Consider the following 144,179-nt stretch of genomic DNA (forward strand, 5'->3'; position numbering starts at 1 on the left):
GGCCTGATTGGTGGAGTGTTGCAGAGATGGTTGTCCTTCTGGAAGGTTCTCCCATCTCCACAGAGAAACTCTGGAGGTCTCACTGAGTGACCATCGGGTTCTTGGTCATCTCCCTGACCAAGGTCCTTCTCCCCCGATCGCTCAGTTTGGCCGGGTGGCCAGCTCTAGGAAGAGTCTCGGTGGTTCCAAACTTCTTTCATTTAAGAATGATGGAGGCCACTGTGTTCTTGGGGACCTTCAATGCTGCAGAAATGTTTTGGTACCCTTCCCCAGATCTGTGCCTCGACACAAACCTGTCTCGGAGCTCTACAGGCAATTCCTTTTACCTCATGGCTTGGTTTTTGCTCTGACATGCACTGTCAACTGTGGGACCTTATATAAACAGGTGTTTATTTCCAAATAATGTCAAATCAATTGAATTTACCACAGGTGGACTCCAATCAAGTTGTAGCAACATCTCAAGGATGATCAATGGAAACAGGAGGAACCTGAGCTCAATTTTGAGTCTCATAGCAAAGGGTCTGAATATTGATGTAAATAAGGTATTTCTGTTGTAACATTTTTAAGAAATGTGCAAACATTTCTAAAAACCTGTTTTCGCTTTGCCATTATGGGGTATTGTGTAAAAAAATATGTAATACATTTTAGAATAAGACTGTAACGTAACAAAATGTGGAAAAAGTCAAAGGGGCTGAATACTTTCTGAAGGCACTGTACACTGGTGTCAGGTGTAAGGGCACATACCATACAGTACAGTTTTTTTCTGTTGACATTTCCTGAGTCATTCCCCTGTGGCCAGCTGGGTTTCCTGTGGCAGCAGAGATACCCTGTACAGCTGTCAATTGTGTGTGTAGGTGTGTTTTACTATAGACATTAAAAGTGAGTGTGAGTGCAATAGGGTAATTTGAATTGATTTAATTGAATAAACGTTATTAATCCTATAAAGGGATTAATACATTGGGTAACATTTCTGTGAGTGTAATATTTCTGTGAGTGTAATATTTCTGTGATTGTACACAGGAAGGCTCTAGACACTACATGTACTGACTGCTGACCCAATGTTTGTTTCCATGACAACAGAAGGAGCTGCCAACAGTGGAGCCCTCTGAGTGCTCTCTGTCTGTCTCAGTCTGGTCTCTCTATCAGCCTGGTCCTCTGTCCGTCTCAGCCTGGTCCTCTCTCAGCCTGGTTCTCTCTCAGCCTGGTCCTTTGTCTGTCTCAGCCTCGTCCTCTGTCTGTCTCAGCCTGGTCCTCTCTCAGCCTGGTCCTCTGTCTGTCTCCGCCTGGTCCCCTCTCAGCCTGGGCCTCTCTCAGCCTGGTCCCCTCTCAGCCTGGTCCTTTGTCTGTCTCAGCCTGGGCCTCTGTCTGTCTCAGCCTGGTCCTCTGTCTGTCCCAGCCTGGTCCTCTGTCTGTCTCAGCCTGGTCCTCTGTCTGTCTCAGCCTTGTCCTCTGTCTGTCTCAGCCTGGTCCTCTCTCAGCCTGGTCTGCTGTCTGTCTCAGCCTGGTCTCTGTCTCAGCCTGGTCCTCTGTCTCAGCCTGGTCTCTGTCTCAGCCTGGTCCTGCGTGTGTGAGGGTGGTGAGCGTGTGTCCCAGCAGAAGTGTTAGCAGAACCTGTCACAAAGTCTCACACGTGGATCTACTAGCAACCAATTCCATGAGCAGCAGCACTTAAGAAGAGCTCCTCCTTAAATTGCAAATTTTTGTAAGAAATGTGTATTATATGTTAACAGTTGAATTATTTTGGTGCATTGCTGTGTTCTGGCATTTAGAGGACTTGGAAGATGCTTTTCTTTTGTGGAAATAGTTTGAAGATTTGAGAGATTGATCGACTTGGTCTTGCAAGACTCATCTGCAGGGCTGAATCATCAGATAACACAGGATAGGGGGACTATAAACCCAACATGGACGACAAGAAGAATTAGGACATAGATAAACAAACACAAAACCAACAAAGGGAGAAAGAGGAAGGATTTTCTGTAAGATAGTTCAGGCCTTGACAGCGAAACAAGCGTTCAGACGAACAAACAAGAAAAATAGCACTTGGAAAGGCGGTGGGAACATTCTGAACACTGAGAGAGTATCTTAATTTATGTGCAATGGGTTGTTTCATTAAAAAACACATTTCATATTTTTATTTGTATTTTTCATAAAAGTGCATTGTTTAAAAAATGAATTTATCTATAGGTGCATTATTGAAATAAGTGCTTTCATCAAGAAGCACAAGCACATCATTCTAGAGTAGAGTGCATTGTTTAATGAGGTCACAATGGAGATGAAAATTATTACATTCTCTAAGCATTATTTCAGAGACCTTGCCATCACATATCTTGAAAATGTTAAAAGTGAGTCAGGAAAAAATAAATTGCTAAGAGAATCCCCAGAGACTCTGAGGGCACACTTAATTCTAAAAGCAGATGATCCTAATGCTTGGCACACAGCTCTCGACAAGAACAATAATGAACTTAAAATGTCAGGAAACAGAACAATGAGGCAACTGTACATTGATTCCACCCCCAAATTTAACATGCATATTTATAATAACGGCACTGTGATGATTCAAGGTTCGGAGGCCAAGTCTGGATAAATTTATCCACAACTTCGACCAAATAAAACCTCTTGTTGCTGAACTTAAAACCTCTCCATTGTCACTACCTACAACAGCATCCACTCCCTCTGTGCCCCAATATGTAGTCCCCAGTGTCCCTCCCTCGCCTGCAGCAGAGACAGCCCTGAGCAAGCCTCTCTCACACGGGACACCTGCAGTACCACAGAATATTATAGAGGAGATCAGCCTGGTGCGTCAGCATAGGGATGAGATCAGCCTGGTGCGTCAACATAGGGACGAGATCAGCCTGGTGCGTTAGCATAGGGACCAGATCCGGGAGCTGCAGTGTGCTATGAAAAATGTTGAGGAGGACAACCAGGCTCTCAGGATGGAAGTGTGTAGACTTAGAGAGGAACTGTCCAGCACAGTCAACACCAGCCACATGCACGACCTGCATAAAGGGCTACATGAGCTGAGGCAGGCCACCACCAGCCACCACCATCCACTCTACAAAGAGTCCCACAAAAACCCAGGACCAAGCCAACAGCTGAATCAGAACCAACCAACCAACCAATGCACCAACCCAGCTGACACTCTCCATCCCCATCTCACGGCCTGTAATTACTCCCATCACTCCTGACATACTCCACAGATCTGATGAGAAACAAGACATTATTTTAACGATAGACTCCAATGGAAAGTTTATATTAAACTTTTCCCAAATAAATAGGTGGCAAAATGATGGTGCCCCACAACAGAGAGAGGTATGGAGCTCTTGACTGCGGCCCAGCTTGTCTCTCCAACATTCACACGGGGACCAATGACCTGCGTGCCCAAGAGGAGAGAGTGGCCACATAACTAAGAGGAGTGATTGACAGGGCCTCCACCATCTTCTCCATCGCGAATATTGTAATATCTACCTTGCTCCAGAGGAGAGATTTCTACCACAGGAAGTTGGTGGCACCTTAATTGGGGAGGATGGGCTTATGGTAATGGCTGGAGCGGAATGGGTGGAATGGTATCAAATACAAACACATGGTTTGATGCCATTCCATTTCTTCCTGGCCATTATTATGAGCCCTCCTCCCCTCAGCAGCCTCCTGCGATTCCCACCTTGCCACCATTGGACTGTCTTTACGACAATGTACACCTGTACAAAGAGGCAGTCCCCACCTTCTCCAGGACCTTAAAGGATGTTGCTCTGGGTGGCCAGTCCACCTCACCCCACGAGAGCAACAGAACAGCCACCAACTCTCTGAGACAAATCAGATGCTCCTTTAGATATGCATCCAGTGGTGCCTTACAGAAACTGGAGAACAGCCAGCAACACTGCCCTCCACACCACCTTCTTCAATTCTCCCTACAACCTCCCTCACATCTTACCAGACCAGGCCCGCCTCAGCACAGCTCTACCAGACTAGGCCCACCTCAGCCCAGCTCTACACAGCACTGACTTCTACCCTAGGGTCTGGCAAAACACTGTTGAGGTTATTGCACCACATGATGCAGTCCACACCATGTATCATGCACATCATCAGCCCTTGTATGCTGAAAGTTTGGAGCTTCGCCAGCCACACTGCCCTCCACACCACCCTCCTCAATTCCCCCCACACCCTCCCTCCCAGGCTAGTTTTGGTTACCCTCTCTACTCAAATCCCCAGGGCAGGCCTGGGACACTCCTGCCCCCCATGTCAGCCCCAACCCTGCAACAGGAGCTAGAATAGAGCATTGGCAGCCACTCCGGTCGGGTGGACTGAGCTCTGCCAACACTGCACTCCCAGTTCCTGCCCCAGCCCCTGCAACGAGCGACTTGAGAGAGGTCTGTCAAATGCTCAGTCTGCTCTGCTCTCACGTGGTTGGCCGGGGACCTTGGTAAAGTCTCATCTCACTCAACAAATAACTGCAGATGACCCTATGCCTGTTAGCTCTTATGAGCTGAATACCCCTTCTGACTTTAAATCTCTCAGGGTGCTTGGGCTAATGCATCTAATGCGCGAAATATGAATCAAAAAATGGACACAATTGCCATTTGGGTACAGGACTCGTGTCCTGACATTCTGGCTCTCTCTGAAACATGGTTAAATGGTTCTGTTGCTGATAAAGACATTGAAGAAAATTATTCATGTATTTAGATGTGACATATTACAGAAAGGGAGAGGAGTGGCCATATACTGTATGTAAAATCTAATTTCATAGAGTCCCAATCTTGAAACATTTCTGTTCCCAAGAAATTTGAGCTCCTTGTTGTACTGTAGATGTGTCCATAAACCAGAATACATATATTTGTTGCTGGGATTTACCGCCCCCTGCTGTCATGGCGGATGCTATTTGTGCTATATCTGAGGGCTTCACACTTTTTCCGTCCTCGGGGGTTGGTCATTTTAGGGGATTTGACTCTGGATTGGCTATCTCCGGCCTCAAATCAATTGAAGAGTATATGCATTTGAACGTGACTCAATTGATCTCAAAACCCACATGGCTAAATTTAAAAAATCCTGTTAACTCATTAATTGATTTAATTCTTACTAATAATCCCCATAAATATTTGGCTAGTGGAGTATTTGCATATGATCTCAGTGATCATTGTCCCATAGAACAGTATGTATTAGAGATATGAAACAACAAAAATACTAATCCTCGTTTAATTAAGAAGATACATTTTAAAATGTATCTCCTCAAAGTTGTTACATGACATGTTCTACTCTGATATAGCCACCATCTCCAGTATTCCTGACCCTGAGTTGGCTCTAGAAAATGTATCCTACATATTTATTCCTCTGGCAGATAAAAGACACCCCTTTTAAACAATTCAGAGTCAAAGATAGATCTAACCCTTGGTTTTCATCTGACCTCACTCAAATGAGAAATCAAGTCTGGGCCAAAGCAAGGAAAACTGACTCTGTAGTGGACTGGCAATCTTTCAGACAATTGAAAAACAGATGTACTATCTCGATACAGAGAGCCAAATCAAGCAATTCTTTCATCTCTAACTCTGCTGGTGATCCTTCTAAATTTTGGAAAACAGTAAATGCGCTGAAGTGTACAAATTCCTCTTCTTCCTTGCCTAAGGGAAAGGGGGATACCTAGTCAGTTGCACAACTGAATGCATTCAACTGAAATGTGTCTTCCGCATTTAACCCAACCGCTCTGAAATCATAACTGAGAAGAATGGGATAAGTGATGCTTTTAATCATTATTTTATCTCTGTAGGCTTTTTCTTTGAGAGAAACTGTGGTTTAATACACTTTTTTAAATTTTAAATATAACCTTTATTTAACTAGGCAAGTCAGTTAAGAACAAATTCTTATTTACAATGATGGCCTACACTGGCCAAACCAGGACGACACTGGGCCAATTGTGCGCCGCCCTATGGGACTCCCAATCACGGCCGGTTGTGATACAGCCTGGAATCAAACTAGGTGTCTGTAGTGATGCCTTTAGCACTGAGATGCAGTGCATTAGACCGCTGCGCCACTCGGGAGCCCTGGTCAGTCAATCGACTGCTCTTCCCTCTGCCAGCCTCGAGCTGACTCAACGGTTAACCCGTCACCTTCTAGTGAATCTTTGTTTTCATTTCAACAATTTACTATCTGTGATGTACTAGATGCCTTGCTTAAGATTTATGTAAAACAAATCCACTGGGGCTGATCTACTTTACCAGTTTTTTCTGCAGCTCTCTGCCCCCCTGATTGCTGAATCATTAACCAATATTTTTAACCTGATGATTATATCTGCTACTATCTCTAAAGCTTGGAAGGCGGCCCACGTACTGCCCCTTCATAAAGGTGGAGACCCTTGTGACTTAAATAATTATCGCCCTATTTCTAAACTTTCTTGCCGAGCTAAAATATTACAATCCTTGATTAATTCTCAGCTAAGATCTTGCTTATCTTTGAAATGTATCCTAAATGTACATCAGTCAGGATTTAGTTCAGGTCATAGCACTATCTCTGCTGCATCCCTAGTTATAGAAGTTGTGGTAAACTGTATGGATAAGAGCAACATTGTGTTGCCCTCTTCATTGACCTGTCAAAGGATTTTGATACTGTTGATCACTCACTGCTAATTTAGAGGCTTTCCTCAATTGGCCGGCCTAGACCAGGCTGCATGTAACTGGTTTAAAAAGTTACTTGACAGACAGAACTCAGTGTGTATCTACTGATGGTGTTGAATCAGGTTTCCTGGATATTCAAAAGGTGTTCCGCAGGGGTCGATTCTGGGTTCCGTACTTTTTACTGTTTACATTACTTTTTACTGTTTACATTAACAATGTGGACTTAAAAATATGGACATATTAACAATATGGACTACATTTGTAAACAGCTGGTGCACGAAATCTAATATTAAGGAAGTCCTGTGATTTTGCTCGCCTGAGGTAGAGTATCTCATGATAAGCTGCAGACCACACTATTTACCAAGAGAGTTTTCATCTATATTTTTCGTAGCTGTCTATTTACCACCACAAACCGATGCTGGCACTAAGACTGCACTCAATGAGCTGTATAAGGCCATAAGCAAACAGGAAAAAGCTCATCCAGAGGCGGCGCTCCTAGTGGCTGGAGATTTTAATGCAGGGACACTTAATTTTGTTTTACCTCATTTCTACCAGCATGTTAAATGTGCAACCAGAGGTAAAAAACTCTAGACCACCTTTACTTCACACACAGAGACGCGTACAAAGCTCTCCTCGCCCTCCATTTGGCAGATCTGACCATAATTCTATTCTCCTAATTCCTTCTTACAAGCAAAAATTAAAGCAGGAAACACCAGTGACTCGGTCAATAAAGAAGTGGTCAGATGACGCAGATGCTAAGCTACAGGACTGTTTTGCTAGCACAGACTGGAATATGTTCTGGGATTCTTCTGATGACATTGAGGAGTACACCACATCAGTCACTAGCTTCATCAATAAGTGCATCTATGATATCGTCCCCACAGCGACCGTACGTACATACCCCAACCAGAAGCCATGGATTACAGGCAACATCCACACTGAGCAAATGAGTAGAGCTGCCGCTCTCAAGGAGCGGGACTCTAACCTGGACGCTTATAAGAAATACCGCTATACCCTCTGACAAACCATCAAATAGGCAAAGTGTCAATACAGGACTAAGATTGAATCATACTGCACCGGCTCCGACGCTCATCGGATGTGGCAGGGCTTGCAAACTATTACAGACTACAAAGGGAAGCACAGCTGTGAGCTGCCCAGTGACGCGAGCCTACCATATGAGATAAATTCCTTTTATGCAAGCTTCTAGGCTAGCAACACTGAAACATGCATGAGAGTATCAGCTGTTCCGGACGACTGTGTGATCATGCTCTCTGTAGCCGATGTGTGTAAGACCTTAAAACAGGTCAACATTCACAAGGCCACAGGGCCAGACGGATTACCAAGACGTGTACTCCGAGCATGCGCTGACCAACGTGCAAGTGTCTTCACTGACATTTTCAACCTGTCCCTGACTGAGTCTGTAATACCAACATGTTTCAAGCATACCACCATAGTCCCTGTGCCAAAGAACACTAAGATAACCTGCCTAAATGACTACCGACCCGTAGCACTCACGTCTGTAGCCATGAAGTGCTTTGAAAGGCTGGTCATGGCTCACATCAACACTATTATCCCAGAAACCCTAGACCCACTCCAATTTGCATTCCACCCTAACAGATCCACAGATGATGCAATCTCTATTGCACTCCACACTGCCCTTTCCCACCTGGACAAAAGGAACAACAATGTGAGAATGCTATTCATTGACTACAGCTCAGCGTTCAACACCATAGTGCCCTCAAAGCTCATCACTAAGCTAAGGACCCTGGGACTAAACACTGCAACTGGATCCTGGACTTCCTGACGGGCCGCACCCAGGTGGTAAGGGTAGGTAACAACACATCTGCCACGCTGATCCTCAACACGGTTGGCAACACAGTGTTAGGCCTGTTCACCGACAACGATGAGACAGCTTATAGGGAGGAGGTCAGATACCTGGACGTGTGGTGCAAGGACAACAACCTCTCCCTCAACGTGATCAAGACAAAGGAGATGATTGTGGACTACAGGAAAAGGAGGACCGAGGCCGCCCCCATTCTCATCGACAGGGCTGCAGTGGAGCAGGTTGAGAGCTTCAAGTTCCTTGGTGTCCACATCACCAACAAACTATAATGGTCCAAGCACACCAAGACAATCGTAAAGAGGGCACGACAAAGCCTATTCCCCCTCAGGAGACTAAAAATATTTGTCATGGGTCCTCAGATCCTCAAAAAGTTCTACAGCTGCACCAATGAGAGCATCCTGACTGTTTGCATCACTGCCTGGTATGGCAACCGACCGCAAGGCACTACAGAGGGTTGTGCGTATTGCCCAGTACATTACTGAGGCCAAGCTTCCTGCCATCCAGGATCTCTATACCAGGCGGTGTCAGTGGAAGGCCCTAAAAATGGTCAAAGACTCCAGCCACCCAAGTCATAGACTGTTCTCTCTGCTACCGCACGGCAAGCAGTACCAGAGCGCCAAGTCCATGTCCAGGAGGCTTCTTAACAGCTTCTATCCTCGCTACTGTTATTTTACTGCTGCTCCTTAATTGTTTGTTATTTTTATTTTTTACTTAACTTATTTTTTCTTAACTGCATTGTTGGTTAAGGCCCTGTAAGTAAGCATTTCACTGTAAGGTGTCCACCTGTTATATTCATCAGCCATCAGAGTCCAGCAACTGTGGGGCATATGCTTTGGTAATGCCAATTTCTGAGGGGGTTTGGGGAGGCATTCATGGGCCAGATGGTGTTTGAGCTGCTAATGGAGAATGGCTATTGTTTATTTTGTTTCAGTATAGGCAGTTATGTCATGTCAATGGTTACAATGTGCAGATAGGTGTCACAATAACAGAATCCACATTATTTAGGTTAATTTTATTTTCTCTTTATGTCTTTTATTTAAACTGTTGCATGTATATATATTGTAATGTTTTATTTTTTGTTTTAGTCATTGTTCTTGTTTAATTGTTTTGTATGATGCCTTGGTGGGAAGGATAAGTTCTGTGGATGTTGTATTGATGTCAATCTCTCCATGTTCTCAAATTTGAAAATGTATGAAGTATAAAAAAAAATGAAACATAGATGATTTAGTTCAATAGCTGAGAATAAAAACAGACTTCTATAGAAATAGGTCCTACCTTGCTCTAAATAGTTGAAAGCAGATTATTCAATCGATGTCCCTATCGGTCCTGGACTATGGCGACATCATCTATATGAACACAGCTGCCACTTCATTAAAGCTGTTAGATGCAGTTTATCAGTGTACTGCGCTTTATTACAGGTGACAATTTTTGTATTCATCACTGCATTCTCTGGCAGAAAGTTGGTTGGCCCTCTTTGATGTCACATAGGTTGATACAATGCCATGTTGTCTTTTAAGTTCCACTTTACCTAACATCTTTACTAAACTTTAGACATACGAGTTACCACACCCGGTCTCAGGGATGGTTAACTGGAAATTCCTTTGGTCTCTAATGAGTTAGGAAAATCAGCTTTTAGTTCTTGCACATTTGTGGATCTTCAAAATGTTCTTAAATGTGATGTTCTGGTGCCTCCGGGGCAATTCAGAAAGCTGATTGAGAACATCATTACTGATGAATGTGTTTTTTTTACCTTGTTTTTCTTTCTGCTTACATTTTGTATTTATATTGATGTGTGTATTTTGTGTAATTTCTGTAATTCAGGGCTCATCTGTAAAAAAGAGGCCGTGTTCTCAGTATGACTCCCTGATTAGAGAGTTACATTTTCTTAGACATTTATTGTGAAGGTGTAAACCTGACTGACTCACTCACTCATATACAGACCTAATGGAGTCTGGAGTGACAGACTGTATGTGTGTAAGTTCTCGCCTCCATCTGATGGGCTCAGTACTGTACACACCATTCTCTCTCCTCTAAGATCTATCTATCCCATTTCCATGGAGACAGCCGGCATCTGAAGTGCAGCATGCTCCTTTCACAGACAGACAGACGAGGTGCCAGACATTAACACATGATTGATGAGACTTAAACACGGTTTCATTTCAGAAAAATCATTTATTCCAGATCCAAATTGCGTTATCACACTTCTAAACACCATATCACCAGGGGTGGAATTGGGGAGAAATGTGTAAACACTGTTCCCAGAGTGAATTCCTTAGTGATTATCCCCCCCCCCCCTCAACATTACCCATCTGTATATTATGATCCTCTGCTAGGCTTGCCTGTAGACGAGGTTGATCATATACACACAGCCAGCCAGCGAGGAGTACATTCGGGGGGTCGGGGGGGCAAGACCTGGCACACTTCCTCATTCTAGACTACTGAACAAGGAGTCATGTCTGTTTTACACCTTACTTTTCTATCTGATCACCCTGTAACATTGCTCCCCCCTGAGCAAGCCCCTGGCAGCCCATAGTCAGGCTGGCAGTAAGGCAGGTTACATGCTGTACAATCATATCACTGCTGTTGTTCCTGCTGCTGCGTCATACCATAGTACTCCGGAATATCTGGCTGCATCTCAAATGGCACCCAATTACCTATATAGTGCAATACTTTTGACCAGAGTCCCATAGGTCCTGGTCGAAACTAGTGCACTATAAAGTGAATAGGGTGCCATTTGGGAGACGCCCTGAATAAATGACTAATAACCAAGTGTGCTTCTACAAAGCATAGAAGACAAGGTGGTTTTTCCTAAGGCTAATTGATAAGTTGAGTGTATTTGGCACAAACAATAAAAGCACTTTTAGCCAATTCAACCATTCTGCCTTCAGTCATAGCAGGCCATGTAACTGATGGGTTGATCCCCTGGCATTCAATATGGGCAATTTAATACTGGTATGTAAAATCGTCCTCCACATGCACCACTGGGGATGAACTTAAAAGAGCTCTAAATAACTTAAACATCACGAGTTATAATCTCCATCATTAAATGTTGATCACAGAGAATAAGTGAAATCAGTGGCACTGGTTTATGGTAATGTCTGTGAGTTTGTTTCTCATACTAACTCTGCTTCATAATTGTCATCCAGCACTTGCAACATCAGCCATAGGCAAAATGTGAAGGAACCTGCTCAAGTAATTAAAAATAAAAGGCAACACCCTTTAAGAAAAAAAAGCTAGAGAGAGAAATAGGAAGTGGCGAGAGGAGAGAGAGAGAGAGAGAGAGAGAAATAGGAAGCCAAACAGAGAGAGTAAGGGCTCTATTTAATCAGATCCGATTTAGCCGACATCCGGTCATTTTGACAGTGTCTGAGGTGGAACTGCTTTATTGCTGTCAAATCCACAAGTGGCTCCTGGCATTATACCTAAAGCAGGCATTACCAGTAAGAGAAATCCCATGCAGCCTTTTTACAAGATCAAACACTGGAATGTGAGATGCAAGATAGAAATCCTTATTATTTTATTTAATGATTTTCAATTTGAGCGTAATCATTTCTATATTTCTATATAGCCTAGACCTTTTCGTTCTGAACTAATGCGAGTGGGACTGGTGTGGCTTCGTGACAATGATCAAGAGCAGCTACTCACCGGTTTGACAGCTCCAACGCAGTTACACTTCACACACGGCCAAAACATCAGCTATGCGGTTGTCGGCTATTGCCAGATAACGCTTGATCTGATTGAATCTATGCCTAAGTATCACACTCTAATAAACTAGACATTTAACTGATAAACTTATAGTTGTGCCACAATCACTAGCAGTCAAATCATGTTCTTTGTTGAGATCCAGTCCATTATGGCTATCAGTCCAGCTCCAGCATTCGATGGCTAGTAGGCTACTAGCATATCGGTGCACATCTCAAATGACACTATATTCCCCATGTAGTTCCCTACTTTCACCACAGGATAGACTGCTGTTTCTAACTTTTCCTGTTTAGCATACTGTGTTACAGTGCTAGCCGATGCTAACTGGCACTGCTATCGTATGATGTTAAGGTATCCTTGGTCTGGGTAGAGGAGGTTGGCCAGCAGAGAAAGGAGGCAAGGTCCATCTCTAAGACAGTGTCCTGGGTAGTAGATGAACTGGACAGCTTTTACTATTGAGTCCTTTAGGTCAGCATACTGTTTACTGCTGGGCATGGCCTCCAACACAACCAGAGCCTAGAAACACAGACGAAACACACAAGCTGAGCAACTGTGTGTGTGTGTGTGCGTGTGTATATATGTATGCGTGTGTATGTATGTGTGTGTACCTGTTGTGCTTTAGCAGTCAGCTGCTGGTCGGTGCTGGGCTGGAGGCGGACCTGGTCCTCTGAGGGAATCTGGACTGAGAGAAACGCAGACAGACTGCGCACCACCACCCTGAACCTAAACATGCACACACCGGAGTTACCAAAAGAATCACACAGTAAACACCGATGGTGATTATACAGTGTTTTCAGAAAGTATTCAGACCCCTTGACTTTTTCCACATTTTGTTAGGTTACAGCCTTATTCTAAAGTTGATTGGATTTTTTATTTTATTTTCCCCCTCAATCTACACACAATAACCCACACTGACAAAGTAAAAATAGGTTTTCAGAAATGTTTAAAAAAACGTATAAAAAAAAAAAGAATCACATTTACATAAGTATTCAGTCCCTTTACTCAGTACTTTTTTGCAGCACCTTTGGCATCAATTACAGCCTCGAGTCTTCTTGGGTATGACGCAAACAAGCTTGGCACACCTGTATTTTGGGAGTTTCTCCCATTCTTCTCTGCAGATCCTCTCAAGCTCTGTCAGGTCGGATGTGGAGAGTTGCTGCATAGCTTTTTTAAGGTCTCTCCAGAGATGCTCGATCAGGTTCAAGTCCGGGCTCGGATGGGCCACTCAAGGACATTCAGACACTTGTCTCGAAGCCACTCCTGCATTGTCTTGGCTGTGTGCTTAGGGTCCTTGTCTTGTTGGAAGATTAATATTTGCCCCAGTCTGAGGTCCTGAGGGCTCTGGAGCAGGTTTTCATCAAGGCTCTCTGTACTTTGCTCCGTTCATCTTTGCCTCGATCCTGACTAGTTTCCCAGTCCCTGCCACTGAAAAACATCCCCACAGCATGATTCTGCCACCACCATGCTTCACCGTAGGGATGGTGCCAGATTTCCTCCAGATGTGACGCTTGGCATTCAGGCCAAAGAGATTCTTGTTTCTCATGGTCTGAAAGTCTTTAGGTGCCTTTTGGCAAACTCCAAGCTGGCTGTCATGTGCCTTTTACTGAGGAATGGCTTCCGTCTGGGCACTCTACCATAAAGGCCTGATTGGTGGAGTGCTCCAGAGATGGTTGTCCTTTTGGAAGGTTCTCCCATTTCCACAGAGGAACTCTAGAGCTCAGTCAGAGTGACCATCGGATTCTTGGTCACCTCCCTGACCAAGGCCCTTCTCCCCTGATTGCTCAGTTTGGCCGGGCGGACAGCTCTAGGAAGAGTCTTGGTGGTTCCAAACTTCTTCCATTTAAGAACGATGGAGGCCACTGTGTTCTTGAGGACCTTCAATGCTGCAGAAATGTTCTGGTACCCTTCCCCAGATCTGTGCCTCCACATAATCCTGTCTCGGATCTCCCTTCAACCTCATGGCTTGGGTTTTGCTCTGACATACACCGTCAACTATGGGACATTTATATAGACAGGTGTGTGCCTTTCCAAATCCACAGGTGGACTCCAATCAAGTTGTAGAAACATCTCAGGGATGATCAATGGAAACAAGATGCATGTGAGCTCAATTTTCAGTCTCATAGCAAAGGGTCTGAATACTTATGTAAATAAGGTATTTCTGTTTTTCTAAAAAAAATGTTTTCGCTTTGTCATTATGGGGTATTGTGTGTAGATTGCTGAAGATTTTTTACTTTATTTAATCCATTTTAGAACAAGGCTGTAACGTAACAAAATGTGTTAAAAGTCAAAGGGTCTGAATACTTTCCGAAGGTACTGTATATGTCCAGTATGTCTGTGAGTGTGAGTACCTGTTGGATAGTGGTGATCGGCGGCCCAATCCTATAGCCCCCAGCAGTCCTGAGCCGAGTCTCTCCTCTCCCATCTGAGAGAGCCGTGTCTGCAGCCTCAGTAGCCCCGCTACCACGGCTGGAACCTCCCCCAGACCCTGCTGCAGATGCTCCACATACACACACAGGGCCTTGTGCCACCAGAGGAACAACTTAGCCTCATCATAGGGACCACTGGGAGAGAGAAAAAACGATATTACCAACACACAGAGAGAGAGAGACACACACACACACACGAGGGAAGGGGGGGGTCAGACCTGGGGAAGACCTGACTGTTCCATGTGTTGAGTAGAGCGAGCGTCCTCTTCTCATTGGCCACTGTGTGTTCCGTGTTGAGGCGCTGCAGGATGTAAGCATAGAGTGTCAGGAAGCTGCCTCCTGATTGGCTCTCAGACAGGAAGTCGTCCACGGTCAGCTCAGGCACCTGCAGGGACGCCAACACAGGACCCCACCCGACACCCTCCTCTTCCGCTAGAGAGAGAAAAATGAAGAGAGACGGAGGGAGGGGAGAGCAAGCGATAGCGTGAGGTTTTCACTGCATGTCTGAAATAAAATACATCTGTCCATCACCAGTACCCCCTGCTGACAAACCCTGACATAGACCCTCCCCTAAGACCTTCCTTGGTAAACCCCTCCCTATGGTTACTGTCTCCGTGGTTACCATGGGTGAAGTAAGCGGTGATGCAAGCCTCGGTGATGCGGGTCATGTGGCGTACAGACGCTAGGCAACGGGAGCAGGCTGTCAGGAGCGGCAGCACTGGGAAACCCTGCCCCTTCCTGTCCAGCCAGCCAATGACACGAGCTGCCAAGGCCTCGCCTGTAGACACGCCCACTCCGTTCAGCAGAGCCAACGAATCACAGAACAGACTAGAGAACGCCATGTGTCTCTGCTCCAAGCCCACCTCTACACACACAAGAGACAGAGAGACAGAGGTTATTGATGAAGGTGATGATGATGAAGATGACTATGAAGAGTTCTTACCAGGTGGGTTGAAGGTGATGATGCTCTCCAGTAGTGCCTCTAACTGCGTCTCCAGGTTAGCCAGACTGATGCTACCACTCTGCTCCAGCGAGACCAGACACTGGACACACCAGCGCACACACACACCGGCCTTCAACGTCTCCTCCTACTCGGAGAGAGAGGGAGATTAATGCATTCATTTTGTCTGTGGTAATGAGAGAGACAGTCTGTCTATATTAGAGTGAGGAGAGATTGACTGTCTGTTAATGATAAAACTAGAGAAAGAGAGGGAGGGTGACATTCTGTTGTGTTCCCTCTTTCTCACCCAGTATGGCATCCCATGGGGACGTGGCTGCAGCCCAGCAGCGCTGCGTAGTGATAGGAGCAGCGTCTGAGGGGCGGAGTCTGCGCTGAGCAGCAGAGCGTGAGGGTAATGGGTGCCTACATATCCTATGATCCCTTGGTAGGAGGAATGGTCCACCTGGTGCCATGGCAGGGAGGCGGACTGGACCAACAGACTAAGGAGAGGGGAGTCCTGGAGGACAGATGGAAAATAAGCTAAACCAGGGACAGACCCTCAACAATTCAATCACCCACATAATACCCACAGAGATGGGGAGTTAACAGAGCTACACACCAGTCATAATGAGGTAATACATGAAGAAATAAACAAAGTGAATACGAAGTTGTGTACAAACACAGCTATCCAGTGTCCTAATTCTCCCTCACCGGTTGGCTGAGAAGCTGCTCTTCTTTAGTGAGGAACACCAGCATGTAGAGTAGATAGACCAGCATCTTGTGTGAGTCTGTGTGTATGTTAGTGTTAGAGCTGGCAGGAGTTTGCAGGCTGTCACTCAGAACGCTGACCCAGTTGACCTTACAGAGGACTGCCCCTAGGAACAGGAAGCAGCTCTTAGGACTTCCTCTCTCCACCTGCAGAGGAACAGATTAACCTTGGGTAAAGAATCACTCTACACCTCCCTAATGCTACATCGCAGAGCACTACCCGCAAACAAGTCCTGTAGACTGTGATACTCAAAGTGTACGAGGAGTCCGTTTGTTTTAGTTATCCAATGAGTTGTGGGTTGAGGTTAGGGATTAAGGAGTCTGGGGTCAGAGTAAGGGGTCCGGGTCTTACATTGAACAGCTGTTCCATGAGGTGTGTATCGGGGTGCAGGTGTGTCCAGGGCAGGCTGCCGAGGTGTGTGTGGTAAAGGTAGAGGAGGTACTCTGGTGTACGAGGAGAGCTGCAGCTGTCACAGTACTGCATCAGACACAGCCACAGAGCTCCACGCTGCCCGGGGAGGAGGCGGTCTGGAACACACACACACACACACACACACACACACACACACACACACACACACACACACCTTAAATGTAGGCTCAAACACATGAATGACTTTCATTACATCTAACATCACACGCAAACCTCTGAACTTGTGGTGTAGTGTTTGGGTCAGCTGGGTGTAGAGATCCACAAGACAGCCTGCAGCGCTGGCATCTGACTCCAACCAGGGATAACACCTCGGATTACTGAGAGAGACAGAAAGGAGGAGAGAGAGTAAGAGAAGATAGGAGAGAGCGTTAAAATATTATAGTCCAAACAGCGCAATGCCACAGGCCTGTAGTTTTGTTAGCGTTATGCAAGGCAAAGTAAGAAAGGGGGGAGTGAGATAGAAAGACAGTGGCAAAGATGGAGAAGAAGAGAGAAATAGACGGAGGGATAGAGAGGTGTGTTTACCTGACATCGTCTGTCTCCAGAACCAGGATCCAGGGCTTAAACAGCCGGACCATCTTACCGTGTAGATCCTGCAGGGCTGAGAGAGACAGAAAGAGGAAGAGATGAGAGGTGGGGAGGAGGAGATATGTCAACAGCGACTGGGGGGGGGGGGGAAGCAGAATGTCTTAGTGAAAAACAGCCTAAACTGTGTCTGGTACCTTTCAGCACTCTGTCTCCCCCTAGTGGCTCCCTGGCGCAGGCGCTGAGCTGCAGGTCGATGAGGTAGCCAACCAGATATCCCCAGAACGTGGTGACCTCACTGACGTATGGCGCCCAGGCGGAGTAAAGGCCAAAGCTACGGAGGTCCGACTTACTGAGACGACAGCGCTGAAAATACTCACACAGCCAATCAACCGTCTCCTCCACCTGAGGAGGGCCAAACAAGAGACAAGGCAGGGTTAAATAAACTGGACTGGAAATGAACAGTATTGAATATGAAGATTTAGGGAGGACTTTCAGCACTCACCTGCTGAGGAGAGAGTGTGATGGGGGCTTGGCTGGGGGAGATGGATGTGGGTTTGGGGGTATCTGCGGTCCCGGAAGGCTCTGCTGTGGATTTGGTTTTGCAGGGGAGAGGAGAGACGCCAAGCACACACAGAGTCACCCTCCAACACTCTGGGCTCAGCAACTGCTCTGTCGAACCTGACAATGACACACACAAGCACACGTTCGACGTCCGCACACACGTTGCACGTTGAAGTCCGCAATAAGAGATAACAAACAAAACAGTCTCACTGGTCATGAGCAGGCGCAGGCAGTCGCTGTAGTGGTCAGGGAAGTGGTGTCTGAGCAACAGGGTCCAGTGTCGTGTGAAGAGGTGAAAGGGCGTGAGGAGGTCAGCCTCGGGGTCACGGCCACAGGAACACAGAGCAGTGTGGACCAGCTCTACCAGTCTGCTACGCTCCGAGAACACTGGCTCGGCCTTACTCAGCCACGCACTCAGGTCAAACTACACAGGGAGAAAGAGAATCTAGTCAACTTAACACAGGAATACCACAGGCCTCCAGTTCTCTGTGTGATGTGTCGAGGTGGAAGTGTGTGTTCTGTGTGGGTGGTGTGTGTAGCTGTTGTGTCTGTTTCTGAAGGTTGCGGCTGACCTTAGTGAGCAGCATGAAGATGACGTCAGCGCTGTCAGGGTGCAGTGATGTCACCACTTCCTTGTAGAGAGAGACAAGCTGATTGGGTGCTGCGTTTGGGGTGAAGAAGGGGGAGAGGAGGGGACACAGACGTCTCTGCTCCAGGATAGTGCTGAGGACACGCCCGCACTCTGCCTGGTTGCCCTGGATAAAAACCTACACACACAAACTGGATTAAAACCTACACAAACTGGATTAACACCTACACACACACAAACTGGATTAACACCTACACACAAACTGGATTAACACCTACACACAAACTTGATTAACACCCACACACACCAACTGGATTAACACATACACACAGTTACGTCCTATGTGTATGAAATTAGTTTGTGTGTGTGTGTGTGTGTGTGTGTAGTACCTGTCCCAGTATCTCGACGCAGGAAGAGAGGTACTGGCGAGTGGGTGGGTGGCGGAGTGTGTCCTCACAGACGAAAGAGACCACCTTGTAGAAGGCAGCCACTCCTACACTCTGCACTGCTGCCGTCGGCTTGGCCTTGTACAAATTCACCAGAGCACTACACACACCCACACATTTTTTTACTTTATGGCAAATATGACTATCAACAATTCTAGTTGAGAAATAATTGATACAGGTATGGTGTGTGTACTGACGTAATGAACTTCTCAGTGTGTACTGCAGCCTGGGCAAGGCTCTGAGGGGGAGGAGTCTTGGCTTCCGTCTGCAGCTGCTTAATGTCGCTTCTCAGAGACACGATCTGAGTCTCCACTGCTTCCTGCTTCTGTACACACTCACACTGCACACATACAGAGACGGGAATGAGGGGAAGAGGGGAGGAGGATGCATGTTTACAAAAGGAACACCATGTGAGAATGCTATTCAATGACTACAACTCAGCGTTCAACACCATAGTGCCCTCAAAGCTCATCACTAAGCTAAGGACCCTGGGACTAAACACCTCCCTCTGCAACTGGATCCTGGAATTCCTGACGGGCTGCCACCAGATGGTAAGGGTAGGTAACAACACATCTGCCACGCTGATCCTCAACACAGGGGCCCCTCAGTACTCCCTGTTCACTCGTGACTGCACGGCCAGGCACGACTCCAACACCATCATTAAGTTTGCTGATGACACAACAGTGGTAGGCCTGATCACCAACAACGATGAGACGTAGGGAGGAGGTCAGAGACCTGGACGTGTGGTGCAAGGACAACAGCCTCTCCCTCGACGTGATCAAGACAAAGGACATGTGGACTACAGGAAAAGGAGGACCGAGCACGCCCCCATTCTGATTGACGGGGCTGTAGTGGAGCAAGTTGAGAGCTTCAAGTTCCTTGGTGTCCACATCACCAACAAACTAATATGGTCCATGCACACCAAGACAGTCGTGAAGAGGGCATGACAAAACCTATTCCCCCTCAGGAGACTGAAAAGATTTGGCATGGCTTCTCAGATCATCAAAAGGTTTTACAGCTGCACCATCGAGAGCATTCTGACGGGTTGCATCACTGCCTGGTATGGCAACTGCTCAGCCTCCGACCGCAAGACACTACAGAGGGTTGTGCGTACAGCCCAGTACATCACCGGGGCCAAGCTTCCTGCCATCCAGGACCTCTATACCAGGCGGTGTCAGAGGAAGGCCCTAAAAATTGCCAAGTCTAGGTCCAAGAGGCTTCTAAACAGCTTCTACCCCCCAAGTCATAAGACTCCTGAACAGCTAATCAAATGGCTACCCAGACTCTTTGCATTGCCCCCCCTCTTCTACGCTGCTGCTACTCTCTGTTATTATCTATGCATAGCCACTTTAATAACTCTACCTACATGGTTTCAAATCAAATGTTATTTGTCACATACACATGGTTAGCAGATGTTAATGCGAGTATAGCGAAATGCTTGTGCTTCTAGTTCCGACAATGCAGTAATATCCAACGAGTAATCTATCCTAACAATTTCACAACAACATGTACATGTACATATGACCTCGACACCGGTGCCCCCACACATTGACTCTGTACCGGTACACCCTGTATATAGCACCGCTATTGTTATTTACTGCTGCTCTTTAATTATTTGTTATTCTTATCTCTTACTTTTTTGTATTTTCTTAAAACTGCATTGTTGGTTAAGGGCTTGGAAGTAAAAATTTCACTGTAAGGTCTACACCTGTTGTATTCGGCGCATGTGACAAATACCATTTGATTCGATTATTTGAACAGTCAGTTATTCATGGCGTCACCCTTTCTTAGTGGAATTTTCAAGCAGAATCAGCCCATTCTGAAAATGAAATCAAAACAGAATTTAAAAGTCCTACCGTGACAGTGATGTGTGCCGCTCCCTGGCAGGGCTGGCCCCCCCTCTGCCCTCTGCACTCAAGCGCCATGGTAACCTGCTCTGGCCTGTTCCTGTAGAGTAGAGGAAGACTCTCCAGCAGCTCTGACTCCAACGCCACCTGCTGGGCCTCCCGAGACACTGCAAACCTAAAACACACCAAGCACACTGTGAGCCATGTCCCAAAACATCACATACAGGTATACATCAATGGAATGACGGTTGGTGTGTGTGGGTGTGTGTACCTGGCCTGCTCCTGCAGACAGCGGAGGTCCTGCTGTAGGAGAGTGGAGGCAGCAGCAGGGTCAGCGAGGCAGGCGGAGGGGACCTCTGGTACCGGAGCTCTCTGTGATTGCAGCTCAGGGAGCGGCCGAGGGATAGCGTGCTTTTGCAGGTTAGACTGGATACGCTTCCTCGCTACACACACACACAAAAGGGTTACGACGACAACAACAACAACAATGCCGCTTGGTTTGTTAGCACTAGAATCATTTCCAATGAACACCCTACCTAAAAGCGAGCGATCGCTTTGTGCACAAGTAAGATCAGGGATATTGCCCCTGCGTATTGAAACAGGTCGGTGTAATGGTGAAATGTAAGAGGAACGACTAATGTAAATAGTGACCTTGATGAAATAAAGAATGAAATTCATTTGATCCTCTATTGCCCTTTCTACCATGATATACGCTTGTCCTTACTCCAGAAAGCCCACCAGATATACCCTGGAATTATGTGGCTGAGCCATGAGGAAAAACTGAAATGTTCTTTTCTGTCAATTATGTATTTCCATTTGCAGAATCTTTTGATAAAGCCTGGAATAAAAGAAAAAGGTTGACCTATAATTAAATTATACAAATATTTTGCTCCCACATAGAGAACAGCACCTATGTATATAGATTTTATGTAGGCTTGTCTCTCACATGAATCTTCTCTGTGTGAGACTTGGTTCCAACGCCTTCCGTGTATTCTTTCTGTATTTAACTATTTATTTGTGTTATATTTAGTGCTCTAGGGATAATAATTATTGCTTGGATAACCTTATTTACTATTATATATGAGTTTATTTTTCCACTCTTTACCTGCTGCATCCTGCACAGAACACCGGAAGAATTATCACTGTGAATTATTGTAATGTGTCAATTAATCCCATAATTAATGGGCTGCCAACCAGGCGAGTTGACACAAGAATAAAACGTCATTAATTCAGTCACAACTGCTATGTGCTGAGGCTGTGTTCATGTGTGTGTACCTGCGCTGGGATTGGTATAGTCAGTGAAGGCAGGGTTGTTGCTCTGTATGAAGGTGGGTTCATTCTTCACTTTGTCCCAGAGATCCAGCACCTCCCTCTCATCATACTGGACACGCTCCTGGTCCACATACTCCACCCACAGCTCCTACACTCAACCAATACAATATGATACATCTAGCAAGCAATACAATATGATACATCTAGCCACCAATACAATATGATACATCTAGCCACCAATTCAATATGATACATCTAGCCACCAATACAATATGATACATCTAGCCACCAATACAATATGATACAACTAGCCAACAATACAATATGACACAACTAGCCACCAATACACTATGATACATCTAGCCACCAATACAATATGATACAACTAGCCAGCAATACAATATGATACATCTAGCCAGCAATACAATATGATACATCTAGCCCCCAATACAATATGATACAACTAGCCACCAATACAATATGATACATCTAGCCAGCAATACAATATGATACATCTAGCAAGCAATACAATATGATACATCTAGCAAGCAATACAATATGATACATCTAGCCACCAATACAATATGATACATCTAGCCACCAATACAATATATCTAGCACCAATACATCTAGCCACCAATACAATATGACACAACTAGCCACCAATACAATATGATACATCTAGCCACCAATACAATATGATACATCTAGCCACCAATACAATATGACACAACTAGCCACCAATACAATATGATACATCTAGCCACCAATACAATATGATACAACTAGCCACCAATACAATATGATACATCTAGCCCCCAATACAATATGATACATCTAGCCACCAATACAATATGATACATCTAGCCACCAATACAATATGACACAACTAGCCACCAATACAATATGATACATCTAGCCACCAATACAATATGATACAACTAGCCACCAATACAATATGATACATCTAGCCCCCAATACAATATGATACATCTAGCCACCAATACAATATGATACATCTAGCCAGCAATACAATATGATACATCTAGCCAGCAATACAATATGATACATCTAGCCCCCAATACAATATGATACATCTAGCCACCAATACAATATGATACATCTAGCCAGCAATACAATATGATACATCTAGCCAGCAATACAATATGATACATCTAGCAAGCAATACAATATGATACATCTAGCAAGCAATACAATATGATACATCTAGCCACCAATACAATATGATACAACTAGCCAGCAATACAATATGATACATCTAGCCACCAATACAATATGATACATCTAGCAAGCAATACAATATGATACATCTAGCCAGCAATACAATATGATACATCTAGCCAGCAATACAATATGATACATCTAGCCAGCAATACAATATGATACATCTAGCAAGCAATACAATATGATACATCTAGCCAGCAATACAATATGATACATCTAGCCAGCAATACAATATGATACATCTAGCAAGCAATACAATATGATACATCTAGCCACCAATACAATATGATACAACTAGCCCCCAATACAATATGACACATCTAGCCTCCAATACAATATGATACATCTAGCCAGCAATACAATATGATACATCTAGCAAGCAATACAATATGATACATCTAGCCAGCAATACAATATGATACATCTAGCCACCAATACAATATGATACATCTAGCCACCAATACAATATATCTAGCACCAATACATCTAGCCACCAATACAATATGATACAACTAGCCACCAATACAATATGACACAACTAGCCACCAATACAATATGACACAACTAGCCACCAATACAATATGATACAACTAGCCACCAATACAATATGATACATCTAGCCACCAATACAATATGACACAACTAGCCACCAATACAATATGATACATCTAGCCACCAATACAATATGATACAACTAGCCACCAATACAATATGATACATCTAGCCCCCAATACAATATGATACATCTAGCCCCCAATACAATATGATACATCTAGCCAGCAATACAATATGATACATCTAGCCAGCAATACAATATGATACATCTAGCCAGCAATACAATATGATACATCTAGCAAGCAATACAATATGATACATCTAGCAAGCAATACAATATGATACATCTAGCCACCAATACAATATGATACAACTAGCCAGCAATACAATATGATACATCTAGCCACCAATACAATATGATACATCTAGCAAGCAATACAATATGATACATCTAGCCAGCAATACAATATGATACATCTAGCCACCAATACAATATGATACAACTAGCCCCCAATACAATATGATACATCTAGCCCCCAATACAATATGATACATCTAGCCACCAATACAATATGATACATCTAGCCAGCAATACAATATGATACATCTAGCCAGCAATACAATATGATACATCTAGCCCCCAATACAATATGATACATCTAGCCACCAATACAATATGATACATCTAGCCAGCAATACAATATGATACATCTAGCCAGCAATACAATATGATACATCTAGCAAGCAATACAATATGATACATCTAGCAAGCAATACAATATGATACATCTAGCCACCAATACAATATGATACAACTAGCCAGCAATACAATATGATACATCTAGCCACCAATACAATATGATACATCTAGCAAGCAATACAATATGATACATCTAGCCAGCAATACAATATGATACATCTAGCCAGCAATACAATATGATACATCTAGCCAGCAATACAATATGATACATCTAGCAAGCAATACAATATGATACATCTAGCCAGCAATACAATATGATACATCTAGCCAGCAATACAATATGATACATCTAGCAAGCAATACAATATGATACATCTAGCCACCAATACAATATGATACAACTAGCCCCCAATACAATATGACACATCTAGCCTCCAATACAATATGATACATCTAGCCAGCAATACAATATGATACATCTAGCAAGCAATACAATATGATACATCTAGCAAGCAATACAATATGATACATCTAGCCACCAATACAATATGATACATCTAGCCACCAATACAATATATCTAGCACCAATACATCTAGCCACCAATACAATATGATACAACTAGCCACCAATACAATATGACACAACTAGCCACCAATACAATATGACACAACTAGCCACCAATACAATATGATACAACTAGCCACCAATACAATATGATACATCTAGCCACCAATACAATATGACACAACTAGCCACCAATACAATATGATACATCTAGCCACCAATACAATATGATACAACTAGCCACCAATACAATATGATACATCTAGCCCCCAATACAATATGATACATCTAGCCCCCAATACAATATGATACATCTAGCCACCAATACAATATGATACATCTAGCCAGCAATACAATATGATACATCTAGCCAGCAATACAATATGATACATCTAGCAAGCAATACAATATGATACATCTAGCAAGCAATACAATATGATACATCTAGCCACCAATACAATATGATACAACTAGCCAGCAATACAATATGATACATCTAGCCACCAATACAATATGATACATCTAGCAAGCAATACAATATGATACATCTAGCCAGCAATACAATATGATACATCTAGCCAGCAATACAATATGATACATCTAGCAAGCAATACAATATGATACATCTAGCCAGCAATACAATATGATACATCTAGCCAGCAATACAATATGATACATCTAGCAAGCAATACAATATGATACATCTAGCCACCAATACAATATGATACAACTAGCCCCCAATACAATATGACACATCTAGCCTCCAATACAATATGATACATCTAGCCAGCAATACAATATGATACATCTAGCCACCAATACAATATGATACATCTAGCAAGCAATACAATATGATACATCTAGCCACCAATACAATATGATACATCTAGCCACCAATACAATATGATACATCTAGCCAGCAATACAATACATCTAGCCACCAATACAATATGATACAACTAGCCACCAATACAATATCACACATCTAGCCACCAATACAATATGACACAACTAGCCCCCAATACAATATGACACAACTAGCCACCAATACAATATGATACATCTAGCCAGCAATACAATATGATACATCTAGCCAGCAATACAATATGATACATCTAGCCAGCAATACAATATGATACATCTAGCAAGCAATACAATATGATACATCTAGCCACCAATACAATATGATACAACTAGCCAGCAATACAATATGATACATCTAGCCACCAATACAATATGATACATCTAGCAAGCAATACAATATGATACATCTAGCCAGCAATACAATATGATACATCTAGCCAGCAATACAATATGATACATCTAGCCAGCAATACAATATGATACATCTAGCAAGCAATACAATATGATACATCTAGCCAGCAATACAATATGATACATCTAGCCAGCAATACAATATGATACATCTAGCAAGCAATACAATATGATACATCTAGCCACCAATACAATATGATACAACTAGCCCCCAATACAATATGACACATCTAGCCTCCAATACAATATGATACATCTAGCCACCAATACAATATGATACATCTAGCAAGCAATACAATATGATACATCTAGCCACCAATGCAATATGATACATCTAGCCACCAATACAATATGATACATCTAGCCAGCAATACAATACATCTAGCCACCAATACAATATGATACAACTAGCCACCAATACAATATCACACATCTAGCCACCAATACAATATGACACAACTAGCCCCCAATAAAATATGACACAACTAGCCACCAATACAATATGATACATCTAGCCAGCAATACAATATGATACATCTAGCCAGCAATACAATACATCTAGCCACCAATACAATATGATACAACTAGCCACCAATACAATATCACACATCTAGCCACCAATACAATATGACACAACTAGCCACCAATACAATATGACACAACTAGCCACCAATACAATATGATACATCTAGCCCCCAATACAATATGATACATCTAGCCCCCAATACAATATGATACATCTAGCCACCAATACAATATGATACAACTAGCCACCAATACAATATGATACAACTAGCCACCAATACAATATAATACAACTAGCCAGCAATACAATATGATACATCTAGCCACCAATACAATATGATACATCTAGCCACCAATACAATATGACACATCTAGCCCCAATACAATATGATACATCTAGCCACCAATACAATATGATACATCTAGGCCCCAATACAATATGATACATCTAGCCACCAATACAATATGATACATCATTCCCCAACACATATATCAACCAATACGACACATCTATCAACCAATGACACATCTATCAACCAACACGACACATCTATCAACCAATACGACACATCTATCAACCAATATGACACGACACATCTATCAACCAATATGACACATCTATCAACCAATGACACATCTATCAACCAATATGACACAACACATCTATCAACCAATATGACACAACACATCTATCAACCAATGACACATCTATCAACTAACACATCTATCAACCAATACGACACATCTATCAACCAATACGACACATCTATCAACCAACACGACACATCTATCAACCAATACGACACATCTATCAACAAATACGACACATCTATCAACCAATACGACACATCTATCAACCAATACGACACATCTATCAACCAATACGACACATCTATCAACCAACACGACACATCTATCAACCAATATGACACGACACATGTATCAACCAATACGACACATCTATCAACCAATATGACACGACACATGTATCAACCAATACGACACATCTATCAACCAATATGACACGACACATGTATCAACCAATACGACACATCTATCAACCAATATGACACGACACATCTATCAACCAATACGACACATCTACCAACCAATATGACACGACACATCTATCAACCAATACGACACGTATATCAACCAATACGACACATCTATCAACCAATTCGACACATCTATCAACCAATACGACACATCTACCAACCAATATGACACGACACATCTATCAACCAATACGACACGTCTATCAACCAATACGACACATCTATCAACCAATTCGACACATCTATCAACCAATTCGACACGTCTATCTACCAACACGACACGTCTATCTACCAACACGACACGTCTATCAACCAACACGACACGTCTATCAACCAATACGACACGTCTATCAACCAATACGACACGTCTATCAACCAATACGACACGTCTATCAACCAATACGACACGTCTATCAACCAATACGACACGTATATCAACCAATACGACACGTATATCAACCAATACGACACGTATATCAACCAATACGACACATCTATCAAGCAATACGACACATCTATCAAGCAATACAACATTACACATCTATCAAGCAATATAATATGACATCTATCAAGCAATACAACATTACACATCTATCAAGCAATACAACATTACACATCTATCAAGCAATATAATATGACATCTATCAAGCAATATAATATGACATCTATCAAGCAATACAATATGACACATCTATCAACCAATACATCAAAGGCAAAGCAGAGGCAACAGTGGCAAGGAAAAACACACGACACACACACCTGTTGCTTGTGCATGACCTTGGCCAGTCTTTGGGGGTCATACTGTGGTGGGAGAGAGGGCAGATACACTTCCTTCTTCTGAAGAGTCTCATCGTCCAACCACACGGCAAACACGGCAAACAGCCTGTGAACAACCAATCAGATCAGCCTGGGAAACAGCCCGTCACAAAGGGGAGGGGCTAGTAGCTGTACGTACCTGACCAGCTCTGTGTGTATCTGTGGGGAAGTGAGGAAGAGATGTGGAGGGGAGTTGGGGCGGTCCTCTCCCTGGCTGGGGGTGTATGTTGGGAGCACCCTCAGGGCCTGGCTGGCGGTGTGGTGGAAGTCAGACACCTCCTGTAGTCTCTGTCTCAGATCTCTCAGTAACACCGCCTGAGACGAGCCCTGGAAGAACCGACGACCAATACAGCCCCCTGCATCCAGACTGCAGACACCAGAAACAGGGGGTCACAGAACATTACTGAATTTATACCAGCCTAGAGCAGGGTTCTCCAAGTGGGGTCCACAGTCAAATCTCAAAATAAATAAATAAACTAACAGATTAAAGTAATATGGGCCAAAAGAACCGTGGAATAAGTTTAGAGGGTGTAGTACAATGTAATATTATTCATCTACAATTTATATTCTTAACCCTGGGCAACATGGGCCTGGGAGGCTCACAGGGATATCGGTATCCACAGTACTCCACCAAGTATTTCCCCAATTGATTCATTTGTTTACATAAATGCACTGTAACTTAAGCTGTAAAACTCCCAAGTTCTTTCTCTGCCACATCGACAAATGTGTAGAATTGCAGGAAATGATCTTGTAAACTGCAACATTCTCTCAGTGATGTCAAGACGCAGGACTCTAAAATGTTAATTCCCAGGGCCAGAGACTGGGTTCGTCCAGCCACGCACCGCCGAAGTCATAGAACCACTGGCCTAGAGGTTATGGTGTGTGTGTGTGTCGTACCCATACTCAGGTCCTGGCTGTCTCAGGTAGAGCTGCAGGAACCTCTGCCAGACGAGGGGGAGTAGCGGGTGGTCAGGGGGTGTGGACAATGCCTGACACGCCCACCTGTACACCTGCAGCCGCTGCAGAGATGGAGCCACTGGGAGCTTCAACCGCTGCTGGGCCTTCTGTCTCACACAGACACAAGAAACACAAAGATAGTGAAACACAAACACTATGTATCTCAGATTAAGGCTTATAACTCTCTCATAGTTGTATTGTTCTGCTGGTCAGGTGAGAGGTTGGAGTGTGTGTACCTTCAGAGCCTGGTCAGATGAGAGGTTGGAGTGTGTGTGTGTGTACCTTCAGAGCCTGGTCAGGTGAGAGGTTGGAGTGTGTGTGTGTGTGTACCTTCAGAGCCTGGTCAGGTGAGAGGTTTGGATCAGACAGTAGTTCATGCTCCACACAGCGTCTCAGCTGAGAATCCTCCTCAAACATCCCCTCCATGTTCAACACCAGCCACGCAAACCACACCTAAACACACACAGTTATCATTTCACATACAAACCACACCTACACAGACTTTTAGTTTAGGTGTGGTTTTTAGCAGAATTTTTGGGAAAACGCAGCAAAAATGTTTTCTTTTGTTTCACACAGAATGACAGCACGGATACGACAAGATAGATAGGACTGAGGTTAAAGTTCTCACCTCCCCGCTCAGCGATTGGCCCTCAATGAATGAGGGTGTGGCATTTCCAGAAATCCAGCCAACCAGGGAAGAGAGCAGACCCCGGTCTCCATGGTAACCTAAGGCAATCTACAGAGGGGTGAAAGAGAGCATCACAGATTGATCTACAGTGTGTGTTTGTGTACTCTTTCTTCACAGAAAAAGAACACACACTGATCAAAAATATGCATAACAGATGAAATATATGGGACTCTACATCTTCTGTCTGTGTGTGTGTGTACCTTGTGCTGCTGGTACAGTAATCTCTGTACACACTCCTCCTGGTGGTGTGTGAAGGCGGAACGACAGATCTGATCCATCAGGAATAGAACGGTCCTGTCTCGGTACCATAGGTTCTGCTGGGTTAGAATTCCCACCCAGAACTCTAGAACAGCTGCCGGACCAACACGACCTGGCCTAGAACTCTCCACCATGTGAGTCTGAAAGAGAAAAAAAACACACACACTCATCGTGAAGAGATTCATGGACTGTTCAGAGGCAGGAACATCCACTTCTACAGCTGGCCAAACTACTGATCTGGTTAACCCCATGTTTCACACCAGTTCTGATGTATTAGGTGTGTGTACATACCTGTATGACACTGTTGAGCAGGCGTACCATGTCCCCATAGGTGCCTCCAGTGAAGAGTGGCGCCACCCTGTGGGTAACCTGCTGCGTTACACCCTGAGGACACACACCGTCGCACTGCAGGAACAACTGGACACAGCCCACAAACCTGGCACAGAGAGAGGAAGAGAGAAACATATATCGTAGTCCAAACATAGCAATACCACAGCCCTCCAGTTGAGTGAGATTTTAGTGGGATTTTAAGGTTTCGTTTAGGTAGGGGTAAAAGATACTGAAAGTTAACTGTAGAAGGAAGCTGAGCGGGCAGAAAAGAGGGAGGATGTTGTCCAGTACAGAGGAATTGGGTCTAGGACATAGTGTGTATCTCTTACTGTGTGTTCTTCAGCAGGTAGAAGCTGAGAGGGTAGGTAGGAGGGAGGATGTTGTCCAGGAGATGGACAGCAGCTCTCAGATGTTGAGACTGAATCAGGTTCTTCAACAGATCCACTCCCTCTGTGCAAAACACCTCCAGACTGGGATAAGACAGACAGACAGACAGACAGACAGACAGACAGAAATAGATGTTACACACAATAGTACAGAGAGAGACTTTAAACACATGTGCAGTGTGTCTGTATGTAACTGTGCTGTGGTCCTCACCAACCGGCTAGAGGGCTCATAGGGATAGTGACTTTGCACTCTGTGCCGGTAACCGCACCTTGCTTCACTGACCTGTAATACTAATAACTGCACTATACTGCTTTTGCACCATGTACACTTCTTCACAAGACGGTATACACACACACACACACACACACACACACACACACACACACACACACACACACACACACACACACACACACGTCACAGCAGCACCCCTCACTCTGCATATATAGATATATCCCCACTGTAAATTGTAACGTTATATCCTCACTGTAGCTCAGCCTATACTATAGGGTTTTATGATTACTGTATTTATATTGTATATTCTGTATGTCGACTTTGTGTACATTTCTCTGTCTGTATTCTGTTTGTACATTTGTCTATTGCTGGCAGCACCTGTTCATTAAGTCTAATTCCACGTATGTGGAAATGTACTTGGCGAATAAAGGGATTCTGATGTGAGAGAGAGAGCAGATGGTCATACCTGTGTCCTACAGATGTCATGGCGATGGCCAGGTAGCAGCCAATGGGAAGGCCCGCCTTTACGGCCCTTAGAACAGGGTGCATGTTGGGGGCGTGCGTGAGCTCCGGAGAGGGGTTAGGGGCAGAGCCGGGGGTGGACCAAGCTGCTTGAGGATACTGGGTGTTGCCATGGAGCTTCAGCCTTAGCAACAGTTGCCAGGCCCACTGGCTGAAGGAAGCCTCAGGAGACAGACCCAGACGGAGAACACTAGCCAGGTAGGACACCTGATCGACAGAGAGATGTGTGTTAACCTCAGAGATGAGACGGGTGTATGATGTGCACTAATGTTTGCGTTACCTGTTTGATTCCCTCTGAGATGAGTCCATTGTATGGCTTGTCTGTGAGGTATTTCTGATAGGCTTCTGCCACCAGCAGAGCAACTTCACTGTGGAGAGAGGAGGGCAGGGCCAGAGTCCCATCCTACAAGACACACGCACTCAACATTACACGCTATACACACTCAAACTCAATGATGGGTTAGGTGTGTGTGTGTGTAGTACCTGTGTGTAGCCCCAGTCCAGTCCTTCCAGTAGAACACAGGCCAGGCTGTTCTCCACAGCAGAGAGGGGGTGTTGGAGCAGCCAGCCACCGATCACACACACTTCCTCCGGGCTAGGACGCCACAGGAACAGGGGCAGCTCCTTACTGAGGTACAGTGCCACCTAACATACACAAGGCTAATCAACATGCAGGTGTACTTAACCCAACCACCTATTTACACTTGAAGTCTTCATCCCCATCCTTTCCACAGCAACCCCAGGTGTTGACAGACGCCACACACACACACACACACACACACACACACACACACACACACACACACACACACACACACACACACACACACACACACACACACACACACACACACACACACACACACACCACACACACACACACACCATGCCGACTGTCTCGATGGTCTCTCTGAGTCTGTCCAGCAGGACTGAGATGATGTAAGGATGAGCGGTTGCTATGGCGGCCAGCAGCTCCCGCCCCACCTTCGAGTAGGTTTCCCTGGTAGACACACTGACATAGGACACCTGGAGGCAGGGATGGAAATAAAGGGTGACCTGCAGTAGAAAATGGCAGCCGGCTTTGCTGCGACCTCTATTCATTCCGTGTGAAAAATGATGTGCGTGTTACCTGGAAGACGAGGAGAGCTATAGTGGTAATGAAGGTGGGGTCAGAGTGGTGGGTGGGCATGGCCATGTGAGCTAGCGCCGTGAGGAGAGAGATTCCATCAGAACTGTTGACGTCACACAGCCATTTCTCAAACCTCTCCTGGTGACTCGGCTCTGCAATACACGTGAGTACATCATTAACGTACGGTTCCTGTGCATGTGTGTGAATGTATGATATTGAGCTCTATTCTGTGTTGTTGTTGTTGTTGTTTTAGTACATTGTGTTTTTGGAAAAAGTACTTGTCATTCCTATCATCATTGTGTATGTGTGTGTGTGTACCTCTGAGGGCCTGTAGGCAGGTGTATGTGTTGTCTGTAGAGTTGAGTGTGTCCGGTGCAGCGGTCTCTGCACACTGCATCACGTACAGAACTCTCCACAGCATGGAACTGGACAGGGTTCCATAGGGCATCTCTGACATGAACAGCCAGATACCCAACCTAGGAGAACACACAGTCAGATAATACACAAACACTTTACACCCTCTCTCTCACTTTACACACGCTCTTTCTCTCACACAAACAAGTATGCACGCACTCCCCAATCAATATTCTTACTGCCTTGTAAGAATAGACAGCCAAAAACATGACATTTCTTCCCCCTCGCACCTCTTGTTTCTAAGGACGTGTAGTACAGCTCTGAGGAACAGATGGTCGTATTCTAGCTGCAGTTTCTCCAGAGAGATGGCACTGGGCCGAGCTGGACCAGCAACACTCACATACTGGGCCCAGTGATCACTGACGTAACACACCGTCATCCTGCAGGGAGGGAGCGCACAGGAGGCAGCGGTTACACACCTTTACAAAACACATCTAGACCTACATCTAAAATGTACTGCGTGTGGGTGTCTTACCGTATGGTGTGTCCGATGCGTTTGACTAGCTGGCGGTAACGAGCGCTGTCGTAGGTGTTCAGACCCACGGCTAGCAGCTCGATCAGTGACGAGGCGAACGCAAACACACGCATCATCTTCTGACTGGAGCAGGCCTTGGGCTCATAGACACCTAGATAAAGAACATCCGTTATAAAATGGTAGGACAGTCACACGGCTACACACACATCTGAAGCCAAGAAGCAGGCACCAGAATAACAGAATTACCACGTCAGGCAAATACATGACAACACACGCGCGCGCGCATACACACACAGCTTCACTTTCGTGAAATGTCAGGACTTTTTGGAGTGTAAAAATATTTGACCATTAAAAATCTTATTGTCCCTAATCCTAACCTAACCCCTTAACCTAACCCCAAAACCCTAACCCTTAAGCTTAAAATAGCACTTGAACAAATTCAGGTCCTGACTTTTCAGAAAAGTCATTGTTTTCATACCTTTTCAGGACATTCGGGTGAAATGTTCGGACATTGGGATCCTGATAATGTAGGAAAACAAGTACACACACACACACACACACACACACACCCTTCTTGCTCATCTCCAGCAGGTGTGTGAAGAGCTGTTGGAAGGGGAACTGGGATAGCAGAGAGATCAGGTCCTCTTCACACAGTAACAACCAGCTGCTCTCTGGATCCTCATCCTGAAAAACACACATGCACATCAGCAACCTTACAACACTTCTACCAACGCTCCTAGGGTCAACTTCCCTGAAATACCACACACACCAACACATGCATGCACACACACACGGTTACCTCCTCTCCACCTTCATCCACTAGGGTCCAGTTGCCAGACTCAGGGCCGGAGGCTGCAGCACTCTGACTCTCACAGGGCTTCATGTGGCTCATGAACTCAGCCCGGTGTCTAAAGATGAAAGGTCAACAATCAGAGAGAAAAACCCATAGGGAGCTAACTCTAAATGTTGAAAAATCACATAAATAGGTAAGGATTAGAGATGAAAGGTCAAGGTTAGGGCTACCAGACTGGAGACATGAGGGTGGTGACATGTAGGGTTAGGGGTCAGGGGCCAGAGTGAGAAGTTAGGGTTCTTTACCGGACTGGAGACATAAGGATGGTGACATGTAGGGTTAGGGCCAGGGGCCAGAGTGAGAAGTTAGGGTTCTTTACCGGACTGGAGACATGAGGATGGTGACATGTAGGGTTAGGGGTCAGGGGCCAGAGTGAGAAGTTAGGGTTCTTTACCTGACTGGAGACATGAGGATGGCCAGAGCCTGCATGAACTGCTGTACTCCTGAGGGGTTTCCCAGGACCTGGATCTGAAACACACACCCCCAAGCATGTTTTAGTTAAGACTGCTAACTTCACCTGGCAATGATGCCATTGTTAGCCGAATATGATAACCTGCCAAAAAGCATACAGAAATAGTGGAGTGAGCCTTCATTCATAAACCAGGCCTACTTTTGAGGAAATCAAAACAATAAACAAACTAGATAGAGGGTGTGTCTCACCTGTAAGAAGGCTGCAGCCCACTTGCCCACTCCTGCAGAACAGCACAGCAGATGGTTCAACAGGTAGAGGTGTTCTCCTGATCCCCCCACACGCAGTAACACTGCCACCTATACACAACACACACACCACAGCATAGCATGACTAAACTGCACAACAGGTGGGACAACAGGTACTGCTGTACCAGGGCTAGTGTTGAGGTTTACTGTGTGTGTCTGTGTGTGTACCAGTCTCTGCAGCCAGAGGTGGATGTCTGTCTGGAACTGCGTGTCGTCCAGGACTCTCCGTGTGAAGCTGAAGAGAACACTGATGCTCTCCTTCAGAGGGAGGAGGGAGCTGGGCTGGCTCTGGGTACCACACATATCTACAATACACACACATACACTTGACTAATTAAACAAAGAAACACACTAAACATGTGTACAATATGGTAAATATGAAATGAAATCCCACCTGTGCGTATATGTATGTACGGTGTGTGTTCTCACCGTGGAGCAGGCAGTGTAAGTATGACTCCACCTGAAGACGTGACAGCAGGGCTGTGTATGCGTGCAGCGCCACCTTCTGGTGCAGGAGTTCAGAGCGGGCCTCGAACAGCTTCCGCAGCTCCATCAACACAGCCTCACTGAAGTCAGCCTGCTGGAAGCGGTGGTAGCCATACACCTTAGACTGGTCCCCACACACACCCTGGAGAGAAAGAAAGAAAGGGTTTAAAGAGAGAGACGAAGAACAGGAGTGTATTGTATAACTTTGTAGCTTCTGTGTTATGTGCTAAGTCGTAAACTAACAGAATCTATTTAACCACATACCTGAAGTGTGAGCTGTTCATCTCTGAAGCTCCAGAGTCGGTTCTGTGTGGTGTTACAGTCAGAGGTGTGTGTGTGGAGCTGTGTGTGTGCGTGTGTCAGCTGTCTGCGGCAGCGCCAGTAGTTCTGCAGGAGTTCTGTCAGCTCGTGGCCTTCCTGCCGGGCCAACACTGCGAACCGGGCTGCACACACCTCCACCCCCTCCACCCACACACACATCCCCCCACCCGGCTCCCACACACTCAGCTGCTCCAACGAGAATGCCTTCAGGAAAAACACAAGACAGTCGACACTATAAATAAATATTATTCACCATTCTTTTGTAACATAGATAGCTTTTTAATATAAAGCAGTTTGAGCCCACAATGGGTCATAGTAAGTGTGTGATTACCTGTAGTTCTGGGCTGGGCTGGGGTAGTTCAGGGTACAGTCTGGTCCTGGAGCCCTCAGATGGAGCTAGTTCCACAACAGGCTCCAGACTGGGAGGACACTCCTGCTCCCCTAGAGCCAGAACAGCAGGGCCCCTTGTCCCACAGGCCCGCAGAGCCTCCTCATGCAGCTGCATCAGGGAGCCCTCCTCCAGTGTGGGTAGTGAGGGGTAGAGGGCAGGGGCGCTGGGAGCCAAGGGTGTCTCAAGCGTCGTAGATATGCAGGCCTGAGCCTGGATATGGGTTTTGTTCTGGGTCTCTCTCCCCACCTCAGTGCTCGGTGGTTCAGCTCTGAGCTCAGCCCCTTGGGCCTCTCCTCTCCCCTCATCCCTCTTCTCTGGCTCTGTCTCTGTCTCAGAGGGCTTTTCTAGTGTCTGGGGTGAGGTTGATGATAATGTCTGTGATAATGTGGATGATGAAAGTGTTTGTGATGCTGGTAATGATTCCTCTGATGTCTGTGGTAATATCTGTGTTGATGGTTGTGATGTCTCTGATAAAGTCTCTGATGCCTCTGCCAGGCCCTGTTGTTGCTCTGTCCCCTCGTAGGGCAGACTGAGGGGGATGTCTGTGAACTCAGAGCTGGGCGGGGCAGCAGCACCAGCTTCCTCATCACAACCAGCAGAGAGAGCTGTGGGACTCTTCACTCGTCCACTCTGCCTCTGTTTCCTGTCCTGTTGGGGGTAACACACAACAGTAGTCTGACTGGTTGTTACTCATGAATAATGACAGGTTAATACATACTATCATATGCTTTAACCATCATTCAATAAACAGACAGTAGTCTGCCCTCAGGGACATACAGGAGTGTACTGTACATACCTGAGACCTGCTACTGGTCTTGGACTTCTTTTGTCTCACAGCCTCCATCTGTCATATCCTTCACACCTTGTTCCTCTCACCACATTCACCCTAAGGGTTCTAAGGGGAGAAAACAGTGGGTCTGTTAAATGGGAGCACAACAGTCAACTCACAGTCTTTGGTACATGATTATTTTCTAATCTCACATTAGCCAGCTTGGTCCTGGCTGCCAACACAGGGCCAAATGATAATCCTGTCATTCATGCGTCAGCAAAACAACACCACTCACGTGACTACTGATGATAAACAAGGACCTAGATGTCTGTGTTATCTTTACATGAAGGCGGTTCTTGTTAGCAAATAGGCGTGGGTTTAGACCGGTCTCGAGCTGTATAGGGTAAGGGTTAGCTATTTAGAGTTAGTTGGTGTCGGGAAAACGAAACACATCCACCCCTCTCCTCGCATAGCACAAGCAAAGCAATGGCTAGAGAGGGTGTAATGACAGTCGTCGGTTGGCACAGTGTACCCCAGTTTACCTATCCCCTTCAGTTGATTCCAAATAAGCTCTGCCATCTAGCTATCTTAAACAAACTGGGGGAAACATATTGTCGTTAACGTTACTAGCTAGCTAGCAAGCAAGCTAGCTACACGTAGCGCTCTCGAGGAGTGCGAAAACAATGATATAATATAGCTAGCTAGCACCAGTTTTTTTGGTGTAGCTAACGCTAGCTATAATGATCAGCTGTAAACTGTAGGCTAAACCCCTAAAAAAAAATACAATGCTACCTACCTACCTTTGTAAAACAATTTGATCAACGCCAGCGAAGTGACATTTGTCAACACATCAGCTGTTATTTGTTTTGCTCCAGGAAGGAACAGTTATCGCGATAATATTTCGTCACATGACTCCTGCACTATCTTTACGTAACACAAAAAGTGCCTACATCAAAGATGATGGATATACTGACAAGATACATGTCAATTCAATTGACTTTATTGACATGGCAAGTTAATTATTACTTACATTGTCAAAGTATACAGATATAAAATATATATTTATATATTTATATATATATATATAAAATATATATATATTTATATATAAATAAATGGTGGGACCAACAGCAATAATAATAGTAGTAGTGGACATGGGATTACCATTAACAACAACTACAACAACAATATTAATCAGAACAACAATACATTAAAGCAATGGTAGTAGACCAGTGTCAACATGACTGAGAAGACACATGACATGGTATGAAAGACAAAACAAAACAAGATGGGAAATATTATCGACATTACATTGCACTTTTCACTGGCTGTCCCTCAGGTTGTGGCAGGAGGACACATACTTGGCAGCCAACTTTTCACCCAATATATATTAGATTTTTTCTTAATCTTTTATAGTTTCAAATTCTTTGTATTGAATTATAATACATGTCTCTCTGCCCTAACAAATGGGAGTCGTCCACAAAGTTGTCTAGCTCCCGCGTATCCTTTCTTTGGATTGGTATATACGTCGATTATTGTAATATTTTTTAAATATTCGATGAGGGTTGTTGACGTCAAACGCCTGTATTCAATGGAGAGAGACGCTATGCTTACTAGGCTCATGCATCAAATACGGATAGCCATCTTGAGACAAATCCAATATAAAGTGTTTTTTCTCAAAATTGCCGGGATGTCTCTAGTCCTACTGATATCAGTAGACGCGTAACAATTTATGCATTACGACATTTCTATTCAATCTACTCTCTCATTGTCCTCCATACAAAAACTCCTTGCTTGGTGGGCGAAAAAACGCCACCTGCTGGAGGGAGACAGATTTTCCGCTGAGTTGGCCTCTCTTCTCTCTGCCACCCGGGTGCACACCTGCCTACCTTCATGTTAGTTACCCTATCGATGTGGTCCGTGCTATTCGGGATCCTTAGGACGTCCCTAACCCTATGAAGTTTGTATTTAAAATCGTTACGGCAAGGGTTATGGTTAAGGATATGGAAGTCCCAAGGATTTGTGTTGCAAACGTTATGTTTACAAAACGACATGTTCATGAAATTAATTTGTTTATTGGAGAAAAATACTCAAATTACACTGCATGACCAAAAGTATGTGGACACCTGTTCCTCAAACATCTCATTCCAAATTATTGGGCATTAATATGGAGTTGGTCCCCCCTTTGCTGCTATAACAGCCTCCACTCTACTGGGAAGGTTTACCATTAGATGTTGGAACATTGCTGCAGGGATTTACTTCCATTCAGCCACAAGAGCGTTAGTGAGGTCAGGCACTGATGTTTGACAATTAGGCCTGGCTCGCAGTAGGTGTTCCAATTCATCCCAAAGGTGTTCGATGAGGTAGAGGTCAGGAATCTGTGCAGGCCATTTAAGTTCTTCCATACCGATCACACAAACCATTTCTGTATGGAACTTGCTTTGTGCACAGGGGCATTGTCATGCTGAAACAGGAAAGGGCCTTCCCAAACTGTTGCCACAAAATTGGAAGCACAGAATCATCTAGAATGTCGTTGTATGCTGTAGCGTTAATATTTCCCTTCAATGGAACAAAGGGGCCTAGCCCTAACCATGAAAAACAGCCCCAGATCATTATTCCTCCTCCACCAAACTTTACAGTTGGCACTATGCATTCGGCAGGTAGTGTTCTCCTGGCATCCGCCAAACCTAGATTCATCCGTCGGACTGCCAGGTGGTAAAGCGTGATTCATCACTCCAGGGAACATGTTTCCACTGCTCCAATGGCGGCGAGCTTTACACCACTCCAGCCGACGCTTGACATTTCACATGATAATCTTGGACTTGTGTACAGCTGCTCGTCCATGGAAACCCATTTCATGAAGCTCCGAGGAACAGTTATTGTGTTGAAGTTGCTTCCAGAGGCACTCTGGAACTCGGTAGTGAGTGTTGCAACCAAGGACAGACTATTTTTACGTGCTACGCGCTTCAGCACTCGTGGTCCTGTCTGTGAGCTTGTGTGGCCTACCACTTCCCAGTGTTGTTGATCCTAGACATTTCCACTTCACAATAACACCACAGTTGACCACCGCAGTTCTAGCAGGGCAGAAATTTGATAAACTGACTTGTTGGAAAGGTGGCATCCTATGACGGTGCCACGTTGAAAGTCACTGAGCTCTTCAGTAAGGCCATTCTACTGCCAATCTATGTGTATGGATATTGCATGGCGGTGTGCTCGATTTTATACCTCTGTCAGCAACGGGTAGGCCTATGGCGGAAAAAGCCGAATCCACTAATTTGAATGGATGTCCACATACTTTTGCATATATAGTGTAGTTAAATCTATCTGTGATTATCAAGAACATAACTTGTGTGTTCCCAAACGTTATATTACATTTGCTTTGGTCTTCCAACAACATGCTGGAGGAAACAGTATTGCTGCTCTAACTGTGACATGAATAGCCCTGGTATAGCGAACCACTGTGCATTGTTCAGCGCAGGTAGCCACCCTGGTGCACTGTTCAAAGCCCAAGGTCGAATTCCGCTCAAAACAAAAGTGATGTAATTAAGCAGTGGAGTAATGAGTAGGATTTGGTGTTTTCACACGCACAAGTGATTGCTTTTCTTTTGATAAAAAACGCTTTATCTGCCTTCCCAATTAAAACTAGTTGGAAATATTTTATATAATTATATAGCAGACAGACAAAGTATTTATTTCAAATGTACACAAATATTTCACATTCCCTTTTAAACCTCATTGAAGACACAGCAGTCAGCTTCCTCAGCTGTGTCTTGAATTTGACAGCAGCTATAAGGTAAACAGTTCTCTGTGTGTGTAATGTTGAAGGCAGCCTGGCAGTGTCAATGGTGACCTTTGACCTAGTCACCTGCTCAGTCCCTCTTGATGAAGCACCTATTTTCTCTTGCCACTGTTTACATGCTAGTTGGAATGAGTTTCCTAGTTCCAACTAGTACATCAACACTGTATCTGTTGTTCTCATCTAATTCAACCCACAGGTTTTATGGTTGAGTTGATCTCTCTACCACCAGGGACAACATTCACTTTCTATGTAAAAAGGCTTAGCTGGGTGTATGTATGTGGTGGTTCACGGTTTCATGTGTCGATCAGATGCTGTGTCTGGATAGATAATGGTTCATCGTTTATGTGTGGTTTAAGTGGTTCATGTAGTTTGTGTGTGTATGTGCGACTCATTGGTGGTAGATGTGTGGTTCAGGTGATTCTTGTGAATCTGTGTGTGGTCCGTGTATATCTGTGTGTGGTTGGTGTGTGAATTCTTGACTCAGTGCCAGACTAAGTATCTCTGTTTTCTCCTTGTAGAAGCGGAGTTCATTGCCATGACGCCTAGCCACGTCCAGTTCCCTCTGTGCTGCTCGTAGCTCCATCCTCAGCTGCATTGGAGTCTGCCGCTCCCTGCCCAGCCAATCCAGAGCCATGCTGCTGCGCATGCTGGCATCCAGTCCCCGCTGCAAGTAATAACCAATCACACTCTGTGGGGGCAAAGAGTGATAACCAATCAGGCGGTGCGCTTGATGTAGCACCCTTGGGTTAAGTGCGGAAGACACATTTCAGTGGAAGGCATTCAGTTGTACAGCTGACTAGGTATCCCTCTTTCCCTTTCCGTGCTTCTACACCTGCATTGCTTGCTGTTTGGGGTTTTAGGCTGGGTTTCTGTACAGCACTTTGAGATATCAGCTGATGTAAGAAGGGCTATATAAATGCATTTGATTTGATTTGAGAATAGCAGAGGGGTGTCCATCTTGTCCGCAGAGTGCCAGTGTAGGTGCAGACTTGTGTTACAGCCAAGCAGTAATACACCTGATTCAAATCAAAGATTGGCCACCCTCTGAGTAGAGGATTATAGGGTCAATTATATAATTGAATATCCAGATGAGGGACTTGCCTGGCGGGAACACTGTCTTTCCCTTAGAATCTTCAACGTCCCGTTCCAGTGTAACAACTGAAACACTGTCATCCCCTCCTACAGAGAGAGAGAGAGAGAGAGAGAGAGAGAGAGAGAGAGAGAGAGAGAGAGAGAGAGAGAGAGAGAGAGAGAGAGAGAGAGAGAGGAGAGAGAGAGAGAGAGAGAGAGAGAGAGAGAGAGAGAGAGAGAGAGAGAGAGAGAGAGATGAGAGAGAGAGAGAGAGAGAGAGAGAGAGAGAGAGAGAGAGAGAGAGAGAGAGAGAGAGAGAGAGAGAGAGAGAGAGAGAGTGAATAGACCTTAGCAATAAAAGAACGGCATAAAAAATGATCAGTGAAACTTGACAATTATGAATTGTGTAATTACGCAGGACAGGGATGATAGATGATCCGCATATTTTTCTAATCCCTAACCAAACTGTGTGTGATTGTTTGAAAAGTTACGTTAGACCTTTATGTTCCAAGCCTGTCTGCTGAAGTTGTGATTGAGAGCATACGGTCTGGCTGGATGGCTGCCATGTATCCATAGACAATGTTATAAAATTATAAGGGTAATGTTCAGAAACAGAAGGAACTAGTGCCAGTGCTTAGAACAGGTGGTGGAGGTCAAAGAATAGTTTCAGCAAAAAGTTAAAAAAAAGAGTCCGTATGAGATCATGTTTGCAGTGCAAGAGAGAATAACGAATATTATTAAACATATGTTATAACATACAGTAATTAACCTATGACAAATTCCTATGATAATCCTGTCCTTACCTGGAACTCCAACATGGTTCTGCCAGTGTATGACTGGAGCAGGAGACAATAGGCTCCTAAACTGGTGCTAGGATCACAGGCATCCTCCACAGAGACCTGGATGGAACGTACAGTAACACAACACTTGAACACTGACACATCTGATATCAGCCAATAGAAGAGAGCTTTTCATGACCAATAACTCAGGATATCCTATCGTATCCATGCTGCCATGCTGATGCTTAGTGGTGGTGAATTAGAGTTAGTCCTGTGCCAGAATAGTCCTGTGCCAGAGTTAGTCCTGTGCCAGAATAGTCCTGTGCCAGAGTTAGTCCTGTGCCAGAATAAGTCCTGTGCTAGAATAGTCCTGTGCTAGAATAGTCCTGTGCCAGAGTTAGTCCTGTGTCACAGTTAGTCCTGTGTCAGAGTTAGTCCTGTGTCAGAGTTAGTCATGTGCCAGAGTAAGTCCTGTGCCAAAGTAAGTCCTGTGCTAGAATAGTCCTGTGCCAGAGTCAGTCCTGTGCCAGAGTCAGTCCTGTGCCAGAGTAAGTCCTGTGCCAGAGTTAATCCTGTGCCAGAGTTAGTCCTGTGCCAGAGTTAGTCCTGTATTAGAGTAAGTCCTGTGCTAGAATAGTCCTGTGCTAGAATAGTCCTGTGCCAGAGTAAGTCCTGTGCCAGAATAAGTCCTGTGCTAGAATAGTTCTGTGCCAGAGTTAGTCCTGTGCCAGAGTTAGTCCTGTGCCAGAGTTAGTCCTGTGCCAGAGTCAGTCCTGTGCCAGAGTCAGTCCTGTGCCAGAGTAAGTCCTGTGCCAGAGTTAGTCCTGTGTTAGAGTATGTCTTATGCTAGAGTTAGTCCTGTGCAAGAGTAAGTCCTGTGCCAGAATAGTCCTGTGCCAGAGTTAGTCCTGTGCCAGAGTACGTCCTGTGCCAGAGTAGGTCCTGTGCTAGAATAGTCCTGTGCTAGAGTTAGTCCTGTGCTAGAGTCAGTCCTGTGTCAGAGTAAGTCCTGTGCCAGAGTAAGTCCTGTGCCAGAGTAAGTCCTGTGCCAGAGTTAGTCCTGTGCCAGAGTCAGTCCTGTGCCAGAGTAAGTCCTGTGCCAGAGTTAATCCTGTGCCAGAGTTAGTCCTGTGCCAGAGTTAGTCCTGTGTTAGAGTTAGTCCTGTGCTAGAATAGTCCTGTGCTAGAATAGTCCTGTGCTAGAATAGTCCTGTGCCAGAGTAAGTCCTGTGCCAGAATAAGTCCTGTGCTAGAATAGTTCTGTGCCAGAGTTAGTCCTGTGCCAGAGTTAGTCCTGTGCCAGAGTTAGTCCTGTGCCAGAGTCAGTCCTGTGCCAGAGTCAGTCCTGTGCCAGAGTAAGTCCTGTGCCAGAGTTAGTCCTGTGTTAGAGTATGTCTTATGCTAGAGTTAGTCCTGTGCTAGAGTAAGTCCTGTGCCAGAATAGTCCTGTGCCAGAGTTAGTCCTGTGCCAGAGTACGTCCTGTGCCAGAGTAGGTCCTGTGCTAGAATAGTCCTGTGCTAGTTAGTCCTGTGCTAGAGTCAGTCCTGTGTCAGAGTAAGTCCTGTGCCAGAGTAAGTCCTGTGCCAGAGTAAGTCCTGTGCCAGAGTTAGTCCTGTGCCAGAGTAAGTCCTGTGCCAGAGTTAGTCCTGTGCCAGAGTTAGTCCTGTGTTAGAGTAAGTCCTGTGCTAGAATAGTCCTGTGCTAGAATAGTCCTGTGCCAGAGTAAGTCCTGTGCCAGAATAAGTCCTGTGCTAGAATAGTCCTGTGCCAGAGTTAGTCCTGTGCCAGAGTTAGTCCTGTACCAGAGTCAGTCCTGTGCCAGAGTCAGTCCTGTGCCAGAGTCAGTCCTGTGCCAGAGTAAGTCCTGTGCCAGAGTTAGTCCTGTGTTAGAGTATGTCTTATGCTAGAGTTAGTCCTGTGCTAGAGTAAGTCCTGTGCCAGAATAGTCCTGTGCCAGAGTTAGTCCTGTGCCAGAGTACGTCCTGTGCCAGAGTAGGTCCTGTGCTAGAATAGTCCTGTGCTAGAGTTAGTCCTGTGCTAGAGTCAGTCCTGTGTCAGAGTAAGTCCTGTGCCAGAGTAAGTCCTGTGCCAGAGTAAGTCCTGTGCCAGAGTTAGTCCTGTGCCAGAGTAAGTCCTGTGCCAGAGTTAGTCCTGTGCCAGAGTCAGTCCTGTGCCAGAGTCAGTCCCGTGCCAGAGTTAGTCCTGTGCTAGAGTAAGTCCTGTGTCAGAGTTAGTCCTGTGCCAGAGTTAGTCCTGTGCCAGAGTTAGTCCTGTGCTAGAGTAAGTCCTGTGCCAGAGTTAGTCCTGTGCCAGAGTAAGTCCTGTGCCAGAGTTAGTCTTGTGCTAGAGTTGGTCTTGTGCTAGACTCACGGTGCTGGCTGAAGCAGCCTCCCGCAGGCTGTGTGTGATGAACAGAGGAGTGATTCGTCTAGACGGCAGCTCGTTCACTAGAGAGTTCATCAGAGCGACACGCGCCGCATCCCTACGAGCTTCCGCCTGGGTCTCACACTCCTATAGAGTCAGAAAGAGGTGGGAGGTTGGCAGAGAGAGGAGGTGGAGAGAAAAGAGGGAGACATAAGTCCCACTATGTAAATTATATTTGCAGTGTTGTTGGTTTGAGGTGATCACTGTTTGCATAATCTCGGTTAACCCAGAACTAAAGTCCTGTGTAATTGGTCAAATGCTGGATTGTTCTGGGTCCATATGTGTTCAGAGAAGAGATAGAACGAGGATCGGAAACGGAATGAAGAGCTCTTTGCAAAATATGGGACAAGTCTATGGGCCAAATGTCCCCCACCCCTTTCGAAAATCAAAAGATACTAACACCTGTGAAATCATGATTAGTCCAAAGCACCGGAACTAATGCTGCTCGTTATCTCACGCATCCCGTTGTATCAGGACAGATTTACGGTACCATTGATGTTTATGTAGTCTGCCTACGAGAGATGACTGTTGGCATGAATATGATTGACTGGAACAGAAATGAAGGTCATCTAGAAAAGACTTGGGTTCGTTTCATGACTTTCTTCAACATGTGAGAGTTTATAAAAGCAAATCACGGGATTAGCAATCAAATGTGGAGTCAGAATATAACATCACAGGCAGCTCTGAACCAATCACAAGGCATTTGGGGCCTCGACCTCTGGGAGGCTGTGTGAGCCACAATGAGCCCTTTGAAAAGTATCACGGGATTCCAGCTGAATAAAATCATCAAAGCAGGTTGAGAGGCTGTGTGTGTGTACTGCCCAGGGTCTGACGGGTATAGATGAAGGACCTCTCTTTAGGGGCTGTGCAGATATGAGGCCCTCCACACACCATTCAGACCCACAGCAAGGCTGAGCAGCACTCCTGTCAAAACAGGTATTTTTCTCACTCACACTAATGACAGAGCACTGTTGAAGCTGTTCAGTGGTGGTCTTTGGCTGCGCTATGGAAACTCTGTCTCTACTCCACGGTGGGCTCCTGTCATTGGGATATGGAAAATAACCACCTGGCCCCCAACTCTTACCCCCTCCTCTCCTCTACCCTTACCACCAACCCTAACTACCTACCTCACTCCACCAATAACCTTGTCCGCAACAACCCTAGCTTTCCACCACAGTGGAATTTGGTAATGGTGTGAGGGGTGGCAGGTTGCCTAGTGGTTAGAGCGTTGGGCCAGTAACCAAAAGGTTGCTGGATCGAGTCCCCAAGCTGACAAGGTAAAAAATCTGTCGTTCTGCCCCTGAACAAGGCAGTTAACTGTTCCCCCAGTAGGCTGTCATTGTAAATAAGAATTTGTTCTTAACTGACTTGCCTAGTTAAATAAATAAATGTTTTGTGAGTAGTGCTGGTTTAGGTGGGTTAGGTAGCTGTGGTTGTGATGGTTATGATGGCAGTCACCTTATAGTTTCCAAAGCAGCTTCCTCCAGGCAGAGTGACGTAGTAGATGTAAGGGGGTCTTGGGGAAGGGGCAGACTCATACAACAACAAGCCCTCTGATTGGCTGGCAGAGCCCTTCCGGCTGTCGGACCGGTTGTCTTGTTCCACCTGCTTCTGCTCCCAAAAGTTATGCAACATGGCCACAATGTTCACTGAGGAGACACACACACACACACACACACACACACACACACACACACACACACACACACACACACACACACACACACACACACACACACACACACACACACACACACACACACACGCGCGCGCGCGCACACACACACACACACACACACACACACACACACACACACACACACACACACACACACACACACACACGCATTAATGAAAGTCTGCATTTAGGCCTGATGATTGACACATCAAAATAAATCTGAAAAAAGTCCTCAGGGCTTTAGAACAAGCCATACAGTTTCAGAGATGTCCTGTGCCTGTGGTAGAAACACAATGAGGAATGGGCGATTTAGAGTTTCAATAACAACAGCAATTGAGGGCCCAGAACTAGACACAGGAAGTCAGCTATACTCAGCGCCACAAAGCTACTCTACAGAACCTCTATCTGACTTAATAAGGATATGAGGCAGACACTGTTGGAATGGACTGTAGATATATTTATCTTAATTAATGCAGAGAAAGCCCATCAAAACCTTGTTTAACTTCTGATATCTACCGTCCGTCTATAGTCTTGGCCACAGTTATACACCTATTCCTTCACTGTGTGTGTGTGTGTGTGTGTGTGTGTGTGTGTGTGTGTGTGTGTGTGTGTGTGTGTGTGTGTGTGTGTGTGTGTGTGTGTGTGTGCGTGTGCGTGTGCGTGTGTGCGTGTGTGTGAGAGAGAGAGTGTGTGCATGTGTGTGTGTATGTTTGTGGAAATAACCTGTTTCTGTAACTGAACATTCCCAGGCTGAGTTAGGTTCGAGCTGATTTAGGAAAAGGGGACACCACCCAACCACTCAACTCTAAACCTCCCTATAGAGATGGCTGAGATGGCTTCAGGTCATGGCAGGCTAGCCCTGCAGCCTGATGAACAAGAGCAAGCTTACCTTTGAGTGAAACAGTTTCATTAAAATCAAATGCATTTGAAGGTGATTATGCCTACTGTAGATCTCCACGCAACACTGCTTGCATCAAATCAAATCAAAAGTATTTGCATCAGAACCAATGTCATGTTCTTTACTGTGTGCATGTATGACTGATGCAGTAAACAGAAGCACCTGAATGTTCTATCTGGGAAAACAAGCATCTAATGAATCAGCCTTTTCAACTCTGCTTATTGATAAAAAGCAATTCACTGAAGATTTCCCAGGCCCTATGTCAGTGTTTTTTGAGTAACTAAATGCAATAAATGCCTATATAAAACAGCCATATGCAATACCAAAAGCATGGTCTGAGTATGGCCCTCACATTGATTCAACTGCAGGTGACATCACAGTTAGATGCTCAAGCCCAGATGTCTGAGAATGATGTGTATTTGTGTGTCTCCATGTGTGTGTGTCTGTGTATGGTTAGCTACTCACAGTCCTTGAGGCTGGTACCGAAGTCACTTGGGGACAGAAGGTGTGACATCGTGTTATCGTATGGAGAACCCCAAACTTGGCTCATCCTCTTCAATCTCAGTCTTCCTGCACACACTCAATCCTGCTCACACACACGCTCAGTCTAGTTCAAACCATGTTCCATGGAGAGCGCAGCAAGCAGTGGGAAACTACTCCAAAAGCAGCTCCACTCAATACTTTTTAAAATGAGAGGATAAAGACTGCACTTCCCCTTAACTCAACTCCCCCTTTTTCTCTCCTCCTCCCCGCTCCTCTTTCTTCCCCTCTCTCGTATGGAGGCCTCCCCAGGGGTTCTCCTCTGGAGCGCTCTACCTTTTGTCACGAGCTCTGCTAATTAGCTAGGGGGCCCCCTCACACGCATATACACTGAGGCCTGCTGTTGGTATGTGAACCCCCCCCCCCCCCCCCCCCCCCCAAGCCCCCTCACCTCTCCTCTGCAGCTGCCTAATCCCAGAGTGGTCAGACAGACTTTACTGTGGAGCCCCTCTCTCCTCTCTTACAGCCACACAGGATCTGGGTCACACCCTAAACATACCAGGGCCGTTGGCAGCAGGAATCCTAGTGGACAGAATAGTCCCACCCCTAACTGGGTCCCTCTGTCCATGAAATGTGCTCAACCTTCTCATAGTAAAATGTGCCATTTGACCAACCAACGTTAATAACCCCCATCCTAATCCCTAACCCACCAGCCAAACACCAACTAACCCACATCCTCAGAGGAATGCTGTGTGTGTGTGACCGTGTGAGTGGGGGTGGGTGGGATGGAGCTATGCTGTTGACTTATCTTGGCTATTATTGTGGATCCAGGGCCTGTGCTCCTTTCAGGCTGCGTGTATGAATGGCCATTGTTCAGCTCTGCATTCACTCAGACACTCACTCCCTCCAAATATATTACAGATTAATATACTCACTATCACAGAGTGGAGGGGATTCTGTCCTCAAGACTTCCATTCCTCATTTTTAGGTTGGTGCATGGTTTCCCAAACCCGAGAACCATTAGGGCAGGATTTCCCAAACCCTTTAGTTTTTTTTCCTAGCACTACATAACTGACTCAAATAAATAACTTATCAAGCTTTGATTATTTGAATCAACTGTGTAGTACTATGGCAAAAACCAAAACGTACACCCGGGGGGGGGGCTGCGTTAGAGGACAATCATTAACACACATCATTCGGAACACATCCGCTAGTGAGTGACACAAGTACTCTCTTTACAATGTAAAGCACTTTGAGCACTTGGAAAAGCGCTATATCAATGTAATCCATTACTTTACCCAGCCTTTTGTCTGTCTGCAAATCAATATTTGTTTGGAAGATATAGGCAATATGTGCAACGATTCTAAACTCCCATTAAAAACAAATACTTAGAACTGTAGCTATATACTTTGAATACACACCTGGACTCATTGTCATTCATATTAAAGTTGTCTATATTGTAAGTGTTCACACTGCATTAGATACAGAGCAGGAGAGTTCAACACTGGGGGATCGTCACTGGGAACATTGGCCTTCTTCCAATAGGTCTTTCTCCTCTCATCTCCAATGTGGTTCATGTTCTCCTCATCTTCTGCTGTCCTCGGAGACGAGGTTATCGGACGCACGTATGCACGCACGCACGCACACACACACTCCCTCAACTAACTCACAGACGCTTGACGAGGGCTGCTGTAGTGACCATATTACCGCCACACCGGCGATCATGAGTCATGAAGGCAGTCAAATTCCACATTTTTTATTTATTTTATTTATTTCACCTTTATTTAACCAGGTAGGCAAATTGAGAACACGTTCTCATTTACAATTGCGACCTGGCCAAGATAAAGCAAAGCAGTTCGACACATACAACAACACATAGTTACACATGGAGTAAAACAAACATACAGTCAATAATACAGTGAAAATAAGTCTATATACAATATGAGCAAGTGAGGTGAGATAAGGGAGGTGAAGGCAAACAAGATATATATATAAATAAATAAAAAAATATATAAAAAGGCCATGGTGGCGAAGTAAATACAATATAGCAAGTAAAAAAAAAAATAACACTGGAATGGTTGGTTTGCAGTGGAAGAAGGTGCAAAGTAGAGATAGAAATAATGGGGTGCAAAGGAGCAAAATAAATAAATACAGTAGGTAAAGAGGTAGTTGTTTGGGCTAAATTATAGATGGGCTATGTACAGGTGCAGTAATCTATGAGCTGCTCTGACAGCTGGTGCTTAAAGCTAGTGAGGGAGATAAGTGTTTCCAGTTTCAGAGATTTTTGTAGTTCGTTCCAGTCATTGGCAGCAGAGAACTGGAAGGAGAGGCGGCCAAAGGAAGAATTGGTTTTGGGGGTGACCAGAGAGATATACCTGCTGGAGCGCGTGCTACGGGTGGGCGTTGCTATGGTGACCAGCGAGCTGAGATAAGGGGGGACTTTACCTAGCAGGGTCTTGTAGATGAACTGGAGCCAGTGGGTTTGGCGACGAGTGTGAAGCGAGGGCCAGCCAACGAGAGCGTACAGGTCGCAGTGGTGGGTAGTATATGGGGCTTTGGTGACAAAACGGATGGCACTGTGATAGACTGCATCCAATTTATTGAGCAGGGTTTTGGAGGCTATTTTGTAAATGACATCACCGAAGTCGAGGATTGGTAGGATGGTCAGTTTTACAAGGGTATGTTTGGCAGCATGAGTGAAGGATGCTTTGTTGCGGAATAGGAAGCCGATTCTAGATTTAACTTTGGATTGGAGATGCTTGATGTGAGTCTGGAAGGAGAGTTTACAGTCTAACCAGACACCTAGGTATTTGTAGTTGTCCACATATTCTAAGTCAGAGCCGTCCAGAGTAGTGATGCTGGACAGGCGGGCAGGTGCAGGCATCGATCAGTTGAAGAGCATGCATTTAGTTTTACTTGTATTTAAGAGCAATTGGAGGCCACGGAAGGAGAGTTGTATGGCATTGAAGCTCGCCTGGAGGGTTGTTAACACAGTGTCAAGAGAAGGGCCAGAAGTATACAGAATAGTGTCGTCTGCGTAGAGGTGGATCAGAGACTCACCAGCAGCAAGAGCGACATCATTGATGTATACAGAGAAGAGAGTCGGTCCAAGAATTGAACCCTGTGGCACCCCCATAGAGACTGCCAGAGGTCCGGACAACAGACCCTCCGATTTGACACACTGAACTCGATCAGAGAAGTAGTTGGTGAACCAGGCGAGGCAATCATTAGAGAAACCAAGGCTGTCGAGTCTGCCGATGAGGATGTGGTGATTGACAGAGTCAAAAGCCTTGGCCAGGTCAATGAATATGGCTGCACAGTACTGTTTCCTATCGATAGCGGTTAAGATATCGTTTATGACCTTGAGCGTGGCTGAGGTGCACCCATGACCAGCTCTGAAACCAGATTGCATAGCGGAGAAGGTATGGTGGGATTCGAGATGGTCAGTAATCTGTTTGTTGACTTGGCTTTCGAAGACCTTAGAAAGGCAGGGTAGGATAGATATAGGTCTGTAGCAGTTTGGGTCTAGAGTGTCTCCCCCTTTGAAGAGGGGGATAACCGTAGCTGCTTTCCAATCTTTGGGAATCTCAGACGACACGAAAGAGAGGTTGAAAAGGCTGGTAATAGGGGTGGCAACAATTTCAGCAGATAGTTTTAGAAAGAAAGGGTCCAGATTATCTAGCCCGGCTGATTTGTAAGGGTCCAGATTTTGCAGCTCTTTCAGAACATCAGCTGACTGTATTTGGGAGAAAGAGAAATGGGGAAGGCTTGGGCGAGTAGCAGAGGGGAGGGCAGTGCTGTTGACCGGGGTAGGGGTAGCCAGGTGGAAAGCATGGCCAGCCGTAGAAAAATGCTTATTGAAATTCTCAATTATAATGGATTTGTCGGTGGTGACAGTATTTCCTATCTTCAGTGCAGTTGGAAGCTGGGAGGAGGTGTTCTTATTCTCCATGGACTTTACAGTGTCCCAGAACTTTTTTGAGTTTGTGTTGCAGGAAGCAAATTTCTGCTTGAAAAAGCTAGCCTTGGCTTTTCTAACTGCCTGTGTATACTGGTTTCTAGCTTCCCTGAAAAGTTGCATATCACGGTGGCTGTTCGATGCTAATGCAGAACGCCATAGGATGTTTTTCTGTTGGTTAAGGGCAGTCAGGTCAGGAGAGAACCAAGGGCTATATCTGTTCCTGGTTCTAAATTTCTTGAATGGGGCATGCTTATTCAAGATGGTGAGGAAGGCATTTTTAAAAAATATCCAGGCATCCTCTACTGACGGGATGAGATCAATATCCTTCCAGGATACCTCGGCCAGGTCGATTAGAAAGGCCTGCTCGCTGAAGTGTTTCAGGGAGCGTTTGACAGTGATGAGTGGAGGTCGTTTGATCGCTGACCCATTACGGATACAGGCAATGAGGCAGTGATCGCTGAGATCTTGGTTGAAAACAGCAGAGGTGTATTTGGAGGGCAAGTTGGTTAGGATGATGTCTATGAGGGTACCCGTGTTTACGGAATTGGGGTGATACCTGGTAGGTTCATTGATAACTTGTGTGAGATTGAGGGCATCAAGCTTAGATTGTAGGATGGCTGGGGTGTTAAGCATGTTCCAATTTAGGTCGCCTAGCAGCACAAGCTCTGAAGATAGATGGGGGGCAATCAGTTCACATATGGTGTCCAGAGCACAGCTGGGGGCAGAGGGTGGTCTATAGCAGGCGGCAACAGTGAGAGACTTGTTTTTAGAGAGGTGGATTTTTAAAAGTAGGAGTTCAAATTGTTTCGGAACAGACCTGGATAGTAAAACAGAACTCTGCAGGCAATCCTTGCAGTAGATTGCAACACCGCCCCCTTTGGCCGTTCTATCTTGTCTGAAAATCTTGTAGTTAGGGATGAAAATGTCAGAATTTTTGGTGGTCTTCCTAAGCCAGGATTCAGACACGGCTAAAACATCTGGGTTGGCAGAGTGTGCTAAAGCAGTGAACAAAACAAACTTAGGGAGGAGGCTTCTAATGTTAACATGCATGAAACCAAGGCTATTACGGTTACAGAAGTCATCAAAAGAGAGCGCCTGGGGAATAGGAGTGGAGCTAGGTACTGCAGGGCCTGGATTCACCTCTACATCACCAGAGGAACAGAGGAGGAGTAGGATAAGGGTACGGCTAAAAGCTATGAGAATTGGTCGTTTGGAACGTCTAGAACAGAGAGTAAAAGGAAGTTTCTGGGGGCGATAAAATAGCTTCAAGGAATAATGTACAGATAAACGTATGGTAGGATGTGAATACAGTGGAGGTAAACCTAGGTAATGGGTGATGATGAGAGAGATATAGTCTCTAGAAACATCATTGAAACCAGGTGATGTCATCGCATATGTGGGTGGTGGAACTGAGAGGTTGGATGTATAGTGAGCAGGGCTAGAGGCTCTACAGTGAAATAAGCCAATAAACACTAACCAGAACAGCAATGGACAAGGCATATTTACATTAAGGAGAGGCATGCTTAATCGAGTGATCATAAGGGTCCAGTGAGTAGAGGTTGGTTGGGGGCACGGCGATCCAGACAGCTGGCCGGGTAGCTGGCTATCGGTAGCAAGATAACATAGGATGGAGGTCTGTTTTTATTTTTATTTTTAAATTTTTTTGTCACCTCGTTCGTTTCCGTCGGTAGATTAGTGGGGTTCCGTGTGGTAGAGGGGATCGATCCAATTGGCAAAATAGATATAGTGACCCAGGAAAAAGAAAAAAAAAATTGTCCGGTATATTTATTTAGATAGCAGCCGATAAGACAGCTAATAATTAGCAGATGGGTATTCAGAAACGTCGCAATGGAAAAGCCTGTTGAAACCACCTCGGACAATTACGTCGGCAGACCAGTCGTGATGGATCGGCGGGGCTCCGTGTCGGCAATAAAGGGTCCAGTCCAATTGGCAAAAGAGGTATTGTAGCCCAATAATTCGCTGGTAGGCCTCTTCGGCTAGCCGGCAGATGGGCCTAGCTCGAGGCTAGCTCAAGGCTAACTGGTGCTTGTTTCGGGACAGAGGTATTAGCCAGTAGTAGCCACCTGGTTGCAGCTAGCTAGCGACGATGATCCGGTGTAATTGTCCAGAGGTTGCGTCAGGAATCCGGTGATGTGGTAGAGAAAAAGCAGTCCTATATTCTCTGGGTTGATATCGCGCCTGCAGACTGGCAGGTATTTGCCCGAGCTGAAGCTGGCTGGTGTCCGAGTTAAGGGCGAAGACCGCAGCAGTGGCTAACTGACTACTAGCTAGTAGCTAGTTATCTGGCTAGCTTCTGATTGGGGTTACGGTTCTAAAGTATAAAAAATAGCAGATCCGTACCACATTGAGTGAGGCGGGTTGCGGGAATGTATATTCAGTTCCAAGATGGAAAGTGAAATTAAAATATATACGAAATGTATAAAAAAAATACGAGGACTATTTACGCGGGACAAGACGGGACAAGACAAGACAAACACACGTCCGACTGCTACGCCTTCTTGGAGCTAACCGTTTAGTCACGATAATTAGGCTTCTCCAAGCTCTGGTGCTCTGGTGCTCTGGCTCCAAGCTCTGGTGATGGTCATTAGTAGCCTACCAAACTTGCTTATCTGCCTGGTACTCAGCACTCTATTGTCCCTCTAATCACTCTGACATAAATGCAAATGCTTTCGAAAATCTAATCAAACACTTCATGGGTGTTCATGGGCTGAGAGCCCATGAGCCCTTAGTCAAGACAAATACACACACATACACATACGTACACTTTCACACACTACCTGAAAATGAGGAATGGAAGTCTTGAGGAGAAAACAGAGTGATGGCTGCTAATAAAAAGAGGAAGATCCCATCAGCTTTCTATATTTATTTCTCAACTTTCCTAATATTAAGCACATTGCTTATATTTACAACAGGAGTATAGCCTACCTGGCTGGCATGAAAATAAACCACGGGGAAAGTGTCCTCCATTCTCTATTTAAGTGCATAGATGACATGTATTTTTTCCCGCTGCCCCTGTTTCGATACAGGTGCATGATAATGGTCTATTCTAAATCAAGACAAATGTCACACATATATTATTTAGTATATGTAAAGACAAGATTAAATCAAGAATAGTCTGATGGGTGACAATAATTGTCACAACTTCCACCGAAGTTGGTTCCTCTCCTTGTTCGGGCGGCGTTCGGTGGTCGGCGTCACCGGTCTTCTAGCCATCGTCGATCCACTTTTCATTCTCCATTTGTTTTGTCTTGTTTTCCTACACACCTGGTTTTCATTTCCCTCATTAATTGTTGTGTATTTAACCCTCTGTTCCCCACATGTCTTTGTGTGGAATTGCGCGCGTCGGGGTTTGTACCCATGTTTGTTATTTCTTTATGCTGTTGGTTTTGCAATTAAACTGCTCCGGCTATTACCAAATTCTGCTCTCCTGCGTCTGACTTCCCTGCCACCAGTTACGCACCCCTTACAATAATAGCCTATCACTTACAGTTGAAGTCGGAAGTTTACATACTGTCACATTCTGACCATAGTTCTTTTGTGTTTTCTTTGTTTTAGTGTTGATCAGGACGTGAGCTGAGTGGGCATTCTATGTTGTGTGTCTAGTTTTCACGTTTCTATGTTTGGCCTGATATGGTTCTCAATCAGAGGCAGGTGTTAGTCATTGTCTCTGATTGGGAACCATATTTAGGTAACCTGTTTTGTGTTGGGTTTTGTGGGTGGTTGTCTTCTGTCTTTGTGTTCTATGCACCAGATAGGACTGTTTCGGTTTTGCCACATTTCAACTTAATAGGAAGGTGTTCCTAATATTTTTGTATACTCGGTGTACATCTCAGACAGGACTATTTGTTGGCGCACCATGGACATGTCATTCTAGAGTGGGTCTAAATTAAATCTACCGTATGTCCATATCTTTTATCTGCAGATCTATTAATTGAATATCTGTTGTATATTTGCAGGGGTGTTCATTAAGTCTTGCAGCGGACATCGTTTACCTTTTAAGAACCAAACGGAAGCAAACAGAGCAAACGGAACAAAACGGGGAGGGACCTACCATAGAGATAGATAGAGGACTCAGCTTTGTATCTGTGCCATTATAGTGTCTGTGACAGAATGGGCAGCGCCATTGAGGCTATCTCCATTTTAAAGTAGTACATTTTCTTCTTCATTGGCTGATTGTTCTCAACTCATAGGAATCTCCACCCAGTTGACTACTTTAAAATGGCGGAGCCCTCAAGGGTAATGTCCATGTTACACTGAACAAAAATATAAACGCAACTGTGTTGGTCCCATGTTTCATAAGCTGAAATAAAAGATCCCAGAAATTTTCCATACGCACAAAAAGCGTATTTCTCTCAAATGTTTAGCAAAAATGTGTTTACATCCCTGTTAGTGAGCATTTCTCCTTTGCCAAGATAATCCATCCAACTGACAGGTGTGGCATATCAAGAAGCTGATTAAACAGCATGATCATTACATAGGTGCTTCTTGTGCTGGGGCCAATAAAAGGCCACTCTAAAATGTGCAGTTTTGAGGGAGCGTGCAATTGGCATGCTGACTGCAGGAATGTCCACCAGAGCTGTTACCAGATAATTGAATGTTAATTTCTCTACCATTTCTCCGCCTCCAATGTCGTTTTAGAGAATTTGCCAGTACGTCCAACCGGCCTCACAACCGTAGCCCCTCCGGCTTCTTCACCTGCGGGATCGTCTGAGACCAGCCACCCGGACAGCTGATGAAACTGAGCAGTATTTCTGTCTGTAATAAAACCCTTTTGTGGAGAAAAACTGCCCTCCCAGGCCCACCCATGGCTGCGCCCCTGCCCAATCATGTGTAATCCGTAGATTAGTGCCTAATGAATTTATTTCAATTGACTGATTTCCTTATATGAACCGTAACTCAGTAAAATCATTGAAATTGTTGTATGTTGCGTTCATATTTTTGTTCAGTATAAAAAGGGTTATATCCACGATAAGTCCTCTATCCATCTCTATCGAACCTACTTGAAATTGTCCGCTAGAAACTTTCGTTTTCGTTGCAAAACGTTTTCCGTTTGTAGTAAACGGTTTCTGTGGTTTCCACTAGTTACCACAGCCACAAAGTCAAACATGGCTATATCGTAGGAATTCATGATAACAAAAATGTGCTTTTTGGTCATTATTTAAGGTTAGTCATAAGGTTAGCAGTGTGGTTAAGGTTAAGGTTAGGGTTACGGTAAAGTGTTAGGTTTAAAATCACATTTTAGGAAGATAAATTGTATAAATATGCAGGGTCTATGACTTTGTCGCTGTGGTACTAGTGACGTGAAAGGTTTCGCAACAGACGAAACGTTTTGCAACAGAATTGGCGTAATGAATACACCCCAGCGACACACTTTTGCAACACAGTTGTTGGTTGTTGTGAAACTGTCAAGAGAGAAAAGCTTGTCAACAGCCCGCCAAGTAGTGCTGAGCGATTAGTGATTTTTGAGGTAGGTTCATTTAGGTTTCGTTTACTAAATGCGGTAGGCATTATGTGGATTGAATGCTGTAACAAAACAGAATAAAACAATTAATAAAAGTCTATGATGTAAGTCACTGCCCATTACTGCTTATCACTTATTAACCATCATTTATTCACATTACTTTACTTTAATACAATATTTCAGTTGATGTGTAAATTACATTTGTTTAATTTGATGACATAATTTCATTCAAAGTCATAATTTCATCTCGGTAGACCGCTGACTATGCTTTCTGACAAAATCTTATTTTAGTAGTTCTTCAAAGTAAGTAAATAAGGCATATTTTTATGACTGCAGAATACCAACCAATTTAATGTATTTTCTGGTGGAAATACCTTGCGAAGAAACTGTGTGCGGTCTTCTGTCTCCTCTCTAGCTCTCAATGTCTGTCCCACGCTAACCTAACATAGCAGGTGTAAGAGAAACGCAGAAGGCGCGAAATGGATTATGGTCATTGTAGTTAATTATCACGTTTTCTGCAATAAACTATGCAGCATATTGGCCTGTTGGAAACTACAACTCATTACAACATTACACAGTTCGGGATTGATCTGATCTAGAGAAACTGCGCAATATGCGTTTTGAGCTCACAGAAAACCCCCAAAGAAAATGCAATTGAACCGGAGTTGGTCAGTTATTTGTTTGAAAACCAAAAAATTATATATATTTCAGTTACTCGATCAGCACTACCGCCAAATTTGATTTACAGTAACAGTTACTGCCAGTAGGTATACAATTACCCGTAAAGTACCCCATGAATACTATCAGGCATTCAACAAAAGTAAGCAACATTAGTAGGCTAGAATAGCTAGCTACTAGCTATTATAACTAGGGTTCTCAATCTCAGTAGGCTACTGTCAGTATCACACAAATAAACAGGGAGAATCTCTTTAGCCACAGTTTTACATAGTAATAGATTTGCTATACTGGTAGCTAGTTAACCAGGCTTGTTGGCATTCACAATGTTTTTCATGCTACAACCAAAGCTTCAGAGAACAGGTAAACTTCCACAGTCTTTTTGCCATAACTTTCATTGCTATCTACTGCTGTCTAGTGCTCAAAGTCAGTAATTGTAGCTACTCATCATGGGCACAAACTGAGTCTGTGGCACAAACCACCAATGTTGGCTTCTTCAATCTCTGCGTAAATATCAGTATGTCCTGGAGACCCATTTCGGGTTTGCACTGCAGGCTTTGACTCTATCCCAATACGGATTACACGGTAGACATATTAACATGCAATAATCTCACATCAGTCTAGCTAGCATAACTAGGGTGACTAGGGTGAAGTTAGGGCAGTTGTGCGCATAAGCTTTTGATCGGCCCTAATAAATTGTGTTTATTATGATATCTCTCAATGGTGAATACGTACAGTGAAACACTAATGTTGAATTCAGAACATTGGGCTGAGAAAGAGTTTTTACTGGACATTGACTAGAGGTCGACCGATTAATTGGAATGGCCGATTTAATTAAGGCCGATTTCAAGTTTTCATAACAATCGTAATCAGTATTTTTGGACACCGATTGTGGCGGACTTTTAAAATGTATTTTTATTATATATATTTTTTTACAACTTTATTTAACTAGGCAAGTCAGTTAAGAACACATTATTATTTTCAATGACGGCCTAGGAACAGTGGGTTAACTGCCTTGTTCAGGGGCAGAACGACAGATTTGTACCTTGTCAGCTCATGGATTTGTTTTTGCAACCTTCCGGTTACTATTCCAACGCTCTAACCACCTGCCTTACATTGCACTCCACGAGGAGCCTGCCTGTTACTCGAGTGCAGCAAGAAGCCAAGGTAAGTTGCTAGCTAGCATTAAACTTATCTTATAAAAACAGTCAATCTTAACATAATCACTAGTTAACTACACATGGTTGATGATATTACTAGTTTATCTAGCGTGTCCTGCGTTGCATATAATCGATGCAGTGCGCATTCGCGAAAAAAGCACTGTCGTTGCACCAACGTGTACCTAACCATAAACATCAATGCCCCTATTTAAAATCAATACACAAGTATATATTTTTAAACCTGCATATTTAGTTAATATTGCCTGCTAACATGAATTTCTTATAACTAGGGAAATTGTTCACTTCTCTTGGGTTCCGTGCAAGCAGTCAGGGTATGTGCAGCAGTTTGGGCCGCCTGGCTCGTTGCGAACTGTGTCCATTTATTCCTAACAAAGACCGTAATTAATTTGCCAGAATTGTACATTATTATGACATAACATTGAAGGTTGTACAATGTAACAGCAATATTTATACTTCGGGATGCCACCTGTTAGATAAAATACGGAACGGTTCCGTATTTCACTGAAAGAATAAACGTTTTGTTTTCGAAATGATAGTTTCCGGATTTGACCATATTAATGACCTAAGGCTCGTATTTCTGTGTGTTATTATGTTATAATTAAGTCTATGATTTGATATTTGATAGAGCAGTCTGACTGAGTGATGGTAGGCAGCAGCAGGCTCATAAGCATTCATTCAAACAGCACTTTTGTGCGTTTGCCAGCAGCTCTTCGCTGTGCTTCAAGCATTGAGCTGTTTATGACTTCAAGCCCATCAACTCCCAAGATTAGGCTGGTGTAACCGATGTGAAATGGCTAGCTAGTTAGCAGGGTGCGCGCTAATAGCGTTTCAAATGTCACTCACTCTGAGACTTGGAGTAGTTGTTCCCCTTGCTCTGTAAGGGCCGCGGCTTTTGTGGAGTGATGGGTAACGATGCTTCGAGGGTGGCTGTTGTCGATGTGTTCCTGGTTTGAGCCCAGGTAGGTGCGAGGAGAGGGATGGAAGCTATACTGTTACACCTTCAATACGAAAGTGCCTATAAGAACATCCAATAGTCAAAGGTATATGAACTACAAATGGTATAGAGAGAAATAGTCCTATAATTCCTATAATAACTACAACCTAAAACTTCTTACCTGGGAATATTGAAGACTCATGTTAAAAGGAACCACCAGCTTTCATATGTTCTCATGTTCTGAGCAAGGAACTTAAACATTAGCTTTTTTTACATGGCACATATTGCACTTTTACTTTCTTCTCCAACACTTTGTTTTTGCATTATTTAAACCAAATTGAACAGGTTTCATTATTTATTTGAGGCTAAATTGATTTTATTGATGTATTATATTAAGTTAAAATAAGTGTTCATTCAGTATTGTTGTAATTGTCATTATTACAAATAAATTTTAAAAAAATCGTCCGATTAATCGGTATCGGCTTTTTTTGGTCCTCCAATAATTGGTATGGTATCGGTATCGGCGTTGAAAAATCCTAATCGGTCGACCTCTAGCATCGACACACATTCCCTTCCTAAATCACTTACAGTGCCTTCAGAAAATATTCACACCCCTTCACTTTTCCCACATTTTGAGTTATAGTCTGAATTTAAAATTGATTCAATTTAGATTTTGTGTCACTGATTTACACATAATACTCCATAATGTCAAATTGGAATTATGTTTTTTAGAAATGTTTACAAATTAATAAAACATGTAAAACTGAAATGCCTTGAGTCAATATAGTATTCAACCCCTTTGTTATGTCAAGTCTAAATAAGAACAGGAGTACAAATTTGCTTAACAAGTCACATAATAAGTTGCATGGACTCACTCTGTTTGCCATCATAGTGGTTTACATGATTTCTGAATGACTACCTCATCTCTGTGGCACACATATAATTATCTGTCCCTTAGTTGAGGTCCCTCAGTTGAGAAGTGCATTTCAAGCACATATTCAACCACAAAGACCAGGGAGGTTTTCCAATGCCTCGCAAATAGGGCACCTATTGGTAGATGAGTAGAAAAACATAAAAAGCTGAGATTGAATATCCCTTTGAGCATGGTGAAGTTTGGTATTTCTTTTGGTATTTTATTAGGATCCCCATTAACTGTTGCAAAAGCAGCAGCTACTCTTCCTGGGGTCCACACAAAACATGAAACATAATACAGAATGACATAATACAGAACATCAATAGACAAGAACATCTCAAAGACAGAACTACATACATTTTTTTTAAAGGCACACGTAGTGTACATATCAATGCATACACACAAACTATCTAGGTCAAATAAGGGAGAGCCGTTATGCCGTGAGATGTTGCTTTATCTGTTTTTGAAACCAGGTTTGCTGTTTATTTGAGCAATATGAGATGGAAGGAAGTTCCCTGCAATTAGGGCTCTATATAATACTGTACACTTTCTTGAATTTGTTCTGGATTTGGGGAGTGTGAAAAGACCCCTGGTGGCATGTCTGGTGGGATACGTGTGTGTGTCAGAGCTGTGTGTAAGTTGACTATGTGAACAATTTGGGATTTTCAACACATGAATGTTTCTTATAAAAATAAGAAGTGATGCAGTCAGTTTCTCCTCAACTCTTAGCTAAGAGAGACTGGCATGCATAGTATTTGTATCAGCCCTCTGATTGCAATTAAGAGCAAATTGTGCTGCTTTGTTTTGGGCCAGCTGCAGCTTAACTAGGTATTTCCTTGCAGCACTGGACCACACGACTGGACAATAATCAAGATTCAACAAAACTAGAGGATGGTGTATCAATACACCCAGTCATTATAAAGATACCGGCGTTCTTTCTAACTCTGTTGCCGGAGAGGAAGGAAACCACTCAGGGATTTCATCATGAGGCCAATGGTGATTTTAAAACAGTTACAGAGTTTAATGGCTGTGAAAGGAGAAAACTGAGGATGGATCAACAACATTTTAGTTACTCCACATTACTAACTTAAATGACAGAGTGAAAAGAATGAAGCCTGTAAAGAATAAAAATATTCCAAAACATGCATCCTGTTTGCAATTAGGCACTAAAGTACTACTGCAAAAAATGTGGCAAAGAAATAAAAATGTTGTCCTGAATACCAAGCTTTATATTTGGGGCAAATCCAACACAACACATCACTGAGTACCACTCTTCATATTTTCAAGCATGTTGGCTGCATCATGTTATGGGTATGCTTGTCATCAGTCAAGGACTAGGGAGTTTTTTAGTGTAAAAAGAAATGGAATAGAGCTAACCACATGCAAAATCCTTGAGGAAAATCTGGTTCAGTCTGCATTCCAACAGACACTGGGAGAAAAATTCACCTTTCAGCAGGACAATAACCTAAAACACAAATGTACACTGGAGTTGCTTACCAAGATGACATTGAATGTTCCTGAATGGTCTCGTTACAGTTTTGACTTAAATGGCAAGACTTGAAAATGGCTGTCTAGCAATGATCAACAACCAACTTGACAGAGCTTGAAGATTTAAAAAAATAATAATGGGCAAATTTTGTACAATCCAGGTGTGCAAAGCTCTTAGAGACTTATCCAAAAACACTCACAGTTGTAATCACTGCCAAAGGTGATTCTAAAATGTATTGAGTAGGGGGTTGAATACTTAACTAATAAAGATACAGTATATTATTGTTTTATTTTTCATTAATAAAAACAAATCTTGACATTTTTCTTCCACTTTGACATTACAGAGTATTGTTTGTGGGTCATTGACAAAAAAAAAAATGTGTAAAAAGTCAAAGGGTGTGAATATATTCTGAAGGCATATCTCCTGTGTGTGTTAAAAAACTGAGAGATGTACTGGCTGTGTTATGTTGCTATGGCCACGGGATTCTGAGCATTCCATGGGCAGGTAGGATCTAAACAGAGGCAGCCATGTGTGTGTGTGAGTGAGATGGAGAGAGAGTGTGTGAGGGAGGTAGAATCTAAACAGAGCTTGTGTGTGTGTGTGTTTACCTCACTGCCCTGCTACAAGCACAGCTCTGTTCTCAGTTCCACACGCACGCACGCACGCACGCACGCACGCAGGCAGGCAGGCAGGCAGGCAGACAGACAGACAGACAGACAGACAGACAGACAGACAGACAGACAGACAGACAGACAGACAGACGCACACACAGAGAGCTCTCATCCCCAGGATGTGTTGACTTAATAGAATTCCTCCACTGGTTTATTTAACATTCTGCGGTTCAGCAAGTGGCTGTCCAAGAGGAGCAAGGCATGCATTGACCATATGTGTATTTCTGTGTGTGAGTGTGTGTGTGTGTCTTTGCTTGTCGTGTGTGTCTTTGCTTGTCTCTCTGTGTGTATGAGTGTGAGTGTGTATGTTAATGTGCGTTAACATCCCAGCCAGGCCTTTAAGTATTTAGTTTGCTTTCCTTTACCTGTCGGCTGATGTGCTAAAGTTAGACCTCTCACTGCAGCGTTGTTTATTGTGTAACATCTATCATGTATCGGTTGTCTAATTGTTGACCAGGTGTTTGTGTCTGTGTGTCTGTGAGAGTGTGCACCACTCTGCATCATACATGTTTGTGATGTGTGTCATGGCACACATGATGTGTTGACAGCTTAGGCATGTGTGTTGGCCTATGTGATGGTAAGCAGCTTGTGTGTGTGTGTGCGTGTGCACGTCATGCATAGCTTTTCACAGGTAGCCTATATATAGAGCTTTAAAAAAACGTAATGCCTAATGGACTCCAGCTGCAGTACCATATCTGTCTCCTAGATGGCGCTGTGACACACCGTACCACACACTGTACATTGTCATTTCTGCAAATCTATGTAGACTATTTAGCATTCAGAAAATGTGGAGTAGTTTTCATCAATCTGGTGTTCAATATAACATAGCATCATTAGCATTTGGTCACCATGATCAATGGAAGGAGGACCAAACATATCCCCATAACAACATAGTGTCAGGGCTGAATGGGACAAGAGCAGAGAGAGGAGCCATAGACATGAATGGCTGAGTGACATTCTGAACGCTTCACCCATCTGAAATCCTGAACATACGTAAGGCTCTATTTTCGGCCAGCGTGAAGCCAGCGCAAATGTCAAACGCACGCTCATTTGCTATTTGCGACCTGTAAAAGCCGGCGCCCTTCTATTTTCAACCCATAGTGCCAGGACTATTTACCTGTCTTATATGAGCTCGCTTGCGCTGAGGTGGCAGAGGTGGCAATATCAGAGGTGTGTCCTTAAAAACGTGCGCCAAAGTGCCAATTTCAGGCAGCGCTGGTAGGGATATTTGGTTATGGATTGGATTTTGACAATGGAAGCTCAGTTTTTCCAGGCGTGACGCACGGTGCCCATATGCATATGGATTTTTGTGGCCGTGAACCTCATATAGAAACATAAAAACGAATGTATTTTTTCCCCATTTAGTTTCTTTTGATAAAGAACCGAACATAGCCTCCGCTCCTCTTAATGAAGGCTGTTTTCATTTGTCCTGCCCAATGTTGCCAAGTAGTCAAGGCTATCGTTAAAGGGTTTTGCTCGTGAGACCGCTTTGAAATACATCTTGAATCACCAAAGCACTATTAAAATATCACGTTTGGGAGAAGCAAAACAGTGAGGAACCCCCCCCTTTTTTGTATCTATGTATGCTTTTGTTCATTATATTAGCCAAACCCCTCCATGTAGGCTATATCCCCATCACGGAACGAGAGATCAAATCAAATGTATTTATAAAGCCCTTCTTACATCAACTGATGTCACAAAGTGCTGTACAGAAACCCAGCCTAAAACCCCAAACAGCAAGCAATGCAGGTGTAGAAGCACGTTTGCTAGGAAAAACTCCCTAGAAAGGCCAGAACCTAGGAAGAAACCTAGAGAGGAACAAGGCTATGAGGGGTGGCCTGTCCTCTTCTGGCTGTGCCGGATGGAGATTATAACAGAACATGGCCAAGATGTTCAAATGTTCATAGATGACCAGCAGGGTCATGTAATAATAATCACAGTGGTTGTCGAGGGTGCAACAGGTCAGCACCTCAGGAGGAAATGTCAGTTGGCTTTTCATAGCCGATCATTCAGAGTATCTCTACCGCTCCTGCTGTCTCTAGAGAGTTGAAAACAGCATGTCTGGGACAGGTAGCACGTCCGATGAACAGGTCAGGGTTCCATAGCCGCAGGCAGAACAGTTGAAACTGGAGCAGCAGCACGGCCAGGTGGACTGGGGACAGCAAGGAGTCATCAGGCCAGGTAGTCCTGAGGCATGATCCTAGGGCTCAGGTCCTCCAAGAGAGAGAAAGAAAAAAAGAGAGAAAGAGAGAAAGAGAGAGAGAATTAGTGAGAGCATACTTAAATTCACACAGGACACCGGATAAGACAGGAGAAATACTCCAGATATAACAGACTGACCCTAGGTCCCCGACACATAAACTACTGCAGCATAAATACTGGAGGCTGAGACAGGAGGGGTCGGGAGACGATCCGGTGACAATGATATTTAGAAACATTTAAGTTATTTCCCTGTAACAATTGCTTGTTTCTGTTTCGTTTGATTAAAGAAAAAGCCTATATAAACTCAGCAAAAAAAGAAACGTCCCCTTTTCAGGACCCTGTCTTTCAAAGGTAATTCGTAAAAATCAAATAACTTCACAGATCTTCATTGTAAAGGGTTTAAACACTGTTTCCCATGCTTTTTTAATGAACTATAAACAATTAATGAACATTCACCTGTGGAACGGTCGTTAATACACTAACAGCTTACGGACGGTAGGCAATTATGGTCACAGTTATGAAAACTTAGGACACTAAAGAGGCCTTTCTACTGACTCTGAAAAACACCAAAAGAAAGATGCCCAGGGTCCCTGCTCATCTGCGTAAACGTGCCTTAGGCATACTGCAAGAAAGCATGAAGACTGCAGATGTGGCCAGGGCAATAAATTGCAATGTCCGTACTGTGAGACACCAAAGACAGCGCTACAGGGAGACAGGATGGACAGCTGATCGTCCTTGCATTGGCAGACCACGTGTAACAACACCTGCACAGGATCGGTACATCCGAACATCACACCTGCGGGACAGGTATAGGATGGCAACAACAACTGCCTGAGTTACTGCACGAGTTACACAATCCCTCCATCAGTACTCAGACTGTCCGCAATAGCCTGAGAAAGGCTGGACTGAGGGCTTGCAGGCCTGTTGTAAGGCAGGTCCTCACCAGACATCACCGGCAACAATGTCGCCTATGGGCACAAACCCACCGTCGCTGGACCAGACAGGACTGGCAAAAAGTTCTCTTCACTGACGACTCGCGATTTTGTCTCACCAGAGATGGTGGTCGGATTCGCGTTTATCATTGAAGGAATGAGTGTTACAAAGAGGCCTGTACTCTGGAGCGGGATCGATTTGGAGGTGGAGGGTCTGTCATGGTCTGGGGCGGTGTGTCACAGCATCATTGGACTGAGCTTGTTGTCATTGCAGGCAATCTCAACGCTGTGCATTACAGGGAAGACATCCTCCTCCCTCATGTGGTACCCTTCCTGCAGGCTCATCCTGACATGACCCTCCAGCATGACAATGCCACCAGCCATACTACTCGTTCTGTGCGTGATTTCCTGCAAGACATGAATGTCAGTGTTCTGCCATGGCCAGCGAAGAGCCCGGATCTCAATCCCATTTAGCACGTCTGGGACCTGTTGGATCGGAGGGTGAGGGCTAGGGTCATTCCACCCAGAAATGTCCGCGAACTTGCAGGTGCCTTGGTGGAAGAGCGGGGTAACATCTCACAGCAAGAACTGGCAAATCTGGTGCAGTCCATGAGGAGGAGATGCACTGCAGTACTTAATGCAGCTGGTGGCCACATCAGATACTGACTGTTACTTTTGATTTCTACCCCCCTTTGTTCAGGGACACATTATTCCATTTCTGTTAGTCACATGTCTGTGGAACTTGTTCAGTTTATGTCTCAGTTGTTGAATCTTGTTATGTTCATACAAATATTTACACATGTTAAGTTTGCTGAAAATAAACGCAGTTGACAGTGAGAGGACGTTTCTTTTTATGCTGAGTTTTTGCTGTCATTGAATTATTCACAATTCACATAGGCCTACCTGCAGTGCATATGTTACTCCATTCGGCTTGTATCAATCCTAATTTTTCAAAGAGTGCATCTTGTCTGGTTACCAAACACCCGCTCCTCCAAACATATTTATATTATTCAGTCCTATAACGCCATATCAACGTTAGGCTTAGGCTACAGTATATGTTACTTATTGAGAAATTGTCTCACATACAATACCATTTACTGGACCCTAGTATTTTTTGGAGGAGATGCAATGGGCAAAGGCCTATTCAACAATGTTGACTGTCGAAACACTCCAAACATATTGAGCAAACACTGGATGTTTTTTTTTTACTGTTGCTATTTTTTGTTATTGTAGCCTATGCTATTTAAGAAACTGAATCAATCCACAATGGACTAGGAAGAGAATATTCTGTGCCACCAGCTGAATTGGAATTGATGACAACGCAAATATGTCAATAACCTACAGAATTTGAGACAGCATGCAGTATTAAGCCATGAAAGGCACTGACTGGCCAGTGAGTGGCCAAGCCCTCACCACACCTATCATTTATTTATTAATCCGAAGCCCAGCCCTTCCACACCACCGCCAGCTATTGCTCTGAAAATAGCATCAAGTATTTCTGACACACCCCCTGACCTACGGGCTACCACTAGTGTTTCGATTTACCATTGTGTTAGGTTTGTTACAATACAGCCCTAAGCTACATGTCTAAAGGAGACATTATTAGGAAATCCCTCCCTCCCTCCCTCCCTCCCCCCCTCCCTCCCTCCCTCCCTCCCTCCCTCCCTCCCTCTCTCCCTCCCTTTGGACCCAGGCCAAGGCAGGCACATGATGGCACTCTGAGACTGGAACTTCTAGATCTAATATTCTATCATACTGTAATTTAATTCAACATGTTCAGGACGAATCTCCACCATCTTGATGTTGACTACAAATCTCCCCTCTGTTAAAAAATATTTAGTGTGGTTGGTTATGTGTGTGTGGTTGGTTGGTGTGGTGTAAGTGGATGATCAGGTTTGTGTGTGTGTGTGTGTGTGTGTGTGTGTGTGTGTGTGTGTGTGTGTGTGTGTGTGTGTGTGTGTGTGTGTGTGTGTGTGTGTGTGTGTGTGTGTGTGTGTGTGTGTGTGTGTGTGTGTGTGTGCTATACCGTTGTCTGTTATGGTCCTCAGAGTCTTGTGGTCTGATAAAGCTGACTGAATGACAGAACACTCGGTCTGTTATTAGTATTAGCCTGTATTATGAAGACCTACTAGTTCAGAGTCCATTGTCATAGTATAGTCAGGTAAGCCTAAGGGTTGCCTAAGTTTCTGTACTGTCTCGCAGATGTGAGTCAACGAAAGAGACTATATGATGAGGTCCAGAAACTGCTTCTCCAATAGAAATCCCTGATTACTCTTGTAGGCAGACACTCAAACAGGAAGTACCCGTGCTATGGTCTATTCAACACTGGTCTGATCAATCGGATTCCATGCTTCAAGATTATTTTGATAACGCAGACTGAGACGTGTTCCGGGTATCCTCGGAGAATAACATTGAAGTATACACGGACATGGTGACTGAGTTCATCAGGAAGTGTGTAAGGGATGTTGTTCCCACTGTGACTATTTAAACCTACCCAAACCAGAAACCGTGGATAGATGGCAGCATTTGCTGAAAAAAGCGTGAACCACCGCATTTAACCATGGCAAGGTGACTGGGAATATGGTCGAATACAAACAGTGTAGTTATTCCCTCCGAAAGGCAATCAAACATGCAAAACGTAAGTACAGAGACAAAGTGGAGTCGCAATTGAACGGCTCAGACACGAGACGTATGTGGCAGAGTCTAAAGACAATCACGGATTACAAAGGGAGAACCAGCCACATCGCGGACGCCGATGTCTTGCTCCCGGACAAGCTAAACACCTTCTTTGTCTGCTTTGAGGATAACACAGTGCCATCGAAGCGGCCCGCTTCCAAGCACTGTGGGCTCTCGTTCTCCGTGGCCGACGTGAGTAACACATTTAAGAGTGTTAACCCTCGCAAGGCTGCCGGCCCACATAGCAATCCTAGCCGTGTCCTCAGAGCATGCGCAGACCAGCTGGCTGGAGTGTTTACAGACATATATTACAGACATATTCAATATCTCCCTATCCCAGTCTGCTGTCCCCACATGCTTCCACCATTGTTCCTGTATCCAAGAAAATAAAGGTAACTGAACTAAATGACTATTGTTCCGTAGCACTAACTTCGGTCATCATGAAGTGCTTTGGGAGACTAGTTAAGGATCATATCACCTCTACCTTACCTGACACGCTAGACCCACTTCAATTTACCATTGCCATTGCACTGCACACTGCTCTATCCCATCTGGACAAGAGGAATACTTATGTAAGAATGCTGTTCATTGACTACAGCTCAGCCTTCAACACCATAGTACCCTCCAAGCTCATCATCAAGCTCGGGGCCTTGGATCTGAACCCCGCCGTGTGCAACTGGGTCCTGGACTTCCTGACGGGCCACCCCCAGGTGGTGAAGGTAGGAAACAACACCTCCACTTCACTGATCCTCAACACAGGGGCCCCACAAGGGTGCATGCTCACCCCACTCCTGTACTCTCTGTTCACCCATGACTGCGTTGCCACACACGCTTCCAACTCAATCATCAAGTTTGCAGATGACACAACCATGATTACCAACAATGATGGCACTGCCTACAGGGAGGAGGTCCCTGGAGGAGTGGTGCCAGGAAAATAACCTCTCCCTCAACATCAACAAAACTGTCACGTTCCTGACCTGTTGTCTGTTATTTTTGTATGTGTTTAGTTGGTCAGGGCGTGAGTTGGGGTGGGCATTCTATGTTTTGTGTTTCTATGTTTAGGTCATTGGTATTAGCCTTATATGGTTCTCAATCAGAGACAGGTGTTTGACGTTTCCTCTGATTGGGAACCATATAAAGGTAGGGTGTTCACACTGTTTGTTTGTGGGTGGTAGTCTTCTGTGTCTGTATGTTCGTTCGTACCACACGGGACTGTAGCGTTTGTTCGGTCGTTTGTTATAGTCTGTACCTGTTCCTGCGTTCTTCGTGTTATATGTAAGTTCTCATGTTTTAGGTCAGTCTACGTCCGTTTTGTTATTTTGTAGTCATTCCAAGTGTTTGTTTTCGTGTTCGTTTTCGGCAGTTAATAAATTCATTATGTTTTCAAAACCCGCTGCATTTTGGTCTGATCACTACTCCTCCTCTTCGGATGAAGAGGAGGAGGAAAACCGTTACAAAAACGAAGGAGCTGATCGTGGACTTCAGGAAAAAGCAGAGGGAGCATGCCCCTATCCACGCCCCTATTGACGGGACCGCAGTGGAGAAGGTGGAACGTTTCAAGTTCCTCGGCGTACACATCACTGACGATCTGAAATAGTCCACCCACACAGACTGTGTGGTGAAAAAGGCACAGCAGCTTGGCCCCTAAGACCCTCACAAACCTTTACAGATGCACAATTGAGAGCATCCTGTCGGCTGTATCACTGACTGGCACGGCAACTGCACCTCACGCAACAGCAGGGCTCTCCAGAGGGTAGTGCGGTCTGCCCAACGCATATCCGGGGGGTACACTGCCCTCCAGGACACCTACAGCACCCGATGTCACAGGAAGGCCAAAAAGATCATCAAGGACATCAACCACCCGAGCCACAGCCTGTTCCCCCCACTATCATTCAGAAGGTGAGGTCAGTACAGGTGCATCAAAGCTGGGATGGAGAGACTGAAAAACAGCTTCTATCTCAAGGCCATCAGACTGTTAAATAGCCATCACTAGCCGGCTACCACCCGGTTACTCAACCCTGCACCTTAGAGGCTGCTGCCGTATATACATAGACATGGAATCACCGGTCACTTTAATAATGGAACACTAGTCACTTTAATAATGTTTACATACTGCTTTACTAATTTCATATGTATATGCTGTATTCTATTCTACTGTATTTTAGTCAATGCCACTCCGACATTGCTCGTTATAATATTTATATATTTCTTAATTCCATTATTTTACTTTTAGATTTGTGTGTATTGTTGTGATTTGTTAGATATTACTGCACTGTTGGAGCTCGGAACACAATCCTTTCGCTACACCCACAATAGCATCTGCTAAATATGTGTATGTGACCAATACAATTTGATTTGATTTGAATTTGATTTGATTTATGGTGAATATAGCTAGGTAAACTCATGCTCAGAAACACGCGTCTAACGATTGTCTCACTCCGAACTGTGCATGTGCAGGCCGTCAAATCAAAGGCACTCCTTCAATATAACGTTTTTGACGAAACATTTGAAAACGTGTCAGTTTGTCACAAGATTGTAGTCATGGCGTGTTTAGCAACTTAAGACATTAACTCAAATCTAGGTTATACCTTAAGAGTTTGAGAAAATGTACAATTTAGGAATAATATTTTAGTTCTCCCATTGACTTCCCAAACCACAAACCCCGATTTGGTCTGTTGACTCTGCTTCGTGAAGTTTTCCCGGAAGTATTGGCCACTTGGAACTCTTTGAATCAATTGTGAAGTCAACAGCAGGAAGTGAGGAGTTTGACGTTAAACAGCCAATGACAGAGAGGGATATAGCCCAATGCGTCCCTGAATCTGTCCAATCACAGACAGGCAGAGCTGGGAGAGAGTCCATCTGTGTGTTGAATTATCCGGAACGTGGAATGGCCTTTCCACAGTCAGACACACACAGACAGACAGAGAGCACTGTGTCTCCAGGCCAGATGTGTGAGAGGGAACCATTCGCCACGCTCTGAACAGCTCGCCCCTTCGTCTCGCTCTGTCTCTGTTCTCTCTCCTTCTCTCTTTCTCTCTCCACTTCTCTCGTCTCTCTCTCTCTCTCTCCTCTGTCTCTCTTTCTTTCTGTCTCTCTGTCTCTCTCACTTTTCCCTCTCTCTATCTCTCTCTCACTTCGCCCTCTCTCTCTCTCCCCTTTCTCCCCGTTTCCAGTGGTTGTAATGAACTTTGTCCTGCTTTCTTCTCCCTTTCCTCCTGAACTAGAATATACTGTGAAGGACAGAGGGTTCCTTAATACACTGGGGAGCGGGAGGAGGATGTGTGTGTGTACACGTGTGTGTGTGTGTATGTGTGTCGCTCAGGGTTGAAGTCATCACAGGATGCAAGCCACACATTTCTAAAATATGTCTATGGTGGAGTGTGTGTGTGTGTGTGTGTGTGTGTGTGTGTGTGTGTGTGTGTGTGTGTGTGTGTGTGTGTGTGTGTGTGTGTGTGTGTGTGTGTGTGTGTGTGTGTGTGTGTGTGTGTGTGTGTGTGTGTCAGTGTAGGTTGTAGGCCTAGACCATGTCCAGTATGTCTCATACTAAATCATCTCCCCGAACCTCCAGCGAATCAGGGCTCTTTGATCCTGAATTAATGAGTGTATGATTAGCATAAGATGAAAGCTCCTGTGAGGAGGTCACAGTGATGAAAGCTCCTGTGCAGAGCAGTGATGAGGACTCTAATTGAACTGGAGTTATCTTTACATTTGATGTATTGATGTCAAAACCACACAATCCATGATCCAAGGGACCTTCTGAAGGGTTTTCAAGGTAGCTTATTAAACCATGATCATGTTTTCATAATGACTATCTATAGATCAGTAGTTCTCTTTAGACACAATGAGAGATCAGATAAGCTGCTGAGAGTGGATAGAGAGATCAGCCAGGCTAAACGCTGTGTGTTGATGTGATCTCCCTCAGACTGTAGTCGATGTTGTGGGACTGTAAAGTGTTGGGCCTGCTTTCGCTACCCTAGACACACCCCTTGCTGGGTCCTGGTGGCTATGAGAGGAGGCCAGGGGAGAATGAAATGGTAACAGGCACAGCTTGGAATTGGAAGTCTTCAAGTAAGACTGAGTGTTTCAACAGTAGATCTGATTGGTAATTAGATAAGATATCAGATGAAATACACGTGTCACATTTCTCTGTCTTTCATCTCTCTCCCTTTGTCTCTCTCTAACCCCCCCGCCATCTCTCACTTTCCCCCTCTCCCTTTCCCTCTCTCTCCCCCTCTCTCAATTCAATTCAATTTAAGGGCTTTATTGGCATGGGGAGCGTATGCTAACATTGCCAAAGAAAGTGAAGTTGATAATAAACAAAAGTGAAATGAACAATACAAATGAACAGTAAACATTACACTCACACAAGTTCCAAATGAATTAAGCCATTTCAAATGTCATATTATGTCTATATAAAGTGTTGTAATGATTTGCAAATAGTTAAAGTGCAAAAGGGAAAATAAATAAACATAAATATCAGTTGTATTTACAATTTTTTATTTTATTTCTTTACCTTTATTTATACAGGTTTTTTCTCATTCAGATAATATCTCTTTTCCAAGAGAGACCTGGTCCAATAGCAGCAGGGGGAACAACGTTTCAGACAAAACAACTTACGTACACTAACACAACATTAAACAAAACTATAAACACACATACAGTACAACAATTACATATTACATTTAAAAACACAAACATCTTGACTAAAAACAGCTGGTCTAAAAACAATTACACTATTCTATGATATATACATCGATCAAGTGTGTAAACTCCACCAACGAAACTAGATCATCACATTTTAAAATGTTCAGGAGAGAATTCCAGGACCACGGTGCTAAGTAACTAAAACTATTTCTACCATGACCTGGTCTAATTTTTGGTACTGTTAGAAGTAAATCAGAATGGGACCGTAATTTATATGTATTTACTGACCTGACTAAAAAAGAACAGAGATAAAATGGCATTTTACCCAATATGGCCTTATAAATCAGTGTATACCAGTGTTTAAGCCTACGCAAGGTCAATGACGACCAGCCAACAGCACTGTAGAGATCACAATGATGTGTTAGACGTTTCTGATTTGTAATGAACCTGAGGGCTGCATGATACACTGAATCAAGTGCTCTCAGGGTAGTGGCTGAGGCCTGCATATATATAGCATCACTAAAATCTAAAACCGACAGTAATGTACATCGTACCAGCTCCTTCCTGGCCTCAAAAGAAAAACAAGCCTTATGCTGGTAATAAAATCCTATTGTCAGCTTGAGCTTCATTATCAAGTTCTCTACATGCACAGTGAAGCTCAGCTTATCATCAACCCACACACCCAAATATTTGTACACTTTAACTTGCTCTATAGTATGTCCAGCCAATGTAGCAATGACATGATTTGTAACATGCCTGGTATTTGAAAATACCATGCATTTTGTTTTACCCGAATTTAAAATCAGCTTTAAATCATACAGATTCTGTTGTATGATGTTAAATGCTCTTTGGACATTTTCAAAAGCTAAAGATAAACTACTACCACTTGAATAAAGAACAGTATCATCTGCATAAAAATGAACATCCGCTGTTTCAAGAAGATCCCCAATATTGTTGATATACAAAATGAACAACAGTAGGCCCAAAATAGAACCTTGCGGAACACCTGAGCACACCTCTATGAACTCAGATTTACAACCGTCCGCCATTACACATTGTGTACGATTTTATAGGTAATTTATAAACCAATCTAGAGCATGACCAGTAATTCCACAACATTTTAACCTTTGCACTAACACAACATGGTCCATGGTGTCAAAAGCCTTCGACAAATCAATAAAAACAGACACACAATGTAACTTATCAAGAGCACAGCGGATGTCATTTAAAACCTTCAATGTTGCTGAAACAGTGCTGTGGCCAGACCTAAAACCTGATTGCATTCCATTTAAGATGTTGTTTTCTTGGAAGTAGGTCTTTAGCTGCCTACTACCTAAGGACTCCAGTACCTTTGACAGTACAGACAATTTTGATATGGGTCGATAGTTGTCAAGTAGCGAAGGATCTCCACCTTTCAGGAGAGGCAGTACAAAAGCAGATTTCCATAACTTGGGGATTTCCTTAACATCAAGCGTAAGGTTAAAAATACATGTTAAGCGGGAGCAATGATGTCTGCGGCTAGGTAAGGAGGCGGGGGTCTAGTTCATCAGGGCCAGGGGATTTTTTAAAATCTATTTATTTCAGGGCTTTACACACTTATGAAACAGAGAAGGATGAAAAGGAGAACCTGGTGAAGGAGTGCACAGGGGTGTCAGGTAAATTTATAGGGGGCTCAATTATACCTTTGACCTTTTCAAATAAACTGCCTGCATCTAAAAATGCTGGTTTAAGGCTTTCAGAATGCAGCTTCTCTCAGTTACAATCTGTGTGTCGACCAACAATTGTTTAGGAAGCTGTGTATCTTTTCTGCACTCCAAACCTTTCACTACTTGCCAAAATTTGGATGGATTATTTAAATGTTGTGGAGTAGATTTCAGGTAGTGGTCTGCTTTCAATTTACGGATCATAGCCACACCCATATTTCGAAGCATTTAAAAGCCATCCAATCATCTGCCAAACCAGTCCCTCTTGCTTTAGCCCACATAGCATTTTGTTCCCTTATGATATTTGTAAGTTCCTTAGTAAACCAAGGGTTCTCTCTGCCCTTAATCCTGAATTTTTAAAAAGGGGCATGCCTATTGCATACATCCTGGAATGCGTTGTGGAAGGAAGAAAAGGCTAGTTCAACATCAAGGATTAATTCCATTCTATTCCATTCAATGCTAGATACATAATGTAAAACACCTTGAATATCAAACCGCTTCCAGTTTCTTTTCGTAATAACACATGGAGATTTTTTAGGAATTGCACCATCTCTCACACAGGCAATAGCACAGTGATCACTTATGTCATACCAGAAGCATTAAAACGATGAGGAGTATTGGTTAAGATCAAATCAATCAAAGAGGATTTCAGAGGATATTTTATATTCAACCTAGTTACACTGTTGACAATCTGAGTGAGATTATAGGTATTGCACAGAATTTTAAGTTCATCAGAGCTAGATGTTAGCCAGTCCTGATTCAGGTCATCCATCAGGACAAACTCAGAATTGACATTCTGGGATAACAATTTGAAAATACAATCCAGAGAGCCAACAGTAGCAGATGGAAGTCTATAACAACAAGATACAACAATATTTAAAGATGAGCCAAGGTTTAGGTTCAAAGACAGATATTCAAATTGCTTAGGTTTAGTAACAGAAGTCAGGAACGACCACCGAGAACTTGTCTTTTACATATACAGCAACACCACCACCCTTAGATTTACGATCTGTACGAAAAACATTGTAACCATTTATGCCAATATTTTTGTCTGTAATAGATTTTTTAAGACAGGTTTCAGAAAGCATAAATACATCCGGGTCGGCAGTTTTTATCCATATATTCACAAAATCAAGCTTCGGCAGAAGACTTCTTACATTCATATACAAAAACTTCAGGCCACTCTGACTACTTAATTGGGCAGGGGTAAGAATGTCAGGACCTGGATTAGACTGGACATTTCCAGACAAAAGAAGCAGCAAGATAATGGCAAGTCTAGATCGAGGGTTACAACATTTGGAGTTACAGACAGCACTTGAAGGAGAATCCATAGTCACCAGAGTCTTTAACGCCACATATTTCAGGAGATGTGTAAAGTCCAGAGACATGGTTAAGTACCAAGAGAACAGTCCTGACATGTAAGCGCAAGAGTCCGATTTCTCCCATATTGTTCGGGAGAAATGTGCATAGTTCTTGTGTGCATTTCCGGAGCAAGCGTGGGGTTTCTCACAATACTCAGGGAGAAACAATCATATATTTCCTCATTCACAGTGCAACGGGCTCTAAATGTATCGCCAACATTGTAAAAGCCAAGGGTAGACACCAGCAAAATGAACAACAGCATCATGTTTGTTAAATGCCCTAAAAGTCACTAATCAAATATCAAATGGTGTTTGTTCTTCACTGGTTGCCCTTTTCTTGTGGCAACAGGTCACAAATCTTGCTGCTGTGATTGTACACTGTGGTATTTCACCCAGTAGATGTGGGGGTTTAAAATTGGGTTTGTTTAAAAAAACATTGTGGATAGTGTACTCTGAGGGAAATATGTGTCTCTAATATGGTCATACATTTGGCAGGAGGTGTCAATGGCGTGCGTACTGGGAGCGGAGTCAGGTGCAGGAGAGCAGAGCGTTGTGAACAGGCGCACACTTTATTAGGCAGGAGAAACCAACAGACGGACGCCACTGAGTCGAAACCTCCAGCCAACTGGCAAAAGTGCAAAACGCGCAAACAGTCACAATAATTATGTACGAACAAATAACCATACCTCGTGAAATAAAACACGTAACTAAACGCATACCAGTATAGCACGTCAAAATAGACACGTAACACAAAACAATCTCACACAAAGACATGAGGGGGAACAGAGGGAAAAATACACGTAGTGTGATTGGGGAATGAAAACCAGGTGTGCAGGGAACAAGACAAAACAAATGGATAAATGAAAAATGGAGCGGCGATGGCTAGAAAGCCGGTGAAGTCGACCGCCGAACGCCGCCAAGGAGAGGAGCCGACTTCGGCGGAAGTTGTGACAGGAGGTTAGGAAGTGCAGCTCAGTTTCCACCTCATTTTGAGGGCAGTGTGCACATAGCCTGTCTTCTCTTGAGAGCTAGGAGCTTTCTCAATAGCAAGGCTATGCTCACTGAGTCTGTACATAAGTTTGGGTCAGGTATTCTGCCACTGTGTACTCTCTCACACACACACACACACACACACACAGTACCTACTCTCTGACACTTCAGTGTGTGTGTGTGTGTGTGTGTGTGTGTGTGTGTGTGTGTGTGTGTGTGTGTGTGTGTGTGTGTGTGTGTGTGTGTGTGTGTGTGTGTGTGTGTGTGTGTGTGCTGCTGGTCTTTGCTTTGTTCTATTCCTCCTCAGCTGAGGTAACAGCATCTCGCACAGATCTCACCAGGCTCATTGAGATGTGTTCCAATGTCACACAGAGTCTACACCGGAACAACAAGGTAACACACACAGTACACACATGGTACACACACTTTAAGTTGTTAAAGGAATCTTGTTTTAATTTGTTTTAAACGTATTATGGATGATTATGTATTTTTGACACATTAATTACACGTTACAGGGTTAATTACATGTGGTTACAGGGTTAAAACAGAAACAACTCAAAGTTTAACAGTTTAGGCATTAATTCCGAGTGGTTAAGGTTAGGGCTTTGATTTGGTGAAGGCTTAAAACAAAAGGGGGTTTTCACACTTGGTCCCTTTCAGCCAATTTTTGTGAACAGTACGGTTCGGTTATTTTTTGTGTGCAATGTGAATACTCCAAAGGAACTCAGACCCCTCAAAAGAGACCCTGAAGTGAACCAAACTGAGACCATCTTGAGAGGTGGTCTGAGTTCGGTTTGGTTGAATCCCGCAGTCCGGTTCCCTTTTTTAGGGCAATGTGAGCACCAAACTCCCCAGGTTCGCTTTTTAATATTCCCGCACCACACTACTGTACACACTGCTGACTACTGTAACACCGTTTCCTCTCCCATAAACCCTCACATTGGTGCCACCAATGAGAGATGATGATGATGATGTGCAGGTTCGTGGAAAAAAGGTGTGCTGTTGTTGGATATTGATTAACGATTGTCAAGGATGCACAGAAATTGTACTGACACAATGTTCAGTTTTGTACTGACACAATGTTCCGATTATTTGTTTGCAATATGTGATCTTTAGACTAAGATAGCTTCATAAGCTGTTTATTCGATTGTGGGGTTTGAATAGTTTGAGAAGGCATATTTGGTGTGAATCACGACATAGGGTACAAAATCCAGGCCCTTGCTATCCGGAATCCTTAGGACTTCCCAACTCTGATGTTACCCCATTGAAGCTGACTTTTAAAATGGTTAAGGTAAGGGTTAAGGTAAGGTAAGGGTTATGGTTAGGGTAGGGGTTAAGGTTAGGGTTATGATTTAGGGTAGCACTAACAGCAAAATCAATTCTAGCTCTTGAAGGGGCAGTATTCTTCTGCTATTATTCTTTTGCCATAATATTTACATGGTAATATTATCTTCTGATTATAATTATGATGTCTCATCTTTTAACTAAATGCAATCTATTAGCTTCCAAATATGTAAATAGGTATATCGAGCTATATCTGATATATCTGATGGAAAGATCTTGGTTCCTTTCTAAAGATAGCAATGCGAATGCAAAGAGAGTTCGGACCACAAAATAGGTGAAGTGAACTGGCAAAAGAGTTGAGTCCTCATTCAAAGGCAGTGTGAATACAACCATTTTTTTTACCCTAGATTTCACTTTAAAGAGGACAGAGAACAGTTATTTTAAAGAGGGTTATATGTAAACACAACCTAAAAACGATTCGCTATTACCATCAGGTAGCATCAGTATCCTCCGAATTCTCACGGCTTGCTAGAGCATTGTGAACTGCCGTAGCGTAGTGGTCTGAGCAGCACACTTCGACATCGGGTTCTCGTCCCGTGCTGGGAAATCTTTTTTTGTGTGTGTGTGCTGAGTAAGATATATTGACGTCCTCAGGACCTTTTCAAACGTCCGAAATCGAAGTCTATTTCTAGTGATCAGGCTGCTCTCTCTCTGTGTGTGTGTGTGTGTGTGTGTGTGTGTGTGTGTGTGTGTGTGTGTGTGTGTGTGTGTGTATGTGTGTGTGTGTGTGTGTGTGTGTGTGTGTGTGTGTGTGTGTGTGTGTGTGTGTGTGTGTGTGTCGAAGTCTATTTCTAGTGATCAGGCTGCTCTCTCTCTGTGTGTGTGTGTGTGTTTGTGTGTGTGTGTGTGTGTGTGTGTGTGTCGAAGTCTATTTCTAGTGATCAGGCTGCTCTGTGTGTGTGTGTGTGTGTGTGTGTGTGTGTGTGTGTGTGTGTGTGTGTGTGTGTGTGTGTGTGTGTGTGTGTGTGTGTGTGTGTGTGTGTGTGTGTGTGTGTGTGTGAGAGAGGGAGGGAGGGAGGGGGTGAGTGATGTAACATGGCCCTGGCTAGATAATAACATGCCACAGTGATAGAGAGTGCTGTTAACTAATAGGCCTGCTGAGATTACCCTCTCTGTCATAGTGTGTGTGTGTGTGTGTGTGTGTGTGTGTGTGTGTGTGTGTGTGTGTGTGTGTGTGTGTGTGTGTGTGTGTGTGTGTGTGTGTGTGTAATTATGAGTATCTCACAGGCTGTGGAAGATCCAGGACATATTTTCCAGTGATCCCATTACTGAGTGTGACAGGCAAGGAGAGAGGGTTCTGAGCGATGACACACACACACACACACACACACACACACACACACACACACACACACACACACACACACACACACACACACACACACACACACACACACACACACACACACACACACGCACACACACACACGCACACACACACACACCCACATACACACACAAACACACAATTAGATGCCTGTCCTCTATTTGTCGTTGAAGACAGGATGTAACAACTGATTGGTTTGAGTGAGAAGAACATAAAGGTAATCAATTAGTCTGAATCAGGCAAACAAGTGTAGAAGGTCACACTTTGTCTAAGTGATGTGTGTGCTTTGATGTGGAAAGTGTGTAACCGTTTGGTCTGATTGATCAATACACACACACACACACACACACACACACACACACACACACACACACACACACACACACACACACACACACACACACACACACACACACACACACACACACACAACCAGCCAGGCCCATGCATCACAGTAATGGTAGCGCTAGGGATGCTGGGTAATCTGATTAGTGATGTCAGGAACATAAATCAACTCCAATCATCCCTGCTCTCCCATTGGTCACTCACCTCCTAAACTGTGATGTGATTGGTCACTGACCTTTGTTCTCTCTGTGTCATCTACAACTGCTGCATTCTCCTCCCCCTCTCTCTGCATGCCATGAAACGAGCAGTTACTCTTCCTTGGGGTTCAAACAGGAATAAAACAATTACATCACAACAAAACAGCAGCCTCCGTCATACATAAAGCAATACATCATTCAATATATTGTTAAGTTATTACTCTATTATTACAAATGTACAAAATACAATATTACAATGTTTGTGTGCGTGTGTACAGTGCGTGTGTTTGACGTTACAGAACGTATATAGCGTTTCAACTATATACATTGCTTTTTTATACATTGCATTACTGCACTTTACACATGACCATACAGACAGACCATACATTTAGATGTGGTTGAAGGGTGAGGTTGTGGTAGTTAAAGATTCCAATAAGACCGTGTCATACTTTACAGTCAGTAATGTGTGATGACTGCTGCTTTCATGGATGTCTTTATGTTCCAATAACATATCTATCACCCTGTTCAATCAAACTCTGGATCCAGGTTTTTCGGGAGAATTTGGCAACAACACTTTTCATCCTCAGACACCCAAATAGAAAATCAATTGTGCATCATAAATGTATACATGCTATTCATCTCTCTGAGGTAGAAGCACAATGGTGTTTTTGACTGGAAACCTGGGGGGCTGTTTAACTGAGGAGGGCTCTGGTCAATCTAGTATTGACTATAATTTGATTAAATGGTGGATACTATGATGCTTGTAATATGAGAGGGTGCCTTCAATAGCACGTGTAATTGTAACCCTTCTGGTGCAGATATGACTGTTTCTCTTCCTCTGTCTTTTATCTATGACATTAGATAGGGATGGGTGCAACACACACACACACACGTGCGCCCACGTTAGATGTATGGACCTTTGATACTCCCCTATCCTGTCTCTGCCAGTGGGTTGACAGCCAGGAAGCTTCAAACAACGCTCTGACACTCTCAAAGCAGATCACACACCACACACACGCCACACACACCATTCACACCACCCACGCCACACACACCACACACTCCACCCACGCCACACATTAGACATGCCACACACGCCACTCACACCACCCACGCCACACACACCACACACACCACCCACGCAAGACACCAGACACACCACACATGCCACACACGCCACTCACACCACATGCCACCCACGCCACACACCACACTCACCACAAACGCAAGACACCAGACACGCCACACACGCCACACACCACACATACCACACTCACCACACACACCACACTCACCACCCACGCCACACACCACACTCACCACATACACCACACACACCACACTCACCACACTCACCACACTCACCACACACACTACACTCACCACCCACGCCACACACCACACACCACACACCACACACACCACGGCACATACAGATGCGGCCAAATATATTGACAGTGGCACCTTTGCACGATTCACTATTTCTTCTAAAATAAGTTGAAATTGAAAAAACGTTGGTGTTTACACGTGCATTTGTTTGATTTACAACTGCACATGACATGCCCCCCCCCCCCCCAAAAAAAATAAATAAAAATGTTTTGACTTCGGAGTCAATAATAGCCTGGACTAAATAATATTTTTTTCATCAATACAGCACACACTAACCATCATTTGAATAAGCACACGAAGCACCAACTACGCAGTGATAGTTTAAAACCTCTACAGAGTACCTAACCCGGATCCGGGAGCACCCCCCCCCCCCCCCCCCCACACACTGATTAGCATCGCTAGCATAGCGTCACAATTAAATAGTAGCATCTAAATATCATTAAATCACAAGTCCAAGACACCCAATGAAAGACACAGATCTTGTGAATAAAACCACCATTTCAGATTTTTTAAATGTTTTACAGGGAAGACACAATATGTAAATCTATTAGCTAAACACGTTAGCAAAAGACACCATTTTCTTACTCCAACAGTTTCTTACTCCATCAGGTGCTATCACCAATTCGGCTAAACTAAGATATTGATAGCCACTAACCAACAAACAAATTCATAAGATGACAGTCTGATAACATATTTATGGTATAGCATAGTTTTTTTTTTTTAAATGTGCATTTTTCAGGTATAAATCACAGTTCTACATTGCAGCTGCAATCTGATATAGTGCTGATGCAGCTAGAACAATTACAGAGACCAACGTTATATAACTAATTACTTGTCTTAAAACATTTCAGAAAAAATACACAGCGTACAGACATTGAAAGCCCAACATCTGGTGAATCCAAACAATATTTCAGATTTTTTAAATGTTTTATAGCGAAAACAAAATGTAGCGCTAAATTAGCATAACCAGGCCAGCCAGAACCAGCTGGACGCGCCCGACCAGTTCACATGCACGACAGATATATGAAATAACATCGTAAATTGGTTCTTACTATTGCTGATCTTTCATCAGAATGTTGATCAAGGTGTCCTTAGTCCTGATGAGTCGTTCAATCCATTCACAATGGCAACTTCCCCTCTTCATTTAGCCTGGGTACTGGTCGACTGGCACGGTCCCTGTCCAAAGTTAAAAAACTCAAAGAACGGAACACGGCAAAACTCCCGAAAAAATTCTAATAATCTGATTAAACTATATTGAAAAAACATACATTACGGTGATATGGTCACATGTATCAAACAAACTTCGAGACGGAGATAGTTTTCATCCGTAACGTCAGCATAACAAAAGACAATGGCAGCTCTAAAACGCGCGTTTCAGAAACCGGAAGTTGTCGGTCACGCTAAAGAAATAGGTCTTATTTCACGTCAGTACAAGATAAACAAAAAATCTCTCCTCTGACAACTTCCTGACACCCAGAGGAAGAAGAATGAAGTGTGTTTCGGGTCATAGGTGGCATGACCATATATAGGCAGAGCGTTGAAGCGAGCATACACATCTTGCAATCTTCTTCTGGCTCAGGGAAAGTGCTGTGAAATGACCTGTGTTTCACTCAGAGACAAAATTGGAACGGTTTTAGAAACCATAGCTTGTTTTCTATCCAATGGTATATGGTTATATGCATATAGTAACAGCAATAATTGAATAAGAGGCAGTTTAATCTGTAGAGGCAATTATGCTAATGCGAAACAGCACCCCCTGTATTCTCAAGAAGATAAATTAAAAACACTTGTGGCTTTTTCTTTTTCTGTGTGCAAGGCATGGCAGTTTGCAATAAAGTTGTGTCATACATGTAGTAAACACACATACACACAGGTATCCAAATGTGTAAAGTATGGATGTGTATTCCAAACATAACACACTATCAATACAAATAAGGGCCCCTTGTTTTTGCAAGGTTGAAACCTGCCTCGTCCACACATATTAGCTCATGATGCACTGCATCTGCTTCTAGCTTGTTGTTGTTTTTCTCTCAAAATGTTCTAACACTCCTCAAACAACAAAAGCGCAGTAGAAGAAAACAAAAACATTTGTTCTTGAAAAAAAAAAGAACAGAAGGAAATGAGGCAACATCTCGCCTTCTTTGTGGGTCTGGCCACGAGACTTCATCCACATCACATGAGATGTTGTCTTGAGCTAGGCAGCGTGGAAAGTATCGCCTGGAGTGCCTTATCCAGGCCTGGCATGACCCCTGATCGATGTCTCCACAAGCCTCCTCCATTGCCTGTAGAAGGGGTATGCGTTGGTGGGGCTGGCTATCATACACCTTCCAACGCCATGCAGAGAAGAATTCAAGAATGGAGAGTATGGGGGAGATTGAGTGCGATGAAAAGTGGGTGACCTGTGAACCAATTGCGGACCACAGCAGCCCGGTGGAAACTAACATTGTCCCAGATGATAACGTACCTGGGCTGCTCTGGCCCCTGGTCATTAGGGATTAGTCTGTTGTGGAGGGTGTCCAGAAATGTGATAATGTGTGCAGTGTTGTATGGACTTAGGATTGCATGATGGTGAAGGATGCCATTTTGACTTTTTGTTATGTTACCACCACGTTGTCCTGGGATGTTGATGATGGCACGGTGTCCGATGATATTTCCTTGTTTTTGCAAGGTTGAAACCTGCCTCGTCCACACATATTAGCTCATGATGCACCGCATCTGCTTCTAGCTCCATGACTCTCTGAAAGAGACAAGACAAGACAATGTAGCACAGTAGGAAAAGACAGGGATCAGTCAATATGATGTAGCACCATACACTTCCAGATCCAGTACCAATGATAGGATAGTATAGTCTACCTGCACATATTCATATCTCTGTTGTTTTACACGGTCTGAGTTTCTTTCGAAAGGGACTGTACAGCCGCTTCATCCTAATTCTATTGCGTTTCAGTAGACGAGACAGTGCAGTGCAACTCACTCTGTTGATGTTTTGGAATAGGGTGTTATCTACCATTATGTGGTCCTGCAGTTCTCTGAGTCTCATGTTGTTATTGCAATGACCATATTTACAATGTGCGTCTCATGCTCTGGTGTGAACAGTCGACCTCTTCCACCAGATACTGGTTTTCTTGCAATTCTGCAAAAACATTTGAATGGTTTTAGTGATAGATCCTTCTCATTATGAAAGTACAGTACATATTACTGTACCAGTGCTGTACTGTACCGGTTCTCATTTCAAATTATCCGGATGATACCTGCAACAGTATAGCGACTCAGATTTGATTGAACCCGTTGCCCAGCCTCCCTCTTGTCAAGCACAGTCGCTCTGATTTCGTCAGTTATTGTGTTCCTGACTCCCCTTCTTCTTCCTCTTCTCTGTCCTCTCCTTCTCCACCATCCTACTTCACCTCCTCCTCTTACTTCTTCACCTCCTCGTCCTCTTCTTCCTCCTCCTTGAGTAGGTGTGTCCAAACTTTTGACTGGTACTGTATGAGTGCGTGTGTGTTGGCTGGAGATGTCCTCATGATAGGTTTTTATCTCAGACTGTTGGTCAGAGACAAGAGTAGATCGATGAGGTGCTAATCTAGAGTCAATATGAGGTGATTGATTACTTATCATTCAATTGATTACTTCCTATTCCCAGACGCGGCTAAGAGAGAGCCATATCTAGTCACTTCTAGTGTGCTACTAGTGTGTCACCCTCAGCTGGTTTTCAGGGGAGAAGCAGAGAAGAGATGAAAGTTGAAAACCCAAATCTTCCGGTTTCTCCCAATCCGCTGAGGCACTTCTTTTACACCTGCTATGTTAGGTTACTAGTGTGTTAGCTATGCTCAGTACACACACATGAACACGCATACAAACACGCACACAAATGCAAACACACACTGAAATGAAAGAGCACATTGGTTTTACTGTTATTGAACCATGTAGCTGAGAGAGGGAGGAGGTCAGGAATAATTGATCTAAGTTAGACAACCATACAGAAAAATGTTCATATCAGGTCCTGTGCTCTGGTTACCTGTTGTGTGTTTGTGTGTGTGTGTGTTTGTGTCATGAAGCTAACATGATTAGAGTTCATTGCAGAAGAAACCAAGGTCAAATATTACACTCTGACAGCCTGTGTTTTGCACAAATACTATTATCGTGTGTGTGTGTGTCTGTATGTGTGTGTATGTGTGTGTCTGTATGTGTGTGTATGTGTGTGTACGCGCCTGTGCATGTGTGTCTGTTTTTGAGGAGGATTGAGAGAAAATGAGAGAAAGTTTCCTGTGGAGTGATTAGCATTATAATGTCATCTCTGATTCCCATGTTTTTGCATATTCTCCATCTTTGAAATGTTAATTACACCTAAAATCAAATCAAATTGTATTAGTCACCTGCGCCGAATACAACAGGTGTAGGTAGACCTTACAGTAAAATGCTTACTTACAAGCCCCTAACCAACAATGCAGTTGAAAAAATATGAATAAGAATAAGAAATAAAGGAATAAGTAATTAAAGAGCAGCAGTAAAATAACAATAGCGGGATTATATACAGGGGGTAACAGTACAGACCTAGACTTACTTGGACTTACCGGTACTTGAACATAGACTTGGTGCTCCGGTACCGCTTGCCGTGCAGTAGCAAAGACAACAGTCTATGACCACGGTGGCTGGAGTCTTTGACAATTTTCAGGGCATTTCTCTGACATCGCCTGGTATAGAGGTCCTGGATGGCAGGAAGCTTGAATGAACGTCAGTCACGCCTTGCGGTCGGAGGCCGAGCAGTTGCCATAATGGGCAGTGATGCAACCAGTCAGGATGCTCTCGATGGTGTAGCTGTAGAACCTTTTGAGGATATGAGGACCCATGTGTCATGTTTTGTCTTTGATCTTCATGTCTTGTCCCTGTGCTTCCCTCTGCTGGTCTTATTAGGTTCTTTCCCTCTTTCTATTCCTCTCTCTCCTCCTCCCTCTCTCCCTCCCCCGCTCTCTCTCTCTATCGTTCCGTTCCTGCTCCCAGCTGTTTCTCTTTCTCCTAACGACCTCATTTACTCTTTCACACCTGTCCCCTATTTTGCCCTCTGATTTGAGTCCCTATTTCTCCCTCTGTTTTCTGCTTCTGTCTTTGTCGGATTCTTGTTTGATGTTTGCTGTTCTGTGTCCTTGTTCTGCCCTATCGTGTTTTTGCCTTTATCAGATGCTGCGTGTGAGCAGGTGTCTAGTGGTCGCGTCTCCAGTCGTTCATCTCTACTGACGAGAGGATTTCAGTTTTCCTGTTTTGTTTTTACCTTAGATATATCAGGAGTATCGTTTTTGTCTAAGACTGGAATAAAGACTCTGTTTCTATTTCGTCGCTTTTGGGTCCTCCTTCATCAGCATAACACCATGCCAAATCTTTGCAGTCTACTGACGGGGAATAGATTTTGTCGTGCCCTCTTCATGACTGTCTTGCTGTGCTTGGACCATGTTAGTTTGTTGGTGATGTAGACACCAAGGAACTTGAAGCTCGGTCGTCCTTTTCCTGTAGTCCACAATCATCTCCTTTGTCTTGATCACGTTGAGGGAGAGGTTGTTGTAATGGCACCACACGGCCAGGTCTCTGACCTCCTCCCTATAGGCTGTCTCGTTGTTGTCGGTGATCAGGCTGTTGTGTCGTCGGCAAACTTAATAATGGTGTTGGAGTCATACCTGGCCGTGCAGTCATGAGTGAACAGGGAGTACAGAAGGCGACTGAGCACGCACCCCTGAGGGACCCCTGTGTTGAGGATCAGTGTGGCGGATGTGTTGTTACCTACCCTTACCACCTGGGGGCGGCACGTCAGGAAGTCCAGGATCCAGTTGCAGAGGGAGGTGTTTAGTCCCATGGTCCTTAGCTTATTGATGAGCTTTGAGGGCACTATGGTGTTGAATGCTGAACTGTAGTCAATGAATAGCATTCTCACATGGTGTTCCTTTTGTACAGGTGGGAAAGGGCAGTGTGGAGTGTAATAGAGATTGCATCATCTGTGGATCCGTTAGAGCGGAATGCAAATTGGAGTGGGTATAGGGTTTCTGGGATAATGGTGTTGATATGAGCCATGACCAGCCTTTCAAGCACTTCATGGCGACAGATGTGAATGCTACGGGTCGGTAGTCATTTAGGAGGTTACCTTAGAGTTCTTGGGCACAGGGGCTATGATGGTCTGCTTGAAACATGTTGGTATTACAGACTCGGACAGGGAGAGGTTGAACATGTTAGTGAAGACACTTGCCAGTTGGTCAGCTCATGCTCGCAGTACACGTCCTGGCAATCCGTCTGGCCCTGCGGCCTTGTGAATGTTGACCTGTTTAAAGTTCTTACTCACATCAGCTGCGGAGAGCGTGATCACGCAGATGTCCAGAACAGCTGGTGCTCTCATGCATGCTGCAGTGTTACAGTTGAAGTCAGAAGTTTACATACACCTTAGCCAAATACATTGAAACTCAAATTCCTGACTTTTGATCCTGGTAAAAATTCCCTGTATTAGGTCAGTTAGGATCGCCACTTTATTTTATGAATGTGAAATGTCAGAATAATAGTAGAGAGAATTATTTATTTCAGCTTTTATTTCTTTCATCACATTCCCAGTGGGTCAGAATTTTACATACACTCAATTAGTATTTGGTAGCATTGCCTTTAAATTGTTTAACTTGGGTCAAACGTTTCGAGTAGCCTTCCACAAGCTTCCCACAATAAGTTGGGTGAATTTTGGCCCATTCCTCCTGACAGAGCTGATGTAACTGAGTCAGGTTGGTAGGCCTCCTCGATCACACATGCTTTTTCAGTTCTGCCCACACATTTTCTATAGGATTGAGGTCAGGGCTTTGTGATGGCCACTCCAATACCTTAACTTTGTTGTCCTTAAGCCATTTAGCCACAACTTTGGAAGTATGCTTGGGGTCATTGTCCGTTTGGAAGACCCATTTGCGACCAAGCTTTAACTTCCTGACTGATGTCTTGAGATGTTGCTTCAATATATCCACATACTTTCCAGCCTCATGATGCCATCTATTTTGTGAAGTGCACCAGTCCCTTCTGCAGCAAAGCATCCCCACAACATGATGCTGCCACCCCCGTGCTTCGCGGTTGGGATGGTGTTCTTCGTCTTGCAAGCCTCCCCCTTTTTCCTCCATACAGCAGTTGGAAACCGTAGTCTGGCTTTTTAATAGCGGTTTTGGAGCAGTGGCTTCTTCCTTGCTGAGAAGCCTTTCAGGTTATGTCGATATAGGACTTGTTGTATTGTGGATATAGATACTTTTGTACTTGTTTCCTCCAGCATCTTCACAAGGTTCTTTGCTGTTGTTCTGGGATCGATTTGCACTTTTCGGACCAATATACGTTCATCACTAGGAGACAGAACACATCTCCTTCCTGAGCAGTATGAAGGCTGCGTGGTCCCATGGTTTTTATACTTGCGTACTATTGTTTGTACAGATGAACGTGGTACCTTCAGGCGTTTGGAAATTGCTCCCAAGGATGAACCAGACTTGTGGAGGTCTACAATTATTTTTCTGAGGTCTTGGCTGATTTCTTCTGATTTTCCCATGATGTCAAAGAGGCACTGAGTTTGAAGGTAGGCCTTGAAATACATCCACAGGTACACCTCTAATTGTCTCAAATGATGTCAATTAGCCTATCAGAAGCTTCTAAAGCCTTGACATAATTTTCTGGAATTTTCCAAGCTGTTTAAAGGCACAGTCAACTTTGTGTATGTAAACTTCTGATTGTCATATAGTGAAGTATAAGTGAAATAATCTGTCTGTAAACAATTGGTTGAAAATTACTTGTGTCATGCACAAAGTAGATGTCCTAACCGACTTGCCAAAACTATAGTTTGTTAACAAGACATTTGTGGAGTGGTTGAAAAACAAGTTTTAATGACTCCAACCTAAGTGTATGTAAACTTCCGACTTCAACCGTATTTGCCTCGAAGGGTGGATAGAAGTAGTTTAGCTCGTCTGGTTGGCTCGTGTCACTGGGCAGCTCTCGGCTGTGCTTCCCTTTGTAGTCTGTAATGGTTTGCAAGCCCTGCCACATCCGACGAGCGTCGGAGCCGGTGTAGTACGATTTGATCTTAGTCCTGTATTGTTGCTTTGCCTGTTTGATGGTTCGTCGGAGGGCATCACGGGATTTCTTATAAGCTTCCGGGTTAGAGTCCTGCGCCTTGAAAGGGGCAGCTCTAGCCTTTAGCTCAGTGCAGATGTTACCTGTAATCCATGGCTTCTGGTTGGGGTATGTACGTACAGTCACTGTGGGGACGACGCCATCGATGCACTTATTGATGAAGCCAATGACTGATGTGGTGTACTCCTCAATGCCATCGGAAGAATCCCGGAACATATTCCAGTCTGTGCTAGCAAAACAGTCCTGTAGCTTAGCATCTGCTTCATCCGACCACTATGGTATTGACTGAGTCTCTGGTGCTTCCTGCTTTAATTTTTGCTTGTAAGCAGGAATCAGGAGGATAGAATTATGGTCAGATTTGCCAAATGGAGGACGAAGCAGAGCTTTGTACTTATCTCTGTGTGTGGAGTAAAGATGGTCTCGAGTTTTTTTCTCTCTGGTTGCACATTTTACATGCTGCTCGAAACTTGGTAAAACTGCTAAAGGTTTCCTTGCATTAAAGTTCGCGGCCACTAGGAGCGCCGCCTCTGGATGAGCGTTTTCCTGTTTGCTTATGGCGGAATACAGCTCATTGAGTGCGGTCTTAGTGCCAGTGTCGGTCTGTGGTGGTATGTAGACAGCTACGAAAAATACAGATGAAAACTCTCTAGGTAGATAGTGTGGTCTACAGCTTCTCATGATATACTCTACCTCAGGCGAGCAAAACCTCAAGACTTCCTTAGATATCATGCACCAGCTGTTGTTTACAAAAATACATAGACCGCCGCCCCTTGTCTTACCAGACGGCGCTGTTCTATCCTGCCGGTACAGCATTTAACCAGCCAGCTGTATGTTGACAATGTCGTCGTTGAGCCACAACTCCGTGAAGCATAAGATATCACTGTTTTTAATGTCCCGTTGGTAGTTTAATCTTCCTCGTAGGACCTCAATTTTATTTTCCAATGATTGCTTGTTAGTTAGTAGAACGGAAGGCAGTGGGGGTTTATTCGATCGCCTACGAATTCTCAGAAGGAAACCCGACCTCCGTCCTCTTTTTCTGTCTTCTCTTCACGCAAATGACAGGGATGTGGGCCTGTTCCCGGTGAAGCAGTACGTCCTTCACGTCGGGCTCGTCGGTGTCATTAAAAACAAAAAAAGCTTCTGCCAGTTCGTGCGGAGTAATCGCTGTTCTGATGTCCAGAAGTTATTTTCTGTTATAAGAGACGGTAGCAGCAATATTATGTACAGAGTAAGTAAAAAAAAAAAGTTACAAACATTAAAAAAACTAACAACAAACACATTCGGTTAGGAGCACGTAAAACGTCAGCCATTTTCTCCAGCGCCATGATACATACCTATAGGCTATGTTTTAGTTAGCGTGTGCATGTGTTTGTGTGTGTGCGTTTGTGTGTGTGTGCTGTCTTCTGTGGCTATGGCTTCGACTTATTGACATGCAGTAGGTGTTAGTAGCCTCATTTTAAATCCTGTTAATAAGCTTTACTCTTTGTATGCCTGTTGGGCTCAACTGTCCTGGTTTCTGTCTCATAATAACTCTTTCTTTCTTTCCCTCTCTCTTTCTCTCCCTACCTCTATTTATCGCTCTTCCTCTCTCCCACCCTCTGGCCTCACTTGTTATTTGTATTATAGATATATTCCATTTACTTTGATCTGTTGGGAATATCATGCTAATGTCACACTCACTTTGTGTGTGTGTGTGTGTGTGTGTGTGTGTGTGTGTGTGTGTGTGTGTGTGTGTGTGTGTGTGTGTGTGTGTGTGTGTGTGTGTGTGTGTATGTGCACGTGTGTGGGTGTGTGAACACAGTGGAGGATCTCTTTATGCCCTGGGTGCTGGCCGCACCCAGTCTGCTCAAGCAGCCAATCAGTTTGCTTGACCTCTGCTACGGCAGAACTGACAGCATCAACCTGCAGTATGTGGTGAGTCCAGCTAACTTAAACCTGCTAACTTAAACCTGTTAACGTAAACATGTTAAGTAAGACCTGTTATCTTCCCGTCTGATTGTCTGTCTCTGTCCTGCAGACTAGTGTGACGTGTTTCGTTTCGTTTAGTAGGATGTTCAAAGTTTCAGATATTTTTTTAGAACCCAACCCTGATCTGTACTTCTCCACAACTTTGTCCCTGACCTGTTTGGAGAGCTCCTTGGTCTTCATGGTGCCGCTAGCTTGGTTGTGCCCCTTGCTTAGTGGTGTTGCAGACTCTTGGGCTTCTCAGAACAGGTGTATATGTACTGAGATCATGTGACACTTAGATTGCACACATGTGGACTTTATTTAACTAATTATGTGACTTCTGAAGGTAGTTGGTTGCACCAGATCTTATTTAGGGGCGTCATAGCAAAGGGGGTGAATACATATGCACGCACCACTTATTTTTAAAATATTTTAGAATTTTTTGAAACAAGTACTTTTTTTCATTTCACTTCACCAATTTGGACTATTTTGTGTATGTCCATTACATGGAATCCAATTAAAAATCTATTTAAATTACAGATTGTAATGCAACAAAATAGGAAAAACGCCAAGGGGGTGAATACTTTTGCAAGGCACTGTATCTGTTGGAAGTGTATGATAATATATTATACAAGTGGTTAGGCATTTTCAACACAGAAATGTTTCTTAAAAAGACTAGACGAGAAGTCGTGAATTTTCCTCAACCATGAAAGACTATCATGAAAATTGTTGATGTTAGTTCTGTGTGTGCAGTTAAGGGCAATGCATGCTAATTTGTTTTGAGCCAGCTGCAGCTTTTCTAGGTCTTTCTTTGCTGCACCTGACAAATTACCGCACAGTAATCAAGATGGGACAATTGTTTTTTATTTTATACTGAACAAAAATATTAACACAACATGAAAACTCAACAAATAAAGAAATGTCCTCACTGTCAACTGAGTTTATTTTCAGCAAATTTAACATGTGTAAATATTTGCTTGAACATAACAAGATTCAACAACTGAGACATAAACTGAACAAGTTCCACAGACATGTGACTAACAGAAATGGAATAATGTGTCCCTGAACAAAGGGGGGTAGAAATCAAAAGTAACAGTCAGTATCTGGTGTGGCCACCAGCTGCATTAAGTACAGCAGTGCATCTCCTCCTCATGGACTGCACCAGATTTGCCGGTTCTTGCTGTGAGATGTTACCCCGCTCTTCCACCAAGGCACCTGCAGGTTCCCAGACATTTCTGGGGGGAATGGCTCTAGCCCTCACCCTCTGATCCAACAGGTCCCAGACGTGCTCAAGGGGATTGAGATCCGGGCTCTTCACTGGCCATGGCAGAACACTGACATTCCTGTCTTGCAGGAAATCACGCACAGAACGAGTAGTATGGCTGGTGGCATTGTCATGCTGGAGGGTCATGTCAGGATGAGCCTGCAGGAAGGGTACCACATGAGAGAGGAGGATGTCTTCCCTGTAACGCACAGCGTTGAGATTGCCTGCAATGACAACAAGCTCAGTCCGATGATGCTGTGACACACCGCCCCAGACCTTGACGGACCCTCCACCTCCAAATCGATCCCGCTACAGAGTACAGGCCTCGGTGTAACACTCATTCCTTCGACGATAAACACGAATCCGACCATCACCCCTAGTGAGACAAAACCGCGACTCGTCAGTGAAGAGCACTTTTTGCCAGTCCTGTCTCGTGGGTTTGTGCCCATAGGCGACATTGTTGCCGGTGATGTCTGGTGAGGACCTGCCTTACAACAGGCCTACAAGCCCTCAGTCCAGCCTCTCTCAGCCTATTGCGGACAGTCTGAGCACTGATGGAGGGATTGTGTGTTCCTGGTGTAACTCGGGCAGTTGTTGTTGCCATCCTGTACCTGTCCCGCAGGTGTGATGTTCGGATGTACCGATCCTGTGCAGGCGTTGTTACACGTGGTCTGCCACTACGAGGACGATCAGCTGTTCGTCTTGTCTCCCTGTAGCGCTGTCTTAGGTGTCTCACAGTACGGACATTGCAATTTATTGCCCTGGCCACATCTGCAGTCCTCATGCCTCCTAAGGCACGTTCACGCAGATGAGCAGGGACCCTGGGCATCTTTCTTTTGGTGTTTTTCTGAGTCAGTAGAAAGTGAGCATTTCTCCTTTGGCATATCAAGAGCTGTTTTAGGGGCGGGGGGGGGGGGGGCTTCACAAACCATGCCAGCCCAGGACCTCTACATCCGAGGGAGGTGGGGGGGGGGGGGGGGGGGGGGGGGGGGGCGGGTGTCTTGGGTACGGAGGAGTATTTCTGTCTGTAATAAAGCCCTTTTGTGGGAAAAAACTCATTCTGATTGGCTGAGCCTGGCTCCCCAGTGGGTGGGCCTATGCCCTCCCAGGCCCACCCATGGCTGCGCCCCTGCCCAGTCATGTGTAATCTGCAGATTAGAGCCTAATTAGTTTATTTCAATTGACTGATTTCCTTCTATGAACTGTAACATAGTAAAGTCTTTGAAATTGTTGCATGTTGCGTCTATATTTTTGTTCAGTGTATTTATTTAACCTTAATTTAACTAGGCAAGTCAATTAAGAACAAATTCTAATTTACAATGATGGCCTACCAAGAAGCAAAAGGCCAACCTGCGGGGACAGGGCTGGGATAAAATGTTTAAATGTAGGACAAAGCACACATCACGACAAGAGAGACACAACAACACAACATAAAGAGAGACCTAAGACAACAACACAGCATGGCAGCAACACATGACAACACAGCATGGCAGCAACACAACATGACAACAACACGGTAGAAAAACAACATGGCAGCAGCACAAACATGGTAGAAAACAACAAGTTCAAAGCCTGAACAACTAGTACAGTGGATCTTTGAATCAAAAACGCAGAGCATATTTATTTTCTCCCCAATTTCGTGGTATCCAATTGGTAGTTACAGTCTTGTCTCATCGCTGCTACTCCCGTACGGACTCGGGAGAGGCGAACGTCGAGAGCCATGCGTCCTCCAAAACACAACCCAACCAAGCTGCACTGCTTCTTGACACAATGCCCATCCAACCCGGAAGCCAGCCGCACCAATGTGTCAGAGGAAACACCGTACACCTGGCGACCTGGTCAGCGTGCACTGCGCCCGGCCCGCCACAGGAGTCACTAGTCCGAAATGAGACAAGGACATCCCTGCCGGCCAAACCCTCCACTCAGCAAGGCTGTTCATGACTGTAGACACGGAGTAGTACCTCTCTAGCTGCTTCGCCTTCGTCTTCTGTAGGCCTGCTATCTGAAGGCCAGGTACTGTCAGCTTGTGAACATGGATATGAGTGTGTACTCATCTCCATATATCAGCAAAGCAAGCTTGCACTGCTACCCGAGGCTGTTCAGGCGTGACACGAGGGGCTGGTGTTTAAGCAGCTTGGCAGGCAAGGCCTGCTCCATGTAGGAGTCAAATGAGCAGCCCCTTCCTCTGGCAACAACAGCCCCTCCCTCTGGCAACAACAGCCCCTCCCTCTGGCAACAACAGCCCCTCCCCCACAACAACAATATCTGGCTTATATGGCATACAAGAAGACACATTATCGTCAACGTCAAACCAGGCTCCTCTGACAAGAGCATGTTTGTATGTGTGCTGTTGGTGAGACCACGTGTCTCAACTCAGTAGCTACCACGTCGACAAGACGGTCATGTCTTGCAATGTACAAGTATTTCTATGTACGGCAACCATTAACAACTTGTGCAACAGACTCTATTACATTTAAGTCAGGGTGTAAAAGCACAGAAGGGATCATGGTATGCAGGGCACTAGAGTGCTAGGTTGTATTTCTTTGGTAGAACTTGCAGCCTTGCCTTAACAGTAAAGGTGAGACTGTCCTCGCCAATAATGGGGCACACGCGCACACACACACAACTTCTCTCTTTGGTCTCTCTCTCTGGTCTCTCTCTCTGGTCTCTCTCTCTGGTCTCTCTCTCTCTGGTCTCTCTCGGTTTCCCTCTCTCTTCTTCCTCCGATCTTTCCTTTCTCCCAGGGGGATGCCCCTTCATGCTGTGCCCAGATCTGGTACTAGCCGCGTGGGTGTGTGTGTGTGTGTGTGTGTGTGGACATGTCTGTGTGTGTACGTGTGTACTTGTCTTGCCTTATTATGTTGTGAGTGATGTTGTGCCATGTGGAGCAGGTGTCCACCCATCTGTGCCAAAACCATAGAGACTAGACTGCTTATGAGCTGAGCCACGGTTTCACAGTCACACTCACTTACACATTAGACATCGGCTGCTGATAAAATGAACACTGAGAAACACACGACTGTGTGACTGTGAGATGAACGTCTATCTAAGGGAACGTTGTAAATATTCCACCCAGTGTGTCTGTTTCCCCTCTCCGCCCACAGCCCAGGGCCAGGGGTTCCAAACAGGAAGAGCTTAGTGACAGACAACCTCTTCTCTCTTCCTCTCTCAATAGCAGCTGGGCCCACCTGCTCTCTCTCTCACACCATCTCGCTCTCTCTTATCCCCCTACTCTGCAACTCTCTCAGGGTGTGAAACAGAAACCCAGATGAAGAGCTCATCATTAATCTCCAACACTCTCGTTTCTGTAGAATAAATATCCCTGATCCACTCTGCTGCTTTAATGACCTGACTTCTCTCCAAGAAAACCTCTTTACTCTGTTACTACACACTGTCAAACACACACACACACACACACACACACACACACACACACACACACACACACACACACACACACACACACACACACACACACGTTCGCACGCGCACAAACACACACATGCACACACAGATGGGGATATGTTTCAGGTGCGGTGTGTGTACAGAGTTTGAGGTGGAGGATATTCTGTGCCTGCTCCCCTCTATGTAAAGCGGAGCCCAACAGAGATCTGCACGCGCTGCACAGGCCCTCACACACACACTGTGTATGGCAGGGCTACAGGTACGTACACACACTGTGTATGGCAGGGCTACAGGTACGTACACACACTGTGTATGGCAGGGCTACAGGTACGTACACACACACACACAGAGGTACATTTTTGTCTCTGTGTGTGTCAGTTAGAGGTTGTGGAGGTGGAGCTTCAGTTCAAAAGATGTCTGTTTTCTCTGCAGGCCAACCAATCACAACAGCTCCACTACAAAGTAACATTACTGTGTGTGTGTGTGTGTGTGTGTGTGTGTGTGTGTGTGTGTGTGTGTGTGTGTGTGTGTGTGTGTGTGTGTGTGTGTGTGTGTGTGTGTGTGTGTGTGTGTGTGTGTGTGAGAGCTGTATTTACATTTACATTTTAGTCATTTAGCATACGCTCTTATCCAAAGCGACTTAAAGTTAATGCATTCATCTTAAGATAACTAGGTGGGAAAACCACATCACAGGCATAGAAAGTATATTTTTCCTCAATGATGTAGCTATTAGTAGAGTCACAGCTAGAAGTGGGAGTCAAGTGCAAGTGCTGGGAGGTCGAGATGAGGAGGATTATTTAAGAGACTGTTTGAAGAGGTAGGGTTTCGGAAGATGGGCAGGGGCTCTGCTGTCCTAGCTTCAGGGAAAGCTTGTTCCATCATTGTGGTGCCAGGACAGAGAAGAGCTTGGACTGGACTGAGCGGGAGCTGGGGCCAAGAGACCTGAGGTGGCAGAACGGAGTACTCGGGTTGGGGTGTAGGGTTTAAGCATATCCTAAAGGTAGGGAGGGGCAGTTCCTCTTGCTGTTCTGTAGGTAACCACCATGGTCTTGTAGTGGATGTGAGCTTCAACTGGAAGCCAGTGGAGTGTGCAAAGGAGCGGGGTGACATGAGGGAACTTGGGAAGGTTGAAAACCAGGTGGGTTGCAGCGTTCTGGATAAGTTGAAAGGGTTTGATGGCACAAGCAGGGAGCCCAGCCAGCAGCGAGTTGCAGTAGTCCAGACGGGAGAGGACAAGTGCCTGGATTAGCACCTGCACCACTTCCTGTGTGAGGTAGGATCGTACTCTACAGATGTTATAGAGCATGAACCTGGAGCGGGTCACTGCTTTGATGTTTACATAGAACAACAGGGTGTTGTCCAGGGTCACGCCAAGGTTCTTTGGGGGCGACACTGTGGAGTTGTTAACTGTGAGGCCTTTGAGTAGGCAGGCCTTCCCTGGGAGGAAGAGCAGTTCCGTCTTGTTGAGCTTGAGTTGGTGGGCCGACATCCAGGTTGAGATATCTGCCAGGTACGCAGAGATTTGTGTCACTACCTGGGTGTCAGAAGAGGGGAAGGAGAGAAGTAGTTGAGTGTCATCCACATAGCAATGATAGGAGAGACCATGTGAGGATATGATGGAGCCGAGTGACTTGGTGTATAGAGAGAAGAGGGGCTAGAACCGAGCCCTGGGGGACACCAGTAGTGAGGGTATGTGGTGCAGACACAGATCCTCTCCACGCCACCTGGTAGGAGCAGCCTGCCAGGTAGGAGGCAATCCAAGAGGGTGCAGAGCCTGAGATGCCCAGCCCTGAGAGGGTGGAGAGGAGGATTTGATGGTTCACAGTGTTGAAGGCAGCAGATAGATCTAGGAGGATGAGAACAGAGGCGAGAGAGTCAGCTTTGACAGTGCGGAGAGCCTCCGTGACACAGAGAAGAGCAGTCTCAGTTGAGTGACCCGTCTTGAAGCCTGACTGGTGTGGGTCAAGAAGATCATTCTGAAAGAGATAACAAGAAAGCTGATCGGAGACAGCACGCTCAAGTGTTTTGGAAAGAAAAGAAACGGCTACAGGTCTATAGTTTTGACGTCAGATGAGTTTCTTGAAGAGGGGAGCAAATCAGGCTATTTTGACATCAGAGGGATGTCGTCAACCTTTTTTTCAAAGTGGTTGACAAAGTCTTCCGCAGAGATGGAGGGGTTGGAGGATTAAGGAGGGAGGAGAAGGTAGAGTTTCCTAGGGTTTGAAGAAGCTTGAAATTTAGAGTGGTAGAATGTGGCTTTAGCAGCAGATACAGAGGAAGAGAAGGTAGAGAGGAGGGAGTGAAAGGATGATAGGTCCTCCGGAAGTTTAGATTTCCTCCATTTTCACTCAGCTGCCTGCAGCCCTATTTTGTAAGCTCGCAATGAGTCACTCAGCCACCGAGCAGAAGGGGAGGGCCCAACCGGTCGGTAGGAAAGGGGACAGTGTGAGTCATAAGATGCGGAAAGGGAGGAGAGTAGGGTCGAAGAAGCAGAATCAGGAGACAGGAGGGAGAAGGATTTAGCAGAAGGAGAGAGCGAAGATTGCGACGGCGCATGACCATCTGGTTAGGGCTGAGTGGTTAGGGTCGGAGGAAAGGGAGACAGGAAACAAAGTAGTGATCAGAGACCTGTATGGGGGTTGCATTGAGATTAGTAGGCGAGCAGCCTCTAGTAAAGAGGAGGTCAAGAGTACTGCCTGCCTTGTGAGTTGGAGGGGATTTGGAAAGGGTGAGGTCAAAAGAGTCGAGGAGAAAGAGAGTTGGAAAGAAATGAATTGAAGGCAGACATCGGGAGGTTGAAGTCGCCAAGTACGAAGAGTGGTGAGCCATCATCATGAAATGAGCTTATCAAGGTGTTAAGCTCATTGAGGAGCTCTCCAAGGGCACCTGGTGGGTGATAGATGACAACAATGTTAAGCTTACGTAGACAAGTGACAGTGACAGCATGGAATTCAACTGAGGAGATGGACAGGTGAGAGAGGGAGAAAAGAGAATCTCCACTTAGGAGAAATGAGTAGACCTGTGCCACCACCTCAATGACCAGATGCTCTCAGACTATGAGAGAAAGCAGTCAGATGAAGAGAGCAGCTGGAGTAGCAGTGTTCTCTGGGGTGATCAATGTCTCCGTCAGGGCCAAAAAGTCAAGGGACTGAAGGGCAGCATAGGCTGAGATGAACTCAGCATTTTTGACCACAGATTTGCAGTTCCAAACGCTGCCAGGGACCCGGAATTCCACATGGGTTGTGCGCATAGGGTACACTAAATTAGAAGGGTTGCAGCCAAGGGGTGGGGAGTGTCTGTAAAGCCTACAGGGAGGGGTGCAAACAGGTCTAGAAAACACACACATAGTTGACAAAGCTACAAAAGACCAAAATGAGATCATCTGTAAAACAACTAAGTAAGATAGTCAAGTGAGAGAGTGGAGCCCTACCTCTCTTTCCTTCCTCGAACAACTAGGCAACTGGAAAGACAGGCAGCAGTTCACACACCAAGCAGGCCACTGGAAAGACAGGCAGCAGTTCACACACCAAGTAAACCACTGAGAAGACAGTCAGCAGTTCACACACCAAGCAGGCCACTGGAAAGACAGGCAGCAGTTCACACACCAAGCAGGCCACTGGAAAGACAGGCAGCAGTTCACACACCAAGCAGGCCACTGGAAAGACAGGCAGCAGTTCACACACCAAGAAGGCCACTGGAAAGACAGGCAGCAGTTCACACACCAAGCAGGCCACTGGAAAGACAGGCAGCAGTTCACACACCAAGAAGGCCACTGGAAAGACAGGCAGCAGTTCACACACCAAGCAGGCCACTGGAAAGACAGGCAGCAGTTCACACACCAAGCAGGCCACTGGAAAGACAGGCAGCAGTTCACACACCAAGCAGGCCACTGGAAAGACAGGCAGCAGTTCACACACCAAGCAGGCCACTGGAAAGACAGGCAGCAGTTCACACACCAAGCAGGCCACTGGAAAGACAGGCAGCAGTTCACACACCATGCAGGCCACTGGAAAGACAGGCAGCAGTTAAAGTAGATGGCCCTGGCTAGCAAAAAGACAGTACTAGACCACAACAGATAAAAACAAAAAAAGTATACTTATCACACCTGGAGATATCAGGAGTCCTCTCGCTATAGATTGAAGCACACTGAGATGGAGCCTGGGAAGCTGGTTATATACGCTCAGAAAAGAGATGAAACCAATCCCCCTCCGACAGCCATTGATTACCAAAACAAGTCACAAATTGAATACCAGTGCTTGCCCAGTCTATTAGAAGTGATGCAGTCTCAAAATCCCCTCTGTCAACCTTACCCAATCACAACTTTCCTCAGAGAGCCCTGTCCAATGCCCAATCAGCCATGTCCAATCAAAATACTCCTGACAGGGTCCAATAAGAGCGCAGGTCTTACTAGTGTGACATCCGACGTCTGTGAGCTCTCTGTCTCCCAGCAGCCAGGGTCACACAAAGGCCTGCCAATCAGAGGTCAGAGAGGAGCAGTAAGGGCCCGTCCAGACCGCCCTGGCAGAGCTGGGTGGGTTCCAATTCTCTTCCCTTATCCCTGGAGTGTGCACTTGTTCACTACCCCTTATGGAGGTAAAACATTGCACACTTTAGAGAAAGTGTTTGGGGAAGAGAGAAAGGGATCCAAAATAGAGGGAGGGAGATGAGAGGTAATGAAGGAGAGAGGGTATGGGTCTCTGTAGGTGCTGTGAGGAGAGGTACTTAGAGGCTTTGAGCTGTGGAGTCAGACAGAGTCCACGTCTAGATACATTACCTCACACTGCTCCAGCCACGCATGACAGAGAGACTGTGTGTGTCTGAAGTAACCACCACCTATCTGTGTTTTTATGGGGTTGACCTCACACACACACTCGCTCTGCGCTCCAGATGTCTGTGCCTCAATGCCTCAGTTCTTATGTTGTACTGGTGAAGTGGTCCTGTACTGTAGCTCTTAACAAACATGAATTGGTTTGGATTTAGCTGTGTTCTTTCCATTTTTCTAGCTGAGAATGATTTTTGAAATATGTTTTTCATATAAATTAATAAAATAGTGTTTGTGTATGAACTGTGGTGTATGTCGGCTATGGAGTGTAGTGTGTGTATGTCGGCTATGGAGTGTAGTGTGTGTATGTCGGCTATGGAGTGTAGTGTGTGTATGTCGGCTATGGAGTGTAGTGTGTGTATGTCGGCTATGGAGTGTAGTGTGTGTATGTAGGCTATGGAGTGTAGTGTGTGTATGTCGGCTATGGAGTGTAGTGTGTGTATGTCGGCTATGGAGTGTAGTGTGTGTGTGTCGACTATGGAGTGTAGTGTGTGTATGTCGGCTATGGAGTGTAGTGTGTGTATGTCGGCTATGGAGTGTAGTGTGTGTATGTCGGCTATGGAGTGTAGTGTGTGTATGTCGGCTATGGAGTGTAGTGTGTGTATGTCGGCTATGGAGTGTAGTGTGTGTGTGTCGGCTATGGAGTGTAGTGTGTGTGTGTCGGCTATGGAGTGTAGTGTGTGTGTGTCGACTATGGAGTGTAGTGTGTGTGTGTCGGCTATGGAGTGTAGTGTGTGTGTGTCGGCTATGGAGTGTAGTGGGTGTATGTCGGCTATGGAGTGTAGTGTGTGTATGTCGGCTATGGAGTGTAGTGTGTGTATGTCGGCTATGGAGTGTAGTGTGTGTATGTCGGCTATGGAGTGTAGTGTGTGTGTGTCGGCTATGGAGTGTAGTGTGTGTATGTCGGCTATGGAGTGTAGTGTGTGTGTGTCGGCTATGGAGTGTAGTGTGTGTATGTCGGCTATGGAGTGTAGTGTGTGTATGTCGGCTATGGAGTGTAGTGTGTGTATGTCGGCTATGGAGTGTAGTGTGTGTATGTCGGCTATGGAGTGTAGTGTGTGTATGTCGGCTATGGAGTGTAGTGTGTGTGTGTCGGCTATGGAGTGTAGTGTGTGTATGTCGGCTATGGAGTGTAGTGTGTGTATGTCGGCTATGGAGTGTAGTGTGTGTGTGTCGGCTATGGAGTGTAGTGTGTGTATGTCGGCTATGGAGTGTAGTGTGTGTGTGTCGGCTATGGAGTGTAGTGTGTGTATGTCGGCTATGGAGTGTAGTGTGTGTATGTCGGCTATGGAGTGTAGTGTGTGTATGTCGGCTATGGAGTGTAGTGTGTGTATGTCGGCTATGGAGTGTAGTGTGTGTATGTCGGCTATGGAGTGTAGTGTGTGTATGTCGGCTATGGAGTGTAGTGTGTGTATGTCGGCTATGGAGTGTAGTGTGTGTATGTCGGCTATGGAGTGTAGTGTGTGTGTGTCGACTATGGAGTGTAGTGTGTGTGTGTCGGCTATGGAGTGTAGTGTTAGGTACATCACTGGCTTTGTTCCACATGGTCTGGGTGGTCAGGCAAATGACAGCAACCTGCTTTCTACAGCTCAGAGGTAGTTGCGTTAGTGTACAGGACCAGGAACACAAAAAGTGCATATTTTTTCTATGCTTCCTTTACCCTTTTCCTCCCTTCCTTTCTGCCTATGTCCTTTCCATTATGAGTTGTAGTACCTGCGACCCTGACATTTTCATTTCATTTTCCCAGTCTGGCTCCCCCTCCCCTCCCCTCCCTCTCCTCTCTACTCCCATCCTCCTCTCCACTACATTCTCTCGCTCTCTTTCTCTCTCTCTGTCTCTCTCTCTCTATCTCTCTACCTCCCTCTCTCCTGTTTTCTGGGGCAGCTCCTTTCTTCCCCCTGAAAGCCTCAGAGTGAAAACAACAGAAATAAACCAAGATGAAGAAAGAGAAATATATAACAAAAGAACATGTGAAGTCACTCTTTCAGAATGCGCCTCTTTCCTCATATTAAAAAGAGCCTTTATTATCTGCTCTCTCATGAATTACACATGAGCAGCACCTCTCTCTCTCTATCTTCCCCCTCCTTCACTCCCCCATCCCCTCTCTCTGCCTCCATCTCTCTCTCTCTATCTTCCCCCTCCTTCACTCCCCCCATCCCCGCTCTCTCTGCCTCCATCTCTCTCTCTCTCTCTCTCTCTATCTTCCCCCTCCTTCACTCCCCCCATCCCCTCTCTCTCTCTGCCTCCATCTCTCTCTCTCTGCTCTCCCAGATGGTGTAGTTCAGGTCATATCCTGTGTGTTTGGAGGGTAACTGGGTTACTGTCTGTTCTGTTGTTCTCACTCATCTGTCTATGAAGAGAGAACAGGAACAGCACATTCATGTAATAACATTTAGACACACACCCTTTCAAAGCGGATTGAGAACCTATCAACATTTCCTATAGAGGCAAGGGATGCAGTTTTGCCATTGTATCTCTATCTATGCCAGTGGTACTCAACTATTTGAGAAGGTCCGGTCACACAAATTTCCTAGGTGGCAAAGGTTCGGATGGATATTGCCATTTATCTACGTTGTAACAAGCCCCCACCTCACAACCAATGCTACCCCAAACTGTTCAAACTGTTCACATTCCTCTTGTTGATGGAGAAAACATTTAGCTGTTTAAAGCTAATTTCCTGTAATTCTACACATTTTGCCATGGGGCGGAGCGAACATTTTGCACTTTTAATGCTAACTTCCTGCAATTTTACACATTTTGTCATGTCTTACGTGTGTTCATATGGTACATGAGTGACTCAACGTCAATACGGGCCCCATGGGGGTTGAACATCCTGTGCACGTAAAGTGTTTAGAGTGGCCCAGAGGTGCATTCATATGGAGATATCTGCTTTAACATATCCACTTTAACCAGCGGGCCCCTTCTCTCTCTCTCCCTCTCCCTCTCCCTCTCCCTCTCTCTCTCCCTCTCCCTCTCCCTCTCCCTCTCCCTCTCCCTCTCCCTCTCCCTCTCTCTCTCTCTCTCTCTCTCTCTCTCTCTCTCTCTCTCCCTCTCCCTCTCCCTCTCCCTCTCCCTCTCCCTCTCCCTCTCTCTCTCTCTCTCTCTCTCTCTCTCTCTCTCTCTCTCTCTCTCTCTCTCTCTCTCTCTCTCTCTCTCTCTCTCTCTCTCTCTTTTTCTTGCCTGCTCCAGTCTTCACAGATCTGCCTCTCCCTTCTCCTGAGCTGTTCTCTGTCACAACACCCATCTGTGAGGATTGTATGTTTCTGTTGTCCAAGCAGATATGGGAGGAATAGATGAAGGTGATGAAGGTAGTGACTGGAGCTCATTGTCTGGCTGCCAGTGGAGGTGTGCGTGACTCTTATCATATGTCAGAGTGCGACTGTGTGAGTGTCAATAATGATATGCATGCTCTGGGCTCTGGTTTGATCTGCACTGTCTGAGGTGTCCTCTGCTCACCTTTGTCTGAAGGGGAAGAGAGGAGAGAGGGAGGGAGGGAGATAGAGAAGAGAGTGGGGAGGGAGGGAGGCAGATAGAGAGGATGGTAAAGAGGAAGGCAGGTAGGATGGGAGGAAGAGGAGAGGGGAAGGGAAGGGAAGGGGGGGACTGCTCTTTTCTCTGACAGTGGCAGAGCAGGAAACAGCTCTGATCATGCTATTGTTAGATGTGTGTGAGTGTGTGCACACACATTGTTAGAAACATATCACATTGTTAAAAATGAAGTGATCCCTGTGCCTAATGCAGGTGCTGTCTGATCTGCCACACACACACACACACACACACACACACACACACACACACACACACACACACACACACACACACACACACACACACACACACACACACACACACACACACACACACAAGTCTGTTCTAGTTAGCGCGCAATATAATCAAATCCGCAGTGCAGTATTCTCACAGAGAGCCAGTAGTTATGTTTCTTTGGGTGTGTTTGTGTCATGCTGGGATATGGCCTCTGGTTGACATTTCCAGTACCTGAGCAACAGTACTCTGACACAGGCATACACACATATATATATATACACACACACACACACACACACACACCCACACACACACACACACACACACACACACACACACACACACACACAGACTCAGCAATTGATCTTCCCTCTCTTACCCTGAGCAATTACCTCCCTAGTTATTCAGAATCCATCATCAGCGCCCTACCGACCATTAGCCAAGAAACGAGAGGGGTGGAGTGTGTGTGTGTGTGTGTGCGTGCGTGTGCGTGTATTAACGCACACAAACACATTCAGTCTCATCTTCACGTCACTGTATGTAGCATGCAGATCGCTCAAGATTGACTTCAAAATTGGATGTCTGTCCATGTCCTGAGGATGTCGGGAAATGCCTTCAAAACCGGCCACTAGGGGAAACAGTGAGCGCTATTACCGTCAAGTATACTTGGGTTAAGTAGGCTTGGGGTAATCCCATGACTCTGGATCCGAAGGTCATGTTCAATCCCACTGGTAGACACACATTTTTTTAAATTCCAAACGCCCACGCCAGTAGAAATCCACTTTTTTTGAGCTGAAAGACGATGGCCACAGCATACCCATTATGCTGCACAACAACTTATGTCAATAGGCCATCGTTTTAGTCAAAGTATGATATATTTGGGCTTGAAGTGACAAATCTGAACTGTCCACTTTGTGCAAATCCGTGTGAATGTAGTGTCTTTTCCTGTGATATACATAATATTTTCAGCCTACGTTTAATTTCAGGGCTGGGTTTTATTTGAATGTTACCACCCACCAGCATGGCATTGTTTATTAATCAGAAACAGCTGCAAAGTTATTCTGCTTTGCGACTGAGATGAGACAAACATAGTTGTGTCCACTTGGCCGCCTGAGACATGGAGCAAATTAAATTAGGGGGTGCAAACTTGTTTTTTTGTACCTCCCCCCTTTTTCCACTGAAAATTATCAAAATTCATTGGATCGTTTGAAAATGTTCATTTATTTTTTAGCTAATCTGTATACCATTTTAGAAATGCTATAATTGCGTGATATGATAGCATTTTGCAAACCTGCTCCTCCTGTCACCCCAAGATAAACAGTTAACCAGTAAAGTTTTGCTTGACTACACGCTCCACTGCTTTGATTGGTGTAACGTTAGCTAGAAACCAGAAGATAATATCCAGATAATGAAAAGACACCCACGAAAGAAAATTGAAGGAACTTATAGTAACATGTAATTTACAGCCTGCATGATCATGAGCAAAGTCATTGGAGCCTATCATTTCGCTTCCCCTGTGAGAACGATGAGCACGGGCTGATCTGGCTTGGCTCTACCGCAACCGAAGCCTGCCAGCAGCCTGCCAGCAGCCTACTTACCAAAGGTTGGTGTCCATTACAATGTAGTAAAATGCATATCCACTATCTTTCAATAGTTATCCATGTAACCGGAGCTTCATCTTATTCTTTCTTACTATTTGTATGGCGGATTTTCGGTCGCAGTTTTTGGAAAATGCCCAAACTTTGGCGACAACAATAGATGGTGAAGTCAAAGATAGGCTAGGGGTTTCCAGCTGTGGCAAAGTTTTCCCTAAATCAATGCTTATGACAAATCCAGCTCCAGAACCAGCCATAGAGCCAGCTGGCTAATCTTATGAATACGGTGTAGTTAAATAAACCCCGCAACAGATAACATTAGCTAGCTAGATAAGGATAGCAAGATAGCTAGCTAGTTAGCTTGATAAGGAAAGCAAGATAGCTAGCTAGTTAGCTAGATAAGGATAGCAAGATAGCTACCTAGTTAGCTAGATAAGGTTAGCATGCTAGCTAACTACACTGACAGCTACCAGTGCCCTATTTGTTGATGTTTATCAACTCCAAGTGGAAATTCCCACACCCAATTTGTGAATATGAATAAGTAGCATTTGCCATTCTTCGGCGTTGGAACCTAAACATGAATTTTCTCTCTAGGACAGGAAATTATGCCGAAATAGTGGCGGCAACTTACTCTGGGGGGGTCCTTTAACCCTTAGCTAAACCATTTGAAATGAATGCCTAAACTTAATGTATTAACCCTATCAAAAACCTTAAGCCTTAATGAGCAACTTCAAAATGTGACGTTTGGAGAAACAGATCGATCCCACGGTGTTAAAAACACTTTGAAATGTGATGTTTTGAAAACATGGATAAACGTCAGAATCTTATTGCTAAAACTGTGAGATCTTGTTGACATGAAGAGCCGGCTGAGAAAGCAAGTTTCTTTCGTGTCTCTCTCTCTTTAAATATGACAGGCTGACAGAGTGGCCAAGCAGCAGGGTGTGTGTGTGTGTGTGTGTGTGTGTTTGTGTTTGTGTGAGACACATTCTACCTCACACACCCTTCTGCGTGGCCACTCTGTCAGCCTTTCATATTTAAAGAGCCATTAAAGGTGCTCCCAAGACCCTGGCTCACATTAATGATGTCACTGTGCACAGCGGCTCATATTAATGATGTAACAGCAGCCAAGAATGTATGTCTGAGTGTTTGTGTGTGTGTGTGTGTGTGTGTGTGTGTGTGTGTGTGTGTGTGTGTGTGTGTGTGTGTGTGTGTGTGTGTGTGTGTGTGTGTGTGTGTGTGTGTGTGTGTGTGTGTGTGTGTGTGTGCATGCGGAGGGGGGCAGTGCCTCATCTGTAACACGGCACGACCTTGATGCACAGCCCTGTGTGGATGGATGGGGGGATGGGGGAAGATGGAGAGAGTGAGGGAAGAGAGGAGGAGGGAGGAAGAGAGGCGTAGGGTCTCTCTGTAATCTTTGTCTCCAGTGTTTTTCCTCTCATAGGCTTCCCTGTACCATGAGTTCTCACAGTGCAGTATAAACAGACAGGATTAGACCCCATAACAACATGGAACATGGCTCCAACCAGGATTACAGCTTGGGGAGGGGTGGGGTGTGGGGGGGATAGAGTGGAGCAGGGAGAGACAAGGGGTCTGCCCCCGAACTCTGTTCACTGCTGCACCTTGCACCGATATTGGTATAAATCAGATCAAATCAGATCCAATCTATATTTGTGTCAAAAGTAGTGAGTGGATGGGGTGAGGTAGGGAGCTATCATTCCATTTAGATGTTTAATGTTGTCAAAAACGGCACTGCTCTGACGAGCAGGAGAGGAGAGGAGGAGAAGTGAGAGAGGGGAGAGAGAGAGGGAGGAAAAGAGAGGGGAGAGGTCAGGTTACCATGTGGCTGGAGAGGAAGGCTGTGTGTGTGTGTGTGTGTGTGTGTGTGTGTGTGTGTGTGTGTGTGTGTGTGTGTGTGTGTGTGTGTGTGTGTGTGTGTGTGTGTGTGTGTGTGTGTGTGTGTGTGTGTGTGTGTGTGTGTGTGTGTGTGTGTGTGTGTGTGTGTGTGTGTGTGTGTGTGTGTTGCATTGCTGACTCCAGTGTTCTACTCCTCCCCAAGGTTGCAGTGTGTTTATAAGTGTGAGCTAAAAGGATTTAGAATGATTTTATACCCTGACGTATGAGGACATGGTTAGAGAGGGGCTTTATGTGAATGGTTAAATAGCTGGACATATTCTCTCTCTCTCTCTCTCTCTCTCTCTCTCTCTCTCTCTCGCTCTCTCTCTCTCTCTCTCTCTCTCTCTCTCTCTCTCTCTCTCTATGACTGTAGGGAAACTCTGTGAGTGTGATGTTGTATCCACAGGCAGCATTTTTGTGTTTGTCTGTGTCTTTTTAATGAGGCTCCTCCCATCCAGATGAGTCTCTCTTCTGTCACTGGGATTCAAACCCTTGACTGGTATTTACATCTGTAGTAGGCCAGGAGGAGCGTGTGTGTCTGTGTGTCTGTGTCTGTGTGTGTGTTTGTGTGTGTGTGGGTGAGTATTTTGTGAAGTCTGAGACTACCGACGTTCCCGACCCCCTCTTTGTCTTGAGACAAAGCAGTGCTTGTGGCAATATTCCTCTAAGTCACGCATGCACATGTGCATGCACGCACGCACACAGACACACACATATACGAATACACACAGTCGTGCTGAGTGTGTGAATGAGGGCCTCTTAGATGCTGAGGGGACAGCTGTATCCGTACTGTGCCCATGCTATGTGTGTGTGTGTCCATGTTGTGCGTGTGTGTGTGTCCATGTTGTGTGTGTGTGTCCATGCTGCATGTGTGTCCGTGCTGTGTGTGGTGTGTGGGGTGACAGCTGTGTACATGCTGAGGGTCCTTCATTGTGATGAAAATGTTGGGCATGCATGTCTGAAACTGCTATTCACACATAACCCCCTCATCAGAACACCCTTCACAGATAGATGGTAAGGGGTGTGTGTCTGTGTGCTTGCGTGTGTGAGTGTGAGCGTGCGTGCATGCTTGACGGGGAGTGTTAATACATTTGAACACTCAAGGGATATAATCTACATAAGTGACGGCTTCACAGAGCAGACACATTTTAAGGCAATTATCTCAACTGGCCTGTTTAAGTTAACACTCATCGGACTCCATTGTCCTCATGTAAATGCTGTGTGGAAAATGCACAGATCTTTGTAATGTTAAACGTAACCTTAAACACTTCCAAATTTGACGTTCGCAAAAACGTTGAAATGTTATGTCTGAGAAACATGGAGGAGCGTAAACATCTGCATCTGATTCCTAAGGCTGCAACTTCGAATCCAGTGATAGAACGTTTCTGGTATTAAAAGCCTTTGTTTTAATCCCAAACCTTAAAGTGGAACTGATAGCATTTTAGCAACATGAAATCTTATTAAAATATGTTCATATACTGTACACCCCCAGAAAGAATATTACACACCAAAAAAAAGATTCTTAGAATGTTTTGGAATTACGTATACTAAGGCATTTGTGAAAAATGTATACCAATATATGTATATATACAAAAAAAGTAGAATTCTTTTTTTAGGGGGTAGATCAGCGTAAATATTGCAGATAGATTGTAGCTAAAAAGCTATTTCTCATCCAGGACTGGAGTCTATGCAGACCGGTGCACCATAGCCAATCAGAGCTACAGTAGGCCTTTATACAAACAAGCCATTTGCCACACAGGCCTGCCATCATTCACTTTGAACTGGACTGTGTGTTTACAGACAGTTGCAACAGGGCAACTTTAGATCATTAGAACACATTCGCCAAAAGCCACAAAAATACACCTGAATGTATTTATGCAAATATTTACCTTGGGAGTCCTCTTACATTTGGAAACATTACATTCCTACTGATCAAACATCCATGAAAAGGTAGGCTATCTCTCCTGCAGGTATGAACATCATCAACAACAAGATCAACAACTAATGCTAGCCACAGCAAGATGAGCTATAATCTAACGAAACAACATTAGATAAACCCTGAAACTTCTCCAGCTAGTTGGCAGACAAAATTGCTCTGTTAAAAGATGGGGAATTGTAGCCTACTCGCTAGTTACAGTACCTCCAGACACAAATGGGAGAACACCTCACTCTGATGATTTTACTTGCCCTAGCAGAGCTGGCTAGGCTGTTTACATGTTATCTAGAATGTTCGTGACTACTATTACTTTTTTGCCTAGGTTTACTGACACCGGTCATATTCATTGGGTGTTGCGCGTTTGTAAATTCATCAGTTATTCTGCACTCAGAATTTGCAAATGCAAGTGATATGCTAACTGGGTAACAGTCGTTCAAGTTCAGCGTAGCTAGCTAGCTACATAAATAGATATGCTGCCTATTAACCACATTATGACTGACTTGTGATCATTGCCCTTGATAGTTTGATTTTATTGACATTCCTAGCTTTAGTTACATTCGTCAGTTTTTGAAACTGAAACAATGACACTGAAACAGTGCATCCCGAATGGAGGCAGCAAACGATGTACCAGGGCAGCTGTGATTTACAATCTGATAGCAACATTTTTGGACTACCAAAAAATGTATTGGTGAATTAACTACATCCAACTAATCTGCCAACAACGTCATGGAATGTTGAGTCAAATATAACCTGCTTTTAAAATCTCTTATGAAGTTGGTTTTGTAGCATAAACTGGGAATTTTATATTTTTGACTGATATTATGATCGTCTGTTTGTTGCATATCTGCAAAGTAGTTAAAACGCTGACAGTTCCACTTTAACCCTCACCTTATCCAAGATTTCGGAGTTAATGTCTAAACTTAACCTGAAAAATTTGGAGTTAATGCCTAACTTAACCTTAAACACTGCGAAATTTGACGTTTGCAACAACTTCAAAATTTGACATTTGAAAAACATGGATGAACGTCTAATTCTGACGTGAGATTGTGAGAGCTAGTTGAAATGTGCAGATGCACCTTGTTCAGTGAGTGGTTTTAATGATAGGAACATTTTATTATTGTTTTTGAGCTATACACACACAAACCAGCGCCAAAAATATCAGTGCAAATAGATTTTGACAAACAGCGATGTATACACTCACTGTTTCATTCACACACTCTGTCAGTGTTGCACAAACACACACACACACACACACACACACACACACACACACACACACACACACACACACACACACACACACACACACACACACACACACACACACACACACACAGTGATTGTACAGTATGGCTGCAGTAGGAAGCTGTTGGTTCTGGTGGGTTATCTCTAGCCCCAGACGGGTTCTCAGTCTGCCAGCCTTTCTGAACAGAACCCTGAGAAGGCCTGTGCTCCCCCTGACTCTACCATCCCTGCCTGACTTTACCATCCCTGGCTGACTCTACCATGCCTCTCCCCCATGGGACCTACAGTGGCAAGAAAAAGTATGTGAACCCTTTGGAATTATCTGGATTTCTGCACAAATTAGTCATAACATTTTATCTGATATTCATATAAGTCACAACATCAGACAAACACAGTGTGCTTAAACTAATAACACACAAATGATTGTATTTTTCTTGTCAATATTGAATACATCATTTAAACATTCACAGTGTAGGTTGGGAAAGTATGAGAACCCCTAGGGTAATGACTTCTCCAAAAGCTAATTGGAGTCAGGTGTCAGCTAACCTGGAGTCCAATCATTGAGACGAGATTGAAGATGTTGGTTAGAGCTGCCCTGCCCTATAACACTCACAAAATTTGAGTGTACTAGCCGCTGGGATTTTTGCCCATTCTTCAAGTCAAAATTGTTCCAGCTCGTGGCCTCCGGGTGGCGCAGTGGTCTAAGGCACTGCATCGCAGTGCTAGCTGTGCCACCAGAGATTCTGGGTTCGAGTCCAGGCTCTGTCGAAGCCGGCCGCGACCGGGAGGCCCATGGGGCAGCGCACAATTGGCCCAGCGTCGCCCGGGTTAGGGAGGGTTTGGCCGGCAGGGAGATCCTTGTCTCATCGTGCACTAGCGACTCCTGTGGCGGGCAGGACGCAGTGCACGCTGACCAGGTGGCCAGGTGTACAGTGTTTCCTCCGACACATTGGTGCGGCTGGTTTCCGGATTATATGGGCATTGTGTCAAGAAGCGTTTCGGAGGACGCAAGGCTCTCGACCTTCGCCTCTCCCGAGTCCGTACGGGAGTTGCAGCGATGAGACAAGACTGTAACTACTACCAATTGGATACCACGAAATTGGGGAGAAAAAAAGCGGTAAAAAGAAAAATATATATATTTTTTAAATTGTTCAAGCTCCTCATGTTGGATGGGTTCCGCTGGTGTACAGCAATCTTTAAGTCATACCACAGATTCTCAATTGGATTGAGGTCTGGGCATTGACTAGGCCATTCCAAGACATTTAAATGTTTCCCCTTAAACCACTGATGTGTTGCTTTAGCAGTATGCTTAGAGTCATTGTCCTGCTGGAAGGTGAACCTCCGTCCCAGTCTAAAATCAGGTTTCCCTCAATAATTTCCTTGTATTTAGCACCATCTGTCATTCCTTCAATTCTGACCAGTTTCCCAGTCCCTGCCGATGAAAAATGGATGGTGTTCTCAGGGTGATATGAGGTGTTGGGTTTGCGTCAGACATAGCGTTTTCCTTGATGGCCTACAATATAAATTTTAGTCTCATCTGACCAGAGTACCTTCTTCCATATATTTGGGGAGTCTCCCACATGCCTTTTGGTGAACACCAAACATGTTTGCTTATTTTTTTCTGGCCACTCTTCCGTAAAGCCCAGCTCTGTGGACAGATACTCCAATCTCCTCTGTGGAGCTTCGCATCTCCTTCAGGGTTATCTTTGGTCTCTTTGTTACCTCTCTGATTAATGCCCACCTTGCCTGGTCCGTGAGTTTTGGTGGGCGGCCATCTCTTGGCAGGTTTGTTGTGGTGCCATATTCTTTCCATTTTTTAATAATGGATTTAATGGTGCTTCGTTGGATGTTCAAATTTCAGATATTTTTTTAGAACCCAACCCTGATCTGTACTGCTCCACAACTTTGTCCCTGGCCTGTTTGGAGAGCTCCTTGGTCTTCATAGTGTCGCTACCTTGGAGGTGCCCCTTGCTTAGTGGTGTTGCAGACTCTGGGGCCTTTCAGAACAGGTGTATATATACTGAGATCATGTGACACTTAGATTGCACACATGGGGACTTTATTTAACTAATTATGTGAAGGTATTCTGAAGGTAATTGGTTGCACCAGATCTTATTTAGGAGCTTCATAGCAAAGGGGGTGAATACATATGCACGCACCACTTAAAAAAAAAAGAATTGGGGGGTGGAAACAAGTAATTTGGACTAATATGTGTATGTCCATTAGATGAAATCCAAATATAAATCCATTTAAATTACAGGTCGTAATGCAACAAAATAGGAAAAACCCCAAGGGGGTGAATACTTGTGCAAGGCACTGTAGTTTAAGCAGACTGTGTGTCTATTGTTGTGATTTAGATGAAGATCAGATTTCATGACCAATTTATGCAAAAGTCCATGTAATTCCAAAATGTTCACATACTTTTTCTTGCCACTGTACTTGTTGTGTGTATGTACTGACATGTACAGTTGAAGTCGGAAGTTTACATACACCTTAGCCAAATACATTTAAACTCTTTAAACAATTCCTGACATTTAATCCCAGTAAAAATTCCCTGTTTTAGGTCAGTTAGGATCACCACTTTATTTTACGAATGTGAAATGTCAGAATAATAGTAGAGAGAATTATTTATTTCAGCTTTTATTTATTTTATCACATTCCCAGTGGGTCAAAAGTTTACATACACTCAATTAGTATTTGGTAGCATTGCCTTTAAATTGTTTAACTTTAGTCAAACGTTTTGGGTAGCCTTCCACAAGCTTCCCACAATAAGTTGGGTAAATTTTGGCCCATTCCTCCTGACAGAGCTCATGTAACTGAGTCAGGTTTGTAGGCATCCTTGCTCGCACACGCTTTTTCAGTTCTGCCCAAACATTTTCTATAGGATTGAGGTCAGGGCTTTGTGATGGCCACTCCAATACCTTAACTTTATTGTCCTTAAGCCATTTTGCCACAACTTTGGAAGTATGCTTGGGGTCATTGTCCATTTGGAAGACTCATTTGCGACCAAGCTTTAACTTCCTGACTGATGTCTTGAGTTGATTCAATATATCCATATAATTTTCCTTCCTCGTGATGCCATCTATTTTGTGAAGTGCACCAGACCCTCCTGCAGCAAAGCACCCCCACAACATGATGCTGCCAACCCCGTGCTTCATGGTTGGGATGGTGTTCTTTGGCTTGCAAGCCTCCCCCTTTTTCCTCCAAACATAACAATGGTCATTATTGCCAAACAGTTATATTTTTGTTTCATCAGACCAGAGGACATTTCTCCAAAAAGTACAATCTTTGTCCCCATGTGCAGTTGCAGACCGTGGTCTGGCTTTTTTATGGAGGTTTTGGAGCAGTGGCTTCTTCCTTGCTGAGTGTCCTTTCAGGTTATGTCGATATAGGACTCGTTTTACTGTGGATATAGATTATTTTATACCTGTTTCCTCCAGCATCTTCACAGGGTCCTTTGCTGTTTTTCTGGGATTGATTCATCTCTAGGAGACAGAACGCATCTCCTTCCTGAGCGGTATGACGGCTGCGTGGTCCATTGGTTTTTATACTTGCATACTATTGTATGTTGGAAAGATTACTTATGTCATGCACAAAGTAGATGTCATTACCGACTTGCCAAAACTATAGTTTGTTAACAAGAAATTTGTGGAGTGGTTGAAAAATGAGTTTTAATGACTCCAACCTAAGTGTATGTAAACTTCCGACTTCAACTGTATGTGTAACTGGTAGATGCACACACACACGCACGCACGCACGCACACACACACACACACACACACACACACACTACATGTTAATGTTTTTGAATCTTTTGTCTGTAATTGTCACGGTTGTTGAAAGGAGAGGACCAAGGTGCAGCGTGGTGAGCGTACATTTTCTTTTCTTTTAACACTACAAAAACAAACCGTGAAGCTACAGGCTATGTGCCCTAAACAAAGTCAACTTCCCACAAACACAGGTGGGAAAAAGGGCAGCCTAAGTATGGTTCTCAATCAGAGACAACGATAGACAGCTGTCCCTGATTGAGAACCCTACCCGGTCAAAACATAGAACTACAAAACATAGAACATAGAACATAGAATACCCACCCCAACTCACGCCCTTACCAAACCAAAATAGAGACATAAAAAGGATCTCTAAGGTCAGGGCGTGACAGTAATGTATTTTTCGTTATATGACGGACCCCAGTAAGACTTGCTGTCGCCATTGGCGTCAGCTAATGGGGATCCTAATAAATCAAATCAAACCATCCCTGCCTGACTCTACCATCGCTGCCTGACTCTACCATCCCTGGCTGACTCTACCATCCCTGGCTGACTCTACCATCCCTGGCTGACTCTACCATCCCTGCCTGACTCTACCATCCCTTGCTGACTCTACCATCCCTGGCTGACTACCATCCCTGGCTGACTCTACCATCCCTGCCTGACTCTACCATCCCTTGCTGACTCTACCATCCCTGGCTGACTACCATCCCTGGCTGACTCTACCATCCCCGCCTGACTCTACCATCCCTGCCTGACTCTACCATCCCTTGCTGACTCTACCATCCCTTGCTGACTCTACCATCCCTGGCTGACTACCATCCCTGGCTGACTCTACCATCCCTGACTGACTGCCATCCCTGGCTGACTCTACCATCCCTGCCTGACTCTACCATCCCTGCCTGACTTTACCATCCCTGCCTGACTTTACCATCCCTGCCTGACTTTACCATCCCTGCCTGACTCTACCATCCCTGCCTGACTCTACCATCCCTGCCTGACTCCACCATCCCTGCCTGACTTTACCATCCCTGCCTGACTCTACCATCCCTTGCTGACTTTACCATCCCTGCCTGACTCTACCATCCCTGGCTGACTCTACCATCCCTGCCTGACTTTACCATCCCTGCCTGACTCTACCATCCCTGCCTGACTCTACCATCCCTGCCTGACTCTACCATCCCTGCCTGACTCTACCATCCCTGCCTGACTCTACCATCCCTGCCTGACTTTACCATCCCTGCCTGACTCTACCATCCCTGCCTGACTTTACCATCCCTGCCTGACTCTACCATCCCTGCCTGACTCTACCATCCCTGCCTGACTCTACCATCCCTGCCTGACTCTACCATCCCTGGCTGACTACCATCCCAGGCTGACTCTACCATGCCATCCCCCCTAGTCTCTGTGCCATCTATCCTTACCTCCCCTCTTCATGGCTTAGCTATGTCTGGGTGCTGCCAGGCACAAGGCTGCAGCCAGAATTTACTGATGTGCCCAAAGCTTCACTAAACATGCGGTTTGTGTCTGTGTATTTGTGTGTGTGAATGGTCTGGGATGGCTGTGGGAAAGGATTAGGCAGCTTTAGTTAGGCTTTGTTTAATAAGCAGCGCTATGCTGCTCCGGATGGAAACCACCCAACACACACACGCACACGCACACGCACACGCACACGTACACGTACACGTACACGTACACGTACACGTACACACACACACACACACACACACACACACACACACACACACACACACACACACACACACACACACACACACACACACACACACACACACACACACACACACACACACACACACAAAATGATGGAATGATCTCTGCTATTAACTACATCTGTGAGTTTGGGTAGTTTTAGTGTGGAGTGTGTGTGTTAGGGTGGAGTGTGTGGGTTAGGGTTCCCTGGCTGTGGTAATTGGGGCCGATGGAGCAGAAAGCAAGGGATAAAGTGAATGATGAAGGGAGAGATAAAGAGAGGGAAGAGAGGGATGGAGTGCTGCACATCGCCTGGAGGAGAGCCACTCTGATTGGCAGACTCAACGCGTGGTGTTTGTGTGTGTGAACAGCTTAGCCCTCTCTCTGTGGATCAATTAGATGTAGGAGTGTGGACCCAGGTGTGGATCACTCCTCATGGTAATAGGGTTTAGATTGGTGTGTGTGTGTTTAGATTGGTGTGTGCGTGTGCAGTGTGCAGTGTGCATGCTAGCACGCTGTGTGATTTACTCAATGTTCTACTAATTTAGCAGAGAATATGAATTTGAAACTTGGATTATACCTTCAGATGTATTCTTTAAACACCAGACCAAAGAGATGCATATTCTAGATATTCAGTGGTTGTCTGAGAACATTGCTGTGACAGCTGTGTGGATCTGTGTTGACGAAGTGGAGTTACCACTTCAGCTTTTAGATCACTGTGAGCTGACAATTGACCATGGCTGTATGCCTGATCATCATAGTATTCTGAGGTTAGTTCAGGTTAGGTTAGTGTTCATTCAGCTGGAAACTGCCAGCTACACACACACTTACCCTCATGCTGAGAACCCTAGTGTGTCTGTCTGTGTGTTTGTTATGTGTGGGTGTGTATTGCCACGCATGTGTGTGTGAGGTGCTGTTTGATGTTCAGGAGAGGTTAATACATGTGCATTTGTATGAGGCCCCTGCAGCTGCTAGCCCCTTCCTCTGTCTCTGTCTCTGTCTCTCTCTCTCTCTCTCTCTCTCTCTCTTTGTTCCTCTTTGTTTCTCTCCCCCCCCCCCCCCCCTCTCTCTCTCTCTCTCTCTCTCTATCTCTGTCTTTGTCTCTCTCTCTCTAGTTCTCTCTCTCTCTCTCTATATATATATATATATGTGTGTATACAGTATATATATATATATATACTGCATGTCGATTACATGATAACATATAAGTAAGTAAAAAGATGGATGGACAGGCATAAGAATGGTTATGTGGGTCAAAATTATAATCCCATTTCACCTTTATGAATGATTGTCTTTTTGGACACTGCACCAGATTTGAGCCTAATCACAAAATATAATACAACATGAGATACTACATGGGTCATTCCACCAATTCGGTGCCTTTCGAGAAGTGTAAAAAAAAATGTTTGATTTCACCTAATTTTAACATTCTGTCATAAGGAGCACATACAAAAATCACTATAGTACGTGCCTATTAAGTGCATCATAAAGTAACAGGGTTGACGATTAAATCATCCATGAATCCCCTTGTGCCAGGGGGAATGGAAGTTTGTTAAATTAGAATTGTTAAAACCTTTCTAGCCTGTCTAACCTTTCTAGCCTGTCTGTGTAACAGGGTTGACGTGTTATGCTCGACCCGTTCAGTTTCCCACCAGAAAACATCAGAAAAATTGCCAAAATGAGTAGAACCAGCTAATCTGCTTTTACACTAGGATTTGACTATTAGTGGGCTACAATCCTCCTAGAAATCACAGAGGGTGCACGGAGGGACATGTCGAAATGCAGAATTTAGGCACTTTAGCAAGTCTTTATTCATATACAAAATCTGATTTATGGAATTCTCAATGTGGTCTATATTAAATGGCACTTCATTTAATATAACAGGCTTTTAAAATGCAATATTGGTGCACGAGAGAGCGAGAGAAAGAGAGAGAGACGGAGGAGAGATAAAGAGATGGAGTGGGTGTCGTAAAAGAGCGGGAGAGAGTTGAGACCCCTCCTGGGAGCGTAAATGCTTCCTCATCAGTAAACAGTGAATAATTCATACATACATATATATATATATACAGAGAGAAAGACATACAGAGAGAAAGAGAGAGAGAGACAGGTAAATGATATTCGTGTCACAGACCTTCCATTTTTACAGCAGACAGTCCAGTCCTGAGTGGACGCTTTTATTATTCACTACACTATGAACTCTCAGAGACCCTCAAGACCACAAATGTGTGTGTGTGTGTGTGTGTGCGCGTGTGTGCGTGTGCGTGCGTGCGCGTGTGTGTGCGTGTGTGTGTGCGAGAGAGAGAGAGAGAGAGAAAGAGAGAGAGAGAGAAAGAGAGAGAGAGAGAAAGAGAGAAAGAGAGAAAGAGAGAGAGAGAGAAAGAGAGAGAGAGAGAGAGAAAGAGAGAGGGTGAACCAGAGGACAAGGTGGGGCAGCACGCAAAGCTCCCCTAACGGTGACCCCAGCACACACTCGGCTCTCTGCCAGGGGGAAATGGATTGAGCAGACTTCTGTCTGAACCAGTGGTGTAGTTCTGACCCAGATACACACCCTCATGGGAACCAAAACAGCGAAGAAGTTTAGCCTCGCTCTTCATGGCTCTTAGTATCGCTGTTTGCCTCATACATCGCTGGCTCTACCTTGAACTCCACTACATCTACAGTATATGCCTTATAGTAGCATCCACCATGTCCCCTTTAAATCAGGAGCTGTAAGATATTGACCTCTACGTTGGAGACAAGTCTAGCTAAAAGGACATGGTGCTTCATAGACAGAATCTCTGCTGACTTGTATTGGCATTATAACCTCTGACCCCTGAACATGACTCCTGACACAGGTGTGTCAGGAATGTACACTAGCCTACACAATACTGTGCTTATGGTGATGTTGATGTCATAAATATGATAGATGACACAGAGGCTGAAGCAGTTAGCAGTTTGTTTACCCCTCACACACAACTCACTGCATTATCACACACAAACACTCAAACACAAAAACAGCATGTCCTGCAGACTGGGCAAGCTGAATATTTGCAATATATTCTGTGTTTCATAACTCCGGCCAGTACACTATTATTATGCTACTGTTATTACAGAGCCGCTGCTTGGTTTTGATCATCTGGACGAAATACAATAAGCAAGTGGAATAGTAATAATAACAATATTTTACCAGCTCACATTGCACTCCTCTCCAGTGGTGGAAAAAGTACCCAATTGTCAAAAGTAAAGTTACCTAAATAGAAAATAACTCAAGTAAAGGTGAAAGTCACGCAGTAAAATACTACTTCAGTAAAAGTATTTGGTTTTAAATATACTTAAGTATCAAAAGTAAATGTAAAAGTATGATGAGATGAAAATGAGAAAATGAGATGGCACAATTTTCTTGTTTTTTAAATTTACGGATAGCCAGGGGCAAATTCCAACACTGACATAGTTTACTAACAAAGCATTTGTATTTAGTGAGTCTGCCAGATCAGAGGCAGTAGGGATGACCAGATATGTGTGTGAATTGGACCATTTTCCTGCCCTACTAAGCATTCAAAATGTAGCGAGTACTTTTGGGTGTCAGGGAAAATGTATGGAGTAAAAAGTACATTATTTTCTTTAGGAATGTATTGAAGTAAAAGTAAATGTTCTAAAAAATATAAATAGTCAAATATAGTACAGATACACCAAAAAATGACTTAAGTAGTACTTTAAAGTATTTTTACTTTGTACTTAAGTACACCACTCAATATTTGATCACATTATTATTTCGCCTTGACATAAAACAGCCAGACACTAATATGATGGAGGCCCACTGATATGAAGGAAATAGGTTTTTTCCCATTGTTTCTGTAGTGATTGTGTGTGTGTGTGTGTGTGTGTGTGTGTGTGTGTGTGTGTGTGTGTGTGTGTGTGTGTGTGTGTGTGTGTGTGTGTGTGTGTGTGTGTGTGTGTGTGTGTGTGTGTGTATGTGTGTGTATGTGTGTGTATGTGTGTGTATGTGTGTGTATGTGTGTGTGTGTGTGTGTGTGTGTGTGTGTGTGTGTATGTGTGTGTATGTGTGTGTATGTGTGTGTATGTGTGTGTGTGTATGTGTGTGTATGTGTGTGTATGTGTGTGTGTATGTGTATGTGTATGTGTATGTGTGTGTATGTGTGTGTATGTGTGTGTGTGTGTGTGTGTGTGTGTGTGTGTGTGTGTGTGTGTGTGTGTGTGTGTGTGTGTGTGTGTGTGTGTGTGTAGTGTGTAGTGTGTAGTGTGTAGTGTGTAGTGTGTAGTGTGTAGTGTGTAGTGTGTAGTGTGTATGTGTGTATGTGTGTATGTGTGTATGTGTGTATGTGTGTAATGTGTGTAGTGTGTAGTGTGTAGTGTGTAGTGTGTAGTGTGTAGTGTGTAGTGTGTAGTGTGTAGTGTGTAGTGTGTAGTGTGTAGTGTGTAGTGTGTAGTGTGTATGTGTTGTGTGCTGTCTGGGGCAGTGACCTCTGCCCCAGTGTTCCTTTAGATCAAGCTCAACTCAGGACACCTATCTTCCTCCAGCAGGACAATCTCTTGACTAAACACAGATCTGAAGATATGACAGAGAGAGAGAAAGAGAGAGAACTGACGTTGTCATGTTTCTCTTTCTCTCGAATGGGTGACTTCAACTGTCACAGAAACCCTGAAGAAAGAGCATCAAACAAATGAATCTCCCGAGTGGAGCTGAAGGACGGGACTGAAAACAAACAAAGGATAACTATGTAAAATATACTGTGTCTGTAAAATGTGTTTAGTATGTATAAGCTGGAAGTAGAAGCCTAAGTATTGTTGTCCATTAGTTTACTGGTAGGGTTAGGGAAAAATAATACATGGAAATACATGGAAAAATATATATGATATATATATTTACAAAAAATGTATATGGAGGATAGGAAATAATGCCGACAGTTACATTGATGGAAGCCACAACCTATCTGCAATATTAAAGCTGATCTACGCCACCACCCAAAAAAGGAAGGAAGCTCCTCTTTCTATCTCTCTACAAGAAACCTTTCTCTCTCTCTCTCTCTCTCTCTCTCTCTCTGGTGGTAGAGTTTGGGTGTTTGCGGATCAGGGGTGTGTTTGTAGATCAGGCGTGTGTGTGGATCAGGGGTGTGTGTGTGAGTGGATGCACAGACTTAGACAAACACAATAAATAAGGCAAGTTTTTCACAGTGGAGTGGTTGCGAGAGTTCTATGCGGGGTTCACACACACACACACACACACACACACACACACACACACACACACACACACACACACACACACACACACACACACACACACACACACACACACACACACACACACACACACACACACTGACACAGATGCACACACACACACACACACACACACACACACACACACACACACACACACACACACACACACACACACACACACACACTGACACAGATGCACACACGCAGACCCAGCTGCAATCTGAGTGGAGTATCATTGAACAGCACATATTGGTCTTCCTGGGTGTCTCAGCTCATGCCTCTGTGTGTCTGTATGCTAGGAAGCTAAACGCTGTACACTCACACAGCTGTGGTCACCTACTGACAGTTACTATGTTGTGTGTGTGATAGACAGGATGAGCTGTACCCAGGTGCATGGCTGGAGGGGGAATGGAGAAATGGGGGAGAGGAAAAGGGAAGAGAGAGAGAGCGAGAGAGGGGACGGTTACCAGTTGGGGCCTGGGTTTGTGTTTGGGTGTGAGGGGGTCGTAAAATCATAGGAGAGCAGAACGCTGAGCTACACACACACACACACACACACACACACACACACACACACACACACACACACACACACACACACACACACACACACACACACACACACACACACACACACACACACACACACACACACACACACACACACACACACACACACACACAAACTGAATTCTACATAAACATACCACCTGCACCTGCTTCTCGACACCACATCACCACACAACTCACCCTCACACCAATATCCCCTTCTTCATCACCAGTGCACCAGTTCACAAGATCATCCTCGGCCTCCCATGGCTCCAACGCCATAACCGGTTGGTTATGGTTGAGGATGAGAATGGTTGAGGATGAGAATCACGGACTGGTCACCCGAATGGGGGAGGACCTGTTTTACTGTTCCCTCTCATGTTGTTGCCCCTGTGGTCTGGGACGTAGATGTGGACATCTCTGGGCTCTGCAGAGGGAACCCGCTCCCACTACCTGTCCTCCTGAGCACATCTACATTCCCACAGGGATAAGGGAGCGCCTGGGCACACACAGCTGTCGTCGTTGGACATCCTGGAATCACCCATACTATCCAATATCTCTCCGAGAAGTATTGGTGGCCCACCTTGGCGCAGGATTGTCTCCGACCATGGGCCCCAATTCACATCACGGGTATGGAGAGCCTTTATGGAGAAGCTCGGGGTCACAGTCAGCCTCACTTCCGGGTATAGGCCTCAGTCCAACGGGCAGGTGGAGAGAATGAACCAGGAGCTGGGGAGGTCCCTGAGGAGTCAATGCCAGGACCTGCAGGGAGAGTGGGCCCGATTCCTTCCATGGGCGGAGTACGTCCAGAATTCGTTACGTCACTCCTCCACCGGGATGACTCCCTTCCAGTGTGTTCTGGGTTTCGAGCCGTCTCTGGCTCCTTGGATCCCGGGCCAGACCGATGCTCCTGCGCTGGATGAGTGGTTCAGGTGCGCAGAAGAAGTGTGGAGCGAGGCTCACGTCATGTCATGTCACGTACTGTCATGTCTACTTCCGCTCTTCCCCTCCGGCGTTCGACGTCGCCGGTTTATTAACCACCGGTCCTGGGAATCATCATTACGCACACCTGTTCTCCATTACCTCACGCATTACCTCCCCTTTATTTGGCAGTATTGTTTCTGTTTCTGTTTCCTCATGTCTAGATGCTACTCCTACATCGTATCATTCCATGTTCGTTGTTATATTAAACTTACCACCTGCATCTTCTTCTCGACTCCCAGCGTCTACGTTACAGGATAAAACAACTAAAACAATCCTCGGTACACAATACCCCATAATGACAAAGCAAAAACTGATTTGATTTTTTTTTGGGAAAATGTATTAAAAATAAAAAACTGAAATTACTTATTTACAAGTATTCAGACCCTTTGCTATGAAGCTCAGGTGCATCCTGTTTCAATTGATTATCCTTGAGATGTTTCTACAACTTGATTCGAGTCCACATGTGGTAAATTCAATTGATTGGACATGATTTGGAAAGGTGCACACCTTTCTATGTAAGGTCCCACAGGTGACAGTGCAAAAACCAAGCCACGAGGTCAAAGGATTTACATTTTTACTTTTTAATTTAACCTTTATTTAACTCTGAAAGTCAGTTAAGAACAAATTCTTATTTACAATGACGGCCTACCCCAGCCAAACCCGAACGACGCTGGGCCAATTGTGCGCCGCCCCATGGGACTCCCAATAAAGGCCGGATGTGATGCAGCCTGGATTCAAGCCAGGCACTGCCATGATGCCTCTTGCACTGAGATGCAGTATCTCAGACCATTGCACCACTCAGGAGCCCTGGGGAAGGGTACCATCATACCATCATTCTTAAATGGAAGAAGTTTGGAACCACCAAGACCTTTCCTAGAGCTGTCCGCCCGGCCAAACTGAGAAATCGGGGGAAAAGGGTCTAGGTGAGGGAGGTGACCAAGAACCCGATGGTCACTTTGACAAAGCTTTAGAGTTCCTCTGTGAAGATGGGAGAACCTTCCAGAAGGACAACTATCTCTGCAGCACTTCACCAATCAGGCCTTTATGGTAGAGTGGCCAGACGGAAGCCACTCCTCAGTAAAAGGCACATGACAGCACGCTTGGAGTTTGCCAAAAGGCTCCTAAAGACTCTCAGACCATGAGAAACAAGATTCTCTGGTCTGATGAAACCAAGATTGAACTCTTTGGCCTGAATGCCAAGCGTCACGTCTGGAGGAAACCTGGCACCATCCCTATGGTGAAGCATGGTGGTGGCAGCATCATGCTGTGGCTTTGTTTTTCAGCGAGAGGGACTGGGAGACTAGTCAGGATCGAGGCAAAGATGAACGGAGAAAAGTACAGAGAGCTCCTTGATGAAAACCTGCTCCAGAGCGCTCAAGACCTCAGGACAATGACCCTAAGCACACAGCCAAGAAAATACAGGAGTGGCTTCGGGGCAAGTCTCTGAATGTCCTTGAGTGGCCCAGCCAGAGCCCGGACTTGGACCTGATCGAACATCTCTGGAGAGACCTGACAGAGCTTGAGAGGATCTGCATAGAAGAATGGGAGAAACTCCCCAAATACAGGTGTGCCAAGCTTGTAGCGTCATACCCAAGAAGACTCAAGGCTGTAATCACTGCCAAAGGTGCTACAACAAAGGACTGAGTAAAGAGCCTGAATACTTATGTAAATGTGATATTTCAGTTTTTATGTTTATTAAATTAGAAAAAAAAATTAAAAAAATAGTTTTTGCTTTGTCATTATGGGATATTGTGTTTAGATTGATGAGGAAAAAAAGCAATTTTATCAATTTTAGAATAAGGCTGTAACCTAACTTGAAAAAGTCTATGGGTCTGAATACTTTATATGACTGTATATGGCTACAGGGTGTTATGTGATTAAGGCACAGCCAGAGGGAGAGTGAAGCTGTGAAATATGAATGTTCTCATTAGCACAGTTCCACGGAGAGTTTGTTAATGTTTCAGGCCAAACGAGCATTTAATGTGTGACATGATTTAATGAGATGATCCTTCTACACTCTCTGTCTCGCTTTCTTTCTGAGATTTTTTCCCCCCAGTCCCAATTCTCTGGTCTTTCTCCTGAAGAGTGCATTTGTGTACTCATTTGAAGGCTTTTGAGTGTTATAAGTATGGGCAGAGGAGTTTCCACCCTATATTCTTAAACTGGCAGACCTTTGATGCTGGTTTGACTCTTTGGTCCGCTGCAGAGATAGACAACATTACAATTATTACAGACAGGCTATCAGGGACATGTGGTGATCTTGTGGACTGAGATTGTATGACTGGTATTATTGAATGTTTTTTATGATTGATAGATAGAAATGAATAGAAAGCCTATTAGTCTTATGACTAATATTAGTCTTATGACCCTATTTCCACATGATTCCCTCGCTGTGTGTCTGTGTCTCAGTGTGGCAGCATTGATGTGAATTGACACATTGATTAAAAATGTATCTGTCTGAATTATTCAGCATGTTATTTTAGTGTCAGCATGTGTGTGCGCTTGTGTGTGTGTGTGTATGTGCGTGCGTGCGTTCGTGAGTGTGTGTGTAGGTGTGTGTACGTGTGTACTTGGAGGTCAAGGGACTCACTGAAGTGTGGTTGTCACAGAAATCTGCTTGAATAATAATGAGTCCACAGCTGAGTCCCTCTGAGGGAGAGAGATACACACAGAAGCATTCACATTGGAGCGATGATAACGTATACTGTAATGCATGTCTTTTAATGAGTAGCTCAACCTGACTGTCTGTCTGTCTGTAGCCGATGGGAAATACAACTTTCCATGTCTGACTAAAGCATCTCACTGAGACCAGGCTGTTTGTGTATGTGTTTGGTGTCCAGGGAGCAGTACAGTAGAGTCTGGAAGAACAGCTGTGGGGAGATCTGGGAACTGAGACATGGTTTTTCCACACACACACACACACACACACACACACACACACACACACACACACACACACACACACACACACACACACACACACACACACACACACACACACACACACACACACACACACACACACTTAGTGTGCATTTCACATTATTTCATCAGCAGCAGTGCTGAGGATGTTTTCTTCACTAATGCGATACAAAGAAAATTTGCTTCTCAGCGAAAGAGAGAGAGAGAGAGAGAGAGTGGGGGGGACTCATTAAAGAGACAATAGAGTTGAGGGGAATTCGATTTTTTTGCAAAACATGTTTCATATGCAGGATCCGCATCAGACATCATCAATGGAACTGTGATGCTGTGAAGGTGTGTGACAAGGGGTCTAACAATAAGAGTTGTGGTGTAATATTCTCTTCGGAACTAGTCTCCATAACAAAGCTGTTTGGATCTCAGTGGGACTCCGACACTCACGATGCCTTAGTCTGTCTCACATGTCAGGAGATGAAAGACATAGTACACTTGCGGCATGCTATAACACACTGCTCTTCTGTGGGGGACACACACACACTGGAGCTACAGTATGCTGTGTGAGCTGATTTACACTGATTTCATCATCGTACCCTCTACACTGAGTGTACCAAACATTAAAAACACCTTCCTAATTATTAGTTTACACCCCTTCAATTTCTCAGGCATGGAATCCACAAGGTGTCGAAAGAGTTCCAGAGGGTTGCTGGCCAATGTTGACTCCAATGCTTCACACAGTTGTGTCAAGTTGGCTGGATGTCCTTTGGGTTGTGGACCATTCTTGATACACATGGGAAACTATCAGTGGCGACCCGTCATTCAGGGCAGGTGGAGCAAATATATTTTGGGGGGGACTTGCCTGTTTTGCATGTTATTTTGACATTAATACATGTCACATATCAGTTTGCAAACAGGGTCAAAAAAATATAACATTCAATTAATAAAGCCGCATACAAACATGGTCTCTTTTTTGTTTTCTTGAATAAGGCAGCTCCATAATACATGTGTTTGTACATAATACAGTGCTTTCTATTGTGGTGGGGCAAGCTAGAAGAAAATACGGCGCGTTGCACCATGATTGGCTCAGTGTTCTGTCACCCATTTGGACACCCTGTCACTACCAAGTCTAAGGGTAGAGCTAGAACATTCTAGCCCCTTGGGTGCTGCCGTAGAGTTACATTAGAAGTGCCCATCCAAGAAGGCTCAAGGTCATTGGCCACAGATAAAATTACGTCAAATCACTTTATATGTACAGTAGCTTTGATTGGACTGATCATGTCAACATCATACTTTAAAGAAAATTGTTAGCAGTCATCATCATGAATCAAGTCGACAATCTACTAGCAAATCATTTTTAATTTTTTTACATGAAGATTAATAATGAAAATAAATGGTAGATAAAATGTATCGGTGCTCATCGGCCATAAACATTACACAACCAGTTGGAAATCGCAAATTCAACAATGAGTTGTTTGGAACGAATCAGTGATAGTGGCTAACTACAAGCATTACAAAGCAAGCCTGCTATTCAGTGGAGTGGCTGTATGGTCCCAAATCTGGGATGAAGTGGCTAATTTCCAAGTTTAAAATGATAAACATTCAACATTGGCCATGCTGTCAATGAAGCATGATTTGTGCCACGCTCAAAACAACTGTTAACTCGGAACTGTGAAAATTTGACTTCAGTGAGTTCAAGACAACTGGGAAGTTGAGCTCCGACTGGGGAAATATGTTTTGAACGGTCATCCAACTCGGAATTCTAAATCCGGCCTCTTTCTAGAGCTACGACCTGAAGAGCAATGACATCATCATGATTTGACGTTGTTTTTTTCAGAGTTCCTAGTTGTTTTGAAAGCACCATGATTCCAGAGAATGCCAAACTTTGATGAGAAAATTTTCCCATGAAGGACCGCCACGCCACCTTCCAAAAATGTATTGTATGGTGCTGCATAAATGATGCAATATGCCAGGGAGATATGTATACTGTAGCTAAGAAAGTAATACTAAGTGTATGTTGTGTGGTAAGATGTTAGTAGTCCATGTGTCTCACCCTAATAATTTGCTATATTTACCCCTCTTAATTTCGCCTATTGTTCTGACTTGGTGGTGCACTTGTAGTCAAAAATCTGTTTTAGAGAAATCTAATCATCGAATATTGTAAGAGCTTTCATTGTCTGCTTATATGCCCCCTTTATTTATCCTACGGTTCTGACTTGGTGTACAGGGAGAACACTGTAAGAACGGCCCATGTTCTGAATTCTGTTGCTGTACAGTTCAAAAGTGCTAAACAAATAGTTATTTTGACTACGTCCATCCTCGCTCGCTCATTAATGTCTTAATTGAAATTACGGATTGCCTCTTATCCGCTTGACATCCCCTTATGCCATAGTTTGTACATCTCATTTGTCATTAGAAACCACATTTGTTTAAGCAAGTCAGCGATATCAGCTATGTTTTTTTAAAGGCAGGTTAAATAACAAATGAGGCTGAATGAACTGTTTCGCCGCCAGACAAGGCTCCGCTGATAGCCAGGTGTAGCAGTGGTAAGATGTTGGGACTGCTGTTGGGACAGCTTTATGTAGGCCCTAACAGTTTGTGGGCACCGTTTGTTACCGTTATAGTGCAATTCATGTATTGTTCAGTGTTGTGTTGTGTATTTGCTTTTCTGGCGTGCATCCCACTTTTTTTTTCTCCCCCACCAAGATTTACATGCTAAAATCGCCACTGGAAACTATTGAGCATTTATAACCCAGCAGCATTGCAGTTCTTGACACAAACTGGTGTGTCTGGCACCTACTACCATAACCCGTTCAAAGGCACTTAAATATTTTGTCTTGCCCATTATTGCTCTGAATGGCACACATACTCAATCCATGTCTCAATTGTCTCATGGCAATAACAAAAAAATCTCCTCTCCTTCATCGACACTGATTTGAAGTGGAGTTAACAAATGACATCAATAAGGAATCATAGCTTTCACCTGGATTCACCAGGTCAGTCTATGTCATGGAATGTTTTGTACACTCAGTGTATGCTAATGAATTCCCCTGGGACTCGACTTTCTCCTCTCCTCTCAATGCTTCCCTTCTCATGAATGTTTCCACATTCAGGTGGGATGTGTGGACTGCTACTATCCCCCTCTCTGTGTGTTGTCTATGTCCCTGTCTCATAGCTGAGAATATGAGTGTGTGCACCCATTCTGTCTATCTGTACTATGGAGTTCTGTCTGAGCTAGATCCAGTCTGTCTGTTTGTTTTCCATTAGATATGCTTTGTTAAACATACACACATCATAACCCAGATTCCAATTATAAAGCATAATGACACGTATTTACACTGATTATAAAAGATTTAACATCCACATGAGATATAAAATGTACATAATCAAATGTGTAATATTCATTAGTGATATTCTAGCAATAGAAGCTGTCTATCTTTGTGTCTGCAGACTGTAGTGCTATTGGTTGGGGACTGGCATACAGTACTCTGATCTGTTGCCTATTGTGAAGACCCACACACACACACACGCACGCACACACACACGCTGTGGGTAATGAAATGCTTCACAGCTCGTTTGGCTTCTGCTCTTCAAAAAAGCTGCATGGCACTGAGTCTAAAACACAACTATTAGATCTATAATGACTCTCCTGCCTACTCCCTATGGAACTACACACACATACCCACGCATACACGCACACACACACGCACAGACACACACACACACACACACACACACACACACACACACACACACACACACACACACACACACACACACACACACACACACCCCCCCCCCCTGTTAAGTCTATGCATTATACATTCCACCCATCTGCCACTCAGAGCTCTCTATCCCATAGGGGGGCAGAGGAGGAGAGGGAGAAGAGAGGGGCTCCCTTCATCTGTTTTTAACAGCTGGAAAAAGGAGGGAAGGTTTAGCATGATCCTACAGATGTAGGATCTTAATTTGAACCAGTTTGCTACAGTTAGAAAATAGTCCTGCAACAACAGGAAATGGGAATTGTTAAGTGGATTATAATTAATGGATGTTTTTGTAAGGGATGATACATTTTTCATTAGGGCAAATCAAGTCTAAAATTTCAAAGAATGAATTACAAACTTTAGAAGCCTTCGCAGGAAATGATCATCAACAAAAGAGTGATCAAATTAAGATACAACATCTGTATTTAGAACTCTCTTTCTCCCCCAAACCCAGTTTTTTTCCCTCTTTCTATATTCCCCCTCTCTCCTCCTTTCTCAGCCCTCTTTCTCTCAATGGCCTCTCCTCCTTTTCTCCTCTCTCTTAACCTCCCCCTCTCTCTACCCCCAATCCTCCCCTTTCTCTTACTCTCCATCTCCCCCCCTCTCTTCCTCTGTATATCTGTCAGGAGCATGGCTGGTGGAATGTGAGGCCTTCACCTGTGTTTGGGCCTCATTAACAAACACCCAGAGAAATACAGTATGTGTCTGCTCTATGAGTGATTTATACACACACATACCGCCATCTCTTTCTCTCTCTCTAGCTCTCTCTTGCACACTCTCTCTCTCCTCTCCCTCTGTTTCTCTCTAGCTCTTTTTCCCTCCCTCCCTCCCTCCCTCCCTCCCTCCCTCCCTCTCTTTCTTTCTTTCTTTCTTTCTTTCTTTCTTTCTCTCTCTCTCTCTCTGTCTCTCTCTCTGTGTTCTTCTCTGCTCATATTCCTACATTACACATACACCTGCTTTGTCTGTCTGTATGTATGTCTGTGTTCCGTTCTCCGGGGGATCAGGAAGCTGCCTGGAGACCAGACCATCTGCAGCCTGGAGCCTCACTATACCTCTGATCTGATCCCTCCATCTGGGAGAGAGCGAGAGGGAGGAGAGAGAGACGTCTGTGAATGAGCCTGTCTCATTGTCTCAGAACCATGATGACTGTCATGAGATGCTGTGTTGCATCCTTGCAAGAATCAACTCAACCCACCCCTCCACCAGGTGTGTTGCCTAACCTACACCTGTGTAACAACCCTGCCTCTGACTTTCTTTCTATAAGTGTGCAACAAGCTCTCACAGTCTCACTTCAGAATCCGACGTTTGTCCATAAATGTCAAATTTAGAAGGTTAAGTTTAACATTAACTCCAAATGTTTAAGGTAAGGGTTAAGGTTTGGGATAGGGTTAAACCAAAAACAACACAACTGTTACGTTTAGTTATGAATTCCAAATTGTTAAGGTAAGGGTTAAAGGTACACTTCAGGATTTTGTCAATGAAGCCCTTTATCTACTTCCAGGTGGCAGGTAGCCTAAGAGTTAGAGCGTTGGAACATTAACTTGAAGGTTGATTGTTCGAATCATGAGCCGGCAAGGCAGTTAACCCCCACAATAACTGGGGCTGATACATCTGATGTCGATTAAGGCAGCCCCCAGCACCTCTGTGATTCACTCACCATTGCTCCTAGAGGCTGGTTTTGAAATCATCTCCCGACGTCCTGGCTACCTGGACGGACGTCCAATTTTGCCTTAGATCTTGAGCAACTTGGCTGGTGTGTGTATACAGTGGGGTCCGAAATGATTGACACCTTTGATAAAGATTAGGAAAAATTACTGTTTAAAATAAATAATTCAAATACTGAGCTATACTGAACAAAAATATAAACGCAACATGCTACAATTTTAAAGATTTTGCTGAGTCACAGTTCATAAAAGGAAGTCAGTCAATTGAAATAAATTCATTAGGCCCTAATCTATGGATTTCACGACTGGGCAGGGGCGCAGCCATATGGCCGACCCACTGGGGAGTCAGGCCCAGCCAATCAGAATGAGTTTTTTGTTCAGTGTATAATGTATACTAAAAAAATAGACTTTTTCTAAAATGTTTTATGAGTTGGAGAACAAATTGGTAGGTGTCTTAGACCATTCCTCCATAAAGAATCCTTCCAGATCCTTGATATCCTTACTCTGTACTTATGGACTGCCCTCTTCAATTCATGGATGGATGGATGGATGTGTGTGTGTGTGTGTGTGTGTGTGTGTGTGTGTGTGTGTGTGTGTGTGTGTGTGTGTGTGTGTGTGTGTGTGTGTGTGTGTGTGTGTGTGTGTGTGTGTGTGTGTGTGTGTGTGTGTGTGTGTGTGTGTGTGTGTGAGACACAGCTGCCCTGACAAACAGACACACAAACATTCATCCAATCCGACCACTAACTGCATGATTCTCCTCTGCCTTATTACATTCCTCAGCTGTTCCACTCAGTGTGTGAGTATGGTCTGGATGAGGACACAGGTTTTGTTGTTTTCAAGTGGCACTGTGCTGCTTTTATTAGTCATATGTACAGTATACTCATGGTATACATCGTCCAACGAAATGCTTACATGCAGGTTCCTTCTCGACAAGGCATCAACATTAAGAAATAGTAAAAAAAAAAAAAAAGAATACGATCATAAAGTGAACATATACATAGATATATTTTAGCATAAATATAATACAGGAAGGAACAATTTATAGTACAATATTTACACGTGTATTGAGGAAGGGGGGATGGGGGGCAAGTGTAAGTCTGGTAGCAACAGTTGTGATGTGTGCTAAGACGCAGAGAATCAGAGCAGGTGGTCAGTCCATTTCAAGTGTTCAGCAGCCTGATGGCTTGCAGATAGAAAGTCATGCTCCGATACCGCATGCCCGATGGTAAGACAGAGAACAGCTCGTGGCTGGATTGTGTGGGGACCTTGATGATGCTGCGTGCCCTCCTCAGGCACCATTTCGAGTAGATGTCCTGGATGGGTGAAGCACGGTCACAGTGATGTGCTGGGCCATCTTCGCCACCTGCTAGAGGGCCTTGCGGTCGTGGATGATGCAATTCCCGTACCAGGCCATGATGCAACCGGTCAGGACGCTCAGAATGGTGCAGCGGTAGTATTTGGAGAGGACCCGGAGCCTCATGACACATTTCTTCAGTCTCCTTAGGAAGTAGATTTGATTTGATTTATTAGGATCCCCATTAGCCGACAGCTAGTCTTACTGGGGTCCGACATATAACGAAAAAGACATTACAGACAGAAGACTCTACATTTTACAGTGCCTTGCAAAAGAATTCATCCCCCTTGGCATGTTTTCCTATTTTGTTGCACTACAACCTTTAATTAAAATGTATTTTATTTGGATTTCATGTAATGCACATACACATAATAGTCCAAATTGGTGAAGTGAGATTTATTTTTTAAACGGAAAAGTGGTGCGTGCGTATGCATTCACCCCCTTTGCTATGAAGCCCCTAAATAAGATCTGGTGCAACCAATTACCTTCAGAAGTCACATAATTACTTAAATAAATTCCACATGTGTGCAATCTAAGTCTCACACGATCTGTCACATGATCTCAGTATATATACACCTGTTCTGAAAGGCCCCAGAGTCTACAACACCACTAAGCAAGGGGCACCATGAAGACCAAGGAGCTCTCCAAACAGGTCAGGACAAAGTTGTGGGGAAGTACAGATCAGGGTTGGGTTATAAGAAAATATCCGAAACTTTGAACATCCCACGGAGAACCATTAAATCCATTATTAAAAAAATGGAAAGAATATGGCACCACAACAAACCTGCCAAGTGAGTGCCGCCCACCATAACTCACGGACCAGGAAAGGAGGGCATTAGTCAGAGGGGCAGCAAAGAGACCAAAGATAACCCTGAAGGAGCTGCAAAGCACAGCAGAGATTGGAGTGTCTGTCCATAGAACGACTTTATCTTACACTCCACAGAGCTGGGTTTTACGGAAGAGTGGCCAGATAAAAGCCACTGTTTAAAGAAAAAAATAAGCAAAGACATTTGGTGTTCGCCAAAAGGCATGTGGGAGACTCCCCAAACATATGGAAGAAGGTACTCCCGTCAGATTAGACTAAAATGATGCTTTTTGGTCATCAAGGAAAACGCTACGTCTGGCGCAACACCATCCCCACAGTGAAGCATTGTGGTGGCAGGGACTGGGAAACTGGTCAGAATTTAATGAATGATGGATGGCACTAAATACGGGGAAATTCTTGAGGGAAACCTGTTTCAGTCTTCCAGAGATTTGAGACTGGGACGGAGGTTCACCTTCTAGCAGGACAATGATGCTAAGCATACTGCTAAAGCAACACTTGAGTGGTTTAAGGGGAAACATTTAAATGTCTTGGAATGGCCTAATCAAAGCCCAGACCTCAATCCAATTGAGAATCTGTGGTATGACTTAAAGATTGTTGTACACCAGCGGAACCCACCCAACTTGAAGGAGCTGGAGCAGTTTTGCCTTGAAGAATGGGCAAAAATCCCAGTGGCTAGATGTGCCAAGCTTATAGAGAAATACCCCAAGAGACTTGCAGCTGTAATTACAGCAAAAGGTGGCTCTACAGTATTGACTTTGGGGGGTGAGTATTGACTTTGGGGGGTGAATAGTTCTACACACTCAAGTTTTCTGTTTTTTGTCTTATTTCTTCTTTGTTTCACAATAACAAATATTTAGCATCTCAAAGTGATAGGCATGTTGTGTAAATCAAATGATACAAACCCCCCCAAAAAATCTATTTTAATTCCAGGGTGTAAGGCAACAAAATAGGAAAAATGCCAAGGGGGTGAATACGTTCGCAAGCCACTGTACATACATTTAAAAACATTAACATGTAGTCCGTGTGTGTGTGTGTACATCAATCAGTTACACATACATGTAAGTACATACACGCAACAAGTAGGTCACATGGGGGAGAGGAGTTGTGCCATCAGGTGTTGCTTTATTTGTTTTATGAAACCATGTTTGCTGTTCATTTGCACTATATAAGATGAAAAATAGTTCCATACACTCATGGCTCTGTACTGGACATGGGGACTGTGAAAAGACCCCTGGTGGTATGTCTGGTGGGGTAAGTGTGTGTCAGTGCTGTGTGTAAGTTGACTATGCAAACAATTTTGATTTTCCAACACATTAATGTTTCTTATAAAGTCAGTATTTCCTCAACTCTTAGCCAAAAGTTTAAGTGGCTTCATTAGCTGTGGTTGCTGATGTGTATATGGTTGAATCATCCGCATACATGGACACACATGCTTTATTTAATACCAGTGGCAGGCCATTGGTAAAAATAGAAAAGAGTAGAGGGCCTACGGTACACCACACTTTACTTGATTGACATTATTGAAACTTCCATTAAAGAAAATATATTAGATAGATAGCTCTGAATCAACTATATGGCAGATTTTGAAAAGCCATAACATACGTTTTCTCAACAACAGGTTATGGTCAATAATATCAAAGACTGCACTGACGCTGTTGCGCCTTCATGACAAGAGTGGAGAATCTCTAAAACAATGGGTTAAAGTTATGTATTGTAACTCTAGGTGTAAAATAGTAAATATGGCTACATCTCAGAGTATTCAATTGTCAAGTGGAGAAAAACAAGGTTGTCTATTATCAGCATATGTATTTATTAAGGCCATCGAAACATTGGCTATTAAAATTACATTGAACAATAATATCAAGGGTCTAGAAGTCCAGGGCTTAAAATCAAAGGTGTCATTTTACACTTATGATTCATATTTTCTTTTAAATCCACAATTTAGATCCCTCCAGCATCATAGTGGATCCAGATAATTGTTCTAATATCTCTGGAATACAACCAAATTATGATGTGTACTGTTATGTATTGGATCACAAAAAAATACAACTTTTACATTACTGTGTAGTTTGTAAAATATACTGTTTCCATAAAATGTATATAGGTTCAGAACTTTTGTGAAACAGCACAAGTTGAAAAATATACTAATAATCCCCAGTTTACAATTGGCTCATTCATCCCCCTCCTCTCCCCTGTAACTATTCCCCAGGTCGTTGCTGCAAATGAGAACGTGTTCTCAGTCAACTTACCTGGTAAAATAACGGTAAAATAAATAAAAAAATATGGCAAATAAAAATCTAAACTGGATGGTCTTCAGGGGTAGATGGGAGGGGTTGAGGGTCGCTGAAGGATGGGACTAAAAACAAATAAAAGATAACTATTGTAAAATATATTGTGTCTGTAAAATGTGTTTAGTATGTATAAGTTGGAATAGAAGCCTGAGTTTGTTGTCCATTAGTTTACTCGAATTAGGGGAGGGGTGGTAGGGTTAGGGGAAAATATATTTACAAATATGTTTTAAAGTGTTGGTGTTGTTGGTCCATGACAAGCCCTCAGTGATGTGGATTCCAAGGAACATAAAACTTGTGACTCTCTCTACTACAGTCCCATTGATGTGGATTGGTGCATGTTCCCTCCACTTCCCAAAGTCAAAAATCAACTCTATCAGAAATGAGGATAAGACCCAGAAGCAGACAGCTAGTCACAGATGTTTATTGACCCAAACAGGGTGCAGGCAAAAGACAGGTCAAAGGCAGGCAGAGGTATGTAATCCAGGTCAGAGTCAGGCAGGTACAGAACGGCCGGCAGGCAGGCTCGGGGTCAGGGCAGGCATAATGGTCAGAACTGGGGAAACTAGGAAACAGAACTTGAGAAAGCAGGGAGATGGGAAAATCTGACAAGACAAGAAGAACTGGCAACAGACAAACAGAGAACACAGGTATAAATACACAGAGGATAATGAGGAAGATGGGCGACACCTGGAGGGGTTGGAGACAAGCACAAAGACAGGTGAAACAGATCAGGGTGTGACAAACTCCTTTGTTTTGTTGACATTGAGGGAGAGGTTGTTGTCATGACATGACAATGCCAGTTCACAGACCTCCTTCCTAGGGTTCCCCTGTGTTAAGAGTCAGTGTGGAGGAGGTGTTGTTGCCAACCCTCACAGCCTGTAGTCTGTCCATCAGGAAGTCTCGGATCCAGTTGCAGAGAGTGGTGTCCAGACCCACGGCTCTTGGTGTCAAGCTTGGAAGGAACAATAGTGTGGAATGCTTAACTGCAGTCAATTAACAGCATTCTCACATATTTGTTCTTCTTGTCCAAATTTGTTGCGGCTGTGTGAATAGCAATGGAAATGGTATCTTAAGTGGATCTGTTGGAGCGGTAGGCAAATTGAAGTGGGTCCAGTATGCCTGGCATGCTGGCCTTGATGTGGGCCATGACCAGACTCTTGAAGCACTTCATGATGGCCGAGGTCAGCGTGACGGGCGATAGTCATTTGGGCATGTCACCTTGTTTTTCTTGGGCACTGGGACGATGGTGGTCTCCTTATTAAATTAGCTGGGCAGCCTGGGACAGGGGTAGGTTTAAGATGTCAGAGAAGACACCCCCCATTTGGTCATCACACACTGATGACCAGGCCAGGGGGGCCGGGACCAGAGATGAACTCGCTCAGGTAGAACAAACTTAAACTTGTGCCTTTTTTCAATGCTGAATTGAACTTCATTGAGAAAACAGAAAGGTGTCAATGTTTTTTTTCCGTAAACATCCTTTCTGAATTTAAAAGTAATCCAAGTAATCATCTAGGTTTTTTTAAGTATCTGTAATTGGATTACAATATTTTTGCTGGTAACATAAATGATTACAGTTGCAGTTTTTTTGTAATCAGATTACATGTAATCAGTTACTCCCCCACCCTGTTTGTCTATCAGCTGCCTGTTTCAGATGTTGTAGAGGCAAGGCCTATATGAGAGGAAAAGATGGGGGAAAAGAAGAGGAGGAGAGGAAGAAGAGAGGAGGAGAAGGGGAAGAGAAGACATTGAGGAGGGTGAGGTGAGGACAAGATTGCTCCAGAGAGTGAAAGGGAGGTGGAATAGGATAATTAGGGATGGAGAAGGAGAGAAGGAGAGTGATGTGGAATAGGAGCATTGTTGTCTTCCCTGCCAGGGGGCCGGGACCAGCGATTAAGGAAGCTCTTTGTATGGCTGGGAGAGGCACAGCTCTGCTCTGCTCTGCTATTGGTCCGGAATAATGTAGGAACCAATCAGAGACAATATATCTGTGTCCCATCCACCCCAACCATCTTACACATTCTTCAACAATGTGATTTACATATCTATCTCATCTATCTCTCTTTTTTCTCTACCTCCAGTTCCTCTTACACTCTCTTTCTCTTTCTGTCTCACCTGATGAGTGTTATCTAGACACACAGTCCAGTCTGATAGCTGAGTGTAACCTAAGGTACTGAGCGGTAAGGCACATGTGAGGTAAGGTGAGTATGTGAGGTAAGGTAAGATAGGTGGTAAGGTAAGATGTACTGTAAGAGACAGAGATATCCAAGTGAAACACACCATTATAGGGTTGAGTTACCTACTAACCTCACAACACAGAGACACATGTTGTCATAGGGAGCTTTATCATTGACTCTCATCAGGTCACATCAGATACCTGTGACTTTCGTACTCTGACCACCCCTGTGTGTGTGTGTGTGTGTGTGTGTGTGTGTGTGTGTGTGTGTGTGTGTGTGTGTGTGTGTGTGTGTGTGTGTGTGTGTGTGTGTGTGTGTGTGTGTGTGTGTGTGTGTGTGTGTGTGTGTGTGTGTGTGTGTGTGTGTGTGTGTGTGTGTGTGTGTGTGTGTGTGTAGCTCAGCGTTCTGCTGTCCTGTGATTTTATGACCCCTCACACCCAACCACAAACCCAGGCCTGGTAATGGCCCCATGTGTGTGTGTGGCGGGGGGAGGGGGGTTGTGTGGGGTTCTTTGCTATTTAGCACAATAATAGCTGCTATCAGTTCCCAGGTGAGTCCCGGGGCTAGGAGTCCCGAGACTGTGGTCTTATTCTGTTCCAATCCTACTCAGCCAGGTAAATGAAAATTACATTTAAACTGTTTGTATCTCTTATCGTCCATGCACCAGTAGACAAAAGAATCTGTCTGTGAGGCTGTATTTACTCAGGAAGGGCCTGGCTAATGGCTGGCTCACTGTGTCTATGTGACCCCTGCTCTGGATAGACTTTGGGGTCAGACTGGAGCAACAATAGCTACATACACAGGTCACAGGTGATCCCTGACCTGGTTTTAAAAACTGAGACATACAGTTGAAGTCGGAAGTTTACATACACTTAGGTTGGAGAAATTGTTAACAATTTCTTGTTAACAAACTATAGTTTTGGCAAGTCGGTTAGGACATCTACTTCGCGCATGACACAAGTAATTTTTCCAACAATTGTTTGCAGACAGATTATTTAACTTATAATTGTCACGTTCTGACCATAGTTCTTTTGTATTTTCTTTGTTTTAGTGTTGGTCAGGACGTGAGCTGAGTGGCCATTCTATGTTGTGTGTCTAGTTTTCCTGTTTCTGTGTTTGGCCTGATATGGTTCTCAATCAGAGGCAGGTGTTAGTCGTTTGTCTCTGATTGGGAGCCATATTTAGGTAGCCTGTTTTCTGTTGGGGTTTGTGGGTGGTTGTCTTCAGTCTTTGTGTGTCTGCACCCGATAGAACTGTTTCGGTTTTCACGTTTGTTTGTTTTGTATTTTGGAAGTGTTCAGTTTATTGTCTTTTTATTAAACATGATGAACACTAATCACGCTGCGCTTTGGTCCTCTCCTTCTTCCACAGAAGAAAGCCGTTACAATAATTCACTGTATCACAATTCCAGTGGGTCAGAAGTTTACATACACTAAGTTGACTGGGCATTTAAACAGCTTGGAATATTCCAGAAAATTATGTCAAGGCTTTAGAAGCTTCTGATAGGCTAATTGACATAATTTGAGTCAATTGGAGGTGTACCTGTGGATGTATTTCAAGGCCTACCTTCAAACTCAGTGTCTCTTTGCTTGACATCATGGGGAAATCAAAAGAAATGAGCCAAGACCTCAGAATTTTTTTTGTAGACCTCCACAAGTCACAAATGGGTCTTCCAAATGGACAATGACCCCAAGCATACTTTCAAAGTTGTGGCAAAATGGCTTAAGGACAACAAAGTCAAGGTATTGGAGTGGCCATCACAAAGCCCTGACCTCGATCCTATAGAAAATGTGTGGGCAGAACTGAAAAAGCGTGTGTGATCAAGGAGGCCTACCAACCTAACTCAGTTACACCAGCTCTGTCAGGAGGAATGGGCCAAAATTCACCCAACATATTGTGGGAAGCTTGTGGAAGGCTACCTGAAACGTTTGACCCAAGTTAAACAATTTAAAGGCAATGCTACCAAATACTAATTGAGTGTATGTCAACTTCTGACCCACTGGGAGTGTGATGAAATAAATAAAAGCTGAAATAAATAATTCTCTCTACTATTATTCTGACATTTCACATTCTTAAAATAAAGTGGTGATCATAACTGACCTAAAACAGGGAATTTTCACTCGGATTAATGTCAGGAATTGTAAAAAAAAACAACTGAGTTTAAATGTATTTGGCTAAGGTGTATGTAAACCTCCGACTTCAATTGTACAGTATCAGTCAAAGGTTTGTACACACCTACTCATTCAAGGGTTTTTCTTTATTTGTACTATTTTCTACATTGTAATAACAGATATGGAATCATGTAGTAACCAAAAAAAGTGTTAAATAAATCAACATTTATTTGACATTCTTCAAAGTAGCCACCCTTTGCCTTGATGACAGCTTTACACACTCTTGGCATTCTCTCAACCAGCTTCATGAGGTAGTCACATGGAATGCATTTCAATTAACACGTGTGCCTTGTTAAAAGCTAATTGGAATTTCTTTCCATTTCTTTCCTTAAGGCATTTGAGCCAACCAGCTTCATGAGGTAGTCACATGGAATGCATTTCAATTAACAGGTGTGCCTTGTTAAAAGCTAATTGGAATTTCTTTCCATTTCTTTCCTTAATGCATTTGAGCCAATCAGTTGTGTTGTGAAAATGTAGGGGTGGTATACAGAAGATAGCCCTATTTGATAAAACACCAAGTCCATACTATGGCAAGAACAGCTCAAATAAGCAAAGAGAAACGACAGTCCATCATTACTTTAAGACATGAAGGTCAGTCAATCCGGAAAATGTCAAGTACATTAAACGTTTCTTTAAGTGCAGTCGCAAAAAACATCAAGCGCTATGATGAAACTGGCTCTCGTGAGGTCCACCACAGGAAAGGAGGAAGACTCAGAGTTACTTCTGCTGCAGAGGATACGTTCATTAGAGTTAATTGCACCTCAAATTGTAGCCCAAATAAATGCTTCAACGAGTTCAAGTAACAGACACATCTCAACATCATCTGTTCCGAGGAGACTGTGGGAATCAGGCCTTCATGGTCGAATTGCTGCTAAGAAACCACTACTAAATGACACCAATAATAAGAAGAGACTTTCTTGGGCCAAGAAACACGTGCAATAGACATTAGACTGGTGGAAATCTGTTCTTTGGTCTGATGAGTCCAAATTTGAGAATTTTGGTTACAACCGTCATGTCTTTGTGAGACGCAGAGTAGGTGAATGGAAGATCTCCGCATGTGTGGTTCCCACCGTGAAGCATGGAGGAGGAGGTGTGATGGTGTGGGGGTGCTTTGCTGGTGACACTGTCAGTGATTTATTTAGAATTCAAGGCACACTTAACCAGCATGGCTACCACAGCATTCTGCAGCTACAACAGGACAATGAACCAAAACACACAAGAAAGAGAGTGATGGAGTGCTGCATCAGAACGACCTTACCTCCACAATCACCTGACCTCAACCCAATTGAGATGGTTTGGGATGAGTTCGACCACAGAGTGAAGGAAAAGCAGGCAGCACGTGCTCAGCATATGTGGGAACTCTTTCAAGACTGTTGGAAAAGCATTCCTCATGAAGCTGGTCGAGAGAATGCCAAGAGTGTGAAATGGCGCCGGAGAGGATGGCTGACGTTTTACATGCTCCTATCCAATTGTGCTATTTTGTGAGTTTTTTTGCATTGTTTGTAACTTATTTTTTAAACTTATTTTGTACATAATGTTGCTGCTACCGTCTCTTATGACCGAAAATAACTTCTGGACATCAGAACAGCGATTATTCACCTCGAACTGGAAGAAGCTTTTTCT

At 44.3% G+C, this 144,179-nt stretch overlaps 2 protein-coding genes across 4 annotated transcripts; both read right to left on the reverse strand.

Annotated features, from left to right (window-relative positions):
- Positions 1 to 10,594: 10,594 nt before the first annotated feature.
- Positions 10,595 to 38,522, reverse strand: epg5 (ectopic P-granules autophagy protein 5 homolog (C. elegans)). Of its 3 annotated transcripts, XM_055919996.1 has the most exons (47): positions 38,425 to 38,501; positions 37,920 to 38,018; positions 37,652 to 37,750; positions 36,796 to 37,503; positions 36,408 to 36,668; positions 36,087 to 36,285; positions 35,826 to 35,962; positions 35,601 to 35,708; positions 35,335 to 35,408; positions 34,887 to 34,995; positions 34,657 to 34,771; positions 34,088 to 34,238; positions 33,843 to 33,992; positions 33,517 to 33,674; positions 33,199 to 33,350; positions 32,955 to 33,095; positions 32,553 to 32,714; positions 32,350 to 32,472; positions 32,014 to 32,276; positions 31,256 to 31,396; positions 30,888 to 31,032; positions 30,539 to 30,736; positions 30,279 to 30,386; positions 29,981 to 30,103; positions 29,591 to 29,757; positions 28,833 to 29,060; positions 28,637 to 28,760; positions 21,958 to 22,102; positions 20,954 to 21,125; positions 20,692 to 20,857; positions 19,033 to 19,175; positions 18,779 to 18,935; positions 18,373 to 18,567; positions 18,011 to 18,224; positions 17,742 to 17,917; positions 17,434 to 17,641; positions 17,237 to 17,312; positions 16,925 to 17,028; positions 16,631 to 16,806; positions 16,222 to 16,425; positions 15,818 to 16,027; positions 15,514 to 15,658; positions 15,193 to 15,435; positions 14,789 to 15,002; positions 14,493 to 14,705; positions 12,753 to 12,867; positions 10,595 to 12,660 (listed from the first exon to the last, which is right to left on the reverse strand). In XM_055919996.1, exons 3-47 carry the CDS (start codon positions 37,697 to 37,699, stop codon positions 12,478 to 12,480), a joined length of 7,752 nt encoding a protein of 2,583 aa, XP_055775971.1. In that variant the 5' UTR covers positions 37,700 to 37,750; positions 37,920 to 38,018; positions 38,425 to 38,501; the 3' UTR covers positions 10,595 to 12,477. The 3 variants fall into 3 exon arrangements, with proteins under 3 accessions (XP_055775971.1, XP_055775969.1, XP_055775970.1); XM_055919994.1 differs by lacking the exon at positions 37,920 to 38,018 and having other exon boundaries at positions 38,425 to 38,522; XM_055919995.1 differs by lacking the exon at positions 37,920 to 38,018 and having other exon boundaries at positions 38,421 to 38,520.
- A 226-nt stretch (positions 38,523 to 38,748) lies between these two features.
- On the reverse strand, positions 38,749 to 48,947 carry LOC129853676 (protein limb expression 1 homolog). The gene is made up of 6 exons (XM_055919997.1): positions 48,740 to 48,947; positions 47,157 to 47,347; positions 45,645 to 45,785; positions 43,298 to 43,393; positions 42,525 to 42,602; positions 38,749 to 42,111 (listed from the first exon to the last, which is right to left on the reverse strand). The coding sequence occupies exons 1-6, from the start codon at positions 48,822 to 48,824 to the stop codon at positions 41,812 to 41,814; spliced, it is 891 nt and encodes a 296-aa protein (XP_055775972.1). The 5' UTR covers positions 48,825 to 48,947; the 3' UTR covers positions 38,749 to 41,811.
- Between the last annotated feature and the right edge of the window lie 95,232 nt (positions 48,948 to 144,179).

This window comes from Salvelinus fontinalis, chromosome 4 (genome assembly GCF_029448725.1).
Source record: "Salvelinus fontinalis isolate EN_2023a chromosome 4, ASM2944872v1, whole genome shotgun sequence".
In the NCBI taxonomy this organism is placed as follows: Eukaryota; Metazoa; Chordata; class Actinopteri; order Salmoniformes; family Salmonidae; genus Salvelinus; species Salvelinus fontinalis.

Excerpts from the sequence above, each read along its gene's own strand:
- epg5 (XM_055919994.1), bottom strand. The coding sequence starts at position 37,699 with ATGGAGGCTGTGAGACAAAAGAAGTCCAAGACCAGTAGCAGGTCTCAG. Across the intron at positions 32,277-32,349 it reads TCTCAGAGGGAATCAAACAG|GTGTCCTACCTGGCTAGTGT; the intron begins GTAACGCAAACA and ends TCTGTCGATCAG. Across the intron at positions 21,126-21,957 it reads CTATACCAATCCCAGCGCAG|CGAGGAAGCGTATCCAGTCT; the intron begins GTACACACACAT and ends GTGTGTGTGTAG.
- LOC129853676 (XM_055919997.1), bottom strand. The coding sequence starts at position 48,824 with ATGAGCCAAGTTTGGGGTTCTCCATACGATAACACGATGTCACACCTT. Across the intron at positions 47,348-48,739 it reads CGGTACCAGCCTCAAGGACT|TGAACATTGTGGCCATGTTG; the intron begins GTGAGTAGCTAA and ends GTGTCTCCTCAG. Across the intron at positions 43,394-45,644 it reads AGGCTGCTTCAGCCAGCACC|GTCTCTGTGGAGGATGCCTG; the intron begins GTGAGTCTAGCA and ends CGTTCCATCCAG.